Source organism: Adiantum capillus-veneris, chromosome 27 (assembly GCF_014529385.1).
Source record: "Adiantum capillus-veneris isolate H3 chromosome 27, ASM1452938v2, whole genome shotgun sequence".
Classification (NCBI taxonomy): Eukaryota; Viridiplantae; Streptophyta; class Polypodiopsida; order Polypodiales; family Pteridaceae; genus Adiantum; species Adiantum capillus-veneris.
In genome coordinates this window covers 84,291,917-84,417,345 of record NC_140957.1, presented here as the reverse complement: position 1 = coordinate 84,417,345, position 125,429 = coordinate 84,291,917, and the positions used below count along the sequence as shown (strand labels likewise).

At 44.4% G+C, this 125,429-nt stretch overlaps 2 protein-coding genes across 3 annotated transcripts; one reads left to right on the top strand and one right to left on the bottom strand.

Annotated features, from left to right (window-relative positions):
* The first annotated feature begins 46,119 nt into the window (after positions 1–46,119).
* Positions 46,120–112,581, top strand: LOC147422299 (trafficking protein particle complex subunit-like protein). 2 transcript variants are annotated; one of them, XM_086503688.1, is made up of 9 exons: positions 46,120–46,590; positions 75,545–75,609; positions 77,790–77,904; positions 77,996–78,119; positions 96,770–96,850; positions 109,067–109,411; positions 109,519–109,691; positions 109,804–110,639; positions 110,753–112,581. In XM_086503688.1, the coding sequence occupies exons 1-9, from the start codon at positions 46,232–46,234 to the stop codon at positions 112,315–112,317; spliced, it is 3,663 nt and encodes a 1,220-aa protein (XP_086359814.1). In that variant the 5' UTR covers positions 46,120–46,231; the 3' UTR covers positions 112,318–112,581. The 2 variants fall into 2 exon arrangements, with proteins under 2 accessions (XP_086359814.1, XP_086359813.1); XM_086503687.1 differs by having other exon boundaries at positions 109,049–109,411.
* Positions 54,474–57,193, bottom strand: LOC147422300 (uncharacterized). Its single transcript, XM_086503689.1, has 2 exons — positions 55,696–57,193; positions 54,474–55,617 (listed from the first exon to the last, which is right to left on the bottom strand). Exons 1-2 carry the CDS (start codon positions 56,890–56,892, stop codon positions 54,709–54,711), a joined length of 2,106 nt encoding a protein of 701 aa, XP_086359815.1. The 5' UTR covers positions 56,893–57,193; the 3' UTR covers positions 54,474–54,708.
* Positions 112,582–125,429: the final 12,848 nt, after the last annotated feature.

Here is a 125,429-nt window from a genome sequence, read left to right as displayed (position 1 = left end):
GAAATGCATATGCAGGACGACCTTTCTTTACTTGTCCCTGATTGCTTGAAGTTTGCACTAAGCAAGCTCTCTCTCTCTCTCTCTCTCTCTCTCTCTCTCTCTCTCTCTCTGGCTAACATGGCTAGAGCATTGGGTAAGAAGATGCATGTAGCTGGATACGGTGTCACATGTAAGTGAAGAAGACTAGTAGAAACAGTTGGTCTTGGTGCACACTTGGCTGACCTGATGAGCGAAGGTCGTCGGTGATCTTGTGGATGAGAGGTGCTTGGCGGGAGTAGTGATGGCCGAGCCAACACCTTGGCTAGCCTATCACTTCCCCCTTTAGCATACGTGTAGCTATCTTTTAGGGATATTTCTTAGTGGGTATGGATGTGATGTAGTCGTTGCGAGTGGTTGTCTTTGAGTGGAATTAGTCTTGTGTGCTCAAGTTGTACTTGTCTTGGGTCACATAGTCTAGTCGTAGTTACAGCACTATCCCTGCACTGTTTGAGCCTCAACACCCCCAATGTATCTAGGAAGTTTGTGGTCGGTACATTTGAGAGAAGTTGGGCTCATATAGAATTTGGAATTTATTAGCTATATCTACCTCTACCTCCTTGTCTTCTTGTCATTTGATTTCGGATGTGCAATCTTTTTTACAGTTTGTATCATTGAGTGAGATTTTTGTATGTAGGTGAAATGATAGGATGGCAAAGATAAAATTTTGATTGTTTGTCTTAAGGTATAAATGGGATTTGGATCCTCTTACATACTTTTTTTGAAATTTGCGACATCAAAATATGTCTTCTTGTTATCTCTCACGCATATTCCTACGGACGTTGCATTATTTATTTGGTAGAGTCAGGTACCGGGCTTGTCGGTTCAATAGGAAAAGGGTAAAAGTGATCGCCGATGAGAGGTGCACTCTAGCTGGAACATTCAAGGGATTAGTTGGCTAAGCATAGGCGTCTAAGTGTGAATGAGACGAGTTGATATAAAAATCAACTAAACTTAAAATTCACTCATTCTCTCATTTGTACAATTGAAGAGTGCTCTTGCTCCATCTCCATCATCTTCTTCTTCATCTCCTTGTGTGTGTATGCGTGAGAGTGAGTGAGAGAGAGAGAGAGAGAATGCGATTGAGCATTGCGGCGGCACGATGGTGACGAGCGGTTGAGCGCGACATAGCGACGTCTTCCTCTTCTTCGCGGCGAGAAATCTTTCACGATAGTAAGCGTAGAGCGGTGAGTGACACATCATCGTCATCTTTGAGTTTACTAGTTTAAGCTTGTTGTGTGCTTGGAGCCATTTGTGGTTCGCACATAGTGTATTGACAAGTTCCTTGCATTGATATGTGCGATATACGCGTACATTTTTGGCGCCGCTACCAAGGAATGTCATACACTAAGCTTGAATGGCACTCTGTGCTTCTTTTGTGGTGCAATTTCAATTGTAGGAGAGGTAGAGAAGGAAGGTGTGTGTGTTGAGAAGAAGGATTTTATGTTGCTACTGTGTGTTTTTTGTTAATGAAGTTTTGAAAGGTTACCGTGTTTTCTCTGTGTAAGATATTAGTATTAAGGTTGTTATTTTTGTGTAATGTAATGTACAGGAAGTAGAAAGTAGATCTGTGAAAGTTAATGAAGTGTGTTATTGTGTAATAGTAGGTGTATTAATTATAAGTAGGTACGTAGAGTGTGTGTGCGCTAACGCGCACGCCGCGGCGACCTTATCCTTATAAAAAAAAAAAGGTAGGATCGGGATCGAGAATATCTCCCAAACTCAAGTCCAAGCTCACGCTCACGCTCAAGCTTCAGTCGCCCTTTGAAATTACGTATTTTAGCCTCACACGTAACAAAAAATCGATTTTTTGAGGACCGACGAAATTTCAGACGATCGAAAATTGTGTTGTAAAGCACACAACGATCCTCTAAGTGATACGCTCGTTTCGAGCTATCACACACTTCAATAAAAAAAATCGATCATTAAAAAACATTAAAAATATTGAAAACATAAAAAAACGAGTGAAAACGGACGCTTAAAAAAGTAAGCAGTTAACCTTCGAAGTTATTCGTCGACGCTTGTAGGGTGCCAAAGACACATGCATCTACGCTCTGGTCGTGTGCTAGAGAAGGAGCAACTAGAGAGAATTTCAACTTACGCGAGTTCTCAATATCCACCTACCTTAGGTTCCGGGCTTAGCAACCGCTAATGGCCAATCCCTAGAACGCAACATTGCATCTAGCTCAAATGACACCCCTAGCACCTCAATCCTAGATGGAGCGTTCTTAAATGAGAACTGGGAGTACGAACTACAAACGGAAACTCTAACCGACGTATACACAGGTCACACCTATCACGTGGGTTGGTTAGATGTCCTACAATTCACAATGGGTGCTACTAGTGTGGAGGATCAACAACAAAGAGTTTGTGAGGTCATCCATAGGGTCATTGAGTTAGAGAGACAGAACAAGGAGATCAACATGCCTTCAACGGGTCTCATGAGATTCTTGGATACATGAAAGGCTAAACAATTGACCTTATCGCAAATGGAGACTCCCTCGGTAAGTCCAATAGATTCTCCATATGTTGTTTCGCCAGGGGTCTCAGTGCAATCTGAGCCCACAAGTGATAGCTTTACCTTTCCAAGTCTATCTCATCTTTCCCTTGATGACACCACGGCTACCATACCTACCCCAATGATGGGCATGCCAAGAAACACGCCATGGACCTCATTTGTTAGTAAATCACTACTACATGGTAGCTCAATGTCTGCAAGAGTACCTACAACTGTGTACCAATCGTATACACCCATGGGTTCTCGTACTCATGTAGTCCCTACTCCTCCCATGGTTTCAACTACCTATGCTCCACAACCACAACACCAAAGTTCTTATTTCCATGGGACCATACCGGCTAGCATTAGCGTGTCACATCTGACGTCTGCTATGCCTAGGGCCACACATATGAACTTTCGGCCACCACATGGCACACCATCCTACCAAACGTGGAACCCAAGGGCTTCCTATGCGCCAAGCCCAATGCCAATACCTACTCCATATGTAGTCTCTGGAGCACCTTCACCCACGGTGCCTGCTCACTTAGGTGACTTGGCAACATTCACTCAAGCTATTGGTTGATCTATCGCTGAGAATATGCGTAACACGCTTGATAGAGAACCTAGAAGTAAGGCAGTACAAATAGCCAAGCTCACACAAAAATTTACTGGAGACGGGGATGTGAGAAAGCATATCGAAGTGTTTGAACAAATATGCGATTCTCTAGGAGAACACAATGACCTACATAAGAGTAATGCTTTAAGTCTAACCTTAAGTGGGAAGGCAGGGGATTGGTATAGAATCCGAAGGATGGAAGAAAAAACGATTTACCCTACTCTTAGGAGACTGTTCTTGAAAGAATACATACGAAAGGGAGTGCTTTGGGGAGTAGCCTCTCAACTTCAGAAAGCCCAACGAGAGGAAGGAGAGTCGGTGAGACACTTTATTAGTCGCTTGAAGCATTTGAATTGTCGTTGTAATCCAAATGAACGCTTCAACAATAACCAATTGCTCGATAGATTCATTCGGGGATTACGACATGAGGATGTCTACAATGGCCTAGTCATTAGAGGTATCACCACTTGGGAAGTAGTCACCACCAATGCGATCCAATTGGAGGATAATTTAATGATTCAAGGAGAAAGAGTGTCTGTTGAGCCTAAATCTATTAGCTCGTAAGCATCGGGGCATCAGCCAATGACCCTAAAGCCTATTGCTAAGGAGCCAAAGATATCTGAGATGACTTTAGTAGATCTCATCAAGGCTATTCAAGAGAGTCTTAGAGACAATCGTGCTCCGCAAAACAATCATATGTATCCAAGAAGGGAGCAACAATGGTGCTCAGTATGCTATGGACCGCATAGTACCAGTGAATGCCCTATTTTTAGAGTAAAATTCAATGGGAACTGCAATGCATGTGGGAGGTATGGTCATCAAGCTAAGGATTGCATAGTATTTAAGCGCGATGGCCAATAGACCAACCTTAGCATGGACAGACACACCTTGAGTGCCTGCATTGATGCCGGCCCCACCTCTTGAACAAACAGCACAATACATGGTCCCTAGGGCCCAAAATGTTGTTCAAACAACACCCTTACCACCTCCAGTGCTAGGATCGCAACCACCACATCCGAGAATCACTTATGTGAATCAAGTGGGTTGTGAGTCATCTATTGCTTGTTTGGAAGGCTGTGAGGAAGATATGGACCCTAATATTGCCTATGGGATGGATGTGCTTGAAGAAAGTCCACAATACTACATGGAGGACTATTGGGGACAAGTCAAACCTGTATATCAAGTAGCTGCTCTTGCGGCAAGAGGCCAAAATATCAATTACACTGCTAAGAGACCACCTCTTCAATGCTATGACTGTGGAGGTCCACATCGTGTAGCCGAGTGTCCTATTAGGCTACAAAAGAACACCACACTAATGCAAACTAATCAAGCGAGCACGTCTACAATGCCGATACTCATGTGTAATCGATGTGGCATAGATCATTTGATTGCCCAATGTCCAAATAATCCAAATGCACCGAAGATCACGCCATTAAACTTGATTGAGTTACCGAGGAGCCATCACAAAGTACAGCTGTGGTACTAGTAAACGTACTCACACGATCGATGCTCCAAAAACAAAATTGTATTCTTGAGGAAAGAGACACGGCATCAATTGCCCAATCTCAGAAAAAGAAGAAAACACGAAGAAAGAGATCGCAAAAAGCAACGAAGTCAGACCCAAGTTCAAAGACCAACATAGGGACTCGTGACGACCCCATATATATGAACGACGCTGAAGAAGATTCTGATTCAGGTGAAACCATGGAGACCAAAACAACCACTAAGATAGAAACCAACAAGGAGGATCTTCATGAGCCACATTGGTAGCGATCCAAGAAGAAGATAAGAACTTATCCAAACCCTACAGAGGAGATTGAGCGAGTCAAGCAAGTAAGGAGTTTGGTAGAAGATACCCAAAGGGATCTAGAACCAACACCTAGGCAGATCCAAATTATAGACACCGTGTTCCCTATGCAACAACAACCTCACCAAGTCCATAGACCCTTAGTCATACCTAGTGTCATCCAAGAAGAAAGTGACTTAAAGTCATGGGAAAGTGGGCGTACTCACTTCTTGATGGAAAGAATGTTTACAGCCTGAATACCTGATCCTATCGAAGAAATGGAGATCCCATCTTCCCCACGTCAAGGGACTCAAGGCCAAAAGGTGCCGTTAAACATTGCCAAATTGATGGATTTCATGTCTTCAAAAGTTAGAACCACCATCATGTCCAAACTATATAAAGACCCTGAGCTAGTCTCAGCTCTTTGAGCCTTCCTCAATGGAGAACTAAAGTTTGGGGTACCACAATTTGCACAGATGGATGGAGCTGGGGAGATGCCAATAGAGGAGGAACACTTAGATCCACAACCCAACCTAGATGAGAACCTTGTTATAGAAATACCCGTTAACAAGTTGGGACAATACTTTGAGGGTGATGAATCCAATGCGACCATACCAATCACTACTAAGGGATTAACTGTGAAGGGAATCCTTGATGGTGGCGCTGGGGTTAGCATTGTGACTAAAAATTCCTAGGAAACTATGGGAAGACCTCACCTTGGGACCACAACCATAGTAGTGAAGATGGCCAATCGGTCTATTGTTAAACCTATTGGGATGCTAGAAGATCTCAAGATCAAGGTCTTTGGACATAAAATAAGGATTACCTTCATTGTTATGGATTTCTCCAAACACACTATGGCATTGGAGATGATCTTAGGACGTACTTTCATGAGGGAAGCAAGAATGGTGCATGACTGGTCTAAAAACCATGTCTACTTGCAGTTCCAAGATTCTATCATTCGAGTGGATCTTGTGACGGGTCGAGCACATCCCCTAGGAAACCGGTTTATGATTGATCATAACTCTAACACCACAGTTCACTCGGCCCCATTGCAGTATTGTTACACGTGTAAAGCGGACACTGATGTTGGGGAAGATTCTCCTTATATGGATGTACTACCTGGGATGACTGAGTCAAACAATGTGGATTGGGTCCACCTAGCGACAACCATAGACACTTGGGGAAATAGGGGGACGACCTGGGTAACACCTGAGGGGGATGAAATGCCACCACTTGTACCCTTAAACATGCTAGAAGCAATGCATATAGCTTTTGATAACCTACAAGATGAAGGTTTAACTGGCATTGGAACCAGTAGTGCCTCACAAGACTATAGCCCACATGATTTGGGGTCAGAATCACCAATTGAAATTGACTCTGAGGATGAAAAACATGAGTTAAATCTTAGTACAAATGTGGGGACAAACCATTCAGGTCCCAGTGGTACCCTAGATGACAATCTATCCAAGGGAGCAGAAGACCCAAGAAGCAATTCATCTAGTGACTCTTCACTAGAGATCTGTTGTAATTGAAAATTAGACAAGAAGAGTAAGAGATATAAGAGGCGACAATATCGCGTAAATGTGCGTGCTAGAATAAATGAAAAAAAATCTACCGCAGAATGGCTTAATTATATAGGGGCATGTGATGCTCATCGAAAGTTGGTAGATAACTGGGGTGAATACCTTCAAAGCGTTATGTGGTGTAGCCCACAATCCATTGATCACACAACTAGAGGCTACAGAGAAGCCAAAGTTGAGCCGTACTGTAAGGAGACGACAAAATCGAGAGTTAGCTCAACAACAAAAAGAATCGGAAGTGAAATCACAGTCCACAGAACAATTGGACCCCACAGACTTACACCCTGCACCTGAACATTTCAAATCCTATACCACAGAGGAACGTAAGGTTCTGTATACAAAGGCTCAAAGAAAACCTATCGATGGGAGCAATGGAGTCTATGACGGTCCAGCGATAGTTAAGGAAATAGAGTTAGCAGACCCAGGAGAAGAGTCAAAACCTGTTTTCATTGCCCAAGATCTGACAGAGACTGAGGAGTGTGTACTTAAAGAACTTCTCAAGGAATTCAGAGATATATTTTTCTGGACATATCATGATATGAAAGGTGTTCCACCTTCCGTGGTGCAACACACAATCCCCATGAATAGCATGGCTAAACCAGTTCAGCAACGACCCTACCCAATGAATGCAAAAATCGTTCAAGAAGAGATTGAAAAGCTTGTGGAATGCGGATTCATATACCCTATTGAGCGCTCAAAATGGGTGTCTCCAATAGTGATTGTGCCAAAGAAGAATGGGAAACTCAGAGTGTGCGTGGATCTCAAGAAGGTCAATGCCGCCACTAGGAGGGACCATTATCCCTTGCCATATTCAGAACATGTGCTTGAAAGAGTTGCAGGGAAGGAAGCTTATAGCTTTTTAGATGGGTACTCTGGCTACAATCAAATCACAATTGCGCTGGAGGACCAAGCTAAAATCGCCTTTATAACCGAATTTGGAGTGTTCGCATTTCGTGTTATGGCTTTTGGCTTAACCAATGCCCCTGCTACATTTCAAAGATTAATAAACACTGCTTTTAGAGAATATTTGAGGGAGTTTTGTGAAGCTTTCTTAGATGACCTTTGTGTTTATTCCTCTTGGAAAGAACATCTATCATGCTTACGAAAAGTGTTTGAGAAGTGTAGATTGTATCACATCTCGTTAAACCCTTTCAAATGCCAATTTTGGGTTAAAGATGGAGTCATTTTTGGGTATATAGTGTCCAAAAATAGGATTTCCATAGATGAGAGCAAAATTAAAGCCATTGCTGAATTGCCACCACCTACAAACTATAAAGGAGTTCAAAGGTTCATGGGCCATGTTGGTTATTACCGACGGTTTATTTTAAACTTTGCTGAGATAGCTCATCCTTTGTACAAGCTTCTTATTGAGTTTCAATGGACTGCGGAGTGTGACCATGCTTATGAGTCATTGAAAAAGACCTTGACTAGCGCTCCTATTCTACGAGTGCCCGATTGGAATGTAATTTTCCATGTGCATATTGATGCATCGAACTTTGCTATTGGGTGTGTTCTAGCTCAACCAGGAGAACATAAACTGGACTACCCCATTAGCTTTGCAAGTCGTCAGTTGAATGATGCCGATAGAAACTACACCACTACACAGCGAGAAGGTTTAGGTATGATTTATGCAGTGAAGAAATTTCGCTACTACCTTCTGGCCAACAAGTTTGTGTTCTATGTTGATCATCAAGCCTTGTTGTATCTAGTAGATAAACCTTGTTCCACGGGAAGAATTACACGATGGTTGTTAGTTCTCCTTGAGTTTGATTTTACCATTATGGTGAGACCTGGTAAAAGACATGTCATGGCGGATCATTTGTCTCGCATACCCAATGGTGAAACCCCTACTAGAGTCGATGATGAGTTGCCCGATACTTCTCTATTCCTAGTCGAAACCATACCTGAATGGAGTGAGAAGATTGTGAACTTTCTAGTTAATGGTTTTCCACCCAAAGAGCTTCGTGGGGACGGTTAAGGAGCGAGCTCAACGAAGCGAGCTTTGGAGCGAGTTTTTTTTTTTTTTTCATCCCACCACCACTACCTCCCATTGCCGCCCCTTAGCAACCATCACCACCCACCACCCTAGCCCACCACTGGTGGTTAGTGGTGCTAACTTACTACCACCATGTGCCGCCCCTACTCCTACCACCACCGCCAATTGCTGCCCCTCTCTCTAGTGGAGTAGCCAAGGACCTCCTCTCTCTCTCTCTCTCTCTCTCTCTCTCTCTCCTGCTGTCTTCCCTCTGTGCATGTGTCTCTCTCTTGCCCGCCACCCCTCTCTCTTGTTGTCTCCCCCTCCCCCTCCCCCTCCCACCCCCTACCCCCCCCCGCCCCCCCTTCTCTCTCTCTCTCTCTCTCTCTCTCTCTCTCTCTCTCTCTCCCCCCCCCCCCCCCCCCTCTTCCCCTCTCTCCCTCTCTCCCCCTTGCCTTTCCTCCCTTCCTGGAGTGAGCTCCACCTCTCTCTCTCTCTCTCTCTCTCTCCTCTCTCTCTCTCTCTCTCTCTCTCTCTATATATATATATATATATATATATATATATGTGTGTGTGTGTGTGTGTGTGTGTGTGTGCGCTTTTCTATAACGTTAAAATTCTCCTCTCTTTCTCTCTCTCTCTAAAAAAACCTAAAACATTAGCGATTTTGCTAGTACCTTTGGTTTTTTTTTTCAAAATCAGACCCTCTAACCGCTCCCCTTCTCGCCCTCTCATGATCCCTCCAACCCATTCCCCCCCCCCCCCCCCTCTCTCTCTCTCTCTCTCTCTCTCTCTCTCTCTCTCTCCAACCCACCTCTTTCCTCTCTCTGGCCCCCACCTCTTGCTCTACGTCCGCCCTCTTCCCTAGCTCCGATCCTTCCCCCCCCCCCCTTCTCTCTCTCTCTCTCTCTCTCTCTCTCTATATATATATATATATATATATATATATGTCCTCCTATCTTCCTCTCCCTATTCCTTTTCTCTCTCTTTACTCCCACCACACCCCCCCCCTTGAGTCCCTCCAACCCTAGAGAGAAATGAAACGAAATGGAATGAAATGTTGTATTAAGGATTTTCATAACGTAAAAATGACATATGAGACCAAATTGATACTGTCTTGGTGGATATAATACAATGCATGGGTACAAAGGAAAATAAGAGAGAAAGAGGGGAGAGAGAGAGAGAGAGAGAGAGAGAGAGAGGGGAAGGGAGGGGCCAGCGGGGGAGGGAGAGGTAGATAGATAGATTTGTTTATCGTATGACATATGGGACCAAAGTTACATGGGACATATGGGATATGACATATGGGACCAAAGTTACATGTGATGTAGTATTCGTGTCGCTGATGAGTGATTCTTGATGGTCCAAAATTATGGTGATGAGAGTCGCAATGGAGAGCCCACACTATGGCTGGGAGAGGAAAGTGTGTAGGTCTAGGTCATGGCTGAAAATGTGAAGGAAGTAAGTTTACATGTGACCAAAAGCTGAGCACTCTAGAAGTGTGTGGTACTCAGACTCTTGAACTTGCAGTGAAAGGGGGAGAGAGAGAGAGAGAGAGAGAGAGAGAGAGAGAGAGAGGGGGGGGGGGGGAGGGGAGGGGAGGGGAGAGACTGTGAGAGGGGGGGAGTGGAGTGTAGTTTTTTTTTAAAAAAAAGGGAAAGAAAGGGAGAGAGAGGAGTGCTTAGGCCCCCCAAAAAAACAAAAAAAACCATGCAAAGCAATAGCGAGGTCGCTATTGCTTTGCATAGTTTTTTTTAATTTTTTTGGGGGGGCCTAAGCACTCCTCTCTCTCCATTTCTTTCCCTTTAAAAAAAAAAAACTACACTCCACTCCCCCCCTCTCACAATCCCCCCCCCCCCCCCCCCCCCCCCCCCCGTGTGCCCAAACCTTCCCTTCCCTTGCGGACCCCTCTCCCCCCTTCTCTCTCTCTCTCTCTCTCTCTCTCTCTCTCTCTCTCTCTCTCTCTCTTCCAATACTCTCTTGCGGCTCCATCACTGGCAATTACACGAACAGAGATTAATAAAATTATCCGTCAGGATCTTATACAGTTCGATACTAAGAGGACATGGGTAGACCCTACATAAGAATTGGGCACGAAGATGGCCGACTACAAAGAAAACTTCCTACAGCTATCTGAAGATGGATTTGTGATTCGCTCGAGCTACATGGATACCCACCTGTCTCATGGTTTGAGATGTGCTATTGGTCAGATTCGTACATCCTCACACCAACTAAAAATTGAATTTGGCAGATTTAGGGGAATCCCACCTGAGAGCAGAATTTGCAAGTTATGCGGAATGGAGCTGGAAACAGAATTACACTACATATGCCATTGCACCGTATACTATGAGATACGTGGGCATTTCCATTGCCTATTTAAAGAAGGCTTTGGACCTCTAGATAGAGTCATGCAATACCAAACTCTCGAACTTGCAGTGAAAGGGGGAGAGAGAAAGAGAGAGCGGGGGGGGGGGGAGGAGGGGAGGGGAGAGACTGTGAGAGGGGGGGAGTGGAGTGTAGTTTTTTTTTTTTTGAAAGGGAAAGAAAGGGAGAGAGAGGAGTGCTTAGGGCCCCCCCCCCCCCCCCCCCCCCCCCCCCCCCCAAAAAAAAAAAAAAACAATGCAAAGCCCCCCAAAAAACAAAAAAAACAATGCAAAGCAATAGAGAGGTCGCTATTGCTTTGCATGGTTTTTTTTTGTTTTTTTTGGGGGGCCTAAGCACTCCTCTCTCTCCCTTTCTTTCCCTTAAAGAAAAAAAAAACTACACTCCACTCTGTGCTCTCACAATCCCCCCCCCGTGTGCCCAAACCTTCCCTTCCCTTGTGGACCCCTCTCCCCCCTTCTCTCTTTCTCTCTCTCTCTCTCTCTCCTCCAATACTCTCTTGCGGCTCCATCATTGGCAATTACACGAACGGAGATAATAAAACTATCCGTTAGGATCTTATACAGTTGGATACTAAGAGGACATGGGTAGACCCTACACAAGAATTGGGCACGAAGATGGCCGACTACAAAGAAAACTTCCAACAACTATCTGAAGATGGATTTGTGATTCGCCCGAGCTACATGGATACCCACCTGTCTCATGGTTTGAGATGTGCTATTGGTCAGATTCGTACATCCTCACACCAACTGGAAATCGAATTTGGCAGATTTAGGGAAATCCCACCTGAGAACAGAATTTGCAAGTTATGCGGAATGGAGTCGGAGACAGAATTACACTACATATGCCATTGCACCGTATACTATGAGATACGTGGGCGTTTCCATTGCCTATTTAAAGAAGGCTTTGGACCTCTAGATAGAGTCATGCAATACCAAGATCAAATATGCTTAGGCTTGTACCTACTCGAACTACATCGGCACATGGATAATCTAATGAGAAGACAAAGAGCACTACAACCTCAGAGGTAGATCATAGATTTCTTCGGATCGAGAAAAGCAGGAGTGGAAGGAGAAGCAAGAGGCCATCAGCCAGCACAAAGGAGTACCCACATTCATACCAAAGACACCCTCATTGATAGGGCGATTGAGCTTAGGAAATCGAGACGACCACGACCAAGATGCAGAAGCACACTTTACCGGAGGAGACTACAACAAAGGATTAGAAGCACTCTAGCCAGACACCCAGAATGCTCCTAAGAAGTTTATTTAATACTTTGTATTTCGTTTTTCACATTTATTTTCACACTTTCACACTTTTGACACTTAGTACTTTGGTACTAAGGTACCCAGACATTGTAATAGATTCACCACTTTTGTATCAGTTCGGTCTCATAGGTCATTCTGGCCTTTTGAAGACGTTAATATAACATTTCATTTCATTTCATTTCTCTCTCTCTCTCTCCCCCCCTCTCTCTCTCTCTCCCCTTCTTTCTCATTTTATTTTGTACCCAGACATTGTATTAGATCCACCAAGAATGTATCATTTTGGTCGCATGGGTCATTTTGGCCTTTTGATGACAGTTAACATAGCATTTCATTTCATTTGTCATTAGGATTGGAGGGACTCAAAAAGCGACAATGTGACAGGAGGCAGAGAAAGAAAAAAGGAAGATACAGTGGGAGAGAGATCGATCGATAAGGGGAGAGAGAGAGAGAGAGAGAGAGAGAGAGAGAGAGAGAGAGAGAGAAGGGGGCGACAAAATTATGAGGGAGAGAGGTGAAGTGTATTGTTTTTTTTAAAAAGAAAGACGGGCTCACCCTGTACAACCCCTCCCCCCCCCCCCCCCCCCCCCCGCTTGCTTTCTTTCTCCCTCCTAGTCTCCTACTCTCTCTCCACCTGCCACCCCTCTTCTCTTGATCTCTCTCTCTCCCTCCCAATGCTCCCCCTCTCTCTTTCCCTCCCTCTATCACTCTCTCTTTCTCTCCCCCTCTCTCCCTCTTTTACAAAAAAACGGAGGCACTAGAGATACTGCTACTGCTTTTTTAAAAAAAAATAGCTCTCTGCACCCTCTCTCTCTCTCTCTCTCTCTCTCTCTCTCTCTCTACCCTTGCCACCCTTTCCTCTCGTCCTAGTGTGTGTGTATGTGTGTGTGTCAGAGAGAGAGAGAGAGAGAGAGAGAGAGAGAGAGAGAGTTGGGGGGGGGGGGGGGGGGGGGGGGGGGGGGGGGTAGGGGGTGGGAGGGGGGGGAAGACAACGAGAGAGAGGGGTGGCGGGCGAGAGAGAGACACACGCACAGAGGGAAGACAGCACGAGAGAGAGAGAGAGAGAGAGAGAGAGAGAGAGAGAGAGAGAGAGAGAGAGAGAGGGGGGGGGGGGGATAAGGAGAGGGGTTATAGAGCGACTAAGAAAAGAGAGAGGAAGAAGGGAGTAGGAGATAAGAGGACTTTAGGGAAGGGATGGTGGTTTCTAGAGGAGGAGCTGGAAGAAGGGAAGGTGGTTAGAGGAGTAGATCGAGAGAGGAGGTGGAGGAGAGGAAAGATTTTGGAGGAGGAGGCTGAGGAGGAGGAGGAAGGGAAGAGGAGGAAGCACATGGGCAGCAAGAGGAGGAAGGGGAGGTAGAGAGGGCGGCACTCCAAAAACTATAAAAAAAGCTCGCTCCAAAGCTCGCTCCGTTGAGCTCTCTCGAAGACCTAACTTGAGCTTCGTAAAGACATAGCTTGAAAACTGTTAAAAGAATGTGAACCTTACTCTCTCATTGCAGGAACTCTCTACAGGCTAGAGAAGGATGATATTCTTAGACGTTATGCCCGTGAGGATGAGTATTTATACATACTGCAAGAAGCCTACATGGGTATAGCCGGAGGACATTTCTTAGGGGAACTAACAGCTGGAAAGGTGTTGCAATCAAGCTATTGGTGGCCTACCTTATTCAAGGATGCATCACTTTTTGTAAAAGGATGTGATGAATGCCAACGTTACAAGATCATACAACGAAAGGATAGGATGCCCTTACATCTTGTTAAAGTGACTCGACCATTTGAAAAATGCGGTTTGGACTTTGTAGGCCCAATTAGTCCGGCAGCTCGTTGCACTCAATCTCGATATATTATCGTTGCCACTGACTATGTGACAAAGTGGGCGGAAGCCAGGGCGACACGTAAGGCCGATGCAAGGTCAACAGCCAAGTTTCTCTTTGAGAACATTATTACAAGATTTGGTTGTCCCTTTGAGATTGTGAGTGACAATGGTACTCATTTTATAAATGGAGTAATAAAAGAACTCACTACCAACTTTATGATAGCTCACCATAAGTCCACACCTTATTATCCACAAGCAAATGGCCAAGCTGAGAGCACCAACAAGACCTTAATCTCTATCTTGACCAAAACGGTGGAAGCTCATCGCACAGATTGGGATTTAAAGCTTACATCAGCTCTATGGGCTTATCGTACTGCGTACAAAGTTGCCATTAACTGCACACCATTCAAGATGGTGTATAGCCAAGAAGCGGTTATGCCATGGGAGTTTGTCGTTCCTAGTCTTCGAGTAGCTTCTCAAGAAGGTTGGGATGGTAACCCCTTAGTTGAGCGATTATATATCCTTGAAAGGCTAGATGAAGAGAGGCAATTAGCTGTGCAAAATGCACTTGTGGAGAAAGATAGGAGGAAGAAATGGTTTGACCGTCATCTAAAGAACAAAGATATCAATGTTGGTGATAAAGTCCTTATGTATGGAGTGCGTAACAAAAAGAAAAAGTTGAAATATGCGCGAAAATGACCATATAGAGTATGTGAGATCACCCCACAAGGAACCATTCGTGTGGAGACTCTTGATGGAGTTGAAACCATTGGATTCCTCAATGGGAGCAAATTTAAAAGATACTATGATCCTTTAAGCCAAGAGGAGCTACATGCCATCCATACAAAAAAGCAGCCAAGGCACAAACAGAATTGAAGAAGATACAAGCTCAAGCTAAAGCTAAGGAGCGACAACAACGCATAAGACGAAAACGAGAGGCTAACCTTGGAGTCACACATGCATTCCACGTTGAAACCGACGAGGATTGGTTGGACTCTAACACACCTCTACAATACCCTATTGAGCTAAAAAGCACATATGGAAAAGTGCTATATAACGCCTTATTGGACACGGGTGCTAAATATAATCTGCTATCATATGGGGTGTGGTGTCAGTTAGGGAAGCCACCTCTATCTGAGAGTATTATCCAAGTCAAGGGTGTCAACAAGAAAAAAACTACGGTTATTGGAATCTGGCACACTTCTGTCAGTTATGACAATGGGGTTGTAGCTCAAGACTTTTTGGTCATGCCTATTGGAACTATGGAGGGTAATATAAATCTAGGACGAACGTGGATGATAGCCACCAAATGCACTATTGATTGGAGGACAGGGGGTGTCACAACACAGAAACCAACTCTTAGCCCTACCACTCAAGCCATAGTCCCTGAGATATTGCCTCTTAAGGAAATAAAACCCAAAACATTGAATGTCCAAGAGGTTGAACCATATGTCCCCATAGCCCAACTCTTTAGAGCTTCAACTGATGTAGCTGAAATAAAGATTGAGACACACAAGACCCATCACAATATAACAAAGAAAACATACAAGTGGGTCCCTAAAGCTTCTTTAGCAACCATAGCTAGTGCTAAAAGACAGGCGCCTGGTAAGAGATGTCCCATTCGCCCCAAGGAATGTAAAGAAATGTTGCGTTGGTTTCCTAAAAAACTATTGGAAGCCCAAGGCTACTATGAAGGAAATGATCAAATCTGGGTGCCAAAATATAAATTGTGCTCTTACTTGTCACCAGGCCCATGTGAGCTCAATCCTGTAGCTCCAAAACAAATTGAAGATCGCGGAAACAAAAAAAATCATGGAATGCTACTCACTTGCTCCAGAGCTAGTTTGGGTACCAAAGAAAGAACGATTTGTTCCACCTAGCTCAGGAACAACGAAATCAAATGAAGCTTCTTGCTCTTTGTGTAGTTCCTATACGGAAATAAAAGCTTCAACACAACCTCCACATACCATTCTACATATCCATACAAGCAAGAAAGAGTTTGCACCTCCCGTTGTAAGTTCACCACCTACAACAATGTGGCAAATAAAATCATGGGAGAGTACCTTACCACCCTTGCAACTAGATGAAACGCATAGGGCGGTCAAAACTATTGGTTAAATCTTTCACCTATAACAACTTGGAACAATTGGTTTCAAAGGGTGACGACATCATTCCAAAAGGTATGATCTACCCAAGGAAGGGTGGAGTGTTTGCTCACATTCATCATTCACTTGCTTCCCTCTCAACCTTCCTCCCTGACCTCTTAATCTTCAATCTTAAGGAATGTACATATAAAGCCTTATACTCACAAAAACAAGATAAAAAAGTAAAAGAGCAAGAGCCATAATACAAAATCATAAAAACACATTATGCACAAGAACACGGCCCTTGGAATATTTGCACTCTAACTATCATCTATTTGCGTGTACAGATATGGCTAGTACGCTAGAGTCATCCACTCCTACCTTGGGTGAGAGGTACCTTCATTACTTTTCACAAATGTTTCACATGGTCTTTCCGGTGCTTGCATGTGAATGGGATTTGGTAGTTACGCTAGTATGTGAGAGGAATTTCGAAGAGTTAGGATGGCTCATACGTCTCTTGACCACGACTGACCCATACTTAGTAGAGAGCGTTTCTCCCATTGCACAAGCCTACCCTTTTGACCAAGATGACTATAGGCGTCTAGTGACCTTCTTAGTAAACATGGGTACCTATGATGAAGAAGAAGATTTACATTACTACATGGATGGCACATATGGTCTCATGGATGATGACTGTTTATCTCGACAACGAGAATAGGGGTTTAGCCTTAGGGTTTCTCCCCAATCTCTACAATATCCTATTCCCTTGACTCTCTAGGGGGAGTGCAAATAATTAGGTTAGGGTTCCTTATGTTTTTTTGTTGTGTTCAATAAGTGTTGGTACCTTTTCTCACTGATGTGCCTCCTAGAGGTATTCTTTGTGTTTCTTAGTGTGTACATGAACGTGTTGTTGTTGTTAGGATTTGGACCTTCATGGGATCTTTCTCTCATCCACTTTTCAAATCAAGCGCGATTATCAACTCAAACAGGTGTTTCTTGTCCATTAGCATTGCCCCTTATCTTTTTGCATCCATGTTTGTCTGCTTTAATTGTGATTGGTAGCATAATATTCAGTGCCTTTGCTTAGTATAAAACATTAAATTCGATGTAATTTTTTGTCATAATCACTTGTTTAGGTTTAAAAATCAAACAGTCCGACTAAGCTAGTTTGACCAAGCTAGGTGTTAGAGATCTTCTCTTAATACCATGGGGAATGCCTTCCTAATTATCAATGGTTACTTAGGTTCTTAATCCGATTTAGGCAGCATTGTGAGAAATGTACTAGGGCTTTCTAGTGGGCTTAGTCCCTATTGACCTTTAGCTTAAGTATTAGAAAGGGAGTTTACTAGTGTGATGAGCCTGGGGAGGGTAACAGTGTTATATGACCCCCCAAAGTTACAAAATTAAAATGCTGAAAACGAACAAACAAAAAATCAAAGTGCCACAATGTAAAATCTTAAGTTGGAAGAAAAACCTCAGTTTGATTTGGTACTTCACTCACATGTGAGTCAGGTACCGGGCTTGTCGGTCCAATAGGAAAAGGGTAAGAGTGATCGCCGATGAGAGGCGCACTCTAACTGGAACATTCAAGGGATTTGTTGGCTAAGCATGGGCGCCCAAGTGTGAATGGGGCGAGCTCATATAAGAACTAAACCTAAAATTCACTCACTCTCTCATTTGTGCAATTGAAGAGTGCTCTTGCTCCATCTCCATCTTCTTCTTCTTCATCTCCTTGTGTGTGTGTATGCATGAGAGAGAGAGAGAGAGAGAGAGAGAGAGTGCGATCGAGCATTGTGGCGGCACGACGGTGACAAGGCGGTTGAGCACGGCGTAGCGGCGTCTCCCTCTTCTTCGCGGCGAGGAATCCTCCACGACAGCAAGCGTAGAGCGGTGAGTGACACACCATTGCCATCTTTGAACTTACTAGTTTAGGCTTCTTGTGTGCTTGGAGCCATTTGTGGCTCGCACACAGTGTATCGACAAGTTCCTTGCATTGACATGTGCAACATACGTGCACACTTCTTTAAGATTCAGCTGTATATAAATGGACTTTGGTTCTCCATGGATGGGATGCATGTCAAATTATCCGTGTGCATGGTATGGATTTTAGGATGGTGGGTCTCTTACCATGTTGTTGAGCTTACTAATGGAGTTTGGAAGCTGCCTTGGTATATCAGTTTAAAGCCCCGCTCCTCATATGGGTCTTGGCTGAGGTTGGGTGAATTGTGTGTAGAGTGTTAATTAACGATAGACTACCTATGATGAGATTTGACTGTAGTGACAGGTTGTGCTCATGTGGCATGCATTTGTCATTCTGATGCTTCCCAAGATGATCTACGATTGTGCTTGCTAAATGGAAGGGAGTTCTTATGTGAGCGAGGTGAGGAAAAATCTAAGCCGCCATGTGTAGGGTGTTAGAATTGTCATTCCTACAACATTCAATGGGAGAGGTCTTGCCCTCGACTATCACCTCAACTTGTAGTTGTTGTGGGTCACCCACACCCTCCTCCTTGGGATTTTTTGTCCATGTCTACGTTCTCAATCCCATTACTTGTCGTGTGGGTAAGGGATTGTTTATAGGGCTGTGCTTCTAGTTGACCACAATCGATGCAAGGTGCAAGTGGTATAGCTACAAGGAGTGAAAGGTGGAGTTTGTAGATTGAAGGGAAGGTTGATGTGTCAGGGGCTCTAACATTGAGCTAAGGTAAGCTAAGAGTGAGTGAGGGAAGTGAGGGATGGTGGGAGGGAGAGGTACGGGGCTCACTAGTGGAGCGAGTAAGGAAAGGGATGGTGGAGGGAGAGCTTGGGTAATATTGAGGGCCCTAAGCATGCTCTCAAGTGCTTGAATATACTCTTTCATGGGAGAAAGAGGGGGTTATTCATTCTTCTCCCACACGTGAGACAATGTGAATAAAGAACTAGACTTTTCCCCCACTTGTGAGAGAAGGGACCTAAAATATCTATCCAACAAGTCATGAACTCAAGACATGTTGCTCAAGAGGGAATCGAGATAATCAAAATCTACCACACATTCTTCCTTTTTTTCTGCCACTTTTCCATTCGTTGCTCTTCTTTACATGTTTTTTTTTCCATGCACAATGTGTGTGTGTGTATACATACATACATCTCTGTGTGTGCGTGTGTGTGTGTGTGTATTCTCTCTCTCTCTCTCTCTCTCTCTCTCTCTCTCTCACTCACACACACACACACACACACACACACACACACAGATAAGGGGAATTCTATTTATTGTATTGTTTTATAACGTCGCTCGCTATATGTTTAATTATACTTACAAAAAGCTATCTTATTGTTTTTTTTTTTTGCAGAATCCGACAGATACGCCGCTTGGACGCGATGAGACGTCTGATTAGACGACGTCAGTTTAGCCATAGCTAGATAGCATTAGTTTCTTTTTGTCCTAGCTTATGTGTCATGAGACTATGTAACTATGTATTTTTGAAAACCATGTATATTTATTAAATAATCACAATGGTTTGTATCTATTACATTTGCAATGATTAACAATCAAGTGATTTTGCTGCTGTGTGTGAACATTTTAGGGTTTTGAAATTGCCTTTTGTCATAGTGTAGCATTTTGCAATCTCTTTCCCACCGTTACGTGGTGTTGTTTTCACAATATTTTTATGTACAAGCTTGTATTTTACTTTGTTTTGGGATGTTCTAGGGTTTTTTGCGATTGTTTTAAGGATTTTGAGGTGCTCATTTAGAGTTTATAATTGTTGAATTACGATTTGTAGATGTTGTGTTTGCAGGTGCAGAATCGAGGTTTGTAGGTGTTGAATTAGGGTCAGTAGGTGTTGTTTTAGGATTTGCAAGTGCTAAATTAGGGCTTGTAGCTTTTAATTTTGGCTTTTGTGCTTTATAAAATAGAGAATGTGAGAGGGTGAGTAAGAAAGCGACATTTTTCTTCACTGGCTTCAGATTTGGATATGAATTTTATCTTGAATATGAAGATTTAGAAACAAACAAAGTTTGTATCATAAAGCTAGCGAAGCTTGGCTCCCCAATCTTTGCCGATGTTCAACGACCGTAAATACACAAGTGCAAGCAACCCACACCAAAGATACATACCTATGGATGTTGCAATTTTTGCCCTTTTCCCCTGGAAAATATGCATTATTTTGTGTTGATTGAAAATGCTAAAGGTGAGCTAGAAGAACAATGGGAATCTCTTTCAGAGTTTGTTAATTTCCTACAACACGATTATGCAAAAAGCCATGGTTTGAAAGTTGATCAATGTAAGAAGATGATGTTCCACACGCTTCAATGGACACAAAGAGGGGCTTTGAAAGTTGATCAATGTAAGAAGATGATGTTCCACAGGCTTCAATGATACAAAGAGGGGCTTTGCGGTTTTGTAGGCTTCATTCTTAAGGCTTGCATCCTATTCTTTACAAGGAGGCTACCTCTTTTATCTCATATGACAATGGCTTAATAATCTCCTTAATGAAGATCTTGTGGAAGAAATGTTTGACAGGACCATTGGGTTTTATAACTTGCTTTTTTGGATTATGCAAGCTCATGGCACTATGTTATGATGCGTGCTCATTTTCTATGAGGGACAATTGATGCATCTGGTTGCATGGCATCCTTTGGCTAAATATGAAATAATCTTAAAGGAGGAATGTCCCATGTGGGTATAAGTACAAAATTGAATGGTGATGCATCGGCAGCTATTGTCCCACTATGCAACGTTTTGGTACGGTGCTTGTGCCACCTCGCATACAAACAATGAACATTAATAGATTATGCATGCTTTGGGACACTACCATAAAGAGGCCTAATTGGTTGCACTTAGCCCCACTAGGTTCTCTTGGAATGTATTTCAAACTTAAATGGGATGCTTTTGTTGGTCATTGCTTTAAATGTGGTTAGTGGGTCGTCCCGTATCAGAATGTAAATAGTTGCATGTTCATATTTCCAGACATGTATAAACTCAAGATGTTTCTTTGTCCCGACAAGTCCTTACTCATAATGGCTTTCACATAAAGAAATGAGGAGATCAACATTCAAGAAATCAATTGCATGTGTCAAGCACACCTAATTACAAGGGTAAACACCCCATGCAAGAAGAGGATCATTGGCAAGTAGTGGTTTACCACAAGGGCTTCAAGCGAAATGTTAGGACATGTACGGAGGCAAGCTGTAGAGAACGAGCCTCCTTGTATATATGCACATGGCCTTGTGAGGTTTTGGGGTTGAGGGCTGATTTGTCGTCATTAAAGGGGACAAAGGTAATGAGTGATCCTACTTGTCTATGATTTTTTGTAGGCCTCCCTCCTAAAATAGAGTCAGAACTAGCCCTAAAGGCTTCTTAGTCTCTGTATTTTGTAGGTGGATAGCTTATAACCACCCATTATGCCACACCATCAACTCTTGCCTCAAAAGGGCTCCAAAATTGACTTCTTACAAAAAAATTCAGCATGGCCCTTTTTCCCTCCCAAAATGGACCCCAATATATACATATAAACAAAAAATCACTTTTTCACCAATCATTATCCAAAGTCATTCCCAAACTTCCATGCACATAGGGCTTCCTCCAGAAGTGATTCTAGCCATTGTTAATCTATGTTACATCAAGAATCAACCTTAAGTGCCCCCATGATGCATGCCTCAATGGCCTTGACACATCACTTGCTCATTGAAACATATCCATAACCTAATATGTCCTGAAATCACGAGTTCATTGCAAAAAAAGTCATGAGGCATCCTGTAATAATGTTGCGCAAGATCTCGTGATATCACATCCTCAATGTACTAAAGAAGGTCTTCCTCAAGTTCTCCATGACATTTGAGAATGCACACTATAAGAAAATCATAAAATTGTAGAAGCATTCCTCTTGTTGCAATATGGACTTGGTGAGCATGAGGAACGATCCTAGGACACAAGTTCAATTCATCTCTGTAGGATCCACCACAATCTCCTAGCATTGAAGTTGATGTTATTTTGCTAGACCACATATCTATAAAAAATAACAAGAATTAGTCTACACATGCTAGATTAAACAATTTTTGCAATAGGTAGATTCGTAGGGGTCCTAGAAAGCTTATAAACTAATAAGCATACCCGCAATGGAATATACAAACATGCATACCTGAAGTATTGTACATACACACCATCCAGCACGAGACACAATTGGTGAGAAATAGACAGAGACACACACATCTTCTAGAGAGAAGTGTTGTGCATGCCACCGATGAGAATAGTCAAGGGATAGAACAGAGAGTACAGGAGCGACACGAGTGTTGGGGCAAAGGCTACTCCCCCCTACATGGGTCCCTCTATGAACCTATGTGATCCTATTTATAAATTCCAAAATTGTTACAACAATAAAGAGAGAATTTTATAAATAGAGATAATAGCATAGCCTTATCCATGAGCATCTGACATCTATTATTACATTTTGAGATGATTCAATGATCTATATTGCTTTCCACCTATCAGCCATACAATAAATGCATAATGTATGATAAATAAATATCATTTACATACCCCACCATTAAGAAAGCAAGTTCCCTCAGTTGCTTTGTTATGACCCTGCAAATCGCTAATTATAGTTGTTAAATGAGATGTCAAGAACACAACATATCAAAGAAAAATTTTGAAAACTTAAACGATCTTTGTTTATGCCTTGATTCATCCACATATTGTGTATTCTAATGTCCCATACACATATGTCATATCATGATACGTCAAAAATGTCATTGGTTATGGCTGCCCAAATCCGTAGATAGTGTCATGAGTATATGATCATAAATTCCTACCAATATAAACTAAGTCCAAATCCATATCAACATAAACCAAATCAAACAAGGTTTAACAAAATCACACCAACACCACTGTAGTCTGGTTTTGTAATCGGTGTTGCCTAAATTGGCAAATCGACACTCATGGGAGTGCTACCTAAATCAATGAATCTATACCAAGGTTATACTAATTAAACCAACAAATCTACAATAGTGCTGCCTATATCAACAAATTTGCACTAAGGGTGTGCTGCGGTGAATGTGCATAACTGCTACCAAAATAAAAAAACCTGCAGTGCTAGTAGGTGTTGCCCAAATCGATGAACTGACACAAGACAAAAACTATATACCCCTAAACTGATGAATCTATGTACATGTGACCAATAGACTAGGCAAGGTATAAAGTACCCAATAGTAATCACTAAACCAGCTTCAAAATTTAGATTGGTTAAAAAAAAGAAAAAAATCAACCCTGGTATCCATTGTTACAATTTACCTTCTTTATTTTTGTGGCAAGATATTACTTTTAATTAGTACGAGTTGAGAATAAACTGGTTATAGCCAACCATTATGCGATAGAGACCACTAGATTTGACCGAATTTAGAAGAGCTTATCAAGAAGCTCAAGGTTGGAGATGTGTATCTCTCTCTCTTTGGCCTGAATTGTCTATTCAACTGGGTTGGGGCTAACCCTACCTTGTTGGTCCATTGGGACGAGAATAACCTAGAAGATTTTTTGCATTTGTAATTAGGTGTAAAAATATACTATACCTATGGAGCTGCAAAAAAAACACAACTAAAAGCAAGAAATCTAAGTATCTCTCTCAAATAGAATTCCTAGCTAGATTTACATTAGGATTAAGAAAGTCATTGAAGTTTTCCAAATCAATAATCTCTTACAAACAAGATAGCTTTAAAATCTTTAGGCCGCATTGTTGAAATTATGGTTGTAAGGAAACACACACGGCTTGGAGAAGATGAAGAAGCTCAAGGCACACCCATAGAGAGTATAGTTCTTAGTGCACAATGGAAAGATAAGTTAGCCCTAGAATGATGGCCGTATATGCAATGCACATGGAAAAAACATCCTAGTGAGGGAAAAATGCCTCGACGGTCATAAGTGTGTTCACACACATCACTACCACACATATATGGTAACAATCCCCCCTGGGAGTGATGCGGTGAACAAGAGCTGGCACATAGTGTATATGGAAGTGCCATGCCCTGAGTGCATGATCAATCCACAAAGGGAAACAAGCCCAAATCTTTGCAGAAAGCTTCACACTGCTAACCAAGCAATGCCTTTGTGAATAGATATGCAAGGTTGTCCTCTGTCGGCACATAACCAAGTTGATCTCTCCCGCTAAGAGTCTCTCTTTGACATAGTGATAATGCACCTCAATGTGCTTTGATAGTGGAATGATGTTGATAGTGTCCTGTCTAACACCTAAATCAACCATAAGGTGTTTGAGACATACACACTCAACCGTAGCTGTGAAGATTACCATGTACTCAACCTCACAACTGGAAGTGGCCACAATAGGTTGCTTCTTGCTCAACCATGAGATGCACGAGCTGCCAAGCATGAAACAAAAACCACTTGTGGGCACTTGCGTGTCATACCAACAAGCCCAATCAAAGTCCAAAAAGGCATGTAAATCTTGCGGCAATGATCCCCCCTTGGGATAAAACGAGCCAAGATATAAAGTGCCACTCAAGTAGCTAAAAATTTTCCTGACAACCTGCAAATTCTTAGACCCTGGGCTAGACCCTGGGCTATGCATAAATCTGATGACCTGTGAGACTGCAAACTGAACATCAAGCCTCGTATTGCATACATAAATAAGGCATCCAACAACAATTGATAAAGAGTGACATCGGCAGGATCACCAGCATCATGAAGAATCGATTTTAAACCTATTTCCAGGGGAGTAGGAATAGGTTTGCAGTCCTCAAGTCCAAACTTACATAGTAATGTCTCTATGTAGTTTGTTTGACATAAGGCAATACCACCATCACACTACTTAAAATGCATGCCCAAATAATGATGCAAAAGCCCCAAGTCTTTCATTGAAAGTAGCATTCAAATCAACTTTGAATTCAGCAATATGTGTCTCATTCGGACCAATAATTAGCAAATCATCTACATATAGAACAACGATGATAAATTATTTATCCTCAACAACAAACATCTTGAAAACATTTGTGTTATTGCTAGCCAGGAAAAACAAAGTAGGATCAACACGTGCTATGTAGCACAACCCGAAGAAGACTATAAGGGACCTGTTCTACAAGAAATTGCACCGACAAAAATTCTGCAAAGGACAAAATTGCCTACACAGTACTGCTTGTAGTGGAAACAAAGGCCGAAATGAGTCCAGATGAAAATTCTGAGAAGACCAAGCTCTATGAGTTCTCCCGAAGTATTTGTTGACTTGTTGATGCTCACCAAAGCTCACCCAAATTAGAGAAAGTGAGAAGGCGGGTGCTGGAAAAGTTGACAATTAGGCACGAGAGGATGCAACCTGCTTTGATACCAACTGTTGTAAATAGGGTTGCAAGGAAACACACATAGCTTGGAGAAGATGAAGAAGTTCAAGGCACACAACATAGAGTATATTGCTTGGTGCACAATGGAAAGATAAGTCAGCCCTAGAATGATTGGTATATATACAATGTACAGGGGGAAAACCTCCTAGTGAGGGAAAAAATGCTCCGACGGTCCTAAGTGTTTTCACACACATCACTACCACATATATATGATCACATGCATAAGGTCTTAATGTATTTAGAGCTACATCAAGGTAGTTAACAAGCATAATTATTGATAAATTTGAGTTAAATAATGGCATCTATTTCTAGAAAAAGCTAATAACAAGTTTACTAGGACCATAGTCATGCACCCCTTTATATGCATAAGGAAAATTGATTGCAGAGTATTGGCTGAGGCAGTGCAATGATATTATCTAAACATGTGATTACAAAAAGTATGTTTATGTAATAGGGAAAAGGTGCCTATGGTGTATGAAGGGATCAACATGCATAAAACACTTCTCACATCTTGGGGATTGGCTCAAAAGTTCACAATCATTTAGTCATGCTTTATTATCGTACATCACTACATAGATTTTCTCTTGCATGAATGCGATGGATATTGGCTTTCCATGTGTAACCATTGGCTATGAGTTCCATTGTCTCCCATTTGAGATAGGTTCTCTAGAACTTTAGGGTCTTCAACCTAGTTTTAAGAAAGATGGTTTTTGATCTTCATAACATTGATTGCTCAATGTTAAGCTGCTGGCTGGAATACTCTCCCTGTCGTGATATTTTTCTTTAAACTCTATCAATTTATAAAGAATTGTAATCCCATCTTTCATGTGTAAATGTCTGTAAAGTCATAGGAATTTTGGGTTGGAGGAAACTTCCAAGCATTCCAATATTTGGTGAGTGCTGCATAATATCCTTCAAAGACTTTGTGGAAGGGATCCTAGGTATGGATTAAATTGAGTAGCTTATGTTTTTTTAAAATCAGTTAATTTATCTTGTTCCCTCTTTATACCTAATTCTCGTTTTCTTTATGTCTTTTTCGCTAAACTCTAAAGGCTCATACACTTAAAATCTTCATGTATCAATCTCTAACATGATTATTCATGTACAATAATCATGTGTGGGTACCAATCAAGAGCTCATGATATGTTTATCCTCATATTCAGTAATATCTAGCCTTCACCCACCATAAGCATTTCGTGACCTGATCTAAATTGCTATACCTATCTATAGGATATTTGAGCATAAAAAACCATGTCCTTGATATTTGAGAAAAAATGCAACATCGAGAAAAAGAAGAAGGAATTAAGAAAAAAATTGTCAACATCATGATATGACACTTAGCTTTAATATGGGGTCATTGAGGATTTCCATAACTACGACTGCTTCATAACGAAGAGCCTAGCCATGGGCTTTGATACCATTGCAATAGGCAAATGCATAGGGGCCTACAAAACACATAAAATAGCAAGGATACCCCCAATGAAATCTCCAAACATGCATACCTAGAGCATTGTATGTACACACCATCAAGCACAACACAATTGACGAGAAATAGAGAGAGACATACGCACCTCTTAGAGCAAAGTGCTTTTGCAAGTAGTGTGATAGAAAAGGAGATGAAATATCACCTGGAGTAACAATATTAATCAAATTAGCTATAATAAAGGAGGACATGGGGGACATAGAGAGCTCCACAAGCTTGCAGCTATGGAAACCTTGGGTTTCCATAAAGGGAAAGAAAGAGAGAGGCTAAGAGGATGAAAGTTAGTGGAAAGGTGAGAGAGAAGGGGCTTCTGGAAGTAGGTATGGGGGGAGTTTGAGAGGGAAAAGGGCCAATTTTGAAAATTTTGATAATATTCAAAATTTTAGGGTTTTCGGGGAATTCTGGAAGGAAAAATTGGCTTTTTGATGCTAGAAAAGGTTTGAGGGAGTTTCAAAGGGAAAAGGCATAATTTTGGAAATTTTGGAAAAAATAAAAAATTTATGGTTTTTTTGTAGACAATTCCCCCCCCCCCCCCTGAATGGGGTAAGTCCCTCCTCTTTTTTTGTAGACAATTCCCCCCCCCCTGAATGGGGTAAGTCCCTCCTCTTTTTGAAGGACAAAGGCATGAGGAAGCAGGACAAACGAGGGCCCCCCTACCTTTACTTAAGTATAGGTGATATCCCCACCCTCCTCTTATTGGCCCATTCTTAATAAGAGGGTAAAAGAAGTTACAACGTGGGATAGCGACCATAAAGGAGAAAGCGGCCCTTCAAACATATCTTCCTTTTCATCTAGTCCTTTTTGTGGCATTATTCTTTTGTTGTTTTGGGTGATGGCTTCTTTGGGAGCCAAAGACAAAGAGGGTGAGATGTCAGCCCATCAATGATTCTTTGATTTTGTTTCACAATGAAATTAGCTCTTTGGAATATTTGAGGCATCATAAATGATGTGAATTGTGGAGACACTCTTGAAACCAACTTCGGATGTTTTATGTGTGGTGGAACACAATAATCATAATGAAGCAGGAGTTTCTTTTCATCATAAAGGCTATGTAGCATGGATACCAATGTGATGCTATATTTGTGGTTGTTCTCTTTGCACCCCATGTTAGTGCAAAATGATACAAATGGATGCAACATTAGACCAATGATGGGAGCACAACTTTTGCCAAGTGGAGCATAGAATTTGTGGGACCCCATACAACCTCCAACATGTAGAAGCCAAGATAAATATATCATCATAGCCACATAATATGTGACAAAATGGATTGAATAAAAAACCACAAGGAAGAACGATGCTAGGATTATAGCTTTGTTTTTGTATATGTATGTATTCACAAGATATGGCTTACCTACTAAAATAAAAAGTGATGGGTACTCATCTTTTAAATGAAGTGATTGAACACTTGTTAAAGGGGTTCATGATCATTCATAACAAATATACACCCTATCACACACAAGAAAATGGCCAAGCTGAACATACCAACAAGCTTGATCCATACTAAGATTGTTAGTTCATGAAGAACATATTGGAAAAATTGTGCATCAAGAGGAGCTTGTTTGGATTATCAGGCTGTTGTATGCACCTAATGTTGGACATGAATGTTTTGTTCTAAGAGTTTCTCTGACTGAGATATTGGGCTTAGGAAGGCCAAGGATTTGTATGGAGGACTTTAATGTATGTACTCAATCTTTGTGATCTTCTTCACCAGATGTGTTGAGCGTTGATGGACACACTAGAGCGTAGAGTAAAGTCAACCTTGCAGTGCTCTATGATTAAGTAAGAATTATGATCATGGTTACATTCTGATGACCCATGTTACACATCCAATTGGCCCAATATTCCACTACATGGAGTGAATTGGACAGGATGTATGTTATGCATGCCCATGGTTTCTTACTTGAGGTTTAATGGTAACTATAAAACACCAACATGTTTGCTTGGACCACTTTCCTGTGGTGTTACAAATGTTGGAGTAGCCTATGGATATGTTCAAAACCTTGTTGGCAAGGCTCTTCTAAAGTTGAATAGCTCCTCTCTAAAGCACTTAGTGTTCAATGGTTATATGGCTCAATTCATTGCCAACTTTATTGTACTATTTCCCTCTTTTGATCTTCACGCTTGAGATGTAGCTGCTTCTAATGTGTAGAATGTGACACAAAATATGGTGTTTATATATGGTTGATTTTCATATGACTGGCTATCAAAAAGCTAGAGTAGTAGCCATCATCCAGCCATTATTGAATAATAGTTTAGAAACGCATTGTTTCCATCACATTGCATTCAATATATGCTCATGAAAACATTGTCAAGCTACAAAATGATGTAGGAGACATCATTATGGATCCCTTCACCTTGATTTCTCTTTGTCATGCCTTATTTGATTCCTTGTTGGCTCCCTCAAGGATGTATACATTGACACAATGGCAGCTACAATCTCTATGTTTAACTTGGTGCATGCCAAGTTTTCACATGATATGGTTGCTACTCTTTTGGTCAAAATTACCAAGGATGAAGTTGAGGATGCCTTGCTTCACTTTCCCAAAAACAAAATCCGAAGATGGGATGGACCTACTAATGAATTATTTTCTCTGTATGCAAATGCTTTGAATTAGTGACTTATAACCCTTTTGTTAGTTTGTCTGGACTTTTGGCACCATGCCCAATTCTTGGAAGATTGGGTTTATTAAGTGGTTACTAAAGGTCCCTTCCCCATGCAATTTTAAACAGTGGGTGGTGAAGTGCGCGAGCAGGAGCGTGTGTGAGTGTGTGTAGCAATGGAGAAGAGAGGAGACCTTGTGTTTGCAGGGGCTGAAACTCACTCTCAATATGTGTTCCCCCTTATTCTTTTATGTACATAATGAATAAGTATAGTGGGCATGCGCTTAGCCTAACTAACCACATGGGGCTTTACCCCAACAACCACCCACGTAAAGGCCAATGTGGCTATGAGAGAGAAAAGAAAACGGTACAAAACCTATAAAAGGCCATCACAAGTATGACCGCATCCAACGCCCACTAGCTCACTAAATTTGTGTGCATCTAGCTCTAATTGTAGAGAAAGTATAGAGCGATCGAGACCATACTCTTCACCAAAGCCGCACACATCCTGCAGGTACTCCTCACCAAAGATGCACACATCCTACATGTATCTCACCATATGCTGCAAAGTACCCCTATGCTTAAGGCCAACGTCAGTCAATGCACTACTGATTACTCCCACTGCAAATGCACCTATCGCAAATGCAATCTCGGGTCTCGAGATCCATATCTCGTACATGAGACTCCCAAATGCTGATGCAATCCTGGCAATCTTTGCCAATCTGACCATCTGAGTCAAATTTGGCTTAGAATTCCACTCATGGAAATCACCCTAACACTTGAACTCCGATCCTTAAAATCCATCCTCGTGCTCATTGCATGTCACATGCGCACCAACAACATCTACATGCCCTAAACCATGTGTGGCAAGAGCAATGCCTAGCTCCAACTCACACGCATTAGCCTCTGGCATAAGCTTATCCATGAATGACTGAATTATGATTGAATCCTCAACACTCAAGCCATCCATATCCGTAATCATATCCACGAATGACATGCCCTGCTGCACAACCATCTACACAACTGGCTCAACATTCTCACAAATTGGAGCATCATGCAACCTATCTGCGAAAAAGACATACCTCGTCTCTCTGCATGGTTGCATACTCACGAAGACTGTGCTGTCTCGCACATGATGTGCTTGCATCGCATGAATCATGCCAACACTAGCACCTCTTGCTATGACTAGTTGTCCACGATGCAATCTGAAATTGTGCTCGTCCAGCACTACCTAGCATCTGTTGTCTCAAAACTGACTCACAAAGGTCAAGCTCTGCGTCAAACCTAGCACATGGCGTGTATATCGCAACACGTATGATGCACCACTTGGCAATGATATATTGACATCTCTTGCACCAACTATGTCATGCATTGAACCATCAGCTAGACACACGCTTCCAAGCATACCACTAGCACATGTGCTAAACCACTCACGCCTCCGTGTGACGTGAAACCTAGCACTCACATATATCTAGTATCCAATGCGAAGGTAATGTGTCGTCAAAAACCAACATAAGAAAGTCAAGAGTAAACATGGAAGCAAAGTCAACATCTCCGTCAGGGGAGTAAACATGGAAGCAAAGTCAATATCTCCGTCATGCATAGCCACATATGCTACATCTACTCCCACATCATCCAAAGTGATAGCATCCCTCTTGTGCTGTCTCTTGCGCTATCTCATTTGCCAAAAACAATGCCTATGTACATGCCCTGTATGACCACAATGCCAACACACAACATCTCTGTGTTTGCAAGATGGTCCTTTGACTGTAGGCATCTCTCTAGATTGCACCCAAACCAATGCGATGGACATTGATCAAGATGTAACATGATCATCGGCGTGCAAGCTCATCCAAGTCCTCCCACTCATCGTCAGTCATAGACTCTGGCCTAGCATCCATGCCATGTAGTGGCAACACTTGGACCAACTAAGTCAATGCATCATACATACCTGCTTTCCAATGCCATCAAACTTTGTATGGAAAACCATAAACCCTGCCAATGATAAATCCATGGCGATAACCCGTGACAAGATCAAGCACAAATCAATCAAGTGACAATAACTAAAGCCTGACTAACTCATACACCAAGCACTATCAAAATACAACAAAAGTTGGCATAAGCCGTCTAAGAGAACTGTTCTCAAATATGGCGATCAATGTAACGAACAAGTGAGCAAAACCGCTCAAATGATGCCAAAAAATCTGTTATAATCCAAGAACACTATGTGGTAACCGATGAAACTATCATCGACAATCTCCCTCCTTAAGAGATTACCACATACATGTTAAATGAAATAATCCGGTGAGCAAACACTATCACAATGCGATGCCAAAACACTATGGCAAAGCAACCACTGAGTGCCAAATGCAATAAAGACACGACTGCAAACCATGTGCATAAACGAATAAACTTGCAAGTCAACATTCTCACAAACTGGAGCATCATGCAACCTATTTGCAAAAAAGACATGCCTCGTCTATTTGCATGGCTGCATACTCACGAAGACTGTGCCGTCTCTCACGTGACGTACTCGCATCGGATGAATCATGCCAACACTAGCACCTCTCGCTATGCTAGCTGTCCACCATGCAATCTGAAACTGTGCTCGTCGAGCACTACCTGGCATCCGCCGTCTCGTAACTGACTCACAGAGATCAAGCTCTGCGTCCAACCTAGCACATGGCGTACATCTCAGCATCAAGTCTCCCAGGCTAGAAGAGCAAGCCAAATAGCTTCTATCCAAGCTTCAGAGGCATCTACATATTTTGCCTCAGTGGTTGATTGAGCAATGCAATCTTGTAAACGAGATCTCCATGATATTGCACCCCCATCAAATGTGAAAACATAGCCACTCGTGGACCTTCTATTGTCCACATTCATTGCATAATCAGCATTCGTGTATCCTTTTACACATGCCTCCTTGTTCCCAAAGCATAAACATTTGTCCTTTGTACCGCTCAAATATCTCGTCACTCCTTTCACTGCCTCCCAATGCTTCCTACCAGGATTAGACATGTATCTGCTACTCCTCCCACTGCAAATGCAATGTCTCGACTTGTAGCAATCATGGCATACATCAAGCTACCAACAACAGATGCATAAGGAACTTTGGTCATTTCAGCATTTTCCTCCTCTGACTTAGGACAATCAATTCGGCTAAGTTTTACATATGGACGTAATGGGCTATTGGATACCTTCCCCCTCTCTATATTAAAACGTTGAAGTACCTTGGAAATGTACTCAATATGAGATAAGTAAAGGATTTTCTTGCTCCTATCTATGACAATCTGAATCCAAGAAAGTGATTGGTTTCTCCTAAATCTTTCATATCAAAGTTCTTATGCAACTTTGATTTCAATGCATTTACCTCACTCGTACTTTTTCCGGCGATAAGCATGTCGTCTACAAAGAAGATCGATATCAAAAGACTACCATCAATAGCCTTTTTAGTGTAGAGGAAATGATCTTCGTCACTCCTTCTGAAACCTTCAGACCGCATAGAAGCATCAAACTTATTGTACCATTGACAAGATCCTTATTTTGTCCCATAGAGAGCCTTTTTAAGTTTGCAAGCCATCTTTTCCTTGCCTTCAATAACAAACCCTTGTGGTTGTTTCATATAAACGTCTTCATGAAGATCCATGTAAGAATGTTGTTTTTACATCCATTTGAACAAGTTCCATATCCTTAATGGCTACCAATGCAAGCACTAAGCGAAGAGTAGTCATCTTCACAATTGGTGAAAAGATTTCATCAAAATCAGCACCCTTTTGGTGCTTAAAATCCTTGGCAACCAATCTAGCCTTGTACTTTGGTTGATCATCAATGGAAGCAATCTTGACCCACTTAAGATTATCATCAGCAGACATAGCTTCATCATACCATGAATGCTTACCACAATCTGTCAACATCACATAGTCAAGAGATGGAACAAAACATTCAGGAGGACGAGAAACCTGAGTAGATCTCCTTAACTCAAGCACATTAGGGTATTCCACTCTTTCTTCTAACACAAGAGGGTTTTCCACTTGTGGTGGCTGTTGTGCAGGTACATTACGTACTCTATTATGCACTATCCCATCCTCTTGAATCACCACACGTCGAACTTCAATAGTAGGTATAGGTTTCTTATGCATCTTTTGCTCATTGAAGTACACATCATTACTTTGAACAATCTTTTTGGCTTTGGGATCCCAAAGGCGATATCCCATTTCATCAGACTCACCATAACCTAAGAATAAACATTTCCTTGACTTAGGATCAAGCTTGCTACGCATATGCTTAGGAACATGGCAAAATGCTTCACAGCCAAAAGCTCGAAGATGTTAATAAGAATTGACCTTCATAGACCAAAGCATCTCTGGAACTTGCTCATTCAACACATGATTAGGTGACCTATTGATGATATGAAATGCAGTAGAGGCAACTGCTGCTACCCAAAGTGTAAAGAATGAGGATGCAAGAGAGCTACACAAGACAAGCACAAAGCACACAGAGATGGAAAGCTTCTTCTTCTTCTTCACAGAAAAGAGAGTACAAAATGACTAAGTGCTAAAGCTGAAAAGTAGCACATATGTACATGCGGTCACTAAGTGTGAACTCGCTAGAAGCGTACTAGGCTGGCACTATAAGTGTAGTCCAGCTGTAGAATCACTGGCAGAGATCCTCCGTGTCGGTCACCTAATGCGCCAGTGAGTAAATGCCGTAAGCGGCCAAGACCCGTAGTGGATGCCAGCTCAAGGTGTAGAGCTCGACATCTCAACACTCCCCCTCGAGCTCTGCATGTCGCAGAGTCCAAGCATAGTCCGGAAACGTCGAAGCTTCTCAGCTCCGAGGGCCTTGGTAAAGATATCCGCTATCTGCTCCTCTGTGTTGACGTAGACCAAGTCGATGTCGCCCGCCAACACTCGCTCTCGAACGTAGTGGTAATGGACCTCTATGTGTTTGGTCCTAGCATGGAACACTGGTTTCCTAGCCAACTGCATGCTGCTAAGGTTGTCACAATGAATGACAATCTGCTGGTCCACCTGCACTCCCAAGTCCTCAAGTAATGTGCATAGCCAAGCTACCTCGCACACCGCAACTGCTGCACCTCTGTACTCGGCCTCTGTGCTCGATAAAGCAACCGTAGGCTGCTTTTTGCTGCTCCAAGTAACAACAACACTAAAGAGAACATGAAGCCACTCGTAGATCTCCTATCAACAATGCTACCTGCCCAATCTGCATCTGTATACCCATACAATGCTAATGGTGCATCTGTTGCATAGAACAATGCGTAGTCAAGAGTCCCTTGCACATACCTAAGTGTGCGTCGTACTCCATCCAAATGTGGCTTCCTCAGAAGCTGCATGAACTGACTCTCCAAGCCTACTGTGTAGCTCAAGTCTGGCCTCGTGATAGTCAAGTAGATTAGACTACCCACCATCTTCCTATACATATTGACATCCTCAACAACATCACGCTTCTCTGCACTCAGCTTTGCATTCACATCCAAGGGAATAGAAATTGGCTTACAATCAGCCATACCATACTTTGACAACATGTCCAAAGCATATTGTCTCTGTGATAGCCATACACCCTCTGGAGTCCTGATCACCTCAATGCCAAGAAAGTAGCGCAACTCGCCTAAATCTTTTATTTCAAACTCCTGTTTGAGAAGACCCTTCACATGGTCAATCTCCATAGCATTGTCACCCACAATAATAAGGTCATCTACATATATGGTAATTCACACAATTCCCACATCACTCTCACGTACATAGAGTGAATGATCAGCATGAGCTCTCCTAAAACCAATACTGACAAGATACTTGGCAATCCTATCATACCATGCTCTAGAGCCCTACTTCAAACCATACAAAGCTTTGAGAAGTCTGCATACATAATCTGGGTAACCTGGATCGACATAACCAGGTGGCTGATCCATATACACTTCCTCTTGCAACTCACCATTCAAGAAGGCATTCTTTACATCCATTTGATGCATAATCCATCCTCTAGATGCAGCCACTGCTATGACAGCTCTCACAGTCGTCATCTTTGCCACTGGAGCAAAGGTCTCCTCATAGTCTATGCCATACGTCTGTGCATAACCCTTTGCAACCAGCCTTGCCTTGTGACGCTCAATGTTACCATCAGCCTTATGCTTGGTTTTATACACCCATTTATAGCCAATAGCTTTCTTGCCACTTGGCAATGGCACCAACTCCCATGTGTCGTTTGCTTCCAATGCAGCCATCTCTTCATTCATTGCATCATCCCAATGCACATTTCCAAGTGCATCCTCAAAACATGTGGGCTCCACATCCTGTATCACCTTAGCCATGTAGGCTTGGTGATGCACTAGATACCCATCATAAGTCAATTTCTGAACTGGATTTCTGACTCTATTAGATCTGCGCGGTCCTGGGTCACTCCTTTGCCCTCTAGCATCTTCTTGTACTTTCCTTACACCAGGTGTCCTGACAGCCGGAATTCCAAATTCCTCATCAAGACTTTGTTCAGAACCATCTGAATCCATGTCTACATGTGAAAAACCTGATGATGCATCAGCCATAAAGGGAGGTTCATCAACCTTTTCCTTTCCTTTTCGTGATACATTCCCTGTACCTGTTGGTGGAGTAACCTGCGTACGTAGTCTACCATTCCATGGTTTCTCAACAGAGCCACGAGAAGAGGACTCTTGTGGTCCACTCAAAACCTGTGACTGTGGCCTCACATTTTGTACAACCACATCATCTTTTACATCAGCCCTAATAGTGCCATGTGCATTACTGTACCAGCTGCTCATCTCATCAAAGACTACATCTCTGCTCACTCGTAATTCTCGTGTAGTAGGATTGTAGCACATGTACCCCTTTTGTTCAAGGGAATATCCCACAAGAATACATTTCTCTGCTTTAGGATCCAATTTCCTACGCAACTCATCTGGTACATGCATGTAATCTATGCAGCCAAACACTTTCAAGTGTGCCAAATCAGGCTTTGTACCTGTAAACTTTTCCTCAGGTGTTACATCATGCACCGCAGCTGTAGGTATCCTGTTCATAATGTACACAGCTGTATTTACGGCTTCAGCCCAGAAATGATGAGGCATGTTCTTCTCATTCATCAATGCACGTGCAACCTCTGCAATGTGCCTGTTTTTCCTTTCTGCGACCCCATTCTGTTGTGGAGTATATCTGCATGTAAACTGCCTGCGTATACCATGCATTCGCAGAAAATCTGAAAAATCATTGGAGAAGTACTCTCCCCCTCCATCTGACCTCAATGTCTTGATTTGCATATCTGTCTCCTTCTCAATCATGACTTTGAAGTCTTGAAAGTGACCAAACACTTCACTTTTGTTATGCATGAAGTAGACCCATACTTTCCTTGTATGGTCATCAATGAAAGAGACATAATATCTGCAACCATGTATACTTGCAGTATCGGTTGGACCCCAAACATCTGTGTGCACCACCTCAAGTGGCTTTTTACATACATTGCGCTCATGTGGAAATGAGCCCTTTGACTGTTTTCCAAACTGGCATGCTACACACACTTTATGCATACCATCCACCTTGAATTTGGGCAAACATTTTACAATCTGTTTTTATTGCATGCTGCGCAATCTCTGCTCATTGACATGGCCAATGCGTTTGTGCCAAATTTCAACATCAGCCACAACACCTGTGCCCTGTGCAAATAATGCAGCTTTTACCTCAGGCATGTCTACATTCAGCGTAAACATTCTGCCCACACATTTGCCCTCTGTGATCAGCTTACAACCATTCTGGAAATCTTCTACATAACAGCCATTTGGATTGAAGCGAACCTGCAAACCCTGCTCAACCATTTGTCCAACAGAAACAAGATTCTTTGTAATGTTTGGGACATGAAGTACATCTGCTAAGTACTTTGATTTCCCACTCTTCGTATTTAGAGGTATGTCCCCTACATGAGCAATGGGGTGAGCTGTGTCATCTCCTGTCTGCACATGGCTTGACACATCTGGTTTGCGCATATCTCTAAACCACTCTCCACGAGACGTCATGTGATTAGAGGCACCTGAATCCACATACCAAACATCATCTTGGGTGGAATTCTCTGCAGTCATTGTATTCATTACATGTTGCATAACAAACATGCGCTCGTTTTTGCTGTCATATGCATCTTTGCTAGTAGATGCATAGTTGCCCTGTTCTCTCTTTCCACTTGCTTTTCCCTTTGGATAGTCACGTGACATGTGACCTCTTTTACCACAAGTCCAACATTCTCTGCTATCTGGAGTATGTTGCTGCCTGCTTGATCCTGCACCACGACCTCTTTGACTCCCCCTGCCTTTAGACTGGTTTCCCCTGCCACATGTATTGTTTTGATTTGATTGACCTTCCAGAAATTGGCCCCTGCAACCCCTTGGGCCTCGACCACGACCTCTACCTCTACCTCTATTGGAGTTAGAATAGAAGGCCTGTTCAGAATTATTTCTGCCATGAGAAGAAGATGTGTCAAGGTTCTTCTCCTCCATAATAAGCATAGAAATCAAATCTTGGAACACGGGGATGTCGTCTCTTGTATTCATGGAAGACCTGAAATGTACATACTCATCTCCTAGACCATCCAAGCATGCACGGACAATGTCATCATCTTCCACTGAGACTTTAATAGATCCAAGAGCCTCAATGATACTCTTGATCTTCAAGGCATAATCATTGATTGAGAGGTTGTTCCTCTTAACCTGATTTAGCTCCGACTTTAGTTGAAGCTTCCTGGCCTTGGTGTTCACCTCGAACACTCTGCCTAAGTTTCTCCATGCAATGGCGGGGGTTTCAGCATCCTGTAGATAGCCCATCATGCCATCTGTGATGCTCATAGAAAGCCAATACATCACTTTGCTCTGGCCTTGTTGCCAGTCCCTCAAAGCTTTCCTTTGTTCTGCTGTAGCATTTGCCTCGGGAATCTCTGGTTCCTTTTCATTGTCTCCTTCTACATAGTCCCAATAACCTTTTCCTTTAAGGAAATTTGTTATTCTGAACTTCCATGCAGGGTAGTTATTTTTCTCAAGCTTCTCAGTAACAATCTGACTGAAACCGTCAGACATCTTGAAGCACTAAGACAAAATAGCTGCAATCTGCAAAAACCTGCAAATCTGCTGAACTTGCTATCGTGGTACCTGTAACGCTTTCTACACTCAACGAGTGTCCACAATCAAGCGTACATACAACCACTGTACTTGTACAGTAAATCTCTGTATACTGCACTTTGGAAACTTGTTCAGAAACTTGGCATCTGGTCGTGGATTGCGAACGAAGGGATTGTGATGCTCTTGCTCTCTTAGCCTCTCTTGCCTGCACCAGGCTCTGATACCATGTAAAGAATGAGGATGCAAGAGAGCTACACAAGACAAGCACAAAGCACACAGAGATGGAAAGCTTCTTCTTCTTCTTCACAGAAAAGAGGGTACAAAATGACTAAGTGCTAAAGCTGAAAAGTAGCACATATGTACATGCGGTCACTAAGTGTGAACTCGCTAGAAGCGTACTAGGCTGGCACTATAAGTGTAGTCCAGCTGTAGAATCACTGGTAGAGATCCTCCGTGTCGGTCACCTAACGCGCCAGTGAGTAAATGCCGTAAGCGGCCAAGACCCGTAGTGGATGCCAGCTCAAGGTGTAGAGCTCGACATCTCAACACAAAGCCCTTCAGGTAAATCGGCATTAGACAACATAGATCTGACTTTCTCTAGTATTGTTCTATTCATCCTCTCTGCAACACCATTTTGTGGAGGATTGTAAGGAGTAGTCAACTCATGTTTGAGTCCTTTTGAATCGCAAAAGTCTTGAAAAGACTTTGAAACATACTTCCCACCATTGTCAATGCGTAAGCACTTGACCTTCTTTCCACTCTGGTTCTCAACTAATGAGACTAACTTTTTGAATGCATCAAGCACTTCATCCTTGTTCTTAAGAGGATAAACCTAAACTTTGCGAGAATAGTCATCGATGAATGTGGAAAAATAAGAAGCACTCCCTAATGAGACACTAGGCATAGGACCATAAATGTCACTATGTATCAACTCTAAGCGCTCACTTCTTCTATAGCCACTTGCTTTGTGAGGAGTTTGTGTTTGCTTACCATATAAACTTGAATGCTCACACACCTTAAAAGTAGAATAATCAAGACTCGGTAAACAACAAAAACGAGACAATGCTCTAGCCAGCAATGCCACAAAGAGGTATTTGGCTGCTCGGCTATACATATACCATTATTCTTAATACTAGCAACATGTAGAGTGTAAAGAGTTCCATGTTTGAAACCCTTTGCCACAATCAAAGAACCCTTTGACAACTTCCAAGAGTATCTCCAAAAGAGGTATGATAACCTCATCATCAAGTTGCCTAGTGCTAATCAAAATTTTTGCCAATTTTGGAACATGTCTCACATTCTTCAAAGTGAAGTGACAACCAGCAGCAAATCACAAATGTACATCACCAATGCCGACTATGTCACATGCATAATTGTTTCCAAGACGAACATGTCTCACATTCTTCAAAGTGAAGTGACAACCAGCAGCAAATCACAAATGTACATCACCAATGTTGACTATGTCACATGCATAATTGTTTCCTCAAAGGATCATAAGTAGAAAACCATTCCCTGCATGGAGTAACATGAAATGATGTACCAGAATCAATGATCCAGTTTTGAAAGGTAGTAGTGGAACTTGCTACTAAAACATCATAGTCAAGAGATGATAAGAACAACACATCTCCATGTGATTCCACTGAGTTGTTTCTTCAATCTTCACAGACGAAGCTTTTGGTTCACCTTTGTTTTGAACTTGCTTACATTTATCTTTCCTTTGCTCTCTCTTCCATCTTAAACAATCCTTTTGTATATGACCTGGCTTATTGCAATGGTAACACTTTATGTCATGATGAGAACGATATTTACTTCTTGATTTTCCTCTATCTATGGATTCCTTTCTTGACTGCGATCTATCACGAACATTAAGAGCAGTAGAACCTTTTCCACTATCATTGTTCTTCTTGTTCATCTCTTCAGTCAACAAAGAATTAGCAACCTTCTCCATGGATAGTTCATTCACTGTAAGACTGTTACTAAACTGTCGTACGAAAATTATCCCAACTTTCTAGCAAAGTGGTCAGCAAAAATATAGCTTTTAGGCTATCATTAAGAGGAACCTTTTGTGCAATCAATTGATTAAAAATTGCATTGAACTCGTTCAAGTGATTTGACACCGAATTCCCTTCTTTCATGCGACAATCAACAAGTTTCTTTAGCAAATAGACTTGTGATGCAGCACTAGTCTGATCATAAAGATCACAAACACTGCCGTAACGCATAAGCACCTCCTTCAACATCTTTCAAATCGTAGTACATAGGCTTAGACAATGATAACTGAATGGTAGACTTAACTAGCTCATCTAGATCTTCCCATTTTTTTGCATCCATGTTCTTGGGTTTGACACCTTGAAACTTGATGGGTTTAACTTGCTTCTTTTGAACCAAGACGTTCATGATTTGCTTCTTCCAATAAGAAAAGTTGTTTCCATCAAACTTTTCAATGTTAAGCAAAGCGCTATCCAAAGAAAAAGAAGACATAATGCCATTAAATGGCAAGAATAATCTTGACAAAAATTCAGCAGAGTTTCAACTATAAATTGAGTAAAATCTCAACCAACAAACCCAATAGAAGCACAAGAGAATGAATGGCAAGATAAAGAGATTTCCAAGAAATCACATATCATGAAATTTCTGGATTTTTTTAAAAAGAATTTTCCTTGTAAGAGGAACGGAATCTCAAATCCCAAATGTCATAAATCGCAATATCTGCTAGCATCTCAACAAGAAGAGTCAAGAATCAACGCATCTCTCAATCCATACATATCATGAACACATGTGTCGAGCACCTATGTCCACTATCATAAATGTCCTATGGCGAGGCCACGATAAAGGGAGCTCCAGCAACCTAATCCACCTTGCACTAGATAACCCATCCCCAGTGTTCGGCTTCAAAAAACCTCATGCACGACCCTCACAAAAGGTTAAGCAATGACACGACTATAGTCAAGTTTCAGAAATGACTATCTTCCGAACCAAGTCTCAGAAATGGCCGGGACTGCCATATTAGCCAAGATGGCTCCACAAATGCGTACACAGGCAGAATCCACAAGACTTTGCATCAAAGTAATCAACAATGCGCATAAACAAGTGCAAAACCGTAAGATGCACTATCAACCATAGATGAGTTCAATAAGCATAATCAGAGCGCATTTATTTCCTTCAAAAGCCACGCATAAACTTCTGTTATGTATGCTAAAAATCCCTGAGAAAATCAGCGACGCATTGAGCGAACGAAGTATGCAATACACATCCCATTTCCAACAAGTCTTCACAAGAAAAGCATATGTAACTTTCCGAACACCCTGTAGTAGCCGGTCAGCCATTGTCTCCCAAACCATTCAGAATTTGCAGAAACTTCCTTCTACAAAGTTATACAGCTCAAAAAAACGTTCCAGATTGGCAGGAATGGACCTGAAATGGGTTGTTTTCACATGTCAAAAAGATATGTAAAAATTTGAAGCTGTGTACCCTAGACGTGCAGACACTCTGCCAAACATATAACAAAATCAGTGCTGAATTTGGAAGAACTTTAAACTGGAAAGTTTTAGACCACGACGTTTCCAGTAACGTCTCTCGAAATCAATTTAAAAATCAACCTTTTATTCAACCAAAATTCTGCTACAAAACAGTGCTAAAAATTTTGCAGCTTCACCACAATCTCCGTCGCAATGTTGCAATGATGCAAAGCCTTTTGTCCGGCTCTGATACCAGTTGTTGATGAGTGCACAATGTAGAAGGGTTGCAAGGGCTGAGAGATTAGGGGAGAGAGAGAGAGAGAGAGAGAGAGAGAGAGAGAGAGAGAGAGAGAGAGAGAGTTTTGGTGGAGCTTCTTCTTACTATGTGTGAGCTCCTTATTGTTCTATATTATCAATAAGAAAGAATGAGATTAGGGTTAGTAGAGCGGTTAGCCTGTGATGGTATTGGCCTAATGGCCTTTATCCCCAACCATTTTATTGAAGTGCGCAAGTAGGAGCGCGTGTGAGTGTGTGCATCAATGAAGAAGAGAGGAGAAGAGGAGACCTTGTGTTTGCAGGGGCTAAAACTCACTCTCAATATGTGAGCCCCCTTATTCTATTATGCACATAATCAATAAGTATAGTGGGCGGGCGCCTAGCCTAACCGGCCACATGGGGCTTTACCCCAACAGGTGGTGACCTATTTTCTTAATGGGAGGAATTAATAAGATCTTCACAAAATTCATTGCTAATCATTTTGCATTGGATTTTTGCTCAAGTCATTCACCTAGGGCAATATGGATTTATAAAAGGGTGCAATATTTTGCATAATACTTTTAATGTTTGGTTATATTGAAGCTACCAAGCAATAGGTTGTCATGGTTTAATTAGCTTTAGAGAAGGCCTTTGACTACATTAGCTAATAGTATTTCATTGCATGTTATGGGTTTTGGGCCCCTGTATATAGCAAATACCCCATTAATGCTTCTTTCTCATTTGGCAATGAACAATGAGATTGTGGGACTTACCTTCGGGACAAAAAATTATAGACAAAGCATTGGTTGATGATTCCTCGTGTTCCTTAAGGCAAACAAAGCAAATTTGGACCAACAAATGCAAAGCACGGTCTCTCTATGCACTTGCTTCCAATCTTTGCATAAAGATATGCAAATCTTCCATTGTAAGCTACATAGAGGAGCATTTGCAGGCCTTGGGGTGGTGGCACAGACATGTGGTGTACAAACATATCGTGATTAGGCACCTGGCTATCCAGTGGGTGTGGATGCTACTTGCAACTATCTGCTGTCTTGGATAAGTTTGTTTATTGGAAATTGTAGGCATGGTCTTTTCATGTGTTGCTAGAGCTACCTTGGAAATTGTAAAACAATTTCAAGAATCACTCAACCCTTCCGTTTCATGATTTGAAAGAAAATAAACCTTGAGTTAGGGATGATTTGGGTCTCATATATGTGCACTTATCCACCCCTAAAAGAATGTGTGAGGCAGGTATTTTGGATGTATATGAGAGCGAGATGATCAAACCTTGTTTAGGATATGTGTGTTGATTCCATGCAACCATGGGTTCCTATTGTTGAGTATTTCATATGCTAGATAGGTCTCTTGCATAGCAAGACTTTGGTAGAGGCACCATGATGACACATTGTTAATGCAAATCATCCGTTCGTGTAGGCAGTTGTCTCTTGATCATGTGTTGGTGCTTTCGTGGCAAGAAGTATTGAAGTTTGCTCATTGGAAGACATGCTACTGTAGAGAAGCAACAAATTCTCTACAATCGGAGGTGCTTACCACCTCTATAATTATTACTTGCTTGGCAATGAGCACCTTTGCAGACAATTCCACTATACGGCAAGGTTTGGTGTTGTTTACCTCTTTGATACCATGTTGCTACAATGTAGCCAACGTTTCTCTTTTTGAAGAGTGCAACATTGATATCATATCAGCTATGGATATCGATGTATTTGGGAGTGGATTCGTGGTTACGTTTCTTCTTTTCTTGTGCCCCCTTCCTTACTTGTTGATTAACATTGACAAGATTGAAAATTCAAAGGCAAAAACCCCATTACTAATAGTTTGCAAGCTATATATATCACTCTCTTATTGGGCGAAAGCATTGGTTGGCTAACAAGGCCAACAAGGATTGGCACGTCCTGAAATTTTTTGCTTGGTGGAGAGATGTATTGTTTCAAGATTGGCACACTCAACCTCCTCATAAGTTTGGGGGGCTATGGTGGGTGGAGAAAGTTTGTGTCATTATTGTCTTTTCAATGGCATGTATTTCTTTTGCACCATTTCAGAGAAGACAATAGACATTGCTTCATTACTTGCCCTCTTCCAAGAAAATATGGGCCTTTGTTTTAATCCGTTTGGTTTCATATGCTAGTGAATTGCTAGTTTTATCTATTTGGTTTTATATTGCCCTCTTCCAAAAAAAAAAGGGCCTTTTTTTATTAGTTTGGTTTCATATTGCTAGTGAATCTTTTTCTCTTTGTGGGTGAGTTTTTGAAGAGCTCTCTCATCCATGTCATCCTCAACATTTTTTTTTGCTTTTTGTTATGCTTTGTTACAGAGGGGTTATGAAATCTTTGGACCACGCAAAATGCCTTTAATTTTTTTATGGTGCAAGTGTTGTTCAACAACATTTATTCAAATCGAGAGGTACTTTTCTTTGGAATGTTTCTTTGCTCATCACGGTTGGGGCCATTTCTATGGCAAATGCACGGATCTGGAAGGATGGTATCTTGGTGGCGACATTCATTGCTTGATCATTGAGCATGACTGCTTTGCCATCTTGGATATGGGCTTCCCATGTTCATGTCCAATATTGGACTTCTAGCCTTTGAACATGGTTGTTTGATTGGTCAATTGACCACATGAATTTCTTTTGGGTAATCAATATGATTAAACATGAGAGAGAGAGAGAGAGAGAGAGAGAGAGAGAGAGAGAGAGAGAGAGAGAGAGAGAGAGAGAGAGAGAGAGAGAGAGAGGCTTGCAGGCCATAAGCAGGGGGGATGACGCTTGCCTTCCCTTTATCTCTCTTTTAGTCTTCAGGCACACATTCATTGAGACTCCCTTCTTTTTTTTTAATACAAAACTCACAATAGTGAGTAGAATAAATTAGCAGAAAAGATACAATGACTCCATTCCCAATACAAACACCATAAAATTGAGTACACTCGCTTACTAAGGGATCCACCCATCAAAGATAGAACGGTCCCTACATGAGTTCCACAAGAGATGCATCCTTTGCCACCGGATACACCCTTCCCAAGCACGGATGTCCCCAAAACCAACAAGTCCAAAAGAGTTTCGGCCTTTACAGGGGGCCAATACCCATAATACAAAACATTATTAGACATTCAACAAGCACAAAGACCAACAATGGACAAAAGAAGAAAAGAACCATGTACCAAATTAGGGCCGCATAAGGGGGCATCCTACCAAGCTCCATCACCTCGAGAATCCTCCTCACCGGAAGGGAAGCAGAATAGCGCAGACAACCAACCCGAAAGCGGGCTTTTGTTGAGAGCCTAGCACAAGCCAGATCACGAGCAGCCGAAGACGATCAGGCCTTTGAATAGGGGGGCCAAGCCCCTTCCCTTGTAGCGCACCGATGCCACCAAGGCAAAGCGTCTGCCACTCGTCGTCGTCCTGTCGAAGCGCCATAAGGCCACAACACCTAACCTTCTTTTCTCTCAAAGCGGGAAGTGGGATGAAGGCCTCTCCCATGCCAAAAGATTAGGGAGGAGAAGAACCGGCTCCGAGCTGCAAGGGTGAGTCAACCAAGTGCTGACGACAGGAAGCATTGTTGTGCCCTTGCGGATTAACGATTGCTTAGTCCTGGGTTGAGGGATTGCTCCAAGAGGGGGCAGGCGGTCACTACAAACTTGTGTGCTCGAGACCCCTCGCAAGCTAAGCATCGCCACGTCTAGACGCGGCCACGAGCTCCTCCAAACCCTATTGAATGGACAATCCTAAAGGATATTTATCTTTTTCATTGAGACTCCCTTTTATGCTTAAGGCGCACACTCACTTATTTTTCGTTAATATTCCCTTTTTGCCTTCAAAATATGCTGTACTCGGGAGATCCTTGTTTGGCGCAAGCTTATAATGCTTCTTTAGTTGCGAGATCCAGCAGAGGCAGTGGCAAGCCAATTGTGGAAATCTGATCGGAGAAGGCCCATGTCTATGGCCATGGAGGAGCTCTATTCAGAAGAGCTACGTACCCCTCCCATGCCCCTAGCAGCACTTGTCGGTGTCCCCGAGCTCCATTCCACCATTTCCACTCATCTGCACATGGAGGCTCTGCCTATCAATATCCTCGCTCTTCCAGACTTCTCCAAAATTTCTGTTCTCACAGGGAAGGAGCGCAGACCCGCCGATGCTAAATTGCCCCCCCCTCTTGGGATCTTGAAGGTTGATTGGCTTCGAAAGCACCGCACGCGAGTTCCTGCTGCTCTTGTTGTCCTCCTCAGTCGGGATGAAGTCTATGGTGACCCTGCCCAATGGTTGCAAGTCTGCACTCATCTAGACGACGTCAAGTATGCACTTGTGCTTTGTGTGTTTTCTACTGGATCTTGAAGAATTGTGGTTTTTGGATATGCATTTCCTCAAACTTGTGGGGCATAGTGATAAAATAATCAAAGTAGCTGGGTCATAATGGAAATTCAAGTTAGAGGCTTCTTGCTGAGTGACGATCTGAATGTATTAACGTGAAAGGTTTCTTAACAGGTATGCTTGTGACCATTTTTGCTTCATAACTCGTAACACGCCTCATTTAGCTAGATGCTCAAGGAATGAAGAGAGGAGAGCACATAAGAGGTGACAAACATTGAGAGAGAGAGAGAGAGAGAGAGAGAGAGAGAGAGAGAGAGAGAGAGAGAGCGCAATAATAACTAAAGAGAATGCTCGTACAACTGGATAATGAGAATGAGAGTGCACGTGCCACCTTTATACTGATAAAGGTGACCTAGAGTGGTGCAAAATAGGGGGCGTGCTGTAGTTGGGTTCAAAATCTGGATCTAAAATTGAGGACGCTGATCTAAATGAGACAGCTCACTAAAAATGGGGCATTGGACCAAAAGTGGGTCAATCGACCAATAATAGGTGGAAGGTCTACCAAAATAGACTGAAATGCATATGCAGGTCTAGTCTGGCCATACAACCATGCCATGCAGACTAGAATGTCACTATTTGTTGATGATATGTCTTCCAACACCTCCTCTTCAGTTCCAGATGGGTGGTTCACCTCCACATTGCTGAAGAAGCTATTCCAACCAAGGTCGAGGTAGAGGCTTGGTGAGAAGATTCGCAAGATTGTCAATGGTGGGACAATACTCCAAGTTGATACCACCGTCCTCAAGTTGTGAACAAACTGGTAATGAACGTTTAGTCTACCAAAGAGCAAGAGGATCATGTGTTAGAGCAATAGCACTCTTAGAGTCTGAATATATGGAGTAGGAGACGAAGGTGCAATACTAAGATGCTCTAAAATTTGTCCAAGCCATATCATAGTTTTTTTTGGATGTGTCTGATCGAAGTATGCTTGGGTTTTTCGGACTTCATTTGAGCTCCATTTTTTGGCTTCCTGATTTTGTTCTTTGCCTAGATTCTAAAATTTCTACGGTGGTTCACTGTATTGTTTTAAGTGTCATCTGTAGACTGTTTCTAGCGTGCCGTATGGAATCCGATGTATGGAATCCTTACAGGGTCTGATCCGTACTTATTCCATACATTTGTACCTGGTCGAGTTCAACTTATGGTTGATGTATGGAAAAACTATGGTCAAGCTAAGATTGATACTCAGCTTCATAAGATTATTCGAGCCGAGCTGGCTGCCCCCCTCTCGTGGTGGAGGCACTTATTAGATTAGTATTCTTCATGCATAGTTTATGTGACCTCCCAAGAGACAGATATGCTCGGCTAGCCTACATCATGCTGGTATGGGCAGATGACATCATGATTTCAGGCACATGGATTCAACATGGATAGACTGCCTCCGTTCCAGTATTCCTTGGATGCACCCTCCCTATCTCTCACATGGACAGAGATCACTAGACTCATACATCAGGATCTGATTCAGCTAGATACCAGGAGCACATGGATACAGCCGGCACAGAAGTTGGGCACGAAGATGGCTTTCTATAGAGAGCATCTTCTCCAACTAACAGAGGATGGATATGTGATCAGACCGGCCTATATGGACACTCATTTATCCCATGGGATACAACCGACATAGGAGTTGGGCACGAAGATGGCTAGATATCAGGATCACATGGATCTAGCCGAAACAGGAGTTGGCCACGAAGATGGCTTTTTGTAGAGAGCATCTTCTCCAACTAACAAAGGATGGATATGTGATCAGACTGGCCTATATGGACACTCATTTATCCCATGGGATACGTTGTGCTATTGGTCAGATGTGTACATCATCGCATCAGTTAGAGATTGAGACTGGTAGATTTAGGAGAGTACCAGCAGAGGCCAAGATTTGCCAGTTGTGTCATATAGAGATGTCCGGTATACTCAAGATACGAGGCCGCTTTCATTGTCTATTCAGAGAGGGCTTTGTACCGTTGGCTAGAGTCATGAGATATCAGGATCAGAGATGCCTCGGGTTGTTTTTGCTAGAGCTGCGCATACACGGGGAGAGTCTCTTGAGGAGATCAGGTAGTGCGAGACATTCACAGAGGGAGATCGCTGACTTCTTTAGAGGAATGACTCGGCCGTAAGATGAGCAAGTGTCACAATAGACTTTGAGCCCACCGTTACCAGAGGTATATTAGTTGACAGAGCCATTGAGCTCGGTAGAGCTAGACGTCCACGTCTATGAGGGCGACCACGACATCGACAGAGGCTCCATCGGATGATCAGGCAGGTCATAGTTGCATACCCTCATTTGCACAGTCAAGTCACTTAAGTCATTTATCAATAAGTGACTTTGACATGATATTTATTGAAAGTAGGTAGGGCAAATGGCTAAAAGACCTATAAAAGAGTCACTTGGCCTTCGTTGCCAGCCCGCAAAACGCGAAAATCTATATAGGTGCCACGTGGCACTGCCAGCGTAAAACGCGGAATTCCGTACTGCTTTCCACATCAGCATGTTAGCGTGAATCGCGGAATTCCGTACTGCCTGCCACCTCAGCATGTCAACGTAAATTGCGGAATTTCGTACATCTGTTGCCATGTCATCAATTGTGTGTGCGTTGGTCCTCCTTTATTTTAATGCCTTTATGTCACATGGGCCCCATCGGAAGGGGTGGCATAAGTTGGTGGGAACTCTTCTTTAAAAATAGGCCACTCGGCAAGACTTTGTAAGTTGGTAAAACTTTTTCTGCTGCTTTTGCTTCTTCACTTAGGGTTTACTATTTAGGCCCTTGGTCGGGATTTGCAAGTCGGCTCCGTTCTTCAGTGGCTTGACACGTAAGCAATTTGTGACATGTAGCGTGCATCCACTTCCGTCGACAAGGAGTCATTGGAAATACCTCCGAGCACCCTTACCTTCATCTTCACCCGCAATGTTTTCACGACAGGACTATTCGAGTGGTAATACTTGCTTGCATTGGAGAGTCCGCAGCAAGGCTGATATTGTGCGACAATAGTTAGACTTCCTAGTGAATCGGCTGGTCGGTGTTTACATTGCACACCCACATTATCCACAAGTTTGGAAGAGTTTTCATCGGCTTATGCATCCACAAGCATCAAAAGCATTCATCATCAGAAGTATAGGAAGCATCCAAAGGAAGAAGGCAATTGTGTCTCACCTGTAACGAGGGGGGGGAATATCACTTGCGCATTGCACTGGAACCACGTGGACAAGCTACCGCTACAGTCTAGCGTCAGTCTTAGCTAGCTTAGGATCTAGCCTTGCAATTTTGTGAGCCTCTAGAAGGACGTGCATGATCATGCAGGTCATAGTTTTATACCCTCACTTGCACAATCAACTCACTTAAGCATATAGGCATATGAAAGTCACTTAAGCCATTTATTAATAAGTGACTTTGACATGACATTTATTACCGCAGAACAAGTACCGTAGTACAAGTACCCGCCGCAGTACTTACATCCGCAGTATCCACAAGTTTGGAGGAGTTTTCATTGGCTTATGCATCCACAAGCATCATAAGCATTTATTATCAGAAGTACAAGAGTCACTTAAGCATATAGGCATATGAACAGTCACTTAAGTCATTGATTAATAAGTGATTGTGACATGACATTTATTAAAAGTAGGCAGGGCAAATTGCTAAACGACCTATAAAGAATCACTTGGCCTTCAGTTTAAGCATGACAGAATCTAGTACTGCAGAACAAGTACCCACAAGGATCACCAATGTTTTCAGCCTGCGCACAGATCTTCCATCGCCAGCACCTCGTTGCCATCAGTACCCTCAGCATTTCAGCACTAACGTTTTCCAGCCTCAACATTAGATCTGCCTCTAGTTTTTTTTATCAGTTTCAGCAAGCGTTTTGCATCAATTTCGCCAACGTTTTGCATCAGTTTCAGCCAGCGGTTTGCATCAGTTCAGCATCAACATGCAGTACTCCATATTCAGCATTTAGCCATTGTATCAACATTGTGCAAGTAGTCTAAAGCAAGTACTTGCTCTGGTAACAGAGCAAGGGGGCCCTTGAAGGTGGTTGATGTCACAAACTGGTGACGTGGCTGCCCTTTACACACACACACACACACACACACACTCCCTCCCTTGGTATGGAACAGTTGCTGGCGGGCAGAAATGTTGACGTGGCGCTGTTGTACGGACGCCCTGGCTGGCTGACGTAGTGACGTGGCAGGCAGCGTTTGGAATCAGTTCTGCATTTTGGGGCGGGAAAAAAACGGGCAGGCAGCCATGTGGCCTGCTGTACGGACGGCAGTTTTGGACTTGCTTTTTGGTCTACGCAGCAGCCTACGCAAGAGAGAAAGAGAGCTTTTTAAAGCTTTGCTTTAATTCCCTAAGAGGGCTTGTGAGAGGAAACTTGACATTGCTTTATTTTTAAGCCTATTTCAAAAGGGGCTTTTGATTTACAGCTTTTGGGGCTCCGCTTTTGGGCATCCCTTGTAACCTTTAAATAAGTGGGCAGGCTTCCCACTTCTTAGAGCATTTGGACGCAGAGTCTGAGAGTGAGAGCCTCCCACTCACTTGTACTTTCAGTTGCAGATTAATATAAAAAGAAATACCGAAAGGGGCGCCAGTCTTTGGGGTCAATATTTCTAGGCACAGAACTCCGCCGGGCTAGTGTCGAATCAATTGTGAACTGTGAACTGTTTTGAAGTGAATTCTTGTGGTGTCGCGGTAGATTCTCGACTTGGAGTGTCCAAGTCTGTTACAGTGGTATCAGAGCGCGGCCAATTTCTCTTCTACCAGGAAATCAGATCCCTTTTACGCGACACTTATGGCTTTAGACAGAGATCAGTCGACTCGCTCTGCACCTGGAGATGCAAGAGGAGATCACGAAGAAGATTCACGCGAGGAGTATGGCCCGCCTCGGCCTACTCCGGTGGAGCTTGAAGAGATGGAGCGTCGACGACTGATTGACGATGCAGGAAAGATGATGCTAAATTTTGGGAAGGACCCGAAATTTGCAAAATTTATGACCCAGACCACCTTCGAGAAGGTGTATGCACAGTGGCAGCAAACCACAGAACCACCCCCCAAACCAGTACTCAAGAAACCTCCTACTCGAAGGATGTTTATTGAGCAGGAATTAGAAGAGGTGGTTGATGCACGGATTTCTCAGCTTTTTGATGTGCAGAACAAAGCAGAAAAGCACGACAAAAAGCAGAAGAAAGGAACTGACTTCCCGGGTTATTTGGGTCGTCAATCTACTTTTGCCTTGACAAGAAAGCAGAAGAAACGTGTGTGGTTTGAAGGATTACCTAGTTCTTCTTCTTCTTCTTCTTCTTCTTCTTCTTCGAGTTCTTCTAGCTCCTCCGATTCGAGCGAAGAAGACAGAAAAGGCAAAAAGCAAAGCAAAAAGCAACGCTTCCGAAAGGGCAAGAAAAAGGCAAAGAAGTCTAAATCTCGCCCAGTTTCGGACAGTTCTATAGAGGACTCGTCTTTGGATAGTTCGGACTCCAATGACCGAAGCTTTTATGCAAGGAAGAAGAATTTTTACAAAGCCAACCAATATGACTTTCTGTTTTGGAAGGCTATTTGGGAGAACATTGGCATGCGGTTGCAATTCTCGTCATCTTTCCACCCGCAGACTGACGGGCAATCTGAGATTGCGAGTTCAGTGGTACTAGATTTATTGAAGTCTTACATCTCGAATCAGAAGACTCAATGGGAAAAGTATTTACCTTCGGTGGAATTTGCCTACTATAACACGATACACTCTTCGAACGGGAAGGCGCCATTTGAGATTATTGAAGGTGCTACAAAGGTTCCACCCTTCCTAAGCACGAAAGATAAGATTTTTGAAGCCGATGAGTACACGCGCGACTTGGACACGGCTTTTGTCAAGGTCCGCGAGGCTTTGCAGAAATCTCAAGAAAGACAGAAAAAGGCAGCAGATTGCCATTGTCGCAATTTGAAATTGAAGGAGGACGATTGGGTGCTCTTACGTTTTGAGAAGGCACGCCTGAGAAAGAAAAAGGGAAAGGAGAGGCTTTTCCAAAGCTTAGTATGCGATACTACGGACCTTTCGAGATATCCGAAAAGATAAATGATGTCTCCTTCCTACTGAAGCTGCTCGAAACTTGGAGGATTCACAATGCTTTTCATGTGAGTCTCCTGAGGCCTTTTAAAGGCGATGTGCCCAAAGATGGGGAGCTTGATCAGCAACCCGAAGTGGAAGAAAACGAGGAGATCCTTGTTCCACAACAGATATTGGCACATGAAGACAGAAAGATTTAGGGTAAATCGATAAGGCGGTTCTTTGTTAAATTCAAGAACTATCTTGCATTGGATGCGAAGTGGATGGAGGAGGAGGACCTAGCAGTTACTCCTCAGATTGTGAATCTTTACCTTGAAGCATTTGGATTAGCATAGTCTATTCTAAATGGAACCCCGAATTCAGCTTGGGCGGAATCTGGTGCAGCGGGTATGCACAAGAGGGGAGTCGTGTCACAAGACGGGCACCACGTGCCAATAGAAAAGAACAGACTGAACAGACTTTTAGCACTTCAATAACAACTGAATTGAGAGAGGGAGACGACACGCGACACGGAGTGGTGGAATTCCACCCCAGAGAGTATTGGCCCCAAACCTTGGCGCCCCTTTCGGTTTTTCTATATATTGCATCAACACAGTACAAGCCGGAACTCCACCCTCTGCATCTTCTCCAGGAAGCATGCTAGAGAATGAGCCCTAATCTCATATTTAATGTCCCTAGGCCCCAAAAGCAATTTACAGTAAAAAGCCTTCAAACTCAAAAGCATCTGGTTCAAAAGCAAAGCCAAAAAGCTGCCAACGTAAATCACGGAAGTCCGTACAGCTTGCCACATCATCAGCCAGCGCAAAATACGGAATCCGTACAGCTTGCCATGTCATCATGCCAAGGCAATTTTCAAAATCTGCCACGTCATCAATTGCTCCGCTAACTTTTTCCTCTGTGTGTGTGGGTCCTGCTTTGTTTCCTGTTGCTCTGCCGCTTCACTTAGGGTTTAGGCCCCTCGGCCCACATCTGTAGATTGGCTCCATTCTTCAGGGCTTTGACACGTCAGTAGTTTGTTACAAGTTGCTCCACTCCTTTGTCAACGGATTGCCTCGATATTTTTGATACTAAAGTCATTGATGTCTCTTTGAGTTTCAGGGATACTGTGAGCTGACAGTATCCTGCTGGAATGACTTTATGAACTGGAATTCCCGATAATATGATATTGATTTGTTCTTGACTTGTTTAAGTGCAGGAACTGATAGACGAAATGACTGCAGTATTTTGGTCTGAATGATCTCGATAGACATGGTCACATGGCTGCAATAGGGATTAGTCAATCGGGCATCTATGAGGTCCTGAGTGGATCCAGATGCGATTGCTAATTGCATTGCAGATAAATCATGGTCTGAGATCCGAATGAATGTTCAATGTGATTTGTCATGTGATGTCCTTTGATGTCAAGTGATGTCTTGTAATGTCGTGTGATGTGACTGTCGATTGGTACCATAGTTTTTCCATACGTCAATCACACGTCGGACGCACACGGGTACGGAAGTACGGAATAAGTACGGATCAGACCACCCAAAATTCCACACGTCAGTCTTAGGATGCTACATAGTAATTGTAGAAATACTTACTGCACCACCATGTTTAAAACTTTATAAGTTTATAGACAGACAAAAGTTAAAACTTAAAACCATAGAAACTTTAGAAATTAAAAGTGGACTGAGGACTCTGGAGAGTCGAGACTGGAGAGAATCAAGATGGTGCCTCAGACCTCTAAGTAATGATTGATAAAGTAACCTCCAAACTGAAAGGAGTCAAGAGTCAGGACAATAGAAGCAAGCCAAAAACATTCAGGAATCAGGAGTGTAGTCTCCTGAAGGCTGAATCCAAAACATAAGTAGGGAGGCGAGACTAGAGGCTAGAATCTAAACTGTAGACTCTAGAGTCAACAGTGAACAAAACACCATACGGGTAACGGCATGCCGCATAAGTAAATGTCAAAAACCATGGTCCAGACTCCATAAGCAGGCGGCCAGGCACAGTGAGCTCTAACTCTCACCATAGCTCACATCCTCATTGTCATAAGCAGCATCATCCTCCTCCTCGTCCTTGTCCTCGTCCTCATCCTCATCCTCATCCTCATCACCACCAACTGAGCATGATGCTCCAATATGACTGGTCCCAGCAATGGGAATAGGCTCTATCGCATCTGTAGTACTCTCTGCAACGGCCTCCTGAATCTCTTGCAAGGCAAGCAAGCGGTCCTCATCTTTTTCCTTATTGAGCATTTCCAATGTGACCTCCATTCTCTCATAGCCGCACTCTTTGATTTTGGATATGAGCCTCAAGTTCGTGTGTATGTACACAAGCTTCTCTGTATGAGATGGGAGTAGCCTATTTCTTCTCTTGGTATGAATGAGAGAGAAGGTGCTCCAATTTCTCTCACATGGAGAGGCACATGTCCCTTGCGAAAGCACTCTCAAAGCAAGAGCTTGCAAAGCAAGTGTGCAAGCCCCAAAAGTTTCCCACCATTTCACTCCCTCTTGCATCCTCAATGCATCTTTTGCAATTGGATGAGCAAATGACTTGCTTTCAGCTTTATAAATGTCAAACTCATCAATTAGGGTGCCTTGCAAGGTCAAATCACCCTTGGTGTACCTGTCCAAGAATGTCATCCATCCTTCATGCACCTCGCCATCACTTTCTTGCCCTCTTCCTCGCCATATGGGATGCAACATGTATCCAACAACATGTAACGGTGTGTGCAACATATTCCATCTTTGAATGCATGGATCCCTAATCTCTCTCATCCTTGCAGCATCAATGCCTTGCATGTTTTCAATTTGCTCTACCATGCGATCCGTAAGCTCATACATAAGCCCCATGGTGGCTCCTTCCCTATCAGCCAAACGGAGAATTTTCAAAATCGGAGCACACATTTTCAAAATCAGCCTTGCCTCTTGCCAAAAGGATGCATTAAACACAATGTTCGAGACCTCAGTAGCCTTTTGAGTCTTGGATCTCTTCATCTTAACAAATTTGTCATCAATCATAAGCTTGCGCATACCTTGCATGCATCTCTCATCCACAAGATTGGCCAACATAATAAAGTAGTACGCAAATCGAGTGGCTGACGGCTTGACCAAGTCCTTCTTGCTAAGTTGCCGAAACAATGCCAACACAGTAGATTTTCTTGTCACAAATGTGACAATCTTTGTTGCATCCTCAAGCACTTTTCCAACCCAACCAATCTGTCCAATGTCCTCAAACAAAAGGTCCAAGCAATGGCAAGCACATCTGGTAAAAAAAATGTGTTTCCACTCCCTTTCAATCATCTCCCCAGCACCAACACAATTGGTTGCATTGTCCATGCATACCTGCACAACATTTGCTGGGCCAATCTCTCTGATAACCTGTTTGAGATGCTTAAAAATAAATTCCGATGTCTTTGTTTCCCCAGATGTGTCTACAGCTTTCAAAAACACTGACCCATGAATAGAGCATGCAAGAAAGTTAATGATAGGCCTGCGCCTAGTGTCAGACCATCCATCACACACTATAGAGCATCCATATCTTTTCCATTTCTCGCGTACACCCATGATCTCAGTCTTTACGCATTTAACCTCCTCATTCAATTCTGTGGTGCGCAAAGCATGATAAGAGGGGGGAACATACGAAGGACCTGCTTGCCCAATAGCTTTCACCATTTGCAAAAAGTAAGGGCTCCTTACATTCCATGTAGGAACATCCTCGGTATTAAAAAACCTGCGCAAGGCTTGGTCTGCTTGCTTCCGTGTTTGCCAGCCAAATGCACTCGCCAAACCCCCTTGAGAAACTTTCCTCTTTTTGCTTGAGGACCCCACATTGGACTTGGAAGAGCCACTTACATTAGTTGTTCCCTTAGCATGCGTACTCATTGAAGCACTTCCTTGAGCTTGAGAGGCATCTCCTTCCAAATCATTGACCAGTGCATCTACAAAAGCAGCTCTGTCTTCTCCCTCTGGCCTTGCATCTGCATGCAATCTTGTGACAATCTCTACAACATCTGTTGGGGCCTCATCACATGGGCCTCCCACACCATGGCCAGCAATGCCCAAAATATGTGCACGGATACGCAAAGGACCACCGTCCCATGAATGCCCACAAAAATTACATTTACAAGTCCATTTTCCTTTTGGAAGACTCTTCACTTGCTGCACATACTGCCACTCGGGACGCTTGGTTCGGCCCATCTGCAAACTTGCAAAGAATTCGGCTTGGAAGTTGGAACTTGGAAGATGGTGCAACGAGCTTGAGCCTTGCCACTTGGAGTACTGAGCTGGCTGCTGCGCTATGTGTTGGGGGAGAGGTTGGAGGCAAGAGAGAGTGCGACCCGAGGGCGGAGACTCGAGAGAATGGGCGGGCCACGGGCTGATGTCCAAGCCTCACAAGTTCATACACGCTCTGTGACAGTGTGAGTGTCTCTGCAATCTCTGTATATTCTATGCAGAGACATTCGCCTGTAGACTATACGAGCGCGCGGCCAAAATAATGCAGCCGAAACTTTTTTGCCCAAATTTTTTGCCACGCTGGCTGCAGGTACGAAATCCTCTTCTGTACTTCATCCGTACCCGCACCCGTACGGCAGTACGGCAGGCCTTCCGTACGCGAACGAAAAAAACTATGATTGGTACATGTGCTATATGTGTGTGCCTAGTGTGTCGATACTAACAGTCAGTGTCTGCTAAGACAGTTTATGGCTTCTGTCTGATTTGCAGGCGTAATTGAGGGCGATTACAATGCTTTCAAGAGGCGGCTATGTCACAAACTGGTGACGTGGCTGTCCATTACATACACACACACACTCCCTCCCTTGGCATGGAACAGTTGTTGGCGGGCAGAAATGCTGATGTGGAGCTATTGTACGGACGCCTTGGCTGGCTGACGCAGTGACCTGGCAGGCAGCGTACGAAATCGGTTCAAAAGAGCAGGCAGCCATGTGGCTTGCTGTACGGACGGCAGTTTTGGACTTGCTTTTCGGTCTACACAGCAGCCTACGCAAGAGAGAAAGAGAGCTTTTAATTTTTTAAAGCTTTGCTTTAATTCCCTAAGAGGGCTTGTGAGGGGAAACTTGACATTGCTTTCTTTTTAAGCCTATTTTAAAAGGGCTTTTGATTTACAGCTTTTGGAGCTCTGCTTTTGGACATCCCTTGTAACCTTTAAATAATGAGAACCTCCCACTCACTCGTACTTTGAGTTGCAGATTAATACAAAAAGAAATACCGAAAGGGGCGCCAGTCTTTGGGGCCAATATCTCTAGGCACGGAACTCCGCCGGGCTAGTGTTGAATCAATTGTGAACTGTGAACTGTTTTGAAGTGAATTCTTGTGGTGTCGCGGTAGATTCTCGACTTGGAGTGTCCAAGTCTGTTACAGTTGGGACCCGACATGCGGTGTTCTCTCTCTCTCTCTCTCTCCCCCCCCCTAATGTGTTTAGTTCTCTTAAGTGAGGTAAAGCAACCTTGTCTTTGTGTGAAGTACCATATTTGAGCTAAATCCTTAAACCCTTTCGCAACACTTGACATTTTTGTCATGGCATGTTTGGAGTTTTGGTGGCTGTTCGCGGATTGAGAGTGTCTTCTTTAATGGTTAGAGATGTGGTGTAAGGTGCAGCGGAAGTGAATGTTGAACTTTGCTCAAGATGAGTGCTCCAAACTGTGCTCAAGGTTCCTTTTACTTATGGAAGGGAGAGCCTTCCGTTCCTTTAGTGAGAGAGTGCAAATGATCACAAACAAGTGGATAAACACTATGAATGAAGGTGCTGAGACTAAGAGATAGAGAGACTAGAATGTTGTCAAACCCTCCTCTGAAGGCCCCACTCTCTATGGTGAGAGCGGTCTACTATTGATTTGCACAATCTCTACAATGCTTGGGACTTGCCGATGATGTCAACGTCGATGAGGACGACGAGAAGACGGGCTGAAATCTGAAAACGCTAATGGCTGAAATCTGCAAATCTTTATCTGCTGAATTTTGACTCTGTCGATGACGACGGCGATGACGACGATGCAACGACGACGCGCTGAAAACGCAGATGCTGAAATCTGTGTTTTCCGGGCTGAATTTGCAAACTACGCTGGATCTGACCGTCCGACGAGGATCTGCTGCGAGAAGGTGAGATCTGCGTCGTTCGGGACTTCTACTGCAGTGTCTTGATGCTGAAAACTGAAAACGCTGGTGCTAATCCGGGTTCTGTCACGGTGAATTTGCAAAACGGTGGGCTTGCTTGCTGATCCAAAAACGCTAGGGCTGAATTTTGTTCTGTTGTGGAAATTTGCTAACGCTAGGGCTGATTTGTAGTCTTTTGGCGCCAGGCTGTTGCAAATGCAAAAACGTTGGGCTTGTTCTGCTGAAAACGCTAGCTGTTGCTGATGCAGAAAACGCTAGGGTCTCTGCTCCAAAAACGCTAGGTGTCCTGTGGGGGTCATGTTGAGAAGGTGCCTGTTGAACACGCGGTTCCTGTTGCCTCTTCTGCCAGAAAGTGCTAGCGCTAGGGTTTCTTATGTACTTGGTTGTCAAAATTGCCCTACCCAGTTTCCCAACAAAAGTCACTTAGAAATAATAAGTGAAAATTGTCTAAAGTAGGGAAAATAGGTCTATGCACTGTAAAAATGCTCTTGATGGGTTCTGATGGAAATCTAATGGTCATGCTGTGTGCAACCAGAGGATATGCATCTACTCTAAGTGCCTGGACATGCATGGTCTGCGAACAGACTCACAAAAGTGCCAGAACACTTCCTAATCTAGGCTAATTGAATTGGACTGAACCCTTGTCATGAAGTAGCTTGTCCATGTACACATAGGGTTAGATGTGCACGTGACATCCCCTCCTTTTCAAAGTGAGGTATTGGTACCGAATTGTATGGCGTCGAGGGAGATCGGCAACAACGTCTGGAATCTTGGAAAGGACTCTCCGCCGGCCCACTCTGATGCGTGGGTCGTGCGATACTTGAACTTCATAAAGGTCTGCAACACTTGCTTCTTTGGGCCGTGCCGAATGTGACACAAAGTCATCCGTGGCTCCTTCAATGCTTCAACTTCGTTAATAGTCATGCGTCTAGCTTCTTCAAGAATCTCGGAGGATGAAAATTCCTGAAACCACTTCCAACACAAAAACATGAACATACCCATTCCATGTAAAGTGACTGGAAAAATACTGTTCCTTCGAAAGAACTGTGCATGCAATGCAGATGAACAAAGTGATGGAGTGCCAAACCGTGCATCAAACACACGCAAACAATGGGGTCGAATCTTGACTTTTTGATCTAAATCAATCACAATGGAAATGCCGATGCTTGATGCTCAATCCTTCTTGTGCTCTTTCAGAAACTGTGTCATGCCAAGGAAGAGACATGGAATGTGAATTCCTTGGGTGCAAACAGTTCATCTTTTCATGAGTAATCCGCATACATCCGTGCTTATTTATGAGTGAATCGTGTTCAGCGTACCATATGTCATGCCTGTGGAAAGGGATCACATTAGGACGGTGACTAAAATACAAGAAAACATCACGAATGAAACACTCGAACAATGCGTGTTGACTAATCATTCGAACACAAAATACTTTCTGTGGGGGTTGTCACAAAGTGATGACGTGGCTACGGATAGTAGAAACCCTAATTTCTGCCAAAAACCCTAAAATTCCTGCAAACCCTAATTTTTGCCAGAAACCCTAATTTCCGGAAATCACGGAGGTGGAAATTGAAAAAAAAAAAAAAGAGCGACGCAAATCCTAGCTTTTTGCTACGCAAGGATTTTGGATGACAGAAAGAGAGTTGAATTGCTTTATTTTAACTCTTATTGAGAGAGAGAGAGAATTTGCTTTTGCTTTCAAGCTTTTGGGGCTCTGCTTTTGGGCATCCCTTGTAACATTTAAATATGCGGTGAGGGCCTCACTTCTTAGAGCATCTGGACGCAGAGTCTGAGAGTGAAACCCTAACCGCTCTCTTGTACTTTGATCACTGATTAATAAAAAAAGAAATACCGAAAGGGGCGCCAGTCTTTGGGGCCAATATCTCTAGGCACGGAACTCTGCCGGGCCAGTGCAAATCTATTGTGATCTGTGAATTGTTTTGAAGTGGTTATTTGGTGCTGTCGCGATTGATTCTTGACTTGGAGTGTTCAAGTCTGTTACAGTGGTATCAGAGCACGGCCGATTTCTCTTCTACAGGAAATCCGATCCCCAAATTTTTTTCCGCGGCACCTATGGCTTCACGCAAGGATCAGTCGACTCCCTTGCATCTGGAGATGCGGGCAGGGATCACAACGAAGATTTCGGTAAAGAGTATGGCCCGCCTCGGCCTACTCAGGCGGAGCAGCGAGAGATGGAGCGTCGCGAGTTGATCAGCGATGCAATGAAGATGATGCTCAATTTTGTGAAGGACCCAAAATTTGCAAAATATAAGAGCGAGACTTCTTTTCAGGAAGTGCATGAGCAGTGGCAGAAAACCACTACACCATCCACGAAACTCACTCTCAAGAAATCTTCTGCTCACAAGAAATATTCAGAGAAGGAATTAGAAGAGGTGGTTGATGCACAGACCGCCCAGCTTTTTGACGCGTAAAAGAAAGCCAAAAAGCACGGCAAAAATCAGAAGAAAAGCACTGGCTTCCCGGGATATTTGGATCGTCAGTCAACTTTTGACAAGGCAAAGAAACAGAAGAAGCGTGCTCGATTTGAAGGAGTACCCAGTTCTTCTTCTTCTTCTTCTTCTTCTTATGACAGTTCTTCTAGCTCTTCAGATTCGAGCGAAGAAGACAGAAAAGGTAAAAAGCGAAGCAAGAAACAAAGCTTCGGAAAGGGCAAGAAAAAGGCAAAGAAGACTAAATCTCGCCTAGAGACTGACAGTTCTACTGAGGACTTGTCTACAGACAGCTCAAATTCTGATGATGGAAACTTCTATGCGAACAAGAAGAATTTTACAAAGCCAACCAGTATGACTTTCTTGAAGATAAAAGCAAGAAAGTCCGAGAGTTTAAGGAAGGTGACCACTCGATCAAGTTTGATACCTTTTCAGGATACTCAGATGCTTCGAAGGCTTTGTCGTTTATACAGCAGTTTGACATTGCTTTCGCGGGAGGACGCTATTCAGAGCACTCCAAAATTCGGAGAGTTACCTCTTACCTTAAGGGGAATGCTCGTACTTGGTGGTCCACGCTTCTTTTAAACAAGACTGCGCCAGTTAAATGGCTGAAATTTAAAAAGCTTTTAATTTCTTCTTGGTTGACGCAAGAATATGAACGAGTACGAGCTGCTTGGAACCATTTTTGGATGACCAAGAAAGATACAATCAGATTCTGGAGCTCTTTTCTACCCTCTTGATTCAAGAAGATCTTGTTCAGAGAACAGATTGAGCGGTTCGCCTTGGGTCTACCTACAGAGATCCGAGATCACTGCTTGGAGCAGAAGTCAGCTTCTATTCAGGAGTTGATGAGTCATGCGAAGCGGGGCTTTGCCATTCACTCTGGCAGTCTGACCTACCCCACAGATGAGAACATGACACATCGACCGAACAGACTTCTGGGAATGAAAGTAGAAAGGAAAAGAGCAATCCAGAGAAAAAGGATGCACGACCCAAGCTTACTTCTGAGGAGAGAGCTCGCTTCATCAGAGAGGGGAAGTGCTTTGGATGCGGGGAACATGGACATATCTCCGCGAAGTGCCCTAAAAAGGCACAAAAAGAACAGAATGATAAAGACGACGACGGGCCTGAGAGTTCGAGAGCAGTTGAGGAACGTGGCAGGAAAGGCAGATAGAAAAGCAGAACTGGTACCACATGGCGTGGGACCTGCATCGAATCTAATGAATGAAAGTACAAACTTTGCCGCTTTTGGGGCAAAGTGAAGGATCAGGAAGCTCTTTGGAAGGAGCCAAGGCCAACTTCTTTTCACTTGGAATTGGCGGCTCGATTTGGAAATTACGCCCGAGAGACTGACGCCACAGGCGGAGGTAGTTCGACTGGCACCCGGATGGGATGTTGCCATTACACCAAGCATTGGCAAACTTCGTTTGCAATGACAGGGGTGTTAAGGGCACGCGAGTGACGTTCTACTCAGGATCCCTTGGTACCACAAGAACTACGCTGTGGTTGACTATCGGGCCGAGAAAGCGACTTTGATAAATGAAGGGCTCAGAGAATTGTACTTGATGAACTTCAGTTTCTTTACTCATTCTTTTGGGAGAGAATTGAACGATGGATAAAGGTTGAATATGTTTTGACCTGATCGAAAGAATGCCAAGATTTTTCTCCACACTCATGCCGATTGCTTTTTAGAGGGCCTGAAGATCAGACCATTGACTTGATACCTGGAAACACGTCACCGAACCGGCCACCTTACCGTGTGAGCCGAGTACAGAATGAAAAGATTATGAACCCAGTGAAAGACCTCTTGGAAAAGGGTCTTGTCCAGCCTAGTACTTGACCGTACTGCTCTCCATTGTTGCTGGATTTGAAGAAAGACGGATCTTGGAGAATGTGCATCGATTATAGAGCTTTCAACAAAATCACCATCAAGAATAGATTTCCGATTCCTAGGATCGATGATATACTCGACAGGTTACAGGGATCCTCGTGCTTTAGCAGGATTGATCTGAAGAGTGGATATCATCAGAGTCCGAATTGCGACGGGAGACGTCTACAAGACAGCCTTCTGGACTACTTTTTGGATTATTTGAGTTTTTGGTGATGCCTTTTGGCTTAACCAATGCTCCTACGACATTTAACCGGATGATGGAAGGGATTTTTCGAGAGTACATGCTATTTGTTGGCACTTTCTTTGATGATATCATTGTTTCTCCAAGAATGAGGCAGAACACAGACATCATTTGCTTCAGAGACTTTTTGGGACACTTTGTCTCAGCAACAGGAGTGCAAATGGATCCGGCCAAGATAGACACTATCTGTGATTGGCCCAATTTGAAGAATGTCCATGAAGTTGAAAGCTTCTTGGGACTGTGTTCGTACTACAGACGGTTCATTCGAAAGTTTGCAGAGGTTGCTTCCCCTTTGCATATCTTGATACAGAAAGGAGTCCCTTTCTCATGGGGATCCATAGAGGTGACCGCCTTTCAGACATTGAAAGAGAAATTGACTACAAGACTAGATTTGACTTTGCCGGACTTGCAGAAGTCATTTGAAGTATTTTGTGATGCTTATGGTCATAGTCTGGGTGTGGTCTTGATGCAAGAAGGCCATGTCATTGCTTACGAGAGCTCTATTGTTCTCTAGGCCAAGATGACAGCACAGATTTATGAGAAAGAGCTTTTGGTGGTTATCCATGCTCTTACTCAGTGGCGGCATTACCTACTCGGAGCGGATTTTACTGTCTTTACAAACCATCAGAGTTTGCACTACTTCTTGTCACAGAAGCAGCTTTCGGAAAAGCAGATGCAGTGGGCGAATATCTTGTCAGAGTTTCACTTCCAGATTGTCCATGTGCAGGGACAGAAGAATGTGGTGGCAGATGCTTTGTCTCGGAAGCCGTTGGTTCTGGCTATTTCCGCGATGCATCATAGGAGCTTCGAGGATATGGTTGATCAGTATGCCACAGATACAGATTTTGCAGATATTTTCACACGGATATGGGATGGGGAGACAATAGCTGGATACTCCCTTCGGGAAGGCTACTTGATGAGAAAGACTATGTTGTGCGTTACACAGCCATTGCGGGAAAAGGTTATGACTGAATGCCATTGTCCACCTTTTACGGATCACTGCGGCATTTGCTACCACCATGAAGGGGTAGAGAGATACTTCTTTTGGCCGAGACTCAAAAAGGATATGGAAGAGTTTGTGCGCAGTATGCCAGAAGGTCAAGTTTGACAGGCATAAGGCACAGGGATTGTTCCAGTCTTTACCCATATCCACCCACCCATGGGAAAGTATTGCAATGGATGTCATTTTTTATCTCCCGGGAACACAGAATGATCACGATGATTTTCCGATTACATGGCACGTCTGAGACGATTGTCTCCGACAGAAACCCTAGATTTACGAGTTTGTTTTAAAAGGCAATTTGGGAGAACATGGGCACGCGGTTGCAGTTCTCGCCATCGTTTCACTTGCAGACTGACGGGCAATCTGAGATTGCCAATTCAGTGGTTTTAGATTTATTGAAGTCTTGTATCTCGGATCAGAAGACTCAATGGGAAAAGAACTTACCTTTGGTGGAATTTGCCTACAATAACACGATACACTCTTCGACGGGGAAGACGCCATTTGAGATCGTTGAAAGCGCTGCGAAGGTTCCATCGTTCCTGAGCACGAAAGATTAGATTTTTGAAGTCGATGAATATTCGCGAGATTTGGATACGGCTTTTGCCAAGGTTCGCGAGACTTTGCAGAAGTCTCAAGAACGACAGAAAAAGGCAGTGGATCGCCATCGTCGCGACTTGAAACTGAAGGAGGATGATTGGGTGCTCTTACGTTTTGAGAAGGCACGCCCACGAAAGAAAAAGGGAAAGGAGAGTCTTTTTCCGAAGCTTAGTATGCGATACTACGGACCTTTCCAGATCACTGAAAAGATAAATGATGTCTCCTTCCGATTGAAATTGCCAGATACTTGGAGGATTCACAATGCATTCCATGTGAGTCTCTTGAAACCTTTGAAAGGTGATGTGCCTGATGATGGGGAGCTTGATGAGCAACCCGAAGTGGAAGAAAACGAGGAGATCCTTGTTCCTCAACAGATTTTGGCACATAAGGATATGAAGACTAAAGGTAAAGTCCGAAGGCGGTTCTTGGTTAAGTTCAAGAACTTTCCTGCATTTGATGCAAAGTGGATGGAGGAGGAGGACCTAGCAGATACTCCTGGGATTGTGAAACTTTACCTGGATGTTTTGGTTTAGCGTAGTCTACTCCAAGCGGAACCCAGAAATTCAGCTTGACCGAAGATCTGGTGCAGTGGGATGCACAAGAGGGGAGTTGCTCCGCTCCTTTGTCAACAGATGCCTTGATTTTGATACTAAAGTCACTAATGTCTCTTTGAGCTTCAGGGATACTGAGAGCTGACAGTATTTTGCTGGATGACTTTATGAAATGGAATTTCTGATAATGATACTGATTTGTTCTTGACTTCTTTTGAGTGCAGGAACTGATAGACGAAATGACTGCAGCATTTTGGTTTGATTGATCTCGAATAGACATGGTTGCAATAGGGGTTAGTCAATCGGACATCGATGAGGTCCGGATTGGACCTAGATGTGATTGCTAGCTACATTGCCGATAAATCATGGTCTAAGATCCGAATGAATGTTGAATGTCATGTGATGTCCTGTGATGTTTGGTGATGTCCTGTGATGTCGTGTGATGTGACTGTCGATTTTGTACATGTGCTAGATGTGTGTTCCTAGTACGTAGGTACTAATAGTCAGTGTCTGCTAAGACGGTTTATGGCTTTTGCCTGTTTTACAGGCGTAATCGCGGTCGATTACAATGCTTTCAAGAGGGAGGTATGTCACAAAGTGATGACGTGGCTACGGACAGCAGAAACCCTAATTTATGCTAGAAACCCTAAAATTCCTGCAAACCCTAATTTCTGCCAGAAACCCTAATTTTCGAAAATCACGGAGATGGAAATTTAAAAAATAAAAAATAAAAAAAATTGAGCGACGCAAATCCTAGCTTTTTGCTACGCAAGGATTTTGGATGAGAGAAAGAGAGTTGAATTGCTTTATTTTAACTCTTATTGAGAGAGAGAGAGAATTTGCTTTTGCTTTCAAGCTTTTGGGGCTCTGCTTTTGGGCATCCCTTGTAACATTTAAATATGCGGTGAGGGCCTCACTTCTCAGAGCATCTGGACGCAGAGTCTGAGAGTGAAACCCTAACCGCTCTCTTGTACTTTGATCACTGATTAATATAGAAAGAAATACCGAAAGGGGTGCCAGTCTTTGGGGCCAATATCTCTAGGCACAGAACTCTGTCGGGCCAATGCAAATCTATTGTGATCTGTGAATTGTTTTGAAGTGGTTATTTGGTGCTGTCGCGATTGATTCTTGACTTGGAGTGTCCAAGTTTGTTACAGGGGTTCTTTGGAACTAGGCTCCGGAGCCAAGATCGGTTCTTTGTGATCGATCGAATCTGCAATGAGGTTAGCTTGACCAAAAAAAGTAGCAACTAAACCATCATCCTTTTGAACAATCACATCTTTTGTCCTGCAAATCATCATGCTCGTGAATAATCACATCTTGATCATGCAAATCATCATGCTTATCATTATCATGCAAATCATGTGTCTAGACTGAGAGAGTCTCCTTCTCCTGATTCTCTTCAATCTGCGCCTGCACATTAGAGAATAGTAGGACAAACTCTTGCATGCGTTGATCTGTTTGCGCTTCACGCTCTAACCGTCTTTCTTTGCGCTCGCGAGCCAATCAAAGGCATGTAGTTGGCCTCTCAAAAGCATGGCACCTCAAGCTGTCACAAAAAATACGGAAGCGTAAATTGACTTTTAATTGCACTTCAAATACTGAAGAGAATTTGGAGAGAGAGACAGAGAGAAAGCTTGACAATTTATTGGGGACCAGAAGATGGATTGGTTCCCCCCCCCATAAAGAGAATATGTTTATTACTAGGGGAGAGTCTTTACAAGCATAGGAACAGGGCAAAAGTCCGTCCTCTATTCTTTGTTTGTTCCTTTTCTACTTTTGCTTAAGAGAGTGATAAAAGTACTCTTTGATTACTGAGAGGATTTTCCCTTTGCTGTGAGATTTTGGGAAGCTCTTGTAAGCGAGAGTCTATCTTCCACAAAACTCCACGGAAGCTCTCCAAAATGAAAGTTCTACATATAATATGAAAATGTTACCTGAGTACGTTCCAAAGCAGAAATAGAGACCTTTTTTGCGATGGAATCGCACCAAACTTTGTGTACGCGTAGTATAGGTAGAGAAGAAATAGATTCTATGAGTACTTTGCTGAAATTCACCCTAATAGAGGTGATTAGGGGCTGAAAACAGAGAATTTGCAGCAGCCAGGCGTGAGAGAAAGAGAGTTTCCTTCTACTTTTTGCGATGAATCTTCTCCCACATCAACCTATGATCAAGAGAAACCTTGTTCTATGTGATGGGAGCTCCAGGATTCCACATACACCACAAGGACTGATTCTCAAGCTTCAATGGAGAGCTCTGGTGCGTAGAGCACGCTCACTTTTTTGGGGGGGGGGGGGGGGGGGGGGTAGGTGCACGGCCAACAGTCTCAAGTGAGAGAGGAGGCACTCTTATAAAGCCAGCAAGAAGAGGGGGCGCTAGAGGATGAGGGAGGGTGAGAATGAGAGTGAGAGAGTCACTTTGCATTGGCAAGTGTGCCAAGTCGCACACTTACTTAATAACTTAAAAACCATTCAACTTTTCACTCACAACTGCACACATGAATGCTATTTATGAAAACATCAGTTGCTGCCGACACAATGCAGTACTAGCACTGTACTGCACTGCTCATGCATTACCTATTCACACTTGTCCGGCCATTTGGTCCGGCACAAACAATTAAAATGAATTTAATCGACTTATCCTAAGGCCTTAAAAGTAATCCAGGCCTTAGGATTACTGTTCTAAGGGCCCCATCTCATTCCTGTGCTCGCACTGATGCGTGTAATTTTGTGAGCCTGAAATTTGAGGCTACTGTCTACCCCTTATTGAAGACCCGATTTCCCAATCACTAGGGCTTCATGGTATTTTCTGCTAGGGTCTCCTTAAGGTGCTCTGGCCCAAGTTTGGGTGCACCTGAGGCCCTAGAACTGCTAGTTCTGATGTGCACACAACTAATTAGATAACTATTTTCTCGTAAATAAATTAATAATTTACAAAGTCTGACATTGTTACATCTCTCTTGGTTCTAAACAGTTGACTTTTGACTTCAGTTGTAGAGCATCAACATAACTGTGCAAGATGTCTGGGTAGTCCTTGAGATTGGACTTAGTCATCCACTTTGCACCTAAAGGGGTGTAATTCTTGAACTTCGCTAAATACTTTCAATGTAGGTCTCCCGGACTTTAATTGCCTCTCAGAGTGGTGTATTATCTATTCTGGTAGAAGGATTTCCTCAGTCTCTTCGACCTCTGGAGGATCTTCTTGTACTGGAGCCACTGGAGGAGGACCAACATATGGTTGGAGGAGACTTACATGAAAAGCATTATGGATGCGCCAATGAGAAGGCAAATCCAATCTAAAGTTACTTCATTGACTTTATCGGTAATCTTGAAAGGGCCGTAAATTCTATGGGAAAGTTTTACAACCTTCCCTTTTCTGACCTGCTTTTTCAATCTAGCTTTCTCAAACTTAAGTAGGACATATTGTCTTTCCTCAAGATTGAGATTTCTTCTGTGCTTGTCTGCTTTTCTGTTTTGTTGCTCGAGTACGAAGAATTGCTTGCTTTACTTGTTGGTAGGCTGTATCAATATTGCGCACAAATTCATCTCCGGCAAAGATGTTTTCTTTGGTAACCATAATAGGAAGTAAGAGTGGCTTCCCATAAATATTTTCGAAGGGAGCTTTACTAGTTGAGGAATGTATGGTATTATTATACGGAAACTCAACTAAGGGTAAGTATTGTTCCCATTCGGATTTTCTTTCCGAAACATAGCACTTGAGAAGGTCTAAAATAGTGGCATTAATGATTTCGCTTTGACCATCTGTTTGAGGATGATAAGCTGATGAAAAATCAAGCTTAGTTCCTAAATTCTCGAATAGTGCTTGCCAAAATAGACTATTCATGCGAGGATTTCTATCGCTAACAATAGTCTTTGGTAATCCATGATGTTTAAAAATCTGAGCTAGAAATATTCTAGCCATGTGATCAGCTTTGATTATCTTCTTAATTAGAAGGAAATGTGCTTGCTTACTGAATCTATTTACTATAGTCCAGATTGCATCATTTCCATTCTTGGATCTAGGTGGTTGAACGCCAAAAGCCATCACTATCGACATATCCAAAACGAGGAGGCACGTGACAAAGCATGTCACGTGTTAGGCATAGGGAGTGGCTGAAGCTTGCCATAAACTTTATGTCTGTCATATTTCACTTTTTGGTATACTAAACACTTGCGTACATATTTTTCAATGTCCGCCCGGAGCGTTGGCCAAAAGAAATATCTTTCGATGGCACTAGTGGTAGCAACAATTCCCCGACGCGCGGCATAGGGAGAATTATGCATTGTTACAAGGGACGGGGGGGACGGGCCCTAGGGCCGGGGAACGGCCGTAACCGGGCCGGGAACGGCTGGGAACGCAGAGGGACGGACGGAAAACGGGCCGGACGGGCGGGTCGCAGGGGGGACGGACTGGGGACGGCCGGGGCTGGACGGACCGGACGGGGACGGCAGGGGTCGGATTCAAAAAAGTGACTGTTTTTGACCGTTTGCAACGGCTCTGTGCAGCCCCAACTGCCATATTTTTTAAACCTTGGCCCTTGGGAGGCTATAAAAGGCTCCCTTGGGCCTCTTAATACTCATAGTCTCAATGCTCAATGCTCATTCCATTTCCCTCAAGCTCAAGGCTCAAGCTCATTCCATTTCCCTCAAGCTCAAGGCTCAAGTTTGAACTTTGAAGCTCTCCTCTCCCTCTTCTACCCACTTTGAAGCTCTCCTTTACTCTCTCTCCACACAAGCTCTCCTCTAACCCTTCTAACTTCTAAGCTCTACTCTCTCGAGTCTCTCCACCATCATGTCATCTCAAGCCAACTCCACTTCTCAAGCCGCTTCTTCTCGAAGGAGGCCCGCCGTGCAAACGTGGTCGTGGTGGGATGAAGTCGACTTTAGCTCGCGTGGCAAAGGTGGCAGTGCAAGACCATGGACGTGCAAGCTATGTCTATACAAGAGATCGGGTGGTTCAAACAAAGTGCGAGCCCATCTTCTTCATGAACCCGGTCACGAGGTGAAGTTTTGCCCTCATGTAGCTCCCGAGAAGAGGTTGGATCTTCTTGAGAAACTCACGGTGTATGAGGTTGCGGAAGCGGCCAAGAGGGGCCGTTTTGTTGCCGTTGATCCCTTCGCCACGGCGACACCGCGAGAGCAAAGGGAAGCCAACCTTGACGACATCTCTCGAACCTTCAAGAGCCATGGATCTACACCGTCCTCTTCCCTTCCGCATCGCCAAACCACTCTCAACGAAAATTGGAATCCTAAATTGAAGGAAGAGGTAGATAGGTCGGTTGCCCGATTCTTCTTCCACGACCACATTGCCTTCCATGCTTCGCGGTGAGTTTCCCTTGGCATATGCACATTGCAATCTTCCATTTTGTATTCATAATGGGTTATAATTTTTGGACTCTCTATACTAACGCAACATACTCTATTTTGTGTGGATAGGTCTCCATACTTTCGAACCATGGTTACGAAAATAGGGGAATATGGCTCCTCTTATGTGCCACCTTCATCGGAGAGGCTTCGCACCACCCTTCTTGACAAAGAGAAGCTTGCCGTGGAGCAAGCGGCCCAAGCAACAAAGGATTTGTGGGAGACCAATGGCGTCTCTCTTCTTGTAGATGGATGGAGCGACACCCGCAAGCGGTCCATCCACGGGGTGGTGGCCTACTCTCGGGGGGAGATGTACTTTGTGGAGTCACATGATGCATCCGATAGTGGCAAGGCCGCCGAGATGCTTGCTGCGGAGTGGACAAGCACCATAGAGATCACCGGCCCGGAGAATGTCCTTTGTATGGTTGCAGATGGAGAGGCGTCAAATAGGGCAGCCGGAGCTATCATTGAGGGCATGTATCCTGGCATCCATGTCACATTTTGCATGACGCATTGCCTCAATAACCTCCTCAAGGACATAGGGAACTTGTCATGGATTTCACCCACCATTGGTGACGCCTCTCGAATTGTCTCCTTTGTGCTCAACCATCAAAAAGTGCGCCATGAATTCTCAAAGAGGAGCCAGTTGTCTTTGCTCAAATATTCAGAGACAAGATTTGCATTCAATTGGCTTATGCTAGGCCGCTTGTCTACATGTGGCGGAGCCTTAAGGGGCCTCTTTCTCAGTGATGAGTTCCAGGCCATGCCGGAGTCTACATCAGCAGTAGGATTGAAATGCCGAGAATGGGCCGACGACGCCGCTTGGTGGGAGGAGGTGAAGACTCTTGGCGCCATGGTCAAGCCTATTCTACACCTACTTCGAGTGGTGGATGGCTTACAGCCATGCATTGGCAAAGTCTACGAAGCCATGGATCGGATGATAGAGGCACTTGAGAAGCTTGTGCCTGACCCTGTTCAGTATGCGGAGATTCATGGCTTGTGTGAGTCGAGGTGGAATGGATACTACTCTCCACTTCATGCGGCAGCTTATGTGCTTGACCCTGAGTTTCAAGGAAGGCGTCAAGAGACCGACAAGGAGGTGAGCAAAGGATGGCGGCTTGCATTGGAGCGCCTTGAGCCTAGCAGTGACATTAGGCGCAAGATTAGAGACGAGCTACTCAACTACAGGCAAAAGAAGGGCTCCTATGGATGTGTAGATGCACAGCTTGATCGCAACAAGATTGGCTCGGTTTTGTGGTGGGAGGACTATGGAGGAGATGGCCCACATTTGCAGCGCTTGGCTGTTCGTGTCCTTAGCCAAGCATGTACCACTAGTTGCTTGGAGCAACTATGGAGTGTGTACAGCCACATTGCCTCTAAGAAGAGGAATCGCCTTGGCGTTCAGAGGGCCAATGATTTGGTGTTTATGAGCGCTAACTTGCGCATGCTTGCCAAGAGCATCACACACAAGGCAGATCCTTTCACTGAGTGGGAGATGGCACAAGAGAATCCATCTATGGCCGATACTCTTTTGGAGGAGCTAGAGGAGGATTTCGAGCCTCAATGCGAGCCTCCCGAGCCGGAGCCCTCATACGTTGCTGACGACCTCGACTACGACGACGATGTGGAGATTCAGCAGGCGAGCACTTCTTGAGTTTGATGATCATTGATCACTCGACTCTCGAGTCTAGACTCTTGAGTCTACGACTCTACCTACTACATAGCCCTTTGTACTTTTTGTTATCCTTGAGGCCTCAGGCTTGTCCTAAGTCCTTTAGGCTTTTTGACTCTTGAGCCCTTGTGGCATGCACTTCTCATTTTGTATCCATCGATCATCGATGTTTTATTAGCACATTTCAGCCTATATGACTCGTGTTCTTTGGTCTATTTAGTGTAAATTTATGGTCAAAGTGATGCTCTATGTGTGTGGCATGTGTGTAGGTCAAAAAATGCCAAAAAAACTCTCTTTTTTTTTTGCCGTTCCGACCCCCGTCCCCGTTTCCTGACTTTTGCCATCCCGACCCCGTTCCCGACCCCGACCCGCCGTCCCATGTAACTATGGAATTATGTGCTTCATCCATTACCTTCTGTCTTAAGGGCCGAGCTATTCATATTGCTTGTTGATGATATAGTGTATCATCCCTAATAGAATAGCTGACCTTGAATGACCAGCTTGAAGATCTGCCCAGATTGTAGCGAAGTCTAGATCTTGAGGATACATCTCACTGAGAGATTCTAGTTCCTCATGATAAATAGTTGTCATTGCATTGATCTTTGGACGCCTGGATAGAGCATCTACAACTGCATTCTTTGTTCCAGAAGTGTGTAAAATCCGAAAATGGAACATTGAAATAAAGTTGGCCCATCTCATCTGCTTTTCTGTTAACTTTCTCTGTGGAGAAAGTAGCGAAGGTTGATGATCTGTCTTGATTATGAAATCAGCTCCTAAAAGATAATGTTTCCAAATGGAAAGAGCATGAACTACTGCCATTAGCTCTTTCTCATAAATGGAAGCATGCATCTTTAAGGCGCCAACTTTCATAGGCTATGGCGTGACCCTCTTGGTTCAAAATTGCTCCTACACAATCTTTAGATGCATCGCAGTACACCTCGAAAGGTTTGCAAAGATTAGGGACGGTGAGAACAGGTCCATGACTGAGTAGATATTTTAGCTTTTCAAAAGCTTTGTAAAGGACCAACTATGGCGGCAAAGGCTCGTATGAAATGCCAATAATAGGAGCAGAGGCTGAGAAAACTTTATACGTCATGTTCTGTGGTTGGTGTAGGCCATTCTACAACTGCTTGAATCTTATCATGGTCCATTCTCACTTGGTTGTGAGATACTATATGGCCCAAGTAGTGAAGTTATTTTAGAAAGAACTCTCTTCTTAGCATTCACAAATAATTTGTGTTTGAGTAATTCTTCAAACACTAATGCGAGATGCTTATAGCGTTCTTCTTCCGTCTCTGAGAAGTTTAGGACATCATCGAAGAACTCCTGTAAATCTTCTATATGAATGGAAGATTCTATCCATCATTCTGTTGAAGGTGGCTAGTGCATTAGTAAGTCCAAAAGGGATCACTAAGAATTCATACAACTCGAAGGTTGTTCTAAATGAAGTCTTATGCACATCCTGAGGAGCTATGCGGATTTGATGATATCCGCTCTTCAAGTCTATACGACTAAAGACACTTGCTCCTTGTAGCTTATCAAGAATGTCATCAATCTGAGGGATTGGGAATCAATTCTTGATTGTGTTCTTGTATAAAGATCTATAGTCTATGCACATACGGAATGTGCCATCCTTTTTCTGTACTAACAAGACAGGTGAACAATATAGAGAAGTGCTAGGCCTTATTAGACCCTTCTCCACAAGTTCTTAACGTGCTTGAGGATCTCCTCTTGCTACATTAAATTGACTCTACAAGGGGGCTGATTTGGAGGAGAACTTCCTAGGATCAAATCAATTGTATGATCCTCAAGTTTAGAAGGTGGGAGTTCATTTGGAAGTTCATCCGCAAAACAATCTTCAAAACTTATTGGTAACTCAAATTCTATTTTGCTCTAAAGAGGAAGAAAGTTGTGAAGAAGACACATTTCTCTCTCTCTCTCTCTCTCGCAAAAATTAAGTACGCTGAAACACACTTTCTCATTGCTTTTTTTATTGCAATGTGATTGGCGATGGGAATACGCCAGTCACCTGCATCCGCAAGTACAATATATTGCTTTCCTTTATGATCAAAGGATAAAGTTTTATGAACATAGTCAGGAATGGGATACATCTTTTAGTGCCAAGGCATTCCCAAGATGACATCACATCCTTCAAGTGAAGCTAGTAAGAAAGACTGTTGATCTTTGTAGTCGTCGACCTTTAAATTCAACTTCCCTATGATTGGAGTAGAACTAGAGTGTTGCCTTTGAAAGTAGATGCTGCTTGAATAGAAACTCCAAAATGGTTGGGTTGTAAATTGAGATCTTCGGCTAACTTCGTAGAAATGAAGTTATCGCCTAACCCTCTAGGTCTTCAGTGGCTTGTCACATCAGCAGTTTGTGACAACATCTCTGTAATTGTGGCTTTTGCAAGGTTGTCGATTGCTGCAAGGTGGAGCTTCATGGTCACAAGTAGTTGCAATGGGTTGTGGTTGAGTTCTACACCCACTATTGGGAACTGATTACGTTAGTGGGGATGTTGTAGTATTTAGTCAATACTATGCATGCTGAAGCTAATGGTTATATTGTCTTATGGGTGCCTACCGTGAGTCTATAGCTGCACTTTCCTTAATAGGTGAATTTGGGCTCTTCCTGGATTCATCTAGGTATATGTGGTTTGAGTTTTTATTTGGAGTGACTGTGGTTTTATTTGATCAATCAACCTGCGAGCTGGGATGACGTTTGAAGTGATTAACACCTCCTTGGTGGAAGTAACTCTTTCTTGATATGTACAAACGATGTTCATTTCTCACAAGCACGATGATGGAAAAAGTGGGGCAACTCACTTTTGAATTACTGTATGGATCTGGATGTAATTAGGCAGAAAAGGTGTGGTTGAATAATTTACTTATTGTATATTTTTATAGCAATTAACAAGTTTTTGTTTCTTTGTCTGTGCTGGACCAGAAATATGATGCGTGGACGGAATACAAAGTTAATCGTTGTAGTAGTCCAACCAACAGTTTCAAGTGGTAAGTGACCTTGCCAGTGTGTCATGCTCTCTATTTGTGATTAGGTGCATGTAGGCATCAGGCAAGTAGTGGATGAAATGATGCTCCCATCTTAAGGAAACGGGACCTTTCTTGGTTGCCGATATTGGTCTATTGTTGGTGATAAAATACTATTCACCTGCAAGTTTTGTTACGCAACATGGTTTGCTTGAAAGAATTATTTGGATTCCTGAGATGGACTTTCTTTCACTAGCAAGGTTTGTTTTAGTTAACACTGACTACAAAATAATTTTTTTTCTAGATTATTCTCTGAGTCATATGTATACCTTGCAAGTTGTCTCCTTTATATGTATTGTTCTTGGTGTTTCTTTGATGTCTGTTGGCCAAACCCAGAAGTATAGGACTGAGTAGCTCTTGTCAGGGTCTGAATCGTGGGTGACTGTATGAAGCTTTCTGCCATGAATGATGACCCGCGTGCTCTGCCCTGAAGCTTGGCAGCCCTGCATTTTGTCGCCACCCTTGCCGAGCTTGCTCACCTCTGGACCTGCCTCAGCCCTGCATGCTGTTGCCACTGCCCTGGCTCAGCCTGCCTGCGACTGCAGCTGAGGTCCGACAGCCCTCATTGATGCCCATTGGCCTACTGCCCGCCATCACACCCGCTTCCACTGTTGACCTACACTGCCCTTGCATTGGCTGCACTCACTTATCTCGACCCTTGCCCCCGCACCCCTTCAATCCTAGCTGCTGCTCCTTGTCCTTGGCCCTACCGCCCACCATCACACTCACTTCCACTGTTGACCTACACTGCCCTTGCATTTGCGCACTCGCTTATCTTGACCCTTGCCCCTGTGCCCCTTCGCTCCTGGCTGCTGCTCCTTGTCTGGTGGCTGCTCCTCCCGCAAGCTATTTGAATCAAGCTCTGCCCCACTCGCTCCTCATCTTGTCCGCTAACCCAAACCCTTTCAGGCTTTCTGCCATTGGTTAAAGCCAATAGGATGTATATTAGCTTCAACCATCAACGGCATGGTGTTGCCCAGTTTCAAAACCATCACTTTCACTTGGGTAGAGAGAAAATGTGCAGGACTTGAGAGTCTGCATTGTTTTAACTTTTAACGGGTAGGTTTAAGTGCTTTGCAAGGTCATTGATCTTCCAGGCAAACGAGGGCCTTGGTCATCCAGTAAGCGCCAACCCGTTGAACAGGGTAGTGTACCAGCTGCATATCCTCTCATAAGCTGAGCATCTGCATGCATAGTGCTCCTCACTCTGTACCAGTGCTGTACCTAATCTGTAATTTCTCTCAGCTCTGGGACTTTTTCTCAAGAGAGAATGTAAAAGATCTTAGAGAGAAAATCTTCCAGGAGAGAGAGAACCGTTTTCCAGAGTAAAAATAGTTTAAAGAGAGATATCAGCACTCTCTAGAGAGAGGAAAGATAATCTAGAGAAAGAGCTTTCGCATGATCATTCTGGTATTCAAGGAGAGCTACATCTTTTTTTGGTATCGGTTCGAATCTGCTTATAGACTGGATGCAGAACACGCTGGCTTCTCAATCACCAGGGTCCAACGTTTTTTGGAACATCTAAATTAATTCAATACAGGGCTTTATAATTCTTTGAGATTGTTGTGGTTCAAGCTCTCTACATTGATACGGTGCCAAAAGAGCACCTGGCAGATTTATGTCAGCGTCACACAGGTATTGCAGGTTTATCGCTTGTATTGTACACTTTTAGGGATTTCCCCAAGGATTATGTATACTTTTGTAATTTCATTTGGGGTTTATCTTCTGCTATCGTTTGTTTGCCTTCGGGCAGATTTGAGAGTAATATGAAGGGTCTCAAACCCACTTTTTCTTGCAAAAGAGAAGCAGTGAAAGAAATTATCTTCTAGCTAGATCAATCCTCAAGTGGATACAAACAAGGACATAAATGATTCTCCATCTAATGGCCTACCCCACCCTGGTCCCCACGATAGGGCTGATGTGGAAGCCAAGGTCAACCTGACAGGAAATATGTGTGTCATACGTGCCGCCTGGGAGAAACTGGATCAGATACACAGTTTCAGCGAGGAGGTCTAAAGTCCACAAGTGCTTTTTTCAAGTCGCGGTGCATGTTCAGTTTGTCGCTTTGATAAATATGTCTCTTTGATCAATGTTTGAAGTTAAGACTCTGGTGTCTAGGTCACCTAATTTTTTAAAATTTCCAGGGGATGCGGTGGAAGAGCGCATGATGACTCTAAGGAAGCGTGCTGAAGTTAATGCCAAGTGTTTTCTCACTTTTATCAGTCAGGAACCGTCAGAACAGAAGCGATCACTTGCAAGGTTGGTGACAAGTATGGCATGTCTTTGTCAAGTCCATGATGTTAAAAGTATGATCCTGCAATTTATGCTGTTATATGCCTTTCCTTTACAGGCTTGGAAACATTCTGGGTGAACTGGTGACTCTATTTTATAAAGATGAAGGTCGAAGGATTAAGCTTCGGATGGAGACAAAAGCCTTCAGCTCAAATGAATTGAGTGTTCGCTACAACTTCAAGGTATGCTTATTATACCTTTTCAATCTCAAGTGCAATCAGCTTCTATTCACCTTTGGATGTTGAAACCGGCCCGTGGGGCAGTAGATGTTAGCTTTCACCCGATTCTTTAACACTTGACTATACGACACGAAGCAATGACTTAAAAGGAACCTATAACTGGGAATGGAATCACACTTCAAAACAAAAGCACGGCCAGGAAGCTAGAATGCTCCCAAGCAGACAGCGACCCCTGTAGGCCCCAAAGGTTGGCGCCCCTTTCGGTATTTCTATATTCTTTAACAGAGGGAATAAAAACCTGTGATTTCCTACAAGCTGCCCCGCATAATCCGGGCTGAATTGCACCTGTTTTAGCCCGATTTGGCAGCATAACTGTACTAGGTCGCTTCATAGTCAGTATCCCCACACAATAGAGGGCTTTCTCGACGCATACTGACACTTTGCAAAACCTGGCGAGAATCTGCAGCACGTTGAATTCTCTGTTTTCTGCCCCGAAAATGCGCTAGATCACCTCTATAGCGGTCCCTTTGCGTCCCCGAACCTCCTGGGGGTATTAGGGACCGTTTAGGGCCGAAACCCTAAACCTGCAAAAATACACAGCAGGCTGTAATTCCCTGTTTCGGGCTCCGTTTCGCGTGCCAGTCGCATCCGTAGCAAGTCCTCGAGCTCCCGCACCTGTAGGGCTACTTGCCCTTTGAATCGGACAAGATTTTGCAGGTGAAACCTCTCCGAATTCACCTGAATCTGCGGGGATTAGCCGCTAGCTAATCGAGTACCTGTGCAAGAGGCTCTTGCCTTGGCAATCGCGCATGAACCCACACAACTGTACATTGGTCAAATGAAAAGCCCACTAGAGGGGCATAACATACTGCTCATAGGGGAGAGAGAGAGCAATGCGTAGCGTGCAGGGCATCACTCCTGGCACTGCACTGTACATAAGAGGGGAAGGAAGCACTCCATAGCTCTTAACCTGCGACAAAAGCCTCCCAGCTATAAATTCAGCGCTACCTTCTCTTGCATGAGGAAAGTGCACAAAAATGTGCCACTTGGCGCGTTTACAAGCCATTTCCCGTTTCGGGGTTGCCGCAGAGTAATAAAATGTTCCCCTTGTCATACCGGAGGTAATGACACGAACACATTTTCAGGTCCAAAATAGCAGTTCCCTAGATTTTAGGAGATACTTTCATGGCACTCACATTAGTCATCTACCATTAATCACCACTGGAACCACATCGAAAAGTGCAATGTCGGCCAGCTATCAGGTGATTTACACTCTTAGCCCCACCGTGGCTAACCTTAGTCCATTTGCCCAACTTCAGTGCTCACTGGCCGTCTGGCCTAGACTCTCACTGTCTGCCTCACACCATGCAACTCGGGCATTGGCATTTCCAGAGGGGTGCTTTAAAACAAGTCAAATAAAATTTTCCCAAAAAGAAATCAACAAGTGAAGTTGCCACAGACTCGTGACATACCCCCCCTTTTGAAATCGCGAACGTCCTCGTTTGTACAGCACTTCGTGGACACCGTATCACGGCTGTCAACCTTTTCGTGTGCACACACCTGGTTAACATGGTACGAGACATACATGCTCATAGTTAACACTCTTGTGTATTCAACACTTGTTAACTCATGTATGGTCTACCTGTGAGACTGTTTCATTGACATAGTGGATAGCTTTCACACTGTGCCACTGGCTTTAATAGAGTCCATAACTTTTAGTACACTTCGAATCCTTTCAAGCATAATAAACCAGCAGTTTAAAAATGCGTAACATGTACTCATTAGAAGCAATTGCTGTACTCTTGACAACTGACTAGACATACTTACTTCTATAGCACTGAACAAACTTTTGGACAAAACTTTTATTCCCCAAGGGCAATTGCCAAGCAGGGTACACTTCTATTTCACTAAATCCATAGATACATGAGAAGTGCTAGCTCCTGGATCACTCCCCTCTAGAACAGGTCTCTTTCCTTTTGACCTTTGCTCTTCTTGAGTTGGAGAACATGTAGGTGGTAAACCAAAGGCTTCAAGGTAGAGCTGCAATACATTTGGTGACTCTAACAGTTCACTCTCTTCCATCCACTTTGCATCCATAGGTGGATAGTTCTTGAACTTCACCAAATATCACCTTGTAACCTTGCCTTTGACTTTTCTTTCCTTGTGTGCCATGATCTGTTCTGGGACCAAAATTTCATCAAGCTCTTCAACTTCTGGCTGCTCTTCAACTGGCATATCCTCTGGCACATCACCAATAAATGGTCTGAGAAGACTCACATAAAAAGCATTGTGAATCTTCCAGTTCTCAGGCAATTTCAGCCTATAACTGACGTCACTGATCTTCTCTGTTACTTGAAAAGGCCCATAGTAACGCATACTAAGCTTTGTAAAGAGACTTTCTTTACCTTTTTGCTTCTTTAAGCGTGCCTTTTCAAACCGCAACAGTACCCAATCACCAAGTGAAAACAACAATTCACGACGGTGGAGATCAGCAATTTTCTTTTTCTTTGCCTGTGTCCTCTCAAGGGCATGCTTTATCTTCTGGTACATTTCATCCATATTCTGTACATATTGATCTGCTTGAAAGATCTTTTCCTTGGTATGCAAAATGGGAGGAACTTTCACATGACCTTTGACAATTTCAAAAGGTGCTTTGCCTATTGAAGAATGCGCTGTATTATTATACGCATATTCAACCAACGGCAAATACTGCTCCCACTTCGCCTTGTGCTCTGACACATAGCGCTTAAGCAGATCCAAGACAGTAGAATTTGCCTCTTTTGACTGCCTATCTGTTTGTGGATGAAACGACGATGAGAACTTAAGCATAGTGCCCATATTCTCAAATATGCCTCTCCAGAATAGACTTTTCATCCGTGGATCACGGTCACTGACAATCGACTGTGGCATACCATGGTACTTAAAGATATTGTACATAAAGAGACGTGCCATCTGATCTGGTTTTATCTTCTTCCTAACAGGAATGAAATGAGCTTGCTTGCTGAAGCTGCAAATAATGGTCCAGATTCCATCGTTTCCTGTCTGTGTTCTGGGAAGATCGAAGATAAAATCCATAGCTATGCTTTCCCATGGTTTATCTGAAATCGGCAATGGTTGTAACAGCCCTAGTGCCTTTTGCTTGTCAAACTTAACCTTTTGGCAAATCACGCATGCTCGCACAAAGGCATCCACATCTCTCCTCAAGGTAGGCCAATAAAAGAATGTTTCCACCGCTTTCACTGTAGCATCTATACCACGATGCCTTGCATACGGTGGGACATGACTCTCTATCATGACCTTATGTCGCAATGGCCTAGTGACACAGAGTCTGCCATGCATCATCATAAAACCATCTCTGAGGAGGTAGTGCTCATGACATTGTCCTTCCTGTAACGATTCGAAGATCCTTGCAAAATCTTCGTCGCTCGCATACTGTTCCTTCATGTCATCAAGCTCATGATGGTAAGGAATTGACATAGCTGAAATTTGTGGCTTTCTTGATAGCGCATCGGCCACAACATTCTTCTTGCCTTCCACATGCACAATCTGGAAGTGAAACATGGAGAGAATGTTTGCCCATCGTATGCTTTTCCGATAGCTTTGACCGTGTCAGAAAGTATCGCAAGGTTTGATGATCCGCTTGGACAACAAAATCAGCACCCAGCAGATAGTGTTTCCAACTTAAGAGCGCATGAATCACAGCTAGTAACTCTTTTTCATAGACTTGCATGGTCGTCTCTGGCCCTTGCAAGATTGTGCTCTCATAGGCTACTACCCTCCATCTTGCATTAGCACTGCACCAATGCTACTACCACAAGCGTCACACTGAACCACAAATGACTTCCTGAGATCTGGCAAAACAATGACGAGATCTGAAGTCATCTTTTCCTTTAGGAGATTAAAAGCTAAAATTTCTTTCTGGGTCCATCTGAAAGTGACCTCTTTCTTTTGCAAAGCATGTACAGGTGAAGCAATCTCTGCAAAGTTGCGAATGAATCTTCCGTAGTAAGAACATAGCCCTAAAAAGCTACGGACATCATGCACAATCCTTAAAGCTGGCCATGTCTTGATTGCTTCCACCTTCGCAGGATCCATTCGGACACCATCCTTTGACACAATGTGTCCGAGGAAGTGGATCTCTTCCAAGAAGAACTCGCTTTTCTTGCCATTGATAAGCAATCTGTTCTTGCGCTACTCTTCGAACACAATGGTCAGGTGAAGCCTATGCTCCTCTTCATTCTTCGAGTAGACTATCATGTCATCAAAGAATGTGCCAACAAAGTTCTGATATGGACGGAAGATCCTATGCATCATCCTATTGAACGTAGCAAGAGCATTCATAAGACCAAATGGCATCACTAAGAACTCGTAGAGACCAAATGTCGTTCTAAATGAAGTCTTGTGTACATCCTCAGGCCTAATTCGAATCTGATGGTACCCACTTTTAAGGTCGATCGTGCTGAAAATGCCGCACCCTCTAGGCGGTCAAGAATATCATCAATCCTTGGAATAGGAAACCTATTCTTGATGGTATTCTTATTTAACGCACGGTAGTCAATACACATGCGCCACGAGCCATCCTTTTTCTATACTAAGAGCACTGGAGAGCAATAGGGTGATGAGCTAGGCTGAATCAGCCCTTTCTATAAGAGCTCCTCCACTTGGCTCATAATCTCTTTCCGTTGCGCCTCACTAACCGTATACGGTGGCCTATTTGGTGAGCTACAACCTGGCACCAAATCAATCGCATGATCCTCGGGCCTCTCCGGCGGTAGTTGAGACGGTAATGAATCAGAAAAACAGCCATTAAACTTTTGCAAAAATGCTAACCTGTCTTTATCTAACACAGATAAATTTGATTGGCAACTATCTAAAACATCACGTGCAAAAACCAAGTACGCAGAAAGATGATTCTTATTACAGAAGTGATAGCAGAAGCAGATACAATAGGGACCGACTCTCCTTTTAGCTTTACATCCAAGATGTGAGTTTTTCCCCTATGCTGTACAATGATCTTTTTGTTGTAGGCATCCAAGACTCCATGCACTCGGAACATCCACGGGATCCCCGACAAGACATCACATCCTTCCAGTGGTATGATGTAGAACTCTTCTCTATCCACGTACGACTGAATATGCAGAGGCAGCTTTCCAATGATGGGAGTAACGCACTCTGAGTGGCCAAGACATGCCAATCCTGCCTCTGCAGTATACCCCATCTCTTTAGCTCTGATGCCCAGTTTCATAGCTAATTCTGGCATGATAAAGTTCGCTTTGGCACCTGGATCAAAGAAGATAAGTGCCATCTGGTCTCTAACTTGCATCTGTACTAGGCCTGTCGCCCAACATGTCTGGCACTAAACGTGCCGAGGGCATAGGCTTCTTTCCTTTCCTGTCCTCTTTGTCATCTGAGTCAGCTGGCCTTTTCTTTTGTGGACAGTTGGTTGCAAAATGACCAGTCGGCTCGCATATAAAGCATTTGTTTTGAGCCATCAAGACCTTTTCCTCGAGCGTCTTACGCATAAAAGGCTTCCTTTTCTGCTTCCTTGCCTGTGCTCTAGAAGTCTTGGCTGAACCTTTGCCTTTATTGAACCTAGGTGGCCCCTTTAGGAGCCGCTCTCGTAAAGGGCTGCTTTGCTGAATTTTTCTTTTGCTGCCCTCCTTTCTCATTCCTCGGAAATCCACTGTCTTCTCCTTTCAACAAGGCAAGACCAGTGTTAGCAACTTCCATAAGTTGAGTGAGAGTAGCCACTCTGTTCTTGGTACATTAATCGCGAAGCCCTTTAGGCAACCCACAACAGTACTCTATCTGCTCTGTCAATGGCACAAATCTGTAGGAGGTCACTGAGAGTAACGCTTTACAGAACCTCCTATTGTACTCCAGCAAGCTCTTGCATATAGCCGAAGTAAGTTGGTGCCAATGTGTCATGACGTTAGCTTCAAATTCATATGACAGCCAAGTAGATGCAAACATTTGCTTGAAGTAAACCCAAGTGGCGGGTGCCTGTCCTTGCATTAACAATGTCGTCCACCATGTGAGCGCATTGTCCTTTAAGAAAGTGGCAGCTTTCCTGACTTTAGAAGCTTCTGTAAAATTCCCTCCTGCATAAGCTGTATCAAACTGTTGGAGGAAAGTAAGAGCCTTTGCTTTATCCTCGAAGCCACTAAAGGTGCTAAACTTCACAGCTGCACCTCCTTCTTTGTATGGTTTTGGCTTCTCTATTGGCCCCAAATTGTCATAGGGAAGCGTCTACAGCATGGGCACTGTAGTAGGGACCATCTGTGCCCCTTGGTCATTGAGATTCTGCATCAAAGGTGCCATATCTGGCTGCTGTCCAGAAAAACCAGCCATGCCAAAATTGACCTGTGGCACCCCAAACTGGCCCTGATTGTTCTGAACGCCTTGCTGCATGCCAATGTTACCATACATGGGGTTTGGCGTCATGCCATGCATACCCCCAAACACTGTTCCAGGCATGTACTGCTGATTTCCAGGCGCATAACCAGCCATACTTTGGAACACGGATCCACCCCTGAAATACCCAGGATGTACTGTGGGTGGTGGAAAAACCTGACGCATTGCGTGGAGACTGGTTCCCTGTCCATTCAATGCAACATTTTGACCCTGAAAGGTGGCGGGCTGAACCGGCAAAACCTGTGGGGTAGGGATCCTCGCTACGTGTTCATGGTCAGGAGGGACCTGTCTAGGAGCCTGACGTGACTCCGCAACATGTGAATGCTCCCTATCTTGCTCAGTCGCATGGGGGACCTGGGCTTGAGTCTCAACGGGCTCTGTACGCTGAGGGCATTCCTTGCCTGCTGTGACTTTAATGGTGCTTGCAGATAATCCATAAACTTGGGATTCTGCACCAACTGAGTGAAGACATTCATAGCAGCAACTAATTGTGTCCTGAACGCATTGTTAGGTGCAACGGAATAAATGTTTGCGCTTTGCTCAAGATGAGTGCTCCGAACTGTGCTCAAGATTCTTTTTGTTCTTATGGAAGGTAGAGCCTTCCGTTCTTAATGAGAGAATGCTATGATCACAAACGAAGTGAATGGACACTGTGCGTGCAAGTGTATGAGACTGAGAGATAGAGAGAGAAGAGAGATAAGACACCAGAGACGTTGTAAAACCCTCCTTCGAAGGCCCCACTCTCGTCGGCGAGAGTGGTCTACTTATGATTGCACAATCTGGTACAAATGGAATGCATGGGACTGATGCAAGTCTAGGCTATGTCGGCGATGACGACGGTGATGACGAAGTCGACCTAATGGCTGAAATCTGCAATCTTTTATTTGCTGTCCAAAAACGCTATGGGCTGAAATCTGCAAATCTTCTATTTGCTGAATTCTGACTCTATGTCGATGACGATGTCGATGGCGACGATGCGACGACAATGCGCTGAAAACGCAGATGCTGAAATCTGCGTTTTCTGGCCTGAAACTGTAAACCTTGCGGAAACTGACCGTGCGGCGAGGAACTGCTGCGGGAAGGTGAGATCTGCGAGGTTCGGGACTTGATATGTGGGTACTAATTGCTGAAAACTGAAAATGCTAATGCTCCTTGACTTCCCGTCGCGGTAAAGGTGCAAAACGCCAGGGCTGATCTGCAACCAAAAACGCAGGGCTGAATTTTGGTCCTGTCGCCGGGATTCTGCAATGCAAATAGCTGGGGCTGATGTGCAATGGAGAAAACTCCAGGCTGTCCTTGGCTAAAAAGGTAAGTCTCCTGCTCGGGGGGTTCTGCTAAGAAGTTGTATGTTGAGCGTGGAGCTCTTGCTGCCTCTTCTGCCAAATAGTGCTAGCTCTAGTTTGCTTATATACAAACTTAGCAAAATTGCCCTACCTACTTTTGTTGGAAAGTCACTTAAATTAATAAGTGAAAAATGTCAAAAATAGGGAAAATAGGCTAAAATCACTTGAAAAATCCCCTAATTGATTCTGATGGGAATGCTTATGATCATGCTGTGTGCAACCAGAGGATATGCATCTATGCTAAGTGACTGGGCATGCACGGTCTACGAATAGACTCACAAAAGTGCCAGATCACTTCTAAATCTAGACTGACTGAACCCTGATCATGCTGTAGCTTGTCCACAGACACATAGGGTTGGATGTGTCACGTGACATCCCCTCCTTTTCAAAGTGAGGTACTGGTACCGAACTGTATGGCGTCGAGGGAGATCGTCAATAGCATCCGGAATCTTGGAAGGGACTCTTCGCCGGCCCACTCTGATGTGTGGGTCGTGCGGTACTTGAACTTCATAAAGGTCTGCAACACTTGCTTCTTTGGGCCGCGCTGAAAGCGACACAAAGTCATCTTCAATGCTTCAACTTCGTCTAGAGTCGTGCTTCTTCCATCTTCAAGAATCTCCATGGCTAAAACTTCCTGAAACCATTTCCAACACAAAACCATGAACATACCTATTTCATGTAAAGTGAGTGGAAAAAATCTTGTCTTCGCTAAAGACTGTGTATGCAATGTAGATGAACATAGAGACGGAGTGACAACCCGTTCATCAAACACATGTAAACAATGAGATCGAATCTTTCTCTTATGATCTAGAGCAATCAACTGTGGCAAAACACAATGGAAATGCCCATGCTTGGTGCTCATACTTTTATGTGCTCTTTCGGAAACTTTGTCATGCCAAGGAAGAGACATGGAATGTGACTTTCTTGAATGAATACTTTTGAGCTTTTCATGAACAATCCGCATACATTCGTGCTCATCCATGAGAGAAACGTGCTGAACATACAATGTCATGCCTAGGAAAAGGGATCACATAACGGTGCTGACTAAAATACAGGAAACAATCACGAATGAAACATTCGAACAATGCGTGCGTATCAATCATGCGAACACATAATACTTCCTATGAGGGTTCTTTGGACCTAGGCTCGAGAGCCAAGATCGGTTCTTGCTGAATGATCGAATCATCCTGTGGGAGTTCTTTGGACCTCGACTCGAAAGCCAAGATCGGTTCTTCGTGATTGATCGAATCTACAACGAGGTTAGCTTCGCTAGAAAAAGCATCAACTAACACATCATCCTTGTGAACAATCACATCATCTTCATGCAACTCATCATGCTTGTGAGAAATCACATCTTGATCATGCAAATCATCATGCTTGTCATTGTCATCCAAATTATCATGCAAATCATTGGCATTCAAATCATCATGCTCATCATTATCATTCAATTCATCATGCTTCTCATAATCATGCAAATCCTGTGTGTCATGCTTTGGAGAAGAAGAGACTGAGAGAGTCTCCTTCTCCTGAATCTCTTGCATCTGTGCCTGCACTTGAGAAAAGAGTCGCAACATCTCTTGCATTCTTGCTTTGTTCTCGCGATCAAATTCTGCTTGTCTTGCTTTGTTATCGCGATCAAATTTGGCTTGACTTTCTTTTTCTTCCAAGTCGTACTGACGCTCTATGGTTGCCATTCCTTCTTTGTATTCACGATCTATGGTTGCCCTTTGTTCTTCGTAGGCCTTTCTTTCTGCTTCTCTTTCTGCTTTTCTTTCTTCGCGTTCTAACTGTCTTTCCTTAAACAACTGCTTCAACTCCTCCATAGGAGTTAGTGCAATGCTTGACGTAGATGGGGAAGGGGGAGGGTCGGAAAAACCTCCTGGTGGGGAAAATTCTTCTTCGCCTGTCTCATGCTCACCACCTCCAAGCGAAGTATCCATTCCGCTTCGAGTGATGACCATTTTGAAGTCGTGGGTTCTTGTGGTCTTGAGGTTCTTAAGTTCACGAGGACCTTGGGTTCTTGCGGGTCTTGGGTTCTTAAGTTCACGAGGAACTTGGGTTCTTGCGGGTCTTGGGTTCTTGCATTCTTGGGTGCTTGGGTTCTTGAGGTTCTTGAGGTTTTCTTTCGCTTGGAAACCGTGTTTGAGAACGATCTTCTCTTCACCCGAGTTCTACTCCTTTCTGCGGGCGCACCCCTTGGCGGCCTTGTGCTCACACCAAGGTTGCTTTTTCCCACCTCACGTGGAGTGGCCGGCCGCTAAGTGCACGGTCCGCTCTCAATGAGTGAAAAGAGACACAAGGGGAGGCTGGACAAGCCCTTCTTTCCTGGGATTCTTGTCACTCAAATTATGTGGTTCTTGTGGTTCTTTCCTTGAGTGATACAGAACATTGCCAAAGCTCTGATACCAATGTTAGGTGCAACGGAATGAATGTTTGCGCTTTGCTCAAGATGAGTGCTCCGAACTGTGCTCAAGGTTCCTTTTGTTCTTATGGAAGGTAGAGCCTTCCGTTCTTAATGAGAGAATGCTATGATCACAAACAAAGTGAATGGACACTGTGCGTGCAAGTGTATGAGACTGAAAGATAGAGAGAGGAGAGATACGAGACCAGAGACGTTGTAAAACCCTCCCCCGAAGGCCCCACTCCCCGGCGAGAGTGGTCTACTTATGATTGCAAAATCTGGTACAAATGGAATGCATGGGACTGATGCAAGTCTAGGCTATGTGGGCGATGACGACGGTGACGACGAAGTAGACCTGATGGCTGAAATCTGCAATCTTTTATTTGCTGTCCAAAAACGCTATGGGCTGAAATCTGCAAATCTTCTATCTGCTGAATTCTGACTCTATGTCGATGACGATGTCGATGGCGACGATGCGACGACGACGCGCTGAAAACGCAGATGCTGAAATCTGCGTTTTCTGGGCTGAAACTGTAAACCTTGCGGAAACTGACCGTGCGGCGAGGAACTGCTGCGGGAAGGTGAGATCTGCGAGGTTCGGGACTTGATATGCGGGTACTAACTGCTGAAAACTGAAAACGCTAATGCTCCTTGACTTCCCGTCGCGGTAAAGGTGCAAAACGCCAGGGCTGATCTGCAACCAAAAACGCAGGGCTGAATTTTGGTCCTCTGTCGTCGCTGGGATTCTGCAAATGCAAAAATGCTAGGCTGATCTGCTGTGTCTGGCTGTTGCCGGGTTGGTCTGCAATGCAAATCACTGGGGCTGATCTGCAATGGAGAAAACGCCAGGCTGTCCTTGGCTGAAAACGCTAAGTCTCCTGCCGGGGGGGTTCTACTGAGAAGTTGCCTGTTGAGCGTGGAGCTCTTGCTGCCTCTTCTGCCAAATAGTGCTAGCTCTAGTTTGCTTATATACAAATTTAGCAAAATTGCCCTACCTACTTTTGTTGGAAAGTCACTTAAATTAATAAGTGAAAAATGTCAAAAATAGGGAAAATAGGCTAAAATCACTGGAAAAATCCCCTAATTGATTGTGATGGATTTTGATGGGAATGCTTATGATCATGGTGTGCGCAACCAGAGGATATGCGTGACTGGGCATGCACGGTCTACGAATAGACTCACAAAAGTGCCAGATCACTTCTAAATCTAGACTGACTGAACCTTGATCATGCTGTAGCTTGTCCACAGACACATAGGGTTGGATGTGTCACGTGACGCATCCTCTTCAAAGTGCCCAGTCATGAACCCTTGAACCTGTTCTCGTTGTGCATTCACACGAACAAAAGGCGTAGACAGTGACGGTCGTGAACTCTCGCCAACTTCATGCTGTAAAGAAATAGCCTGTCTACCTTGGGAAGAGGAACCCTCTTCTCTAGCATTGTCTGTCCTATCAACCATAGTGTAATTCCAAGTTCCTGTGCTTTGTGTCTTCGCCGCAAACCAACCAAGGCTCACTTCTTAAGGAAAAGGTGATCTTGTCCCGGCGACGGAACCATGAAACCGGCCCGTGGGGCGGTAGACGTTAGTTTTCACCCGATTCTTTAACACTTGACTATACGACACGAAGCAATGACTTAAAAGGAACTTGTAACTAGGAATGGAATAACCACTTCAAAACAAAAGCAGGGCTAGGAAGCTAGAATGCTCCCAAGGAGACAGCGACACCTGTAGGCCCCAAAGGTTGGCGCCCCTTTCGGTATTTCTTTATTCTTTAACAGAGGGAATAAAAACCTGTGATTTCCTACAAGCTGCCCCGCATAATCCGGGCTGAATTGCATCTGTTCTCGCCCGATTTCGGCAGCATAGCTGTACTAGGTCGCTTCACAGTCAGTATCCCCACACAATAGAGGGCTTTCTCGACGCATACAGACACTTTACAAAACTTGGCGAGAATCTGCAGCATGCTGAATTCTCTGTTTATTGCCCCAAAAATGCGCCAGATCACCTCTACAGTGGTCCCTTCGCGTCCCCGAACCTCCTGGGGGTATTAGGAACCGTTTAGGGCCGAAACCCTAAACCTGCAAAAATACACAGCAGGCTGCAATTTCGTGTTTCGGACTCCGTTTCGCATGCCGGTCGCATCCGTAGCAAGTCCTCAAGCTCCCGCACTTGTAGGGCTACCTGCCCTTTGAATCGGACGAGATTTCGCAGGCTTTCCCTTGTTGTGCTTCATCTCCTATGCGAGAGCTATCGCTACCGCCTTGTTGAGATGGATTGGATCGAATACCTCGACATCGTACTTGATATACTCGTCCAATCCAAAGAGAAAAGCCTCTTTGCGCTCATCATCCAACATACGTAATTGGGTACCTAGCTGCAAAACACGATTAGAAAAAGACATAACCGGCATACCATTTTGCTTGAGAGCTCGCCAATCGTCCTTCAATCGTGCAAGGTACTGAGGTGGCATAAACCGCGCCTTGAGCTTGTCTTGGAAATCAGCCCAACTAAAAGAGAGGGGCGTGAAATCGTCGGCTGCCTCTAGGTGCGCGGGTAGCTGTGCCTCTTGCCATGCGTGGTACCAATTGATGGCATCACCGGCAAGGTACATAGCTGCCGTCAAAACTTTGCTATTGCCTGTTTTCTTAGTTGTCGCAAAATAAGCATTAAATTGATGCAACCAAGAATGAATAACAATAGCATCCATATTACCGTCATACTTATTGAAAGTCAACTTTTCTGTGACTGGATGGTTGGAATCCGCATCGTGGCTTGCGCCACTTGATGAACTCCCACGATCTTTGGGTGGTTCGGTCTTCGAGGCTAGGACTTGGGCAAGCAATTCTTGAGTGCGTAGCTCTCGTCGAGCTTCACGCTCGGCCTCCAAGGCTGCAGCTCGTGCTGCCGCTTCCTCCTTTCGTAGTTCTTTTCTTTCTTTTCTTGCGTCGCGTTCGCGTTCGCGCTCTAAGGCAATGCGGTTTTCTTCTTGTTGTGCGGCAAATCTTGCGTTTCTTTCGTCGCGCTCGTGGTCCTTGGCTTCTTGGTTTGCGGCCATTCTTGCAATTCTGTCGTCGCGTTCACGGGCTCTTTCATCGCGCTCACGGTTCTAAGCAAGGCGACTTGCTTCTTGTCTATCCATCATGGCCATCGTCTACTTGACCATTGCCTCCATAGGGTTTGGTGCACTTGGTGGCGTAGATGGCGAAGGGGGAGGGTTGAAGAAATCATCTCCGGGTGGGAACGAGTCTTGGTTGCCTCTCTCATGCTCATCACCTGTATGCGAAGTATCCATTCCGCTTCGGGTGACTACCATGCACTATAATCTTGGGGTCTTAAGCTCCCGAGGCACTTGGGTTCTTGAGGGTCTTGAGGTTCTTGAGGTCCTTGATTCGTGAGAATCTTGGGTTCTTGAGGTTCTTGAGTCTTGAGGGTCTTGGGTTCTTGGGGTTCTTGAGGTTTTCTTTCGCTTGCAAATTGCGTTGGAGAAGGATCTTCTCTTCACCCGAGTTCTACCCTTTTCTGCGGGCGCACCCCTTGGCGGCCTTGCGCTCACACCAAGGTTGCTTTTTCCCACCTCACATCGATTGGCCGGCCGCTAAGTGCACGGTCCGCTCTCAATGAGCGAAAAGAGACACAAGGGGAGGCTGGACAAGCCCTTCTTTCTTGGGATTCCTGTCACTCTTCAACAAAACACGATTAGGAATCACCACGTCCAAGTAAACTTGGGTTCGTGCGATCGCAACAAGCAAAAAAAATTCTTGTGGTTCTTTCATTGAGTAATGCAGAACACTTCCAAAGCTCTGATACCAATGTTAGGTGCAGCGGAATGAATGTTGTATTTTCTCAAGATTAGTGATCTTTATTGCTCTAGGTTCCTTTTAGTTCTTAGGGAAAGAGAGAGCTTTCCGTCTTAGGGAGAGTGCTATGATCACGAACAAAGTGCGTGGATTGTGCGTGCAAGTGAATGAGACTGAGAGAAGGAGAGAGAAGAGATACGACACCCGAGAGGTTGTAAAACCCTCCTCCGAAGGCCCCACTCTCGTCGGCGAGAGTGGTCTAACTTTGATTGCACAAAGGTGTACAATGCGAATGCAATGGACTGATGCAATGGGACTATGCCGATGACGACGACGACTTGATGGCTGAAATCTGTGATCTTTTAATCGGTGAATTCGGGGACTGTTTTGGTGGCTGAAAATGACTGTTTTGGCTGTGTTTGCTTTGGCTAATGATGGGGGAACTTCTGCAACCAATCTTGGTCGGTTTTGCTGCGATTCATTTGCTGAAAACTTGCGTTTTTCAAGGCTGAATTGCTGATCAAAAACGCTGAGATGGTTGGTAAAAAAAAACGCTGAACTGCTTCTGTGTCTAAGGCTGAAAGTGTGTGTATCTGCGGTGGTTAGGGGTTGAAACCAAAAACGCTGACCTACTGTCCTATGGCTTAGCAAAAACGCTACTGCTGATCTTCTACTACTGATGGCTGAATACCAAAACGTTGATGCTTCTGCTACAGAGGAGCTGAAAACACGAAGGTCCTGATGCGGTAAAGCGGAGAATAAAAAACGCTAATACCTCTTCCTAGCGTTAGTGGTTACTGCTGGTTTGGAGTACATGACGATGATGCATAGGTGAAAACGCCAGGGCTGCTGTGTTGATGGCGATGATGCATTTGTTGAAACGCCAGGTCTTGTGGGGGTACAGTTGGGGGAAACCAAAACGCTACCTGCTGCTGTGAGAGGAAAACGCCAAGGTTAGTGGGGGGGGGGGGGGGGGGGGGGGGGGGGGGGGGTTCCTGCGGGTTCTACTGAGAAGTTGCCTGTTGAGCGGGGAGCTCCTGCTGCCTCTTCTACCAATTATTGCTAACTTGGGTTTGCTTATATATTAACTTAGCAAAATTGCCCTACCTACTTTTGTTGGAAAGTCACTTAAAAATAATAAGTGAAAATACCAAAAATAGGGAAAATAGGCTAAATGCATTGGAAAATTCCCCTGACTGAATCTGATGGATTCTGAAGGGAATACTGATGATCATGGTGTGTGCAACCGGAGGATATGCATCTATGCTAAGTGACTGGGCATGCACGGTCTACGAATAGACTCACAAAAGTGCCAGATCACTGCTAATCTAGATTGGACTGGACTGACTGAACCCTGCTATGGTGTAGCTTGTCCACGGACACATAGGGTTGGGATGTGTCACGTGACATGTATGGGGCCAATATGCGACATCATTATATACGGTTCCTGGACAGGAACCCCTTCCAGACCCTACCAAGCCTTGCCCAAGTACGAGCACTTTCTTTACATCTGAGATGGTACAAAGGGCCATCGACAGGATGAGGACCGAGAAGGCTTACGATCATGACGGTCTAGTAGCGGAGCACTTTATACATGCCAGGGATATGCTGATGGAGGTTCTCGCAGTGTTGTTCAATCGTGCCATGTGTGAGGGATTACCTGAGACTTGGAGGTTGTCTAATATTGTGCCCATCTTCAAGGGTGGTGCCCCTATAGAGCCTTGGAACTACCGCACTATTATGGTTGGACGCACATTGGCATGGTTGTATGCATCTATTCTTGAGCAACACTTGAGTAATTGGGCAGAAGGCGAGGGTGTACGAGCAAAGGGTCAGGCCGGCTTCAGGAGGGGTTTCTCCTCTCTTGATCATATTCTGACCCTTAAGGCCATCATTGAGCACATGGGAGACGGATCTATTGTAGCTTTGTGGATTTTCGCAAAGCATTTGACATGGTACCAAGAGCTTGATTGATGCGCAGACTACAGGAGATGGGGGTCCCCATAGAGGTGATTTGGGGGATTATGGCTTTGTACAGATCAGTGATGGGACATGTACGCACTCCGGAAGGGGTATCTGATTTAGTTGACTCTACTATTGGAGTGAAACAGGGCTGCTCATTGTCTCCTACTCTATTTGGTATGTATGTTGATGAGGTGTCTGATTACATTGACAAAGAGGGTGACAGGGGTGCCCAGCTGGCAGGGACTTAGATCCCATTGTTGCTATATGCTGGTGATATTGTGCTGATATCTGTCTCACCAGAAGGTATGCAACGACATTTGGATGCACTACGCAGTTTTGCAGAGGATAGTGGATTGTGTGTAAACCTAGGTAAAACCAAGGTTATGGTGTTTAACACCACACCGCAATGGGTCAGGAGATTAGTACCTACTTTCAAATATGGTCAGGAGATTGTGGAGTATACAGATGCATACACTTACCTGGGGTAAGTCTTTACTGGGCCGAGATTTTCTTTGAGAAGAGCAGCAGAGACTAGACTAACTAGAGCTGGTGCGGCTCTAGGAGGAATGGAGAGGATGTGTTCGCAGGTTCAGTTCGAGGAACCTAGGAACAAATTATGGCTCTTTGATACTTTGGTTGCTTCTACTATGTTATATGGGGTGTAGGTTTGGGGACCTTCTGTAGGCCAGGATGGTTGGAGGCGTATGGAGAAGCCCCTGGTATCTATGATCTCTCAGCTGATTAGAGTCAAGGCTTCCGTACCGCATGATATCATTCGAGCGGAATTAGTTGCCCCCCTATGGAGATTGAGGCGCTTACAGATCAGTCTCCTTTGTACACAGTCTGTCGGATACTACCAGAGACAGATATGCCAGGGTGGCTCTAGAGTCCTCCAGACAATTAGCTCTTAATTGGGATACATCATGCTGGTATGCACATATTGCATCATGGTTTCAGACACATGGTTTCACCAGGCACCCTGACACGGGTAGAGGTTAATAGACTCATTCGTCAAGATCTGATCCAGCTGGACACGAGGAGGACATGGATAGAGCCGATACAGGAGTTGGGCACAAAGATGGCTTTCTATAGAGAGCATCTTCTCCACCTCATGGGGGATGGGTTTGTGATTCGACCTAGCTATATGGACACGCATCTTTCTCATGGTTTGCGTTGTGCCATTGGCCAGATACGCACGTCCTCACATCAGCTCGAGATTGAGACTGGCAGATTCAAAGGGACACCAGCAGATAACAGGATATGCCGCTTATGCCATCTAGAGCCAGAGACAGAGGTACATTACATATGTCATTGCACAGTGTACTACGAGATACGAAGCCGCTTTCGTTGTTTATTCAGAGAAGGTTTTGGGCCTCTATCTAGGGTCATGAGTTATGAGGATCAGAGATGTCTTGGGCTATATCTACTCGAGTTACACAGGCATAGAGAAACTTTACTGAGGAGAGCTGAAGAGAGAACCCCAGAGACAGATCACAGATTTCTTTACACTGGATAATGTACACCCAGAAGAACAGACAGAGGAGCAGCCAACAGTGGAGAGGTCTGCCCGCACTACTGGCATTCTCATAGACCGAGCATTGGAGCTAGGGAGATCTAGACGACCCCGATGGAGAAGAGGAGCTACACAATTTCGAAGGAGGCTACAGCAAAGGATTCGAGCCCTACTTTTTCGTCGACCAGAGCGCAGATGAAGATGAATCTCTATGAAGATGGATCTCTACTTCCCTCTCATATTGTCTACACATTGTACTGCTTAGTTCACACATTTCACCTTTCACACCTATCAGCTTAGTTTAGGATTCCGCAGTATCTATATTTTGTTATCCTAGTTTAATTTATTTTTTGTCAATCTGACTTTGTATCAGAGACACCGCATTGTAACTTTTTGGTCTCATAGGTCACTTTGGCCTTTTGAAGACGTTAATATAACATTTCATTTCTCTCTCTCTCTCTCTCTCTCTCTCTCTCTCTCTCTCTCTCTCTCTCTCTCTGTCTCTCTCTCTCTCTCTCTCTCTCTCTCTCTCTCTCTCTCAAGTATCTAAAAGGGACCGTCATTAATGCAAAGTTGCATTCATAAACGCGAGGAAAGAACAAAGGATTGTGGAAGTACGAATTCTCAATTCTATATGTTATCTCAATTTTGTTGCATTTGACACCAAGGTAGTTTTGAATGAAAAAATGGAACGGATTCTAAACATTTGAAACGTGGTTTAAATGTTGGCTCACGTACAAAACGGTCAAAACGTGGAGTTCTGTAGAAAGGAAAAAAAAGGAGCTATATAGTAGATGAAGCATGGTGAATCCTTCATCTCTCATACAAAGAGCATTGAAGCGCCAAAAAAAACGGTAGAAATAACTTTACAAACATGGAAAAGACCTCTCCCAAAACTGTCAAAAAGCCCGAGTTTTTTGTAACCTAAAAATTGTTTGAAAATTTCTCTAAATTAAGGGGTTTTGAATTTATCCAATTGGTTAAAACTGCAACCTTGATCCAATCAGTCTCTTGGTTCAAGCAACCTTCCGTATTTTCTAGGAAAATTCCTGCTAGCTAATGAGCACACAATACAGGGTTTTATGGTATATGTAAAATATGTCTTCTCTTGTAACATGAAACATCAGGATGATTTGCACATCTGCTGTAAATATGTGTGATTCAAACGCTGATGCCCTGCTATGGAGTTGCTCCTAAATGTTCAATCTTCATTTAATCAGGTTGCAGTTTATGCAGAATTTAGAAGAGATTGGGTGGAGGCATTAAAGTATTACGAGAGTGCTTATGCACTTTTACAAGAGGTGTGTACTCTGGCTTTTTTTGCATGTTCTTTTTTCCCTTTAACTTGCTCTCTTTTACGTCGTCCCCGCGTGTTTTCGAGTTTTTTAATTGCTGTGCATCCATGCATATTCCATGAAGCATCAGAGTCACTCTTTGAGAGTTGCTTGATCGTGTATCATGGAAGAACAGAGAAGATCATAAATTTATAATTCTTAAGTGCGTATAATTTTGTACAGAAGCTCCTGGTACCATTAGACCCTCATTGTAAAATATGTATTGGATGGAGCACGGGTGGTACTGGAAACAGACCTTACTTATGAATATGGGTCTAATCTCTTTTGTGATTTTTGAAGAGAAAGGGATTTTTTCATTAGCTGTGAAAAAAACTGCCACCAGGCTGCAAGCCTCGCAGTAAAATGAGAGTACCAATGTTTGCAGGGGCAGAAGAGACACCCTCGCAAAGTGGCCTCCTTTAAGATCTCTAGGCTAACTCTGGTGGGGAAAAGACGGGAAGAGTATGAGGGATAGGGGGTTTTGGGTGTTTTGCGGGGGCAAGGGACGGTCAAGCAGGAGGCTGGTACTGTCGTCATGGGTGCCCCCACACACAGTCCTCCGTGTCTGGTCCGACGTCCCTTGGACTCTTAGAGGTTATCACACAGTCATGGGGGTGAATCAGCTCAGTCCAAATAGCTCCCGGTGTCGCTGCCAGGAGTGAATGACTATTCTCAATGGCTAGAGAGCAAGGATATCTCCGTATAACCAGTAAGCTCTCAGCAACCCACAAGTGGCTCCTGAGCTCTTGCTGTGAGGAGCCTGCCGCCTCTAGTCTGATCATTTGTTATTCTGTCCGATCTCTCATAGTTCAGGCTGGACCGGAGGTCATGCTTCACACCTCTGATTCAGCAAACAATTGCAGGGGCCGCACTGCTGGCTGGTTGCCCCCATAGAGTCCAACTGCTAATACTCTGCTGCGAGGCTGTGAAGGATACTTACACTTTCCTCCCTCTTCTCAACGCTTATTAGCGGCTCCAGAGGTCCGAAAGTATGCCCTCAGTGATGTCAAATGATCAGCTGTTACTGGGAGGAATCTCCACTGGCTCTGCAGAAACCGTTCGGTAGGCTGCACTGTGTACATAAAGAATGATGCCAAAATAGCTCATGGGTCTTGCTATGTAGTGGTATCTCAGTGTTGGATTCATAGGGCCCCTTACATTGAGGAGATTATCGAAGCTCTCATGGCAAGCATCGAAGACAAATTGGAGGCCACCAAGGAAGGATGGGTTGAAGTAGTCAAGAAGAATATCAAAAAAGAGGCGAGAGCAGAAGCGCATAAAGATGAGGCGCTCATTATACACAAACATTGAGGAAGAGAAGGTGCGACAAGCCCGCCGCCTCAATGTATGAGTGAGTGGCAGCAAAGAAGAGGAGGGATCCACACCTGAGAGTGATGGGAAAGCCCTATGCATGAAACTCGGGTACAAGGAAGAAGAGAAGCTACTCTTCTCCAAAGCTTGGAGAGCCAGCAAAGATAAACAGAAAAGAGCCCTGATCCTCCAATTTGCCTTTGAGGAGTTTCGAACCTCATTCATCCGAAAAAGGGCCATCTTGAGAGGGCTAGAGGGCCCTCCTATCTACCTTGACGATGACCGCCGTGCATGCATGTCTAGAGTCAAAAAAGCTCGCAAAGTAAGGGAAGAAGGCGGTATACTGAGATGGTAGGGTCATCATTGATGGCAAGACCATCGCATAGGGAAAGGGAGAGGGAGAGGGAGAGAGAGCTTGGAGGGAGAGGGTGAGGGAAAGGGAGAGGGAGAGAGCCTGGTGGGAGAGGGTGAGGTAGAGAGCTTGAGAGAGAGAGGGTTTAAAGCCCTTCTTTATATAGGAGAGGATGGAAATAACACCCCCCCAAAAGTTCAAAAAACCTGCCCCAAACTGTCATTTTTTAAACTTTGGTATTCCAGATTTACCGTGCCGGATGCCGTCCCGGCCATTCCGGCTGCCGTTCCGGTTATGCCTGGGAAGGGAAGAGCGTTCCAGTCCCGTTCCCGTTTCGAGGAGGCGCCAGGCTTGGGAACGCGTTCCGGGAACGGGAGGGCCCCGTTCCACCCGTTCCTTGTTACACTGCCCACATGCTTGTTACCTTTGGATTCGCTTTGAGCTATCACGGGACAGGATCATCTACATTGCCCTCTACTGCTTTCCCCCCTCAAGCTCCACATTTGCTACTACAGGGACGAAGAGGGTTGGGGAAGAGAGACTATCCCCATGCACATGCTTGTGAGATGAGATTATGGAGTACTCTACACTGGGAGAAGTCTTCCTCATGGGAGACTTCAATGCTAGGACATGTTGTGACCAGTGTGAGACATGCGACACAGAGGACTCGGTAACACTACCGGCCACACATGAGGAGGTTACCATGAGAGATTTAACAGACACAACCCGCATCATAGAGTATGGCCATCATTTGCTCAGATTAAGCTCTCAGCACCATCTCGTTATTTATAACGGGATGGCTCAGTTGCCCACTTGAGGAGGGTTGACATGCATACCACATGGTGTTACAGCCTGGGGGGGGGGTGTTTATCGTGGATTACATCATGGGATCCAGAGAGGCCACCCACCTACTTAGCTCTTTCACCATCCCGCCCATACCTATTGGAGCCGACCACACCTATCTTGCACTCTCCTTCATTGGAGACGCCACACCCTCCATATCCACGACGCGTCCCCCACACACCATGATCCATTTCACATATGAGCTAGCCTCGTTATACTTGGCAGAGGTCGAGAAATGTACACACAAAGGATTGATAATGAACCTTGGGAAGACCAAGGTCATGATCTTCCACACCTCCAGGTCAGTTCGACGAGCAGCCATATTTACAGCAGAAGGAGGTACAGTCGAGGTTGTCACCTCCTATGTCAATCTGGGAGTCACCTTCACTAGCAGACAAGGCCCCTTCTCCATGGCTCAGGGTGCCACTGACAAACTCACCCGTGGATATGCGGCTTTGGCCATGTTAGAGCGGAGATGTCATCAGGCACACTTTCAGGAGCCCCGCACGAAGGGGTGGCTATTTGATACATTAGTCACCACAGCCTTGATGTACGTAGCAGAAGTGTGGGCACCCTGGTTGACAGATAGCCAGTGGGCACGGATCGAGAGACCACAGGTATATATGATGTCCCGTTGATACTCCAGAGGCTAAGTGTTGGGTATTGCGGGTTCTGGGTACTTGGTACTGCGGGTATTGTGGGTACTGAGGGTCCCTATGCTGAGCTAGGCAGGAGCCAAGCCAAAACACAAGGGGTGCTAGATGCTGGGTCGAGCAGCCTCATTAATGCCTCCACAATTTGGGTAGTTGAAAAGTCACTTAATTAATAAAGTGACTACTGGTTCACGCGCAGTCTGGGAAAAATGAGTTCATGCGGCGAAAATGCTTATGTTGGGTGCTGGGTACTAATGCTAGTGCTAATGGGCTGTGCAATCAAAGGGTATTCAACTACTATAAGTGCTTGGGCATGCACGTCCTGCTGTAGAGGCTCACAAGGGTGCCAGGCTAGGTCCTAAGCTAAGACTGGCGCTAGATTGTAGCAGAAGCTTGTCCACGTGGCGCAATTGCAGTGCACACGTGACATCCCCCCTGTTAAAGGTGAGGCACAACTGCCGAACTTCTACCCAAATGCTTTCTAGACTTTTGATGTTGAATGCTTTTGATGCTTGTGGATGCATAAGCCGATGAAACTTCTCCAACTTGTGGATATTGCGGATGTAGGTATTGCTGCACTGTAAACATCGACCATACGAGTTACTAGGTAGCCTTACTTCTGTCGCAGAATACCAGCCTTGGTGCTGACCAAGTACTACCACTCGAATAGTCCTGTCGTGAAAAATTTGCGGGTGAAGATGAAAGGTAAGGGTGCTCTGATACCAATGTCAGGTGCAATGGAAGTGTTTAGCTTGGGGGTATTTCCAAGGGTTGCTTGTCGGCGGGAGTTTGATGCACGCTACATGCGAATGCGAATGCAGAAGAGGGTCAGGGATCTTGTCTCCAACTCCTTCAATATCTACATAAGAGGCGAGTAGATCTTGGTACTCAAAATGTGGATTTTCGTGTATCCGATGTTGATCTTCGTTCAAAGATATACCGATGAATTTGGGAGCGCGCCCGATGCGCGATGGACTAAGGGTGGGAGTGTCTATTAAGTCCGTTATGGGGACACGAAGATTCTTTGGAAAAAAAATGAGAGAGGTTCTTGGGGTTCTTGGTTCTGCTTGGGTTCTTTGTGTTCTTCCCTTGAGTTTGCGAAGCCGAAGCACACATAGAGCTCTGATACCAAGTTCAGGTGCAGCAGAAGTGTTTAAGGATTTAGCTCGGATCTAGTACTCTGCACAAACACAAGGTTACTTTACTTCACTTGAATAGAGAAACTGAATTGAACACAAAGAATGAGAGAGACGCAGAGAGAGAAGAAGAAGAAGAGCATTTTTAACGTCGTGGGAAACTATCCCAAGAGACCTCAAAGATCTATCCGACGCGAGAGAGAGAGAGAGAGAGAGAGAGAGAGAGAGAGAGAGAGAGAGAGAGAGAGAGAGAGAGAGAGAGAGAGAGAGAGAGAGAAATGAAATGTAATGTTATATTAACGTCTTCAAAAGGCCAGAATGACCTATGAGACCAAACTGATACAAAAGTGGTGAATCTGTTACAATGTCTGGGTACCTTAGTACTAAAGTACTAAGTGTGAAAAGTGTGAAAGTGTGAAAATAAATGTGAAAAACTAAATACAAAGTATTAAATAAACTTCTTAGGAGCATTCTGGGTGTCTGGCTAGAATGCTTCTAATCCTTTGTTGTAGTCTCCTTCGATGAAGTGTGCTTCTGCATCTTGGTCGTGGTCGTCTCGATTTCCTAAGCTCAATCGCTCTGTCAATTAGGGTGCCTTTGGTATGAATGTGGGTACTCCTTTGTGCTGGCTGCTGGCCTCTTGCTTCTCCTTCCACTCTTGCTTCTCTCGATCCGAAGAAATCTGTGAACTGCCTCTGAGGCTGTTGTGCTCTTTGTCTTCTCATTAGATTATCCCTGTGCCGATGTAGTTCCAGTAGGTACAAGCCTAAGCATCTTTGATCTTGGTATTGCATGATTCTATCTAGAGGTCCAAAGCCTTCTTTAAAGAGGCAATGAAAACGCCAACGTATCTCATAGTATACTGTGCAGTGGCATATATGGTGTAATTCTGTCTCCGGCTCCATTCCGCATAACTTGCAAATTCTGCTCTCAGGTGGGATTCCCCTAAATCTGCCGAATTCAATTTCCAACTGGTGTGAGGATGTACGAATCTGACCAATAGCACATCTCAAACCATGAGACAGGTGGGTATCCATGTAACTCGGGCGAATCACAAATCCATCTTCAGATAGTGTAGGAAGTTTTCTTTGTAGTCAGCCATCTTCGTGCCCAATTCTTGTGTAGGGTCTACCCATGTCCTCTTAGTATCCAACTGTATAAGATCCTGTTGGATGATTTTATTAATCTCCGTTCGTGTAATTGCAAGTGATGGAGCCTCAAGAGAGTATTGGAAGGGGGGTAATCTTTCCATACTGAACCCGTGTCTCTGAAACCACGAGGACAGTTGCGCATACCAGCATGATGTATCCCCTTTCATTGCTAATTGTCGAGAGGATTCGAGGGCCAGTCTAGTATATCGGCAATTATTTGTATCCCACAAACCATGTATAAAGGACATTGATTTGGTAAGAGCTTCAATTTCTATCGGAGGGGCCGCTAGTTCCACTCGGGTAATCGCGTGTGGTATGGAGGCCTTGGCTCTAATCATTCGGGAAATCATAGATACCAAAGGTCTCTCCATTGACTTCCAATTATCCTGATCCACAGATGGTCCCCAAATCTGGACCCCATAAAGCATAGCCGAAGCCACCACAGTATCAAAGAGCCAAAGTTTTGTTCGTGGTTCCTGAAATTGCACTTGTGAACACATCCTCTCCAACCCTCCCAAGGCCGCAGAGGCTTTGGATAATCTAGCATCCGCTGCTTTCTTAAGAGTAAACTTCGGTCCTGCAAATACCACCCCAAGGTATGTGTATGCATCTGTGTACTCTACTGTATCCTGGCCATATGCAAATGTAGGTGCCGATCTCCTAACCCACTGCGGTGTGGTGTTAAACACCATAACTTTGGTTTTACCCAAGTTTACCGACAGTACACTGTCCTCTGCGAATTTATGTAATGCATCTAGCTGCCTCTGCATTCCATCTGGTGATTCTGCTATCAATACAATATCATCTGCATACAACAACAAAGGGATCCATGACCCTGCAAGTTGAGCACCTCTGTCACCCTCTCTATCAATGTAATCTGATACCTCATCTATGTACATACCAAATAAAGTAGGGGACAGTGGGCATCCCTGCTTTACTCCAACGGTGGAATGAACAATGTTGGAATCCCCTTCTGGAGTACGTACATAACCAATTACTGACTCGTATAAGGCCATGATCCCCCAAATAATCTCTTTGGGGACCCCTAACTCTTGCATCCTGCGCATCAATCTGGCCCTTGGTACTGTATCAAAAGCTTTCCGAAAATCCACAAAGCAACAATACATCCTTCTCCTGTTTGCTCTTCCTTCCTCAATAATGGCTCTGAGCGTAAGAATATGATCTAAAGTGGAATAACCCCTTCTGAATCCAGCTTGTCCTGTTGCTCTTATGCCCTCATTCTCTGCCCATCTACTCAATTTTTGTTCAAGAAGGGATGCGTACAGTCGGGTCAAAGTGTGACCTACCATAATGGTACGGTAGTTCCCGGGTATCATAGGATCCTTTGACTTGAAAATAGGTACAATAGTAGATAATTTCCAAGATTCAGGTAATCCTTCACACATGACCCGATTAAACAGACGAGCAAGGACTTCTGAAAGTAGATCCGTGGCATGGATCAGATGTTCTGCTACTAAACCATCATGATCATATGCTCTTCTTGTCTTCATCTTATCAATGGCTTTTCCCACCATTTCCGTAGTAAAGAAAGTACTAGTAGCAGGGCATGGCTCTAGCGGATCTGGTAATGGAGGCTGTCTAGATACCATATATAATGATGTTAAATATTGACCCCAGATCTCAGGAGAAGTAATCGTCGGAGGCGGTGAGTGCTCGTGAAATAAGCGCCAGGCCTCATGTGAGTCCTGACTCAAGAAGAGCTGATATAAATCCTTCTCCAGTTTGGCTAAAAATGCCCTTTTCTTGCGACGTACTATACGCCGAAGAGCAATCCGAGACTGCTTACATGTGATGATCCCAAGTGTAAGCTCTTTCTGGACCTCGGTTCTCGTCTCTCTGCATTCCTCGTCATACCAACTGTTTTGAGGCATGTTCCCAGATCCTCTCTTCTCATCAGGTTGAGTATGTGGGTATGCCTCTTGTGCTGCTCCATGTAGTATCTCTGTTAACTGAGAAGTAATCTCCTCTACAGTATATAATGGCTCGGCGGCCCACATCCTATTATAGATCTTTTCCACATAGAATGAATCAGTTTCTGGCGTGAAAGTATATCTTGTGTGTGTCTTCTTCCTTTGTACTTGAGAGGTATTGTATTGGAAGGAGATTGATAAGGTCAAGAGAGCATGATCCACTACAATCCCAACCGGTCTGGGTCCCACCTTAAAGTCCTTGATACTAGAAATAAAGCTTGGTGAAGTCATGACATAATCCACTGTACTGGCCCCATGCCTGTGCGGGAAGCATGTGAATCCCCCAAATAACGGGAAATTCTCTAGACCATTAAGTATGGCCAAATCATGTATAGTTGCCATCTCCATGAGATGTCTCCCGTATTCATTGTGTTCTTTATCCTGTGAGTTTCTAGTAAGCCCCCTCTGTGATAAATCCACTTCTCTGAGCATTTCCTCAGAAGTATCATAGAATACTGCTTGAGAGTTGGCCGTTCTGGCATTAAAGTCTCCTAAAAGAACGATGTCTCCATCTCTAGAGAACTCCCATATGTCATTATTCAATATGGAGAAAGGGGACCGTCCTTTAGGTGAGGAGTAGACTGAGGTACTTGGAGGGAAGTAGCATATAGCGATATATAGAAATCTACCTGTCTCGGCTCTCATTCTCACCCACATATACCTTGCTTGCTCATCTTTCCTGGTAATCTGTAGTAGTGGTTTCAGCTCCTCTTTAAATAAGACTGCTACTCCTCCTGAACCCCGGCTACCCTGTAGAGATCTCTTGTCTGGTCGACCAGCTGTTTCCCATAAATAACCCTTCACATGTGGCATACGCTGTCCCAGTATCTGGTGTGTCTCTGAGTAGAAAACTATGTCTCTGTCCCTAAAGCTGTCTTCAAAGGCACCTACATCTAGCCTATATGATCCATTACAATTCCACGCCGCTATCTGGAGCATCGCCCCATAGGTCTCGCTCGTCATGCTGAGCGCTTTTCCAGAACCACTACTTTCCCTCCTCTATAAAAGGCGATTTTCCCCTTTTCTCTTGCTGCCCTAATCTCTGGCATCAACTCTTGCATGTGTGCCACTTGTGCCAATGTAAGGTCATCTCCCAGGAAATACCGGTTTTCTTAAGAGTTGGCCTCTTCTTTAGAAATTCTTTCCTTATTTCTATATTCGGGAAGCGGAGAATAAGTGCCCTATCCTTTACGTTTCCCTTCTCATCGATTCCTTTCTTGCCCACTCTCCATGCACTTGTGTGAGTAGGCTCTGTGATGCCCATGCGTTGTAGCAGTTCCTACACTTCTTCATCTACATTCTCTTTGTCTTTGACTCCTGTCACCCGCACATGCAGAGCCCGATTCTTCCTTTTCTGCTCTTCCTCAATGGTCACATTCATAATGGTAGAAGTAGGTGTGGTCTCGAGCATCTGGGCCTTCCCTTTCTTCGCATCCTCAATCCATTTCTTTGCTTCATCAACCTTTTCTTGTGTCTTAAAAAGACGTTCCGCCCATGAAGATGTTGTTTTCGATTTCTGTTCATCTCCTTCCCGTAGAGCTTTCATTTGATCCTTCATGTCCTCGAGCTCCTTCAGCACCGAAGGTTGGTCGTCTCCCTTCTCCTTAGTTGCAGATTTGCAAGCCGCAAGTTCTCCTTTTAGCTCCTCGATTATTGCATCTTTTTCCCCCATGTGCTTTTCCATATTTGTTCTCCATGCTTCAAAACTTGCTACTGCCTCATCGAGTTTCTTTTGCATAACGCATTCTGTTACATTTACTTCGGCCTTGATTAGGTTTCGTAATTCCGTTTTCAAGATCTGAATCTCCTCATTCTGTATCCCCCGGATCTCTCTCCTTAGTTCTCTCATCATGTCTCCATACATGGAGTTCTTGTAGCTCTCAGCGCTCGCGTGCATTTCCTTCATGATGTCATCTCTCATGTAGTTTAGCTCTGATTTGAGCATCACCTGGACCTTCTCCATCATTAGTTCATCATGTATCTTGGACGTTTTCCCTACTCATGATGATCCTGGTGATAGTACAGTATCTCTGTTTCTCGGCTTAAATGTAGCTGTTGTTTTTTTTGGGGTGGTGTAGCTATCTACACCCGGCCCTTCCCCTTCGGTAGGCGGATCCATCGAACCTGAGCCCCAAATGTGGGGTAGGGTACTAGGGTGAGAGAGAGAGAGAGAGAGAGAGAGAGAGAGAGAGAGAGAGAGAGAGAGAGAGATGAAATGAAATGAAATGTTATATTAACGTCTTCAAAAGGCCAAAGTGACCTATGAGACCAAAAAGTTACAATGCGGTGTATCTGATACAAAGTCAGATTAACAAAATAAATTAAACTAGGATAACCAAATATAAATACTGCGGAATCCAAAACTAAGCTGATAGGTGTGAAAGGTCAAAGCGTGAAATGTGTGAACTAAGCAGTACAATGTGTAGACAATATGGGAGGGAAGTAGAGAATCCATCTTCATAGAGATCCATCTTCATCTGCACTCTAGACGACGAAAAAGTATGGCTCGAATCCTTTGCTGTAGCCTCCTTCGAAAATGTGTAGCTCCTCTTCTCCATCGGGGTCGTCTAGATCTCCCTAGCTCCAATGCTCAGTCTATGAGAATGCCAGTAGTGCGGGCAGACCTCTCCACTGTTGGCTGCTCCTCTGTCTGTTCTTCTGGGTGTACAATATCTAGTGTAAAGAAATCTGTGATCTGTCTCTAGGGTTGTCTCTCTTCAGCTCTCCTCAGTAAAGTTTCTCTATGCCTGTGTAACTCAAGTAGATATAGCCCAAGACATCTCTGATCCTCATAACTCATGACCCTAGCTAGAGGCCCAAAACCTTCTCTGAATAGACAATGAAAATGGCCTCGTATCTCATAGTACACTGTGCAATGACATAAGTAATGTACCTCTGTCTGTGGCTCTAGATGGCATAAGCGGCATATCATGTTATCTGCTAGTGTCCCTTTGAATCTGCCAGTCTCAATCTCGAGCTGATGTGAGGACGTGCGTATCTGGCCAATGGCACACCGCAAACCATGAGAAAGATGCGTGTCCATATAGCTAGGTCGAATCACAAACCCATCCCCCGTGAGGTGGAGAAGATTCTCTCTATAGAAAGCTATCTTTGTGCCCAACTCCTCTTCGGCTCTATCCATGTCCTCCTCGTGTCCAGCTGGATCAGATCTTGATGAATGAGTCTATTAATCTCTACCCGCGTCAGAGACCTCAAGGGTGCCTGTAGAGAGTATTGAAAAGGAGGCAACCTGTCCATGTGTCTGAAACCATGATGCCATTTGTGCATACCAGCATGATGTATCCCCATTAAGAGCTAATTGTCTGGAGGACTCTAGAGCCACCCTGGCATATCTGTCTCTGGTAGTATCCCACAGACTGTGTGCAAAGGAGACTGATCTGGTAAGCGCCTCACTCTCCATAGAGAGATAGAGAGAGAGAGGACACAGCATGTCGGGTCCCAACCACCCTCAAGGGCCCCCTTGCTGTGTTGCTAGAGCAAGTACTTGCTTTATTACTTGCACAAATGCTGATACAATGACTAAATGTTGAGATGCTGAGATGCTAATGGGTACTTGATGCTATTGATGCTGGGTACTACTGAAATGTTGAAGGGTACTACGGTACGTATTGAGGGATACTACGGGTTTTGGGTACTTGGTACTGCTGGTACTTGGTATTGCGGATACTACGGGGTACGGCGGGTACTAAGGGTCCCTATACTGAGCTAGGCGGGAGCCATGTCAGAACACAAGGGGTGCTAGATGTTGGGTCGAGCAGCCCCCCCACGATTTGGGTAGTTGAAAAGTCACTTAATTAATAAATAAACTGCAAGTCACACGTAGTCTAGGAAAAATGAGTTCATGCGGTGAAAATGCTTATGTTGGGTGCTGGGTATTGATGCTAGTGCTAATGGGTTGTGCAATCAGAGGGTATGTAGCTACTCTAAGTGCCTGGACATGCACGTCCTGCTAGAGGCTCACAAGGGTGCCAGGCTAGGTCCTAAGCTAAGACTGACGCTAGACTTTAGCATCTTGTCCACGTGGTGCAATTGCAGTGCGTACGTGACATCTGCGGCCACATACAAAGACACGGGTGGGAGGGAGACAATCACAACTTACAGATTTTTTCCAAAGGACCACATGTGTTCCACTCATAAATCCACCGAGGGGAGTGACTCTCCAGCAGGCTGAGATGAGCCGGGCTAGACGACATCTGTGTTACCGGATGCGGGGCCACCGCAGACATATCAAGGAGATCTATACCCGAGAGCGTCGAGCTGTTGAGGAGAGACGAGCCCAAATGATGGCTCACCCAGTTGCGCTCATCCGAGCAGCCCCATCCCCCCCCCCCCCCGGGATCCCGTCATACACCAAGGTTTTCTCTGTATTTTGTACGAGGTTGGATTGTTGTCTTTTCTGATAGATGGAAGACATACACACATGTATACTTGATTTGTCTCATAGTCCGACTTCGGCCTCACATAGACGTTAAAAAATCTCTCTCTCTTTCTTTCTTTCTTTCTCTCTCTTCCCTATTCAGCACAGGAGGCATTAACATGTACATAAGTTTCTTATGGAAATAAGATCTCTTTCTCCTGTGTTTACCATCAAACTCGAAAAGTATCAATGCCATCTTTATCTGTCTAGCAACTAGCATTTGAGATTGAGTTCTCTCATTGAATTTTCTTGTTGACTACTGGTGATACTAGTTATTTTTATTGCCAAAGAATATTGTCTTTTGGCAGGTGGTGAGTACTCCCATGGAAATGCAACCTGTACAGCGGCGTGTTGAGTTCAAGACTGTTGCAGAGCAATTGCATTTCAAAGTTTCAACATTACTGTTACATGGTGGAAAAGAGGTGGAGGCAGCCAAATGGTTTAGACAGCACATGAGCTTTTATAAACCACTTGTTGGTCCATCAGAAGGAAGCTTTTTACACTGGTCCTGGGTTAGCAAACAGTTTCTCGTGTTTGGTGTTCTTTTGCAAAACAGCTTGACATCTGTGATGCCAGTTAAGTCTGGCTCGTCTGCTCTTCTGCCAGAGGCACAAGTGACTGAACGTGAACTTCAACCTGGCTATTATTACCAGGTGTCTTCTTTCGTTCTATGTGCCTTCCACATACAGTTTTATCTTTTGTCTTTTATGAAGGGTATTAGTGCTCCTAGACCTGAATATGGTACCTGTGAAGGTCACAGTTGGCAGCTCACTACATGATCCAGAGGCGTCAAAATTTTCAGCTAATTTCAAGCAATTATGATGCCAACGATGGGGATGTGCTTGAAGGCTCTCCTGAAGATGTTGGCCAACCTTTGTATGTTGGTCAATCACCACGTATTCTTACTCGTGGCTCAACACTGGACACTCAGTGGTGAGTAATTCCGATGGTAATACATGTGCTGTCATTGCGCTGTATGCTGAAAACTTACCGCATTCATAGCTCCTTGTCACAGAGTAGTGCTCATGTTATTTCTGCTTTGTAGTCCTACAGATCAGGAGTACATGCTTCATGCAGTCATCAAAGAGAAGCTGTTTCCTCACTCTGCAAGTGCCATCACTCTATTGAAAAGAGCATATGAGCTCTACAAAAGTATACAGGCAGGCAGAATGAGCTACTTTATAGCTTGTGAAATGGGCCGCGAGTACTTCAGCGCAAGGGATTATATCAATGCAAAGACGTTATTTGATACTGTGGCAGGAATGTACCGCCAAGAATCCTGGGTATCACTCCTCTGGGCCACATTGGGTTTTCTTCGGGAATGTGCAAGGCAGCTGGGGCATTTGCAAGAATATATCGAGTACTCCTTAGAGATGGCTGCTTTACCCACTACATCTAGTGGAGATGGTAATGAGCAGGAAAAGAGTGGTTTCAACCGACAGGTTGGTCCTGCTGGCCCTTTTTGTCATCTCCAAAGAGACCAAATATCTTCAGAGGTCCTCAATTTATTGCATGGCAAGCAATCAGTGTTGCCATCTAGAGATGGTGAGGCTGGCCTGACAGTGGGCGACTCCGATCGACTACGTATAAATATTGACGTGGCCAGCCCGTTAAGAGCTGTCCTTGCAGCATGTGTGGCCTTCCATGAGCCAACAGTCAAGCCAGGAACAAAGGCCTCCTTAACACTGTCCTTGCTAACGCATTTGCCACAGAGCTTGGTCTTTGAGGAGTTAGAGGTTTGCTTCAATCAACCTACATGCAATCTGGTTCTTGTACGTGATACTCATGGTGTGGACAAAGAAGGATTTGAGGTCCGGACAGGTTTTGACTTGCATCTGGAACCGAACCGGTGGACTCGATTTTCATTCGATTTAAATACAGGTATGTGAAATTGTCATCTGTGTTTATGCTAGGTATTTTTACTCTGCACCGACTTCAGGTGCACATCCTCTTGAGATGCTAATGTCGTAGCTTTTTGTGTTAGAGTCGCACAGGTCAAAGTGGCAAATTGGAGTGCTTGAGTGTAACTGCCCGTCTAGGAGGTTCTACCAGCATCATGTGTCAAGTAGAAAGCCCAGCATCCAGGGATGATGTTATTTATTGGAAGTTGGAACCTCGACTTGAGATGATGCCTTTCAAAAACTCTGCACTTTCACATTATGGGCAGAAAACCGTTCAGGTAGAGGAGCAAGACCCTATGGTTAATTTGGTACTGGAAGCTGTAGTTGGCCCAGCCCTTGTAAATGAGTTGTTTCCAATCAATATAATTATCAGATCAAAAGGACACTCAGTGCATGCAGGTGAGATAAAGTTTAGCACTGCAGAAGCATCAATGACGTTGCTTATAACATCACCGCGCACTCCTTCAATCCCTTTCGATATGTCTTTTGTTGAGCTTCTTGTTCCAAATCCCTCTCAAGATACAAAGCAGTGTGAGCTCGAATTGTTGGCAGATGTCTTGCATGTACCTGCTATTGCAACAGAGGGCAGCTTCTCAACACAAATGTACATGAGATGGAAAGAGGCTAAAGCCGTCAGCTTGTTTGCAGCTTTCAGTTATCAGACTGAAACGGTGGCAGCAGGCCTGGGTGCAGCAGGTCACCCTCATCGGTATTTTGTACACAGAGGGTTGCAACTTCAATGCGAGGAGCCTTTTACACTTTCGCATAGGTACATGCCTCCTTTCAGAAGGGATGCACTACTATTGGGGAGCCTTCAGAAGGTCTCAAGCAGACAGTCACAGAAATCATGTGTCCCTATCCATGAGGTCAGCACGTTGATGGTAACGATGAGGAATTCAAGCTCGGTAAACCTGCAATTGATAGCTGTTACTGTGGAGGAGGCTGATGGGAGCCTGTGCTCTGTTAAGGCAGCAAGCTCTACGCATGGAAAGGTTGACGACAGTAGTTTGAGGCAACTTGCAAGGCAGAATGCAGATCTCTCGGACCTGAGCTCAGAAGAGCTCAGTGACGCTACGACCATTGTGCCCGGGGAGACTTTTACAAGCCTATTTTATGTGCAACCGGTGGAAGAGAGCAGAGCACTCGCTGTCGGGACCGTCTGCATTAATTGGAAGAGGTTGCATGAAAGCGACTCAACACAAGCCACAATTCTGAAGCAGCAGCTGCATTCATCAACGGCATTACCAGCAAGTGTGCATAAGTTGATACCCTTACCTCCTCTGCAGGTCGAGAAGCCAGTAGTGCTAGCGACACTCCATTGCCCCCCTCACGCCATCTTAGGTGTGCCTTTTGATATCTCCTTAGGTGTGCAAAACCTCACAGCCCTCATTCAAGAAATAGATTTCTCTGTCGTAGATTCGACTGGTTTCATTTTATCTGGAGCACATAGTGATAGCATACATATTCTTCCTTACGCCAAGAATGTCATCTCATGCAAGCTGGTTCCTATTGTTTCTGGCCCCCAACAACTCCCTCAATTTAACCTTATTGCCAAGCGTTATAATGCTGGCTTCCAGCAGTCACTTGCCTGCATACAAATCTTCGTCTTTCCATCATCAATGGCACAGACAAAACCCCTCAAGTTTCTCGCATCTTAATGCTTACTGGTTTTACCATGGAAAAAGTGGTCCTCTGTGTATGCCATTCAATGAAAGGAGATTCCTTGCATTTTATACGAATGCTGATTCTAGCTACTCGCTAGCTCATTATTTCTGCAGAGTGAGATGGCATTGTAAGTTCAACCATCAACAGTTTTGATTCCCTAGTTGGTCTCCTGGAAGGAGTCATGTAATACATCATCACATTGAAAGGTGTAGTCATTTGAGTCTTCTTACTAAATTTTTGTTGTCACTTCAGCTTGAGAATGAAAAGTGCAGCCATTTGTCTTTTAATTAAATTTTTATATGAGGGGGTTTTTATTTGTAGTGCCTAGTCGTTTTAATTGAAGATTTCTTTGAAAGTAAATGACAAAAGGTAAGAAACCTTGGTAGGAAATGTGAGATCTATTCTCATTGAGACGTTGCGATGCTAAAGTAGTTGTGATATAGCTGGTGAAGTCTTCAGAGTCTTTTGACTGTCCATAAGAGCAGTGAGAATTAAGTAAACTTTTTCAGCCAAGATTACAGACAATTGTTTGAGTAAGACATGAAGCATTGAAAGCAATAGTACGAATCAGATAATGTGGATGTATCGACAAGTGGTGGTTTAGAGTTACCAATTTCAAGCTACATCGATGGAGCTGCAGATGGAGACATTAAAAGTATTGCCATGGCTTGCCAAAAACGTTTCTTCCCACCAAAGAACATAAGGGCACGCCAGAAAGTTTTCTGGTTTTTAGGTGACAGTTTTAAACAGTTGCTACACCTTACCTTGTAAAACTTTGCTGGTTTCTGTAAAGGCAAGCTTAAAATCTAGCCGGAATTTTGTAAATTTAGCCAATTCAAAATACACTAAACTCTGGTTTCTTGTGAACAATGATCATAGCTTCAATGCTTGATACCTTTCCTTCCCAAAAATGATTTCCATATCCTTGCATGTCTTAAAGGTGTCTCAACATGCTCTCCAATTATGCTTTGGTAGCAAGCATTGTTTGGTTGCTATTCACTTCCATGGCTTGAGCTATGTCAAACGTGATTTGAAATTTTTTCTCAAGTCAATGACTTGGTGAAGCAGTATCCTACAACAAGATCCATTGTATGGTCGTCAAAAGTCTTACGCATTTGTCATTAGAAGGGCTTGTTTAAAAATTGCCCATTTTTAGGAACAAAAAAGGATACCTACCAATGGAAGGGGAGTATGGTACGATGTCATTTTTACATTTATCGCAAAAACATGTAAAAGCGTTGAATATGGGAAAGTCGTGTGTCAAATAGGAGCCTCCTTTAGGTTGTGTGTTTTTGAACCCTAGTAGAGAACCTTTGCACCTACATTGAGGCTTGTAAGTAGAAACTTCACTTACATTGTTCATCAAGCATGCTACCTTCTAATATTCTTCTTCAAGTATATTGCTAAGTTATAGAAATAGGCATGCAACTTTTGCACAAAGAAAAGGGCAATATGAAAATATGCCCTTCGATAGGGAAGGGTAACACTCCCCATTGTTTGCCTCTAGAAAGAATAGGGAGCCCTTAAAATCTTGACACTGTGAAGTACTTTGTAGTGATTATCACCAGCCAAAGAGATAATACATGCACAATGCATTGTTCATTTTGACAATGAGCATTTAACAACTCTCACCATCAAGAAGGAAACAAAGGACAAGTGTTTCATATGCTTTGGCGCACAAAAATTTAAAAAGACTTCATATCATAGAAAAGGAGATGGATACTTGTGTGTCCTTGATAAGAGTAGCAAAATCTTTGAAATAGCAGCCTATCAAGTTGTTAAAGGCACTTTCATTGTTTCAGAAAATTTCTTTTGAGAGGTTTATATTTAAAAAAACACCCGCCAAGTACATCCAAATATGATGTTCTTTGGTACTTGAAAAGTCGTGCGATGTTTGGCCCATTGTCAACAAGTACCTTGTGTTTTATATCGTTCATCTGCATTCAAAAGATGGTTTGAGACCCATGACACAAAGTATATCTATTTCTCTTGGTAAAGACCCCCTCATTCTTGAATACCCAGCTCAAAGAAGAGCATGCAACATACATTCCAAAAAGATTCCATAAGACTTGTTATTGTATTGCCTAAACTTATTCTAGTATCAATCTGCATTATTTTGGTCGGCTTCTCTTTTTAAGTGACCTCCCGGACTTCAATCCATTAGAAGACTTGATAGCTAGAGAATAAAGCACAAAAAAGTCAAGCACATGAGAGTCTGTATAAAAAGAAAGGTATACTTAACAAACAAAAAAGAATCTGAAGAAAGCCATTGCACAAGGAGACGGAAGGCCATGGAATGGGAGAAGAGAGTTCTCCATAGCCTGAACATTAGCATGCTAAAACCCCCCTTGATGATGCTCATCACTTAGTTGTCATGATGGACATGATTTAATTCTTTTGTTTCTCATTATTTCATTTTTTGTTCGTCAAAATAGACACCACCAAAGCTGTGCGCAAAATAGACCTGAGAAGAAGAGAGTTTTAACGTCCAAGACACGGAGCCGCGGAGTTCCAAGTGTCCCGTCCGGTAATTCTTGTCCGGACGGGAGTCACACGGTACAATTTTGCCAAGGAGTCGCTCTCCTCTCTCTCAACCCCAAATCAGGCACTACAACGTCATCACATTGTGACAAAACATGGCACAAACCGCAGTAGAGGGAGAATGGATTCAAGTGAGTCATTCAAGTGGCAGGTATTATGCAGACCTTACAAGGAAAGTCATCACCGAGAGATAGTGCTTCCTTATCTTTAAAGCATATACAAAACCTCATAGCTCTTCCTCATACATGGCATGCCTTTTCTCTGCATCATTTAGGCATATGCTTTCCAAAGTTGCAGCATGGAATTGCACCAATGTAATTACCACAACTAAAAATGGTTTTAATAAGCTTGCAATGATGAGATCTAGGCAGAATTCAGAGCCGTTTTGAGCTTCATGAAGGATGTTTTTTCTTTTTGCTCCATTGTAAAGATCTTTTCTTCTTTGTCAGATCATTCTAAAGAGAGGCCACATGGACAAGATTATTAATAAACCGGTAAAAGTAAGAGAATAAACCAAGAATAGATCACACCTCATGAAGCTCGAGCCATTCATGGATGAATTTGATCTTCTCAATTCTACTTACATGTCTTTAGGAGAAATGATATGACCAAGATAATTTAACTCGTGAAGAACTCGCTCTTCTTACAATCTATTAGAAGCTTGTTTTGTTGAATTAGTTGCAAAGTAGTTTTCAAGTGTTGACAATGCTCCTGTTCATTCTTGCTAAACACAAGAATATCATCAAGAAAAGTGCAAACAAATCTCCAATGATCTCTATAGAAATGTCCCATCATGCGACTGAAAGTGGTCAGTGCATTAGTTAACCCATAAGGATTCCATGAATTCGTATAAACCAAATGTAGGGAGAATAATTCGATGATATCCGTTTTTCAACTCAATGCGGGTTCAAATCTTTGCATCTCCCAAATCCCAAACAATTCAGAATGTTATCAAGTCTCGAAACAAGAAATCTATTTTTTGCTACCATTTTGTTGAGCATCTCAATGGTCAATGCACATTCTAATCTAAAAGTGCCATGCTTTTATGAAGAAAAATAAGAAAACAAAAAGGCGAATTACTTGGCTTTCTTAAACCCACACATGAACAAATCTTCCACTTGCTTTCCTATTTCTTCTTGCTAATAATGGTTCACTCCATAAGGTGGCAATGTTGAGAAAAGAGCTACCAAAGATCTATCCTCGGGATGTGATGATCTTCAAGCCTTCCTTGGCAAAGTTGGTAGAAGGCTCTTGTAAGAAAAATATTTATACTCTTCTAAGAGTTCAAATATTGTGTCATTCGCCTAAGCATTCAAAGCTTCATAAATTCCCAAGGGAATCTCCATGCCTTCATTCTTCAAACGAAGCCCATTGGCCAAATTTCAAGTCATCAAATGTCACGTGCACACGGCTCTATGTGCCGGGTGGACATGCTTCATCGACCTCCAGAGTCAATTTTGCACCTATCCCTAGATAGGACTCTCTCTCTCTCTCTCTCTCTCTCTCTCTCTCTCTCTCTTTGGAGGGCGAGGGCGACCTCTGTTGTGGACGAGGGCGAGGGCGAGGGCGAGGGCGACCTCTGCTGTGGACGAGGGCGAGGACGACCTGCTGTGGCGAGGGCGACTTGCTGTGGCGAGGGACGAGGGCGACCTCTGCTGTGGCGAGGGTGAGGACAACCTGCTGTGGCGAGGGCGACCTGCTGTGGCGAGGGACGAGGGCGACCTGCTGTGGACGAGGGACGAGCAGTCTGAGGCGAGGGCAACCTACTGGTCGAGGGACGAGCTGGCTGAGGCGAGAGCGAGCAGGCTCAGGGCGAGGGCGAGCAGGCTCTTGGTGAAAATCGCGGGCGAAGGCGAGCTGGCTGAGGCGAGGGCGAGCAATCGCGTTGCCAACCTGCTGGACGAGGGACGAGGGGGCGAGCTCTCTCTCTGCTGCACGAGGGTCCGCTCAACCTGATCAAGGGCGAGCTGCTAGGCCTGGGCAAGCTGCTGGTCCTGTGTCAGGAGGGCGGGACGAGACCAGCCTGCCAGGGCTAGGGGCGAGGAGTCAGCCAGGACCAGGGCCAGTACCTGGTGACTATGGCGAGGCCAACCAAGGCGGAGGCGAGACCTCCTCTGATGGACCAACCAGTCGAGGATGGTGATGCAAGTGGCTTCACCACCCCACAAAAAATGAAAGCGACTTTCAAGCGGAGGAACAGAGATAGTATACTCTCGCCAAGCTCACTGCGAGCAGGGAAAGCCGTCAGAGTCCAAGATGATTTAATGATGGAAAGGGTTCAAGTGATGATTAAATCTGAGCTCAGCTTTATGAGAGATGACATCAGGAAAGAGATGTACGCAAACGCAGATAGTTATAAGAATTCTATGTATGCAGATATGAGGAAAGAATTAGATAAAGCAATGCTTGGTAGGCATGATAAGATGTATTTATCTGTGAAAGGGGAGATGCAGGCTCTAATGCGTGCAGAAGTGAATGTAATGGAATGTATTATGCAGAAAAAGTTGGATGAGGCAATTACAAGCTTTGAATCTTGGAAAACCAATATGGACAAATGCATGAAGGAAAAAGATGCAGTGATTGCAGAGCTTAAAGGGGAACTTGCAGCTTGCAAAATTATGCCCAAAACGGAAGGGGGAAATCAGCCCTCGATGTTAAAGGAGCTCGAAGATATTAAGGAGCACGTGAAAACTCTGCGCGAAGGAGAAGAACAAAACTCAAAAGAGGCTTCCTCATGGGCGGAGCGCCTTGTTAAAACACAGGAGAAAGTTGATGAAGCTGAAAAATGGATCGAAGGTGCAAAGAAAGGGAAGGCCCGGATGCCAGAAGCCGCACAGACTTCTACCATCATCAATATGACCATTGAGGAGGAACAGAAAAGAGGAGGACTAGAGCCCTCCATGTGCGTATTACTGGTATCAAAGACACCGAAAATGTAGAAGACGAAGTGAAGGAACTCTTGCAACGCATGGGCATCCCGGAACCTATGCACACAAGTGCTTGGAGAGTAGGAAAGAAGGGAGTGGATGAGATGGGAAACGTCAAAGAGAAAGCACTTATTTTGCGTTTCCCGACTTTGGAAACAAGGAAGGAATTCCTGAAGAAGAGACCAGCACTTAAGAAAACTGGAATATTTATGGGGGATGACCTTACTTTAGCACAAATAGCACATATGCAAGAGTTGATGCCAGAGATCAAGGCAGCAAGGGAGAAGGGAAAAATTGCCTTTTACAGAGGAGGGAAAGTAGTGGTCTTGGAAAAACGCACAGCATGACGGTGCGAGACATATGGGACCACACTCCGGATGGCGGCATGGAATTGTAATGGATCATATAGGCTGGATGTGGGTGCCTTTGAAGATAGCTTCAGAGATAGAGACATTGTCTTTTACTCGGAGACACATCAAAAATCTGGACAGCTGATGCCAAGTGTGACTGGCTATTTATGGGAGACAGCTTGTCGGCCAGACGCTAGATCCCAACATGGAAGTCGAGGTTCACGAGGGGTAGCAGTCTTATTCAAGGAAGAGTTGCAACCGCTATTACAGATTGTCCAGAGAGATGACCAGGCAAGATACATGTGGGTGAGACTGAGAGCTGAGACAGGCAGATTCTTATACATTGCTATATGTTACTTCCCCCCTAGCACATCAGTCTATACCTCACCTAGAGGGCAATCCCCTTTCTCTATACTTAATGATGACATATGGGAGTTCTCTAGAGATGGAGATATCATTCTCTTGGGAGACTTTAATGCCAGGACGGCCAACTCCCAAACGGTATTTTATGATACCTCGGAGGAGATGCTTACAGAGATGGATATATCGGAGATGGGACTTGACAGACACTCACAGGATAAGGAGCACACAGAGTATGGGAGATATCTCATGGAGATGACAACTACGCATGGTCTGGCCATACTTAATGGTCTAGAGATTTTTCCTTCGTCTGGGGGATTCACATGCTTTCCACACAGACATGGGGCCACTACAGTGGACTATGTCATGACTCCACCGAGATTCATCTCTCATATTCAAGATCCTAGTGTGGGCCCTAGGCCTGTTGGAGTAGCAGTGGACCATGCTCTCCTGACTTTTTCAGTCTCTTTCCAGTATAGTGTCTCTCAGACGCCACGGAGGATTGCACACACACGGTGTACTTTTACACCAGAGACGGATTCAGTTTATGTGGAAGAGATTTACAGATGGATAGGGGCAGCCGAGCCTGTATATACAGTGGAGGAGATCACCACTTTATTGACGGAGATCTTGCATGGGGCAGCAGCAGAGGCATACCCACACACTCAACCAGGTCAGAGAAGGCGTTCTGGGAACATGCCTCAGAATAGTTGGTATGATGAGGAGTGCAGAGAGATGAGAGTTCAGATTCAGAGCGAGCTTATACTTGGAGTCATTACATATAGACAGTCTCGGATTGCCCTTCGGCGTTTAGTGCGACGGAAGAAGCGGGCCTTTTTAGCCCAGATGGAACGTGATTTGTATCAGCTCTTTTTGAGCCGAGATTCAGGTGAGGCCTGGTGTCTCTTCCATGAGCACTCACCTCCTCCAGTGATTACCTCTCCCGAGATTTGGGGTCAATATGCAGCATCATTATATACAGTACTTGGGCAACCACCATTACCAGACCCTCTAGAGCTATGTCCAGCCACTAGTACCTTCTTTACCACTGAGATGGTGAAGAACGCCATTGACAGGATGAGGACTAGGAGAGCATATGATCATGATGGTTTGGTGGCAAAGCACTTGATACATGCTAGAGATTTACTGTCAGAGGTTCTTGCGCGGTTGTTTAACCGTGTCATGTGTGAGGGACTACCCGAGTCCTGGAGATTATCTACTGTTGTACCTCTTTTCAAGGCAGGGGACCCACAGTACCAGGGAACTACCGTACTATTATGATAGGGCACACATTAGCACGGTTGTACGCATCCATTCTTGAACAGCAACTGAGTAAATGGGCAGAAAATGAGAGCATACGAGCAGCAGGACAGGCTGGATTCAGGAGGGGTTTCTCCACTTTGGACCATATTCTTACACTCAGAGCCATTATTGAGGAGGGTCGGGCACATGGGAGACGGATGTATTGTTGCTTTGTGGACTTCCGCAAGGCATTTGACACAGTGCCAAGGGCCAGATTGATGCACAGGCTACTGAAGTTGGGAGTACCCACAGAGATCATATGGGGGACCATGGCTTTATACGGCTAAGTGACTGGCCAGGTACGCACTCTTGAGGGGTTTTCTGACATTGTTCATTCCACTATTGGAGTGAAACAGGGGTGTCCTTTGTCCCCTACACTTTTTGGTACGTATGTAGATGAGGTCTCTGACTACATTGACAGAGAGGGTGACAGAGGCGCTCAGCTGGCAGGGACATGGATCCCTTTATTATTATATGCTGATGATATTGTGTTAATGTCAGAGTCGCCAGAGGGCATGCAAAGACATTTGGATGCATTGCACAACTTTGCAGAGGATAGTGGGCTGTCTGTGAACCTTGGTAAAACCAAGGTTATGGTGTTTAACACCACCCCACAGTGGGTCAAGAGATCGGCACCTACACTCGTATATAGCCAAGACACTGTGGAGTACACAGATGAATATACATATCTGGGGGTGGTATTCACGGGACCGAGGTTTACCCTGAGGAGAGCAGCAGAGACTAGACTATCCAGAGCCGATGCGGCATTAGGAGGGCTAGAGAGGATGTGTTCGCAGGTTCAGTATCAAGAACCACGAACAAAACTATGGCTCTTTGATACTTTGGTTGCTTCAGCTATGCTTTATGGGGTCCAAGTTTGGGGACCATCTGTGAATCATGACAGTTGGAGGAACATGGAGAGACCGTTGGTATTTATGATATCCCGGATGATTAGAGCCAAGGCCTCTGTACCACATGCGATTATTCGAGCGGAGGTAGCCGCCCCTCCTATAGAGATTGAGACTCTTACCAGATCAGTGTCCTTTATGCACAGTCTATGGGATACACATAGAGGCAGATATACTAGACTGGCTCTTGAGTCCTCTAGACAGTTAGCGATGCAGGGAGATGCATCATGTTGGTATGCACAGGATGGTTTCAGAGGCATGGTCTCAGCATGGATAGATTGCCTCCCTTTCAATATTCCCTGGATGCACCATCCCTGCCAGTCACACGGACGGAGATCACTAGACTCATTCGACAGGATCTTATACAGTTGGACACCAGGAGGACATGGGTAGAGCCGATACAGGAGTTGGGCACGAAGATGGCTTTCTACAAAGAGCACCTTCTCCAACTTTCAGGGGATGGGTTTGTGACTCGTCCGAGCTACATGGACACTCATTTATCTCATGATCTGCGATGTGCTATTGGTCAGATTCGCACATCCTCACACCAGCTGGAGATTGAGACGGGTAGATTCAGAGGGATACCACCAGAGTCTAGGATATGTCAACTATGCGGTAGAGAGCCAGAGACAGAGCTACACTACATATTCCACTACACTGTGTATTATGAGATACGAGGGCGCTTCCATTGCTTATTCAGGGAGGGTTTTGGACCCCTAGATAGAGTCATGAGGTATCAGGACTAGAGATGCCTTGGCTTATATCTACTTGAGCTACACCGACATAGAGACAGTCTGTTGGGGAGACATGGAGTACGACAGTCGCAGAGACAGATCACAGACTTCTTTGGATCGAGGGAGCCAAGAGACCAACCACTAGCACAGGGTTATACCCGCATTCATACCAGAGGCACCCTCATTGACAGGGCGATTGAGCTCGGGAGATCGAGACGACCACGACCGAGACACAGGAGCACACTACATCGACGGAGACTCCAACAGAAGATCAGAGGCATTCTAGCACGACACCCAGATTGTCATTGAGGGCCTATTCTACATTTTCACATTTCACACTTCATTTTCAGTTTTCATTTTTACTTTCAGTACTTTTTGTACTTGTACTTCAGACATTGTATTAGATTCACCACTTTGTATCTGATGGTCTCATAGGTCATTTTGGCCTTTTGAAGACGTTAATATATCATTTCATTTCTCTCTCTCTCTCTCTCTCTCTCTCTCTCTCTCTCTCTCTCTCTCTCTCTCTCTCTCTCTCTCTCTCTCTCTCTCTCTCTCTCTCTCTCTGCGCGCCACTGCTGCTGCTCCTGCGCGCGCCACTGCTGTTGCTCCTGCGCGCGCCACTGCTGCTGCCCCCTGTGCGCGCCACTGCTGCTGCTGCTGAACCCGTTGTAGCTGACCTGTTGCGACTGCACGCTGCCAAGGCTGTAGCACTTGCCGCTGCCTCACTGTGGCAGCATTACCAAGTGCACCAGGCCCGCTGCCCCCAATCTCTCACACACGGATACATACCCACACACACACTACACACATACACGCATACACACAAGTACTCCCTCTCTTCCCCTTCTCCCCTCTTCTTCACAATATGAAGAGAGGGTAGTTACGAAGACAGCCATGTCTTCCCCCATCATCAAGACGCCGGCATCGACAATGAAGACAACGTTCATGCTCACGAACAAGAGGCTTGCACAATTGGAGAAGGACATGAAAGAATGGCGGATGGAGAGAGAGATATGGGAGGAGGAGAAAGCCACCCTCATCAAGCTATGGAACGAAGAGAAGGAGGACATGAGAGCGGAAATCCAAAATCTCAAAGAGGAGAAGGAGAGAAGGGAACGGGAGAACGGGAAGGAGAGGGAGAGATGGAGGAAAGAGCAAGAAGAGATGAAGGCACAAATCGATCTCCTTCATGCTTCCATCACATCCCTCACCCCCGAAGAAGGAGAGATTAAAGAGGAGGCTAAGGAAGCCCTCAAGGAGGAGATCACCAAAGCCCTCACCGCAAGCATTGAGGACAAATTAGAGGCCACCAAAGAAGGATGGGTCGAAGTGGTCAAAAAGAACATCAAGAAGGTTGCAAGAGAGGAAGCCCAAAAAGATGAGGTACTCATCGTACACACAACCATCGAGGAGGAGAAGATGCGACAAGCTCGCCGTCTCAATGTGCGAGTGACCGGCATCAAAGAAGAATAAGGGTCTACACCCGAGAGCGATGGGAAAGCTTTATGCAAGAAAGTGGGATACAAGGAAGAAGAGATCCCTTTCTCCAAAGTTTGGAGAGCCGGCAAAGATCCAAAGAAGAGAGCTCTCATCCTCCAATTCGCCTCCGAGGAGTCTCGAACTTCTTTCCTCCGAAAGAGGGTCATCTTGAGAGGGCTAGAAGGCCCCCCGATTTATCTTGATGATGACCTCACAAAGATGCAACAAGATCACCGTCGCGCGTGCATGCCTAGAGTCCACCAAGCCCGCAAAGAAGGGAAGAAGGCAGTATATCGAGATGGTAGGGTTATCATTGATGGCAAGACCATCGCATAGGGACTCGCGGCCTGTGGGACACACGAGGAGATTCATGTCACGGTTTGGAATTGCAATGGAGACCTATGGACACACCCAGAGAGACTTGAGGAGGTGATGAGAGGTCGAGACATCATTCTACTTACAGAGACACACGAGAGCCCAGAGAGAGGGCTACCACGGATACATGGATTCCAGTGGGAGTCTCTACATCGGGGGTGTATGCGCCAGCACACCACTCGTGGCTCAGGAGGAGTGGCCATACTCTTTAGACAGGGGCTTCACAGTAGACTACAGATTGTTGCCCGGGACCCATAGGCCCGCTACATGTGGATTCGCCTCGAGCTCTCACGAGACAGGATCGTCTACATTGCCCTTTGCTACTTTGCTCCCACAGGCTCCAGATTCGCCCCTATTGAGCAGGAGTCACCGTACGCATGCCTCACGGAGAAGATTATGGAGTACTCCACACTGGGTGAAGTCTTCCTTATGGGAGACTTCAATGCTCGTACGCGCAGTGAGCAGTGTGAGGCATATGACCACGAGGACCCAGAGGCACTACACACTCTAGATGAGGAGGCTACTATGAGAGAGATAGCAGATAGAGCTCCAGTCACAGCCTACGGACGACATCTACTTCGACTTGGCTCCCAGCACCGTCTCGTTATTTATAACGGGATGGTCCAGTGGCCCACCTCAGGGGGCCTGACTTGTATGCCACATGGAGTTGCAGAGGGAGGGGGGAGTACAGTCGACTATATTCTGGGACCCAGGGAGGCTACACACCTTATCACATCCTTCACCATTCCACCCATACCCATCGGAGCCGACCACACATACCTCTCTTTCTCCATCACCGGAGATACCATCCCACACAGCTCCACAACACACACTCCACACACCACCATCCATTTCACACATGAGCTAGCCTCTCTTTACTCGGCCGAGGTCGAGCATGGCCTATGCCTCCTCCACCCATCCACACCACTCTCAGTTCTCACATCACATATCTCTTCCGTTCTCCACACTTCAGCTATTAGCTCCTTTCCACACACCACTCACACAGGACGCACTCCCCCCCCCGGGACTATGCCTCAGAACCGCTGGTATGATGATGAGTGCAGAGAGCTATACCGACGCCTCCGCGCACAGCGAGCCTTAGGAGAGATCACAGAGAGAGAGGCCAGACGGCATATGAAGACGCTGACACGCCAAAAGCGGCGAGCATTCGAAGAGGCACAGGAGCTTGAGCTATACCGCCTATTCATGAGCATGGATAGCGCGACAGCATGGCGCACCCTGCGCGAGCCACGTCCGACTACAGCTATTGAGGATCCACAGATATGGCATGATTATGCAGAGCGACTTTACGAGGTGCCAGGACAGCCTCCTATCCCACAGCCACACGAGCCACGCCCCACGTGCTCCTCCTTCTTTACAGCACAGATGGTAGAGAGGGCCATACGCCGCATGCAGCACAGACGATCAGCTGACCATACTGGATTACAGAGTGAGCACATCATTTATGCGGCCTCCACTATAGCCCCGTTGATTGCACATGTCTTCAACCGGGCTACAGGGGAGGGCTTCCCAGAGGAGTGGACACAGCACACCATAGTGCCTATCCACAAATCTGGCGACACCCTGGATCCAGGGAACTACAGGACTATCATGATTGGCCACACGATGGCCAAGCTATATGGAGCAGTACTTGAGGCACAGCTCAGCTGCTACACAGAGATCGAGGGTTTACGAGCTCCAGGCCAGGCAGGTTTCAGACGAGCTTTCTCCACCACTGATCACATCTTCGTTCTACGCTGCCTCATTGATGGGGCAAAGGCGCGGAAGAAGAGGCTTTACTGCTGCTTTGTGGATTTCCGCAAGGCCTTTGACACAGTCCCACGCGAGAGACTCTTCCAGCGCCTTCACAGCATTGGGGTACCAACAGAGATGATTTGGGCCATATATGCTCTCTACGAGAAGGTGACGGGTCGAGTTCGTTGCCCAGGCGGTTTTTCAGAGACCATTGCTAGCACCATTGGTGTTAAGCAAGGATGCCCACTCTCCCCAACACTCTTTGGGCTCTACATCGACGAGATCTCCGACTACATACTGCGAGCAGGGGGAGAGGGGAGCGACTTGGCAGGTACTCCGGTCCACATCATGTTATATGCTGATGATATTGT

Coding starts and splice junctions, on each gene's coding strand:
- LOC147422299 (XM_086503687.1), top strand. CDS start 46,232: ATGTCTATGGCCATGGAGGAGCTCTATTCAGAAGAGCTACGTACCCCT. Junction 109,692..109,803: donor TCAACACTGGACACTCAGTG/GTGAGTAATTCC, acceptor TCTGCTTTGTAG/TCCTACAGATCAGGAGTACA. Junction 110,640..110,752: donor TTCATTCGATTTAAATACAG/GTATGTGAAATT, acceptor AGAGTCGCACAG/GTCAAAGTGGCAAATTGGAG.
- LOC147422300 (XM_086503689.1), bottom strand. CDS start 56,892: ATGGGCCGAACCAAGCGTCCCGAGTGGCAGTATGTGCAGCAAGTGAAG. Junction 55,618..55,695: donor TTATGATTGATGACAAATTT/GTTAAGATGAAG, acceptor TTTTGGCAAGAG/GCAAGGCTGATTTTGAAAAT.